General features: G+C 42.4%; 3 protein-coding genes across 3 annotated transcripts; 1 reads left to right on the forward strand and 2 right to left on the reverse strand.

Moving 5' to 3' along the window:
• Nucleotides 1-1,279: 1,279 nt before the first annotated feature.
• On the reverse strand, nt 1,280-41,428 carry LOC132826147 (L-seryl-tRNA(Sec) kinase-like). Its single transcript, XM_060841793.1, has 7 exons — nt 41,276-41,428; nt 27,641-27,889; nt 23,392-23,680; nt 20,212-20,413; nt 14,006-14,081; nt 11,997-12,090; nt 1,280-2,738 (listed from the first exon to the last, which is right to left on the reverse strand). The coding sequence occupies exons 1-7, from the start codon at nt 41,426-41,428 to the stop codon at nt 2,533-2,535; spliced, it is 1,269 nt and encodes a 422-aa protein (XP_060697776.1). The 3' UTR covers nt 1,280-2,532.
• A 376-nt stretch (nt 41,429-41,804) lies between these two features.
• On the reverse strand, nt 41,805-101,261 carry zgc:174164 (uncharacterized protein LOC570656 homolog). The gene is made up of 22 exons (XM_060842036.1): nt 101,071-101,261; nt 96,724-96,815; nt 94,691-94,767; nt 91,324-91,402; nt 88,326-88,402; nt 79,114-79,303; nt 76,471-76,536; nt 76,303-76,374; nt 75,132-75,301; nt 62,941-63,025; nt 59,988-60,121; nt 58,139-58,310; nt 56,622-56,711; nt 53,997-54,192; nt 53,528-53,633; nt 53,262-53,436; nt 51,272-51,352; nt 49,745-49,850; nt 48,498-48,633; nt 47,779-47,842; nt 46,745-46,794; nt 41,805-44,895 (listed from the first exon to the last, which is right to left on the reverse strand). The coding sequence occupies exons 1-22, from the start codon at nt 101,129-101,131 to the stop codon at nt 44,721-44,723; spliced, it is 2,454 nt and encodes an 817-aa protein (XP_060698019.1). The 5' UTR covers nt 101,132-101,261; the 3' UTR covers nt 41,805-44,720.
• Nucleotides 101,262-120,330: 19,069 nt separating this feature from the next.
• On the forward strand, nt 120,331-135,996 carry c22h10orf88 (chromosome 22 C10orf88 homolog). The gene is made up of 6 exons (XM_060842433.1): nt 120,331-120,476; nt 129,992-130,192; nt 131,548-131,620; nt 131,700-131,906; nt 132,830-133,338; nt 133,979-135,996. The coding sequence occupies exons 1-6, from the start codon at nt 120,376-120,378 to the stop codon at nt 134,205-134,207; spliced, it is 1,320 nt and encodes a 439-aa protein (XP_060698416.1). The 5' UTR covers nt 120,331-120,375; the 3' UTR covers nt 134,208-135,996.
• Nucleotides 135,997-144,179: the final 8,183 nt, after the last annotated feature.

Genomic DNA, 144,179 nt, shown 5'->3' on the forward strand with positions numbered 1-144,179 from the left:
CACTGACCTCCCATGTTGCCTCCAAATTCCCTCAACTGTATACTCAGTCTTTTTATTTCAAAAATATAATTGATTCATTAAAAAACTTTATTTATGTGCATAGTTACAAATGCAATTTGGTTCTGTACAGTAGCAGATCAAGGAAACAAGCAATCATTGGAGTTTGACTCTATTAAAACGTGATCTCTTCTTCCTAACCATGCAAAATTTACTGATCGTGCACTTTCAACAAGCCCTTTCTTAAAAAGAGCTAAGGTGAGCTGAGATCATTCACACTAGTTAAGCTTCAATAGTAACTAACACCTTTCAGGCCCTTTTCATAACTTCAGAATGATTGATAACTGTTCCTCAGTCAACTGAGTCAGTTATCTTTTCACTTGACTACTGAATTTTAAACTTTTAAAATGAAGAAAAGAAAGATTAACCAGTTATATTCCCATGTTGGACCCCAATTCCACAAACTATTTACTCACTCAGGCTGTGTCTCGCTCTGGATGTGATCTCTCCTTCCTGACTGGGCGAAGGTTACTAGAATAAATGGATCCTCCTCCATTTGAATCTAAGTTCCTCCCTAGCCCTAAGCCACATCCTGGCACTAGGCAGAAAACAGAGCCTCCAGACTCACTCCCTCTGCCATAAAGAATGGTGTTAACCCTGCCTCACAATGCTGTCCCATACTATCATTACAGTCTGTCTCACTCCCTGTGACACCTGTACCATGGTGTCACAGTCAACTTATCCCCCTGCAACCTACACTCTCATCTAAAGAAGCTGAAAGAACCTTAACTTGTTGAACAATTGAGGCTGAGGCTCCCATCTTCTGGATCCCCTTACTTGCCTCACTCACAGTCACAGGTTCTTGTCCCTGGACATTGACCAAATTCAATGATCCAACCCTAAGGGGTGTGAAAGCCTTCTGGTAGAAAGAACTCAAGTACCCTCTAATGTGTCGCACTGTTTGTAAGTCAGCTTCCAAATTCAAGTCTGAGCCAAAATTCCTCAAATTTTAAACACTTGTCACAGATATGTTTGCTTTGGACCAAACTGATACTCAGGAACTCTCATATGCTGCAACTGTGACACATCACCTGTCTTGCCATCATAATGAGTTTTAAAGAACTAATTAATTATTGCATTCAACTTTATATCTAGTTATGCTCTTATACATTTTACTGATCTTGCATAAGCCGCTATATTACTTTGAACCTTAGGAATAGAACAAACCTTAATCATTTACCAGATATTCACCAATTAACAGTAGTAAGTGATTAATGGGAGAATTATCAAATAATCCTCATTCTGCCCTGTACTTATCATGCCAACTGTAAGTGGCATAAAATATAGAACAATTCAGCACAAGGAACAGGTCCCTCAGCCCACCATGTCTGCATTTCCCATGATGCTATTCTAAACTTATCTCAACTGCAAAGTTCAAAGTGCAGGAATCTCTTTCAAGTACTGACACACACTGGGTCCCTCAATTCAGTCTTTGAAAGACAGCATAAACTATCCAAATAGTGAATTTTTAATGCAAAAATATGTTTTATTACTCTGAACAGAAAAATACCATGAACAGAAAGAAATATGCTCGACAGCAAAGATAAAAATTCATGACTCTTCTCACGCAATCATCTTAAAGTAATATCTTTATCTAAGTTCTCTAAATAAATGTTATTACAACTTTTCAATCTCGGAACAGAGTAATAGTTAGAGTGGCAGTAAGAAACCACCTGCAAAACAAAAGACACTGATTTCTTCAAAAGGGTATATGGAGATGAACTACCAAGGTTCCTAAAAATGACAAGATTATCAAGATAATAAATTTGATCCTCCACATTTACTAATTTTTTTTCCATACAAGGCCTTCTTATGTGGTAACAGTTCGGTTGATACAACTAGCTTCAACATTATTAGCTGGGGTGGGGCAAATCAAAATTTATAAAGACACCTACAACTGACTGCTACTTAGTACCCCAATGAACTGTGTTTGAAAATTAGATAAGGGACAATTCAAACTCAGCAGGAATGCCTCACATTTGAAAAGAGAGAGCTGATACTTCACTGTCTAAGCTGAGATTAAATTGCCACGTTATGAAGAAGCCAAGTAAATAATAGTACGTGCAGAAAAGGAAAAAGGAAATTGGTGCGTGGAAAGGAATTTAAAATATTTTATTTAATGTAAAGTATAATATATATATATTTTATGGACTATAACGTGACAAAATCCTCAAGTTCCCAAAAAGTAAAAAGCAGCAATCTTTGAATATCTGAGCTATATTTGTGTATTTATATGTATGGCAGCAGATTTACGGCTGTTACATATTACACAACTGTTGTGCCACGTTTGTTCCTCAGTGTACCTTAACAACAGAAAGGTCATACTAGTTTTGCAAGTCTCATGCATAAGATCCCATAATTTCCCAGTAGAATAATTTGAATTGTAAACTTCAAGATCTCATAAATAAACTTAAGCACTGAGGCATAAAATATCATGCATTAGCCACAGGTCTTTTGTATTAAGAACTATCAAGTCTAGAATTTTAGAAAATTCATTAGAATTTCTTCCTTTTTCTGATCAAACTTGAATGCAACTTCTTCCGCAACTGCATTAACATCAGCACACAGCTTTTTAGAATTATCCTGGAAAGTAACATGTCGAAGATCCTCCAAAAGCACAGTCTTAAGCTTATTAAGTTCTTCTGATAGCAATTTCATATTGCATGTAGACAGTTTCTTATCTAGACAAATATAATTTAATGTGAGATGTTTTGTGAAAATAAAAAATACCAACACACCATTCCAACATTCAAAAAAATGCTACATGCTTAAAACATATCTCAAATTCCTGGCATAATTTATTACTAATAAAAGTGAATAAGAATTCTGATAATAGCTAGCAAACGCATTTTCTTTTTGTTCTTCATCTGCCATTAAGTGCTTTAAACAACCAAATGTATTGCTATTCCTAATTGCCCTTGAAAAGGTAATGGTGAGCCACCTTCTTAAAAGCTGCAATCCATGAGATTAGTTACATCCGCAGTCCTGTTAGAGAGATTGTTTCTGGATTTATATCTATCCGTAAAAATATTATCTAAAGCAAGGGATACTGGAGGCAGCAAGAAAAACTTTTCTTATGCAGCAAGTAAAAATAAGCTGGAATATGTTCCTACTAGGATGGTGGAAGTGGGATTATCAATAATTTCAAAAGAAAACTGGATAAATACTGGAGAGAAAACAAAACTTGCAGGAGTGCAGTGATAGAGCTGAGTTTGACTGGATTTCTCCACAGAGAACCATTCATGCACTTGAATGGTTCAAAGTTTGTGAGAAGATTTGTAGCTCGGGTGCTCGTTGTTGTGGTTCTGTTCGCCGAGCTGGGAATTTGTGTTGCAGACATTTCGTCCCCTGTCTAGGTGACATCCTCAGTGCTTGGGAGCCTCCTGTGAAGCGCTTCTGTGATCTTTCCTCCAGCATTTGTAGTGGTTTGAATTGGACGCTTCCGGTTGTCAGTTCCAGCTGTCCGTTGCAGTGGCCGGTATAGTGGGTCCAGATCAATGTGCTTATTGATTGAATCTGTGGATGAGTGCCATGCCTCTAGGAATTCCCTGGCTGTTCTCGGTTTGGCTTGTCCTATAATAGTAGTGTTGAGCCAGTCGAATTCATGTTGCTTGTCATCTGCATGTGTGGCTACTAAGGATAGCTGGTTGTGTCGTTTCGTGGCTAGTTGGTGTTCGTGGATTGCACAAAACACTACATAGGACAAACAGGAAGACGGCTAACGATCCACATCCATGAACACCAACTAGCCACAAAACGACACGACCAGCTATCCTTAGTAGCCACACATGCAGATGACAAGCAACATGAATTCGACTGGGACAACAATACTATTATTGGACGAGCCAAACAGAGAACAGCCAGGGAATTCCTAGAGACATGGGACTCAGCCACAGATTCAATCAATAAGCACATTGATCTGGACCCAATATACCGCCCATTGCAACGGACAGCTGGAACTGACAACCGGAAGCGTCAGATTCAAACCACTACAAATGCCGGAGGAAAGATCACAGAAGCGCTTCACAGGAGGCTCCCAAGCACTGAGGATGTCACCTAGACAGGGGACGAAACGTCTGCAACACAAATTCCCAGCTCGGCGAACAGAACCACAACAACTTGAATGGTTTTCTTCTGTGCCACAATGAATATTCCACAAGTGCTTTTCTTTTTATTCTGCCCATTCACATTATAAAGCATTACATCAGAATCTAAGTGTGGTACACAAAAATTTCTCTTTAAAAAAAAAGCTAGTTACTTGGAACAGGAATATCTCCAGGGTCTCCATATAGTTCAAAAAATAAATGTACAGTATGGGCAGTGCAGACCAGAAATATGGCAACTTAATCCCTAATCTTTTTATTAAAAAAAGAGACTTGGGTTGTAAGTACTTATTTCCCAACTTTGTTTGCCTTTGACAAAGTAGTGGTGGATGACCTTCTTAAAATCCATGTTGTGAAGGCACTCCCACGGCACTTTAATTAGGGACTAAAATGACAATGAACGAATGGCAATGTGTGTTGAAAAAAATTCCTGTTTTAATTTAAGAGACGGTATGCACCTGAATAGGTTAGAGACCAGCATTCTGGCAGGCAGGTTTGCTACTGCAACACAGCTACATTTAAACTAAGTAGTGGGGGGGAGGAGACAAACTGGATGTTTAAGAAGGAAATTGGAGGGAAAGTTAGAACAAGGGAAGTCAAGAAAGACAACTGTATCAATGAGGCAGAAAACTCAAAGGGATCATGCTGTAAGGTTGAGTGAAATAGGAGTTGATGGGAAGGGTGAGGGCAGTAACAAATTAAAAATACTATACATGAATGCACGAAGCATTAGAAATAAAATGGATGAGCTTGAGGCTCTTTTGGAAATTGGCAGATACGATATTGTGGGGATAACTGAGATGTGGCTTCATGTGGACAGGGCCTGGGAAATGAATATTCAAGGCTACATGTGCTATCGTAAGGACAGACTGACAGGGAGAGGAGGTGAGGTGGCCATGTTGGTAAGGGATGATATTCAGTCCCTTGCGCGGGGACCTAGAATCAGGGGATGTGGAGTCAGTATGGATAGAGCTGAGAAATACTAAGGGTAAAAAGATCCTCTTGGGAGTTGTCTACAGGCCCCCAAACAGTAGTCTGGTTATCGGATGTAAATTAAATCAGGAGCTGAAACTGGCCTATTGCAAAGATGTTACTACAGTTGTTATGGGGGATTTCAAAATGCAGGTAGACTGGGAGAATCAGGATGGTATTGGACCTCAAGAAAGAGACTTTGTGGAGTGCCTCAGAGATGGATTCCTAGAACAGCTGGTGCTGGAACCAACCAGGGAGAAGGCAATTCTGGATCTAGTATTGTGCAACAAACCAGAATTGGTCAGGGACCTCGAAGTAAAGGAGCCATTGGGAAGTAGTGACCATAATACAATAAGCTTCACTCTGCAATTTGAGAGGGAGAGGGTACAGTCGGAAGTGACAATATTTTTGTTGAATAAAGGGAACTATGGCGCTATGAGGGAGGAGCTGACCAAAGTTCAATGGTGCAATACCTTAGCAGGGATGACAGTGGAGGAACAATGGCAGATATTTCTGTGTATAGTGCAGAAGTTGCAGGATCAGTTCATACCAAAAAGGAAGAAAGATCCTAGGAGGAGGCATGGGTGGCCGTGGCTGACAGGGGAAGTTAAGAAACATATAAAGTTAAAAGAGAAAAAGTATAACATAGCAAAGATAAGTGGGAAAACGGAGGACTGGGAAGCTTTAAAAGTACAACAGAGGATTACTAAGAAGGAAATAGTAAGAAGAGAAAAAATGAGGTACGAAGCTAAACTGGCCAATAATATAAAGGAGGATAGTAAAAGTTTTTTTAGGTATGTGAAAGGCAAAAAAATGGTTAAGACTAAAATTGGGCCCTTGAAGACAGAAACAGGGGGATATATTATGGGGAACAAAGAAATGGCAGAAGAATTGAATTTGTACTTCAGATCTGTGTTCACTGGGGAAGACATAAGCAATCTCCCTGAGGTAAAGTGGCTGAAGGACCTGAACTTAAGGGAATTCATATTTGCCAGGAATTGGTGTTGGAGAGACTGTTAGGTCTGAAGGTTGATAAGTCCCCAGGGCCTGATGGTCTACATCCCAGGGTACTGAAGAAGGTGGCTCGAGAAATCGTGGATGTGTTGGTGATTATTTTCCAGAGTTCGATAGATTCGGGATCAGTTCCTGCGGATTGGAGGGTGGCTAATGTTGTGCCACTTTTTAAGAAAGGTGGGAGAGAGAAAACAGGAAATTATAGACCAGTTAGTCTGGCCTCAGTGGTGGGAAAAATGCTGGAGTTTATCATAAAGGATGAAATTACGACAGATCTGGATAGTAATAACAGGATAGGTCAGAGTCAGCATGGATTTATGAAGGGGAAATCATGCTCGACTAATCTTCTGGAATTTTTTGAGGATGTAACTCTGAAGATGGACGAGGGAGATCTAGTAGATGTAGTGTACCTGGACTTTCAGAAAGCTTTTGATAAAGTCCCACATAGGATGTTAGTGAGCAAAATTAGGGCACATGGTTTTGGGGGCAAAGTACTAACTTGGATTGAAAGTTGGTTGGCTGACAGGAAACAAAGATTAGTGATAAACGGCTCCATTTCGGAATGGCAGGCAGTGACCAGTGGGGTACCGCTGGGATCAGTACTGGGACCGCAGCTTTTTACAATATATGTTAATGATATAGAAGATGGCATTAGCAATAGCATTAGCAAATTTGCTGATGATACTAAGCTGGGTGGCAGGGTGAAATGTGATGAGGATGTTAGGAGATTACAGAGTGACCTGGACAAGTTAGGTGAGTGGTCAGATGCATGGCAGATACAGTTTAATGTGGATAAATGTATGGTTATCCACTTTGGTGGCAAGAACAGGAAGGCAGATCACTACCTGGAATCAATTTAGGTAAAGGGGCAGTACAGAGAGATCCGGGTGTTCTTGCACATCAGTCAATGAAGGTAAGCATGCAGGTACAGCAGGTAGTGAAGAAGGCTAATAGCATGCTGGCCTTCATAACGAGGGATTGAGTATAGAAGCAAAGAGGTTCTTCTGCAGCTGTACAGGGCCCTGGTGAGACCACACCTGGAGTACTTTGTGCAGTTCTGGTCTCCAAATTTGAGGAAAGACATTCTGGCTATTGAGGGAGTGCAGTGTTGGTTCACGAGGTCAATTCCTGGAATGGCGGGATTACCTTTCATTGAAAGACTGGAGCGACTGGGCTTGTATACCCTTGAGTTTAGAAGACTGAGAGGGGATCTGATTGAGATATATAAGATTATTAAAGGATTGGACACTCTGGAGGCAGGACACATGTTTCCGCTGCTGGGTGAGTCTGAACCAGAGGGCACAGCTAAAAATACGGGGTAGACCATTTAGGATAGAGATGAGGAGAAACTTCTTCATCCAGAGAGTGGTGGCTGTGTGGAATGCTCTGCCCCAGAGGGCAGTGGAGGCCCAGTCTCTGGATTCATTGAAGAAAGAGTTGGATAGAACTCTCAAGGATTGTGGAATCAAAGGTTATGGAGATAAGGCAGGAACAAGATACTGATTAAGGATGATCAGCCATGATCATATTGAATGGTGGTGCAGGCTCGAAGGGCAGAATGGCCTATTCCTGCACCTATTGTCTATAGTTTCACATGCCTGTTTCTGGAGTTTATTTCTTTCTCAAGCCTCCCCTATTACACTTCTTTTGTGAATGACTCCCATGAATTTTCACTATTTTGGCCATTTTTGTTGTTTTCCTTATCTGAAACGACATTTTATATCGAGAATATTTTTGATAGGCACATTAATTATTCAATATTTCAACCTGTAAATTCCTCCCTGTGATTGCCAATCTGTTGCTTCTCTTCTTCTGTGCTCTAATTTCTCCAGTTCTTTTTTCAATTCACTCATGGGACGTTTAGTGTTGCTGCCTGGCCAACATTTATTGCCCATGCCTAGCTGTCCTTGAGAAGGTGGTGGTGAACTGCCTTCTTGAACCACTCTAGTCCATGTGCTATACATAGATCTTTAGAGAGAGAAATCCAAGATTTTCAACAGTGAAGGAACGATAATATATTTTGAAGTCAGATGGTAAATGGCTTGGAGGGGAATTTGCAGACGGTGGTGTTCCCTTATATCTTCAGCCCTTGTCCTTCTAAATGGAAGTGGTTGTGGGTTTGGAAGGTGACTGCCTAAGAATCTTTTGTGAATTTTTGCAGTGCATCTTATAGGTAGTATACATCGTTACTACTAAGCAGGAGGAAGAGGGAATGGATACTTGTGGATGTGATGCCAATTGATTGGGCTGCTTTGTTCTGGATGGATCAAGTATATTGAGTGTTATTGGCATGGCACCCATCCAGGCGAGTGGAGAGTACACCATCACACTCCTGACTTATGCCTTGCAGATTGTTGGACAGATTCTGGTGAGTTACTCACAATATTCCCAGCCTTTGACTTGCCCTTAGAGCTACTGTGTTTATGTGGTGAGTCTAGTTCAGTTTCTGGTTAATGGTATTCCCCAGGATGTTGATAAACAGGGGATTTAGTGATGATAACAGCATTGAATGTCAAGGTGTGGTAATTAGATCAGCTCTTATTGGAAATGGTCATTGCCTGGCACTTGCATGACATGAATGCTACTTGCCACTTGTCAGCCCAAGCCTGGATATTCTTCAGATATTATTGCATATGAACATGAACTGCTTCAGTAGTTGATGATCATAAACGGTGCTGAACATTGGTGAACATCCCCACTTCCAATTTTATGATGAAAGGAAGGACATTAGTGATGATCAAGAGTAGAGTGATATTATCATGCCTGCTTATCTTTTAATTTTTAATTCTGACAAGGTGTTACTCTTTCCCAGTACAGATTGAATGACTTGTCATGGAGTTCCAGTAAATTCTATTTGGCTGGTGTTTACTGGGTCATGGTTATGTAGAAGAGAAGATCCCTAATGAGATTGAAATTGCACTGCTTAGCTTAAAAATATGTCCAGAGAAGCAAATCCTCTGTAATTCCTATTTGATTAAAATAAAGGCATTTCACAAAAAAAGTGTTTCAGTCTCTAAAGTGTGCAGTCTAACATTTGCAAAAGCACTTTGTTAGAATGCAATATAATTATTTTTGAAGTTTAGTTACACAAGCATCTACAGCAGAAAAAAAAAGTCTATTGGGATCACATGAGGCTCCTTGCCATGTCTCTTCATCTACCCCTACCAAGGTATCCTTCTGCTGCAATCTCCTTCACGCTTATCTAACTTCTTCTTAAATACATCAATGTCATTTACCTCAGCGACCACATTTCACATTGCTGATACTTTTTGGATACTGAAGGTTCTCCCAAATTTTATTTTATTCTCTGGCTAATTTATTTGTTAAAAGTTTCTTCTATTTACAATGATTAGTTTTAACTCTCCCAACAAGTGGAGATGTTTCATCTGTTGGGAAAATGCAAAGCTAATGGTCATAAGTGTAAGAGAGTTTTAACAAATCAAATATTCTGGTCACCCTTCTTTATTAAGGATGTTGTTAAACTTGAGAGAGTGCAGAAAAGATTTACAAGGACATTGCCAGGACTGAAGGACTTGAGTTATATGGAGAAGCTGAATAGAATGGGGCTTTTTACCCTTCAGCATCAGAGGCTGAGGGGTACCTTATAGAGATTTACAAAATCACGAGGGGCATGGATAGGGCAAATAGCCAGGTCTTTTTCCTTAGGCGGCGAGTCCAAATCTAGAGGGCATAGGCTTAAGATGAGAGTGGAAAGATTTAAAAAGGACCTGATGGGGAATGTTTTCACGCAGAGGGCAGTGTGTGTATTTTTGAGCTGCCAGAAGTAGTGTGGAGGCTGGTAAAATTACAACACTTAAAAGGTATCTGGATGGGTATATTAATAGGAAGGCTTAGAGGGATAGGGCCAAATGCTAGCAAATGGGACCTGGTCAGATAGGGATGTCTGGTCAGCACATCCAAGTTGGAACGAAGGGTCTGTTTCTGTGCTTTATAACTCTAGCTTATCAAACCATTTTGTTATCATAAGGATTTGTATCAGGTCACTACCAGCATTATCACCATTCACAATCATCACCATGCTCAAGACTTTTATAAAGAAAAGTCCAAGCATCTTTCCTCATAAGTGCATCCTTTCAGTCCTGATATCTTGTGAATCATTTTAGAATCTTCCACAGTATCACTGTGCCCTTTTTTCAAATATAATCACTGTGCATAGTACTTCAGATGTGGTTTAACCAATGTTCTAAACAAGTGTAACTTCCTAGCTCATCAATCTATCCCTCGACAAAAGAAAAGGTGCCTGCTTTGCTTTTTTTCTCTTTATTAATCAATGTTGCTACTTTCAATGAATTGTGCACCTTTGTTTCACCCCCTTTAGACTTATGATCCAGTTGTTTGTGGTGTTATGAAGATGTGGATGTACTTTAAGAGAGTTTAAAACAGCAGAACTACAGGACAAAGCACCAAGTGTTCTCATCACGGCAACAATGCATGTAACACTTGATTAGCTCGCTGCCTAAAGACAAAAACAAATTCAAATTCGGCCAATCAGTTTAAATTATACCCCGAAAAAATACCAATTTCCAATCAAGTTTGAATCGAGCATATTGATAATCTTAAGAGCCATTGACACAATCTGATGCTCTGGAGTCTAAGACCGGGGGAAAATTGAACAGTTGAGAGTAGAACTGCCAAGCCCTAGAATGTAACAGACTACTTGAAAAAAATCTCTTAAAAGTCCCTTTTTGATCAGTAACCTGTAATGCAGAGATTTCTAACAAGGAGAAAAGAAGACACAGGAAAACGGCACGGTGGCACAGTGGTTAGCACTGCTGCCTCACAGTGCTAAAGACCCGGGTTCAATTCCCACCTCAGGCGACTCTCTTTGTAGAGTTTTCACATTCTCCCCGTGTCTGCGTGGGTTTCCTCCGGGTGCTCCGATTTCTTCCCACAATCCAACAATGTGCAGGTTAGGTGAACTGGCCATGCTAAATTGCCCATAGTGTTAGGTGAAGGGGTCATGTAGGGAAATGGGTCTGGGTGGGTTGCGCTTCGGTGGGTCGGTGTGGATTTGTTGGGCCAAAGGTCCTGTTTCCACACTGTAAGTAATCTAATCTAATCTAAAAACCCAAAGACAAGAGCCTTATTTTGAGATAAGAAGTGTTGTTTTGTAAATCTTAATTGGGAGTTTTATTGGACTAGAATTATGGAAGGGAAGGTTAGAGAAAGAAATTGTAAATAGTGATTAGTTAATTATTCTCCGTTATACTTTAAGAAATAAACTTGTTAATTTTTAATTTACATAGTTCTTGGCCACTCGAACTTTTACAATTAGTGCACGGCATAAATCTTCTGTGTTGCTGGTTTTAAATTAAGCAGGAGAGTTTAACCCATGTTGTAAGAGTTGTCTCCTTAATATTTGCACAAAATGCACCACTATGCAATGCACTGAAATTAATTCTTAAAGGTTGTTAACATATCTTGTATTATGTCACATTCCTGATCAGTATTAAGTGTCCTTCAATTTAGCATCATTTGTTAGTTTTTAAATTGTACTTTATTTCCTGAATCCAAATTGTAAATTGTGATAACTGTGATCGGAGCATGTCTACTTCACAACAGTCTTCAGAGGTCACCGAAACATTTTCTTTCAGTTTTCTGTATCTTGTTATTCATTCTACTACTTGTCCCCCAACACCACATGCTCTGACCTCATTATGCATTAATTTTAAAGGTCTTCTGGAAATCCAAATGTATGACATTTACTTTTGGGATATCTATATAATAACCATGATTTTAATTTTGCTTTTAAAATTATATCAGAAGAAGTCATGATAAACCAAAAGTACATAAATTACAGGTCATGTACATGAATTGTATTAGTTATACCTTTTGCAGTTTTCATAGATTGGGATACCAAACGACGGATGGTTTGATCAGCCTGATGAAGAACACTAGCTGCGCAAATGGCACGATCTATTGCCTGCGTGACAGTCAAAAGTAGACATTTTAAACATTTTGTGATGAAACTGTGAAAGTTATATGTATACACTTAAATATTGTCAATTGTAAGTTTGGATTCTTAGAATTCGAGAGAAGTGTCTATCAAACTCCTAAGTGCTAAGAAGTCTTCAATGCACTAAGCAGCATTCCTATGAAAAGGAGTTTAAAAGTAATGAAATTACCTCCGAATAGTAAGTTATTGTTAATCTCAGACTGGAGTGTTGGGATACAGACAGTGGAAAAGAAGAAAAGTTATGCTTTTGAAGTTTAAAAAAAGGAACTGAAGTTGCGTAAAGGAAGTACAGCACTGGAAAATAAGTCACGAGCATAATAATAATTTTGGAACAGCTATCTCTAGGAACAGATGAGTTGAAATTTTAATTATTTTGATCCCATAAAAGTAGTTTAGAAATAGTCTATCTTCCTTGGAAACTGGACTGGGTCTTGTTCATGCTGAGTTAGAGGGACAGCACGAGATATTCTTAGAATTGCAACAATATTTGTAAGCTGTACTAGCATGTACTGATGAAATATAAAATAGTTCTTTCTGCTCTATAAAGAGTGCTTAAGTTATGTCTACTGTTTGACTTGGTGTTATAAGGGAATAATGATTTATTCCTAGTTTATATTCGTTTGTGTTGTTAATGAATATTTGTTTTGCTTTATTGTTAAACAAAGATCACAACATTGTGTGCTTATGTTTATTAAAAGATCTCTTTGGTAGCAAAGATTTAAAAAATGATCTACCCACAATGTTCCTGCTGAAGATCGGAGTTGTTTTATACTAACATCATATGGCATTACCTATAACAATTGGGGCCACTAAATCATAACAGTTTGCAGAAATCTATGCAAATAGTAATTACTGGACTAGTTGTATGCTTGACATTTAAATTAAACCAAAATTGTCGGTGGGCCCTAAAATGTTAGTGCACTCCTTTTATTTGTATATTCATCTTTCAGACATTTATTGATTTGAGTTGTAATGAAGACCAGCATTGAAGACAAGTAATACATTCAATTTGAGTTTTGATAAAATGAAAAGATATCCTGTTGAAGCTTTTATTTTCGACTTATCAGGATAGAATTACAAGAAATGTGCTAGAAGAAACACATATTCATAAGCACTGCACCTATCCAATAGACAATAGGTGCAGAAGTAGGCCAGTCAGCCCTTCGAGCCTGCACCGCCATTCAATATGATCATGGCTGATCATTCCTAATTGGTATCCTCTTCCTGCCTTATCTCCATAACCCTTGATTCCACTACCTTTGAGAGCTCTATCCAACTCTTTCTTAAATGAATCCAGAGACTGGGCCTCCACTGCCCTCTGGGGCAGAGCATTCCACACAGCCACCACTCAAACAGAAAGAATGCATCCTTTGCAAACAGAAAGAATGCATCCAGACATTATGTTTTTTTTAACTGAAGAAAATCTTAGAAGATAAACCTGGCACATTCTCCTTGGCAATGCCTTGATCAATCAGAATCAATTTGCATGACTTGGATTTCAACAAAAGCTAGTCTAATGGCAATAGTCAACTGTCATAAAGCCTAACTGGTTCACAAATGGCTTTTAGGGAAGAAAATCTGTTGTGTTTAACATGTTCCGATCTATATATAACTCCAGAGCCACAATAATGACTCTTAAATGCCCTCTGGGCAAATATGAACGTGCATTAAATGCTGGCCTAACCAGCAATGCCCACATCCCATGAACAAATTTAGAAAAAAACCGAATCCCGAGTGAAGCCCTTCAAAAGGTTACTGCTGAAAGCAATAACATAAGAAACATTCTTTAATTCTATCTACATTCTCATTTGTGTACCAGATCAACATTTAAAAATAGCTTTATTTAGAAAACGCATTTAATTATATAATCCACTGCATTTACCTTTTGTTCAATGTTTTCTTCAAACGGTTTTTCTGGATTTTCTAAAGAAACATCAAGTAATTGAAACACCTTCTGGCTGTAAAACATGAATGGATATGGAATTCACTAGTGAATGCAATGGTGTATCTAACACTACTTTTAATTTTAGCTTGGCACAAAAGAAATTGGCTATATTTTGGTATCTTACTAGAATTGTTATTCCTTGGCCAATATTTACTCTCAAAAATGGCAGAGAAGGAACTAGCTTTGTAAAGAAAAATAGAAACATTGCAAATACTCAGCAAGTCTAAAGCATCTATAGAAATCTCTAAAATTTTCCAATAGTTTCAGTTTTCTTTTTTATAAATATGACAATTTTATCTTGATTTCACAAAAGTACAGAATCCTTGCTTATTTCTGATTGCACTACACTTGCTGCCCTTCTGTACCACACCCAAATGCCTAGATATTAAGCATCACTGCAGTAAGGCCTCATTATGCTGACTTTTAGTCTGTTTCCATGCTGTGCAACTCTATGACTGTGATGTTGGAAATTCTGGATCAGCAGTGAAAACCTCAGCCAGCTCTTCAATCCTTAACCCAGAATGACCTGACATAAATTACAGTGCCAATGACAGTGAGATGAAACATTTCAGTGTGAAGAAGGAATGGAACATTCCTGCTCTATAATTTCATAAGTTCACTAAATAATTGAAGATCTACCCTACACTCTTCTCAATAACTATGAATCTATTAGAGGTAGCACCAAAAAAAAAGCTGAAGAAGCCATCTTCAGGATCAACTGGATAAATGATCTCAGTTTCCTGCTGAGATTCCCAGAATCGCAAGTCAAGTCAATTCAATTCATTCGATGTGATATCATGAAATGTCTGAAAACACTGGACATAACAAAGGCTATAGGTCATGACAACATCCAGTAATACTTCTGAAGATTCGTACTTCAGAACTAGCCACGCCTCCAGCCAACCTGGATTAGTAAAGCTGCAATACTGACATCAACCTGACAATGTGGACAATTATTCAAGTACTGAAAATGTGTTGCTGGAAAAGCGCAGCAGGTCAGGTCAGGCAGCATCCAAGGAACAGGAAATTCGACGTTTCAGGCATAAGCCCTTCATCTTCCTACTGTCCCCTTGACCATGACCCCACCTCCCACCACCAAACCATCATCTCCCAGACCATCCATAACCTCATCACCTCAGGGGATCTCCCATCCACCGCCTCCAACCTCATAGTCCCACAACCCCGCACCGCCCGTTTCTACCTCCTGCCCAAAATCCACAAACCTGACTGCCCCGGCCGACCCATTGTCTCAGCCTGCTCCTGCCCCACCGAACTCATCTCCGCATACCTCGACACGGTCCTGTCCCCCTTAGTCCAAGAACTCCCCACCTACGTTCGGGACACCACCCACGCCCTCCACCTCCTCCCGGATTTTCGCTTCCCCGGTCCCCAGCGCCTTATCTTCACGATGGACATCCAGTCCCTGTACACCTCCATCCCCCATCACGAAGGACTCAAAGCCCTCCGCTTCTTCCTTTTAAAAAAAAATTCCTGATGAAGGGCTTATGCCTGAAACTTCGAATTTCCTGTTCCTTGGATGCATCCTGACCTGCTGCGCTTTTCCAGCAACACATTTTCAGCTCTGATTTCCAGCATCTGCAGACCTCACTTTCTCCTCAATTATTCAAGTACTGCCATGACGACAAAAAGCAGGACAAATCTAATCCAGCTAATTACCACCCCAACAGTCTACGCTTGATCATCAGAACAGTGACACTACGTGACGTCAACAGTGCTAGCAATAAACACTTAAATAACAATGGACTATTTACAAATGCTCAGTTTGGACTCTACCATGGCCTCTTAGCTTCTAAATTCAGTACATCCTTGGATTAAACAAAGACAAAGGAGTTGAATTCAAGAGATGAAGTGAGAGTAAATGCACTGAACATGACACAGCATTTGACCTACAATGGCTTCAAGGTAAACTACCTAAATTCAGTTAATGGGAATTAGATTCATACATAATGGAAACAGACCCTATGGTCCAACTTGTCCATGACGTCCAGATATCCTAAATGAATCTAGTCCTACGTGTCAGCATTTGGCCCATACCCCTCTAAACCTTCCCTACTTATATATCCATCCAATGCTTTTTAAATGTTATACCAGCCTCCACCACTTCCTCTGGCAGCTCATTCCATACATGGACTACACTCTGCATGAAAACCTTGCTCCTTGAGTCCCTTTTAAATCTTTCCCCTCTCACCTTAAACCTGCAGTACAATTCCAATAAGGTGATCATTTCTTAGTTTCCCAAATAACTTCACTGGACGCACTCCCAGGATTATCCTCCCTTAGTACAGCTGTAATGTTCTCCCTAACCAAAAATCCCATTCCCCCTCTTCTCTTGCCCACCTTTCTGTCCTTCCTTTGCATCCTGGAACATTAAGCTGCCAGACCTGCCCTTCCCTGAGCCACATTTCTATAACAGGAATGATATTCCAGTCCCATATTCCCAACCATGCCCTGAGTTCGTCTGCCATACCTGTCATGCCTCTTGCATTGAAATAAATGCAGTTTAATTTATCAGTCTTACCTTGTACTCTGCCTGGACTATTTGATTTGCTCCTCTTCTCAACTGTACCACCCTCAGACTTATCTCTTTTCTCTGTCATTTTTCTCTAATCTCTCCCACAAAACGGAAACATCCCTTCATCCTGTCAAGTCCTCTCAGGATCTGTGCAACCTTTGCTCATAAGATGATCACCTGTCCCAAATATGTTAACCAACTTTCTCTGAACTGTCTCTAATGCTGGGTCAAAAATCTGGAACTCCCTTCCTAACACAGATGTACCCACATGACATGAACTGCATGGTATAAGAAAGCAACTCACCATCACTTTCTCAAAGGCATTTAAACAAGGTCAACAAATAGTGCAATTTTGAGCAATACACATCACAACCACAAATCTCCATTAACAGAATTAACATCGAGTCAATTTCTGAGGACAAAACTCAAAACAGAATTACTTCAATTCTGCAATACAGACTTTTTAAGATTACAAAGTTATGATTCTCTCCAGGTTGCTGTTAAAGCTGGAGCTCTCCAGCACACTTCAATAAGACACCGTAAGTCCCATTAGATGTAACAAAGTGCCAGTGGCAAGATGGACAGGATTGCTAATAAAAATGAAGTTTAAAGTAGGTCACTACGCATCAGGTGGGGGGAGAACCTTCATAGTAACAGCTACTTGTGCAGGAATTGAATCTATGCTGTTGACATTCACTCTGCACTTAGCTAACTGAGCTAACAAACTCCACTTGACAACTGAATCAATATAGATCTAATCTCAACACCCCACAAGTCAGAAGAACAGCAGAACAGAACAATCACAGGATTGTACGAGAAATGATAAATGAAGCCACAACCAATATGAACAGAGAATTTTCACGCCAATAAACTCCGTACACTAACACGACTGACCATGAATGGACAAGTATGCTAAAATGAGCCATCAACATTAAACAACAGTGGACCAAGACAAAAAAAAGACTAGCCCCATAAGAAAAACTGGCTAAGCTCATGCACAGCAATAACACGGTCAATTCAGAGACTTGGATAAAGACCGACCACTCAGACACAGAAAAAGCCATCCAAGTACGAGGGATGAACTTCAATCACAGGAATGCAGACAAAAACGACTTTCTAGCAGCACTGAAATCCTCCCTGAAAGACTACGGACTTGCGGAAGAAATCCAGCAGGCCATCAGACAGACATTAACACCAACACTAAGAAGAAAGAAAGAAAGGAACACCCTCGACACACTGGAAAGGAAAGCCCTGGAAGGACTCAGAAAAGCCAGAAAAATCGTAATTCTATCGGCAGACAAAGGGCACATGATCGTCAACCTAAACAGAATACCATACATTGAAAAAAGCCAACAACACTTGGCTTGGCAATCAATTGCACTTGCCTTCGCTGGCGAGAGCATGCCTGTGGTGTCACAGAAGACCTGTCCTCTTTGTCCCCCTAAGTTCAGATTCTGAAGTCTTCCGGCATGGGAGCACTTGACCTTCCCTGCACCCTGCACATTCTGCTTAACAGGCTCAACGCCCCCCACTGGGGAGCGGCGTGGTGTCTGTGTGTCGCGGCAGTGGGGCCAGCACAGCTGTCAATGTGAAAATAAACCTTCCAGCTCAGCGAGCAAACCTACATCCAGCAAACACTATTCGCAGATATGGACACCTACCAACAGGTGGCGATGGACCTGACTCCACAGCTAGAAAACTGAATTACAGCATCTCTGAGGAAACTTCACATGATAGATGAAATTAACAAAACAGACCTCCAAAAGAATGAAACCCAAAGGATCCAACACAACCCGTTTCTACAGATTACCAAAGGTACGTAAACAAGGGCCCTCTCCCGACCCATAGTCTCACGTCCAGGCATTCTGACATGCAGACTAGCAAAGGACTTCAATGCAAACTGAAATACCTAGTAGAAGATTCAAGCCACTCCATCCAGGGATTCCTTAACATCATCAAAGACACTAAGGTAGAGAACAACGAGGTCATGGTTTGCTTCAACGTGACAGCCCTATTCACATCAATAAACATTACCCTAGCCAAAGAAACACTGACCTCACTACTAAACGAACCAAGGACACAAACACCTGACAACACCAACTCAACCAGCAAGGACAGAATCCTCAAATTAATAAACTTGTGTCTCACAACCCACTTCACCTTCAATGTCAAGATCCACAAACAAATTAATGGGAAGCCTACGGGATCACCAATATCAGGACTTTTAGCAAAAGCAGTTGGGCAGAGGTTAGAATGTTCAGCCCTTCCGACGATCCACACCATGTTTTGGGTCCATCATGAAACACCTTTGTCATCACGAAACGCAACTAATTAGAAGTAACCCACAAACACATAAACAACATCTTTACTGGTATAAAGTTCACCAAAAAGGAAGAGACCAGCAACAGCCTTCCTTCCTAGACATCACACAAGAACGAAATGCAAATGGAGAGCTGCTGAATAATGTCAACATAAAAGCCACATGCACTGACCAGATACTCAACTACAGGAACAAACATCCCAACATCCACAAACGGAGCTGCATCAGGACATTACTTAAACGAGCCACAAAACATTGCAGCATCCAGGAATTAGGAGAAGCCGAGGAAATATACCTATATAATGTATTCAGAAACAACAGGTACCCGCTAAGCGCACTCCGCTGATGCCTACACAATAGACCTAAACATGAAGAGACAACATGCCTAGAGACCCTAGCCACCCTGCCATACATCAAAGACATCTCAGAGTTGACGACCAGACTACTCCAGCTCCTAGGCATCATGATAGCTCACAAACTTACCATCACACTGAAACAGCTCCTGATGAATTTAAAGGATCCCGTGCCAACAACTGGTAGAACAAACATCATATATATAAAATACCCTGCAAGGACTGCAATAAACATTATATTGGACAGATGAGCCAGAAACTAGCCACCAGGATACATGAGTACCAACTAATCACCAAAAGACATGACCAACTATCACTAGCATCCATACACACAGACGAAGAGGGATACCAGTTCGACTGGGACAACACATCCATCCTAGGACAGGCTAAACAAAGACACGCACAGGAATTCCTAGACACGTGGCATTCAAACCAGAACTCCATTAACAAACATATCAATTTGGACCCCATTTACCAACCTCTCAGAAAAAGTCTCAAAAGTGATAACACCCATCACAACAGACCAAGACACATAAACAGCAAGCAGAACAGAATACCAGCACTACATCAGAGGCTCACTGATGATGTTACCTAGCATGGTGATGAAACGCCTGAGAACAAATCTACCAGTTCAGCGAACCAACTTACAAACTGATAATTCTAATATCATGAAACATGCAAATAGACATTTATGAATTATTATGGCGTTTTGGTTAAACTATGACAATAGTACACTGATATTTGTTTTATTATATTATGGCTTGTGAATGTCACTGGCAAGCATCCTGCATTCTGAAATATCAGAAAGTAATCAAACTGCAATAATTTATTGAGAAAAAAAGCTTTAAAAAGAACTGGTACATCAACTGTCTTCTTCTTAATTAAAAAATAAGTATTAAAAGTAAGTTCATGGTAATTGTTTATTTAAAATACTTACCTATCTATTTCCAACACATTTTCTGTGCTTTTCAGTATCAGACTGCTCTTTTCCCATATATTTCTCACAGGATCAGGCAGCTGTATTTTTGTTGACATCAGTACTATTGTTTCATCATTTACCGGACAGCTTCTCTCATGATTTCTCTGTAAACATAGTTCAAGGGGGCACTCCAGAAACAGCTGAAGGAAACCTAGGGAATCTTTTTAAAGAGATAAGTTGTTGGTGAACAACTTTTCTGAAAAATAATTTCTAAAATTATAATAAAACATTTTTTTAAAGGAGACAATTAGTCAGAAATTCCACTCTTACCAGCTTGGAACTTTGGTTCCACAAAAACGAATGAGTTGAACATGCCTAAGTGGCAATTGTATAAGCAGAATTTCTACCCCAATACATCTTAATTTTGAGTTTCTCATAAAGAACAATTTAAATTATTGGTAGTGATAGTAGTAGCATCAAGACAGACAGTAGCACCAACACTAAGCAGGCACAGCACCCATTAAACATCAAATTTACCCTATCCAACCAATAAATGTGAATTACTGCACTGTATTGTTATGAATTCTGAATTTCTCACAAAGCTTTTCATTTCAGTGAATCAGATGTTCAGTTTAGAACTGTTAACTAACTCCCAAACGTTTCAGCCATAATTTTGAAGCAATCTTGAAATAAGAGTAAGCACAAACTAAACTATAGCTAGCAACTTGACCAGGAAGGATTCAGAATTCCTGTATTCCTAATCATTTCAATAGAACAGTAAATCTTACTGGAACTTTCTCCAACCTATCAATTACTGATAAGGACAAACAAGCAAAGGTTATACACAAGAAATTTCAGAATAATAACAAGTGTGTAGGATCCCTGGAGAGTATGAACACAGATCCCTGAAGGCTGAAGGATAAGAACATCAACTGATTAAGAATGCATGCAAATTATACTTTTACTAACTGAAGCATAGTACATAAGAGCAAGACATTATGCTGGAACTGTATAAAACACTGGTAAAATTAAAAGTGAAGCATCACATGCAGTCTGGTCACCAAATGACAAGAAAGATGTAACTGCATTTGTCAGGAAGCAAAGAATGTAACCAAGACTGGTGAATATTAGTTATGAGGCAAGGTTAGATAGAGTGGATTTATTTCCTTTGTAACAGAGGAAGTAAAAAGAAATTTAGTGTATAAAATTATTAGCAGATTAGATAGAGTGGATAGGAAAGTCCTATTTCCCTTAGCAGAGAAGTCAATAACCAGGAGACATCAGCACATAGTTTATCAGTAATTTGAGGATTCTTTTTTAAACCCAAAGAGTAGTGGAGATCTAAAATTTTGACTGAAAAGATGGCAGAAGCAAAAACTCTCATCATATTTAAAAATTACTTAAATATGCACTCCTACAAAAGTGCCATGACCTAAAACTATTGACTGAATAGTTGAAAAATAGGATTAGCTCTATTGCTCTCTCTCCACGAATAAAGTCATGAGGCAAATGATCCCTTTATGTACTGTAAATGATTCTATACAGTCTACAATGTCTCTGACCATAAAGAATCCAAGTTATTACTCATGACAAAACACAGGTCTGAATGCGATTTTGGAGAAGATTTATCTGAATTTCCACAACAAAGGAGCAGGTCTCCAACTTAGCCAGAATGGCGTCAGAGCCCCAAATCCAGAAGTTCCACCCCTGAACCTAGTACCCAACATTTTCAACAAAAGAGAAATTTTTGTTACTGCCATTTTTGTTAACTGTCCAAAACTCAATTTGTGGACTTTATGTTTTGAGAAAAAAATTGTACTTTATCAAACTTCTTTGGAGAGGTAGGAAATCCTTTTGGATAGGTTCAGGGACTCTTTTGGAAGGAGTCAAATGCCTTTTGGGGTTGTTATATGTAGATATAAAAATATATGAAAAGTGGATAAACTCATTGTAATTTTCAAGCTCATTGGAACTGTGAAGCTTGCCATTTCACTGTCCTTTGATATAACCCTGAAAGTTATTATCGGATTACAACTGCATGATTGACAAACTATCAAATTAATCCTGTCACTTTACAGTTTGATTGACAGCTCCATACAATTAAGTTTTTGATGTGGACAATGAATATAATTGTATGTTTTGCAAGATTGTTATTGAAAGAATTTAGATTTGTTGAATGGGTTTTTACTGTACAAGAGGATTTTATTTTAAATAGTGAAGACATCAAGATATCCTTACAGCTTTATTTTATTTCATCTCAAAATGGCTCTTCTGCCCCTTGTGGATACTGATTGAACTGGCATAGAGTTATGACAAAGGTTGATGGTTGAGCAGCATAGCTTAGTGTAAGTTGGCAAAAAGCTATAAAGGGCTATATGGGGTTGGATAAAGAAGAATAGGTTGGTATGGAGGCTATGAGGGACTATGGGAGAGGAGACACAGGGTTAAAATGGATCAGGGATGAGTAGGGAGACATAGGTTGGCACAGAAAGCAATGTTAGGCCATGGGTATATGGGTAAGGGGCATGATTTGGCATGGGGAGAGCTAAAAAAAATTTTTACAGCTGGGACAAAGAACAGAAGCACAAAGGCCAGCCTTTCAGACAGCCTGTCTCACTCAGCTTCCAGAATTGGTAAGCCCAACACCTAACAAACCTGCCATCCCCATTCAAAGCCCAGAGTGAAAACTTTATTGTTAGGACCACTTTCCCAAGTATTGTGCTTACAAACCTGGAGGTATTTTCACTCTGCACTTCCAATTCTAAAGTGAAAATTTAGATGATAGCCTTACTTTGGCATACTTTATTCTCTAGTATGTAGATAAGTTAGTAATGACAATATTGCATTCTTTGAAAACTAGCTACTACTTTGCAATTTATTGTTTTTGTATCTTTGTTGTCATCTTTGAGGCACTAATGTTAATACCAAAAGAAACTATTTCAAAACAAGTTTAGGCTATGCTTCTTGACACTGAAAATGCAAATGCTCTCAATTTACAATAAGATGATCCACAAGAAAGCTGAAAAACAAGAATACGGACTCTGGATACTCGTATCATTTCAGTGAAGCAGAAATAAAAAGGACAGGTTATTCTTGTTATGAAGAAAATAGGCCAATATTTGTGTAGTTATTTACACACAATGGTAGACTGCTTATTCTAGATATATTACTATATACTGTTTGTTACAGGAGACTTACTTCGCCTTGCTATCTGGAAAACTTCATATCTCATGCTTTGATAGTAGAAGTTGTCATCTAAAATTATAACCAAGGGTCTCAAATGCATGTTGAAAACTGTGTACTGCTGCACTTCAAGCTGAGTTTCTCCAGAGATAATATGCTGCTGTTTCAGTGACTGAATGAAACATTCCCATGTTGAATCATTTTCGATGCCAGAAACAGAAAGGCAGCCATTCCCATGAATAGCCTGTATTAAGTGTTCAATGTAAACCAGCAGCTTATGCCTGTACAACTTCCAGAGGGAACCCTGTGGATTTAAAAATATAAAAGTTTTTTAAAAATTAAAACTTAAAAATTGTGCCATTCATCGCAACCTGAATATAAATGTAATGCACTGAATTGATGAAAATAAATAAATACATTAAACAAAAGATATATTTAGACTATAATTTTGATGTCCTCACTTAATAATACTTACCATAAAGGGAGTGTAACAAAGATTTACTAGACTTATTTTTGGAATGGAGGATTGTCCCATGAGAGTCATCAAGTAGACGAGACTTAAATATATCAAATTTTATTGTTTTGTCAGTGTAGATGTTGGGAGGAGTTTCCCCTGGCTATGGAGTCTAAAACTAGAAGATAAAAGTCTCATAACTAAGTGTTAGCCATTTAGAACTAAGCTGTGGAGAAATTATTTCATTCAGCATTTGGAACTCTCGACCTTTCAGAGCTTGAACGCTGTCATTGAGTATATTCTAGACAAAGATTAATAGATTTTCGGTCACAAAGGGCATCAAAGGTCACGTTGAGAGGGTGCATGTCAAGTAGATGATTAGCCATCATTTTATAGAATGGAAGGGCAAACTCAAAAGGGCTGGCTGGACAACTCCTGCTCCTATTTATTTTATTTTTATTAATACAAATTCACATTTGACTCAGTTTGACCCATTTATAGAGTAAATTGATAATAAACAAACATTATCTCCAATTAAATAACGTACTACCCAGGAAATTTTAAGAAACTATTCTTTGATAGATTCCTGCTTTACTCTACATGATACCTGCATGAAAGATATTCCACTCAAATAAATGCAGATAAATATAGATTGACATTTATTGTCAAATTGATACACTCAAGTATCTGAACTGAGACTTGAATCCATAATCTGATAATTTAGACATAATTTATGTTTGTTGACTTTAAGGTGTGCACAGACTAACATGATTTCCATGAACTTGCTTCATTACTTTAGGAAGTTAAAAAGGAATTTCTAAAAGCTTCCCTCAATGTTCTTTCTTTCTCGCAGTAGGTAGCAGGATTAGGGTCTGGATCACCAGTGAGTGAATGGACCTGAGCTTCTCAAATTGAATACTGTACTGTGCATTTCATTTAATGTTATGGTATTTGCAAAACTACTACATCATCTGCATATCCTCTGTATATTTCATTGTTATTGCTATTAACAGCAAGAGCATTATTAGCATCTATCTGCAAAAAGAGTATGATGTTTGTGATATTTTTACTTTCATGTGAATGAAGCAACTGGGTTGACTTTTAATTTTTAGGTCTCAATCCCCCTGGTCTCAGGACCTAGAGAGTGCTAGACGAAATATCAAATTCCAGCAAGCAGATGGACTCCAATGTCTGAAAGGCCAATAATAGGAGGCCTTCCACCAGTGAAAAATTAACAAGAGGGAGGAGCTGCTGAAGGAAATCAGGGCATCTCTAATCCCAGTGACTGACAATAAGTCTGGTGAGACTGTTGAATGAAAGATTGATACACTGTTTTGGAAACAAATTATCTTTATTATTCAAGGATTAAGACAGAGCTTCCCACAGTCGGCTTTGCAACTCAAGTAGGGTCAAAATTTTGGAGTTATGAAGTCAAAGACAATAATGGCTGCCATGAAGCTCCAACAAGTGAACAACTGTGAGACAGCTTCATATCCTTGCAATTTTTCAAAGTTAACCTTAAATCATGATTTCTCGAGAAGTAGAAATGCAGACTTTATATACCTCTATAAAACAACAAAACCTGCTCACAACCATCTGTACTACACCACCATCCTCCCACTTAAAGTCTCACTGCTGCATCCCCACTTTTAAAGGTTTCCCTATCCACTGCCTTGCAGGTCAAAACAACTTTCTGGCATTAAATTAGATCTCAATGGGAAATGTTCAGGAACCCCCGATGTTGGGTCTTTATAGATAAAGTGAATAGCCACCCTTCCCCAAACCACAACACAGAAAATAGTGACCTGCAGTACCATAGTGGTGGCTCATTCTCAAGAGAAGAAACATCCGAATATATTGGAGCTTTTTGCTCCAATGTCTGCTAGCAATCATGACCCAGTTTCATGACCATCCCCTGACATGACAGCATCAAAAATAATCTATTCAGCACTGCAAGACTATCCCTTTTATTTTGTTCATGGGATGAGGGCATCACTGGCTAGACCAACATTTATTACCCATCCCAGAGGGCAGTTAAGACTCAACCAAATTGTTGTAGGTCTGGCATCACATGAAGTCCAAACAAGGGTAAGCAGTTTCCTTCCCTAAAGGACATTAGTTAACCAGATGGGTTTTCCCTGGCAATCAACATGATCATAATTAGACTCTTCATTCAAGATTTTCTTTTAATTGAATTGAAATTCCACCATCTGCCACAGTGGAATTCAAACCCAGTTCCCCAGAAGATTACCTACATCTCTGGATAGAGTCTAGCAACAATACCACGAGGCCATCACCTTCCTCTCATTAAAGCATTTACTGTGGCCAGGATAATTGAAATTCCAAGGATCATTCTCCTGCTCTCTCAGGGGAGTTTGCATTAGCTCAGTCAGCCAGAGTATGATGCAGAATAGCACCAATATTGCTGATTCAATCCTCACACTGGCTTTGGCAGTTCATAGAGGCTTGTCTCCTTGTCCTGTCTGCATCCTTGATGTGAAAATGACTCTAAACAACCAACTGCCCCTCAGGAGAGAGATATTGGATAGTCTAACTCCAGCAAAATCAAGAAAGAGGGAAAAAAAAAGTTTTTCCATCAAATGCACAACTGTAAAGTGGGAGATATCCTTGCAGACAATCATGGTTAAAAGCCACAGAAATAATTAGACGCAAGAGAATGATTAGGGATAGTCAGTATGGTTTTGTGAGGGGGAAATTGTGTCTCACACACTTGATGAGTTTTTTGAGGAAGTAATTAAGAAGATTGATACCACAGAGTGGTAGACATTGTTTACTTGGACTTAAGTAAAGCATTTGACAAGGTTCCACATGGTAGACTAATTAATAAAGATAAATCACATAGAATTCAAGAGGAGTTTGTCAATTGGATACAAAAGTGGCTAAATGGCAGGAGACTGAGTGATGGTGGTGGGTTGTTTTCTGGCAAGAGGCCTGTGACCCGCAGTGTTTCACAGGGATTTGTGTGAGGTCTACTTTTGTATGTCATTTATATAAAATAATGTAAATGAAAATATGGAAAGCATGATTAGTAAGTTTGCAGATGGTACCAAAATTGTTGATATAATGGACAGTGAAGAAGGTTATCTAAAATTACAAAAGGATCTTGATCAATTGGGTCAAAAGGCTGAGGACTGGCAGATGAAGTTTACATTAGATTACTTAGTGTGGAAACAGGTCCTTCGGCCCAACAAGTCCACACTGACCCACCGAAGCACAACCCACCCAGACCCATTCCCCTACATTTACCCCTTCACCTAACACTAGGGGCAATTTAGCATAGCCAATTCACCTCACCTGCACATTTTTGGACTGTGGGAAGAAACCAGAGCACCTGGAGGAAACCCACGCAGACACAGGGAGAATGCACAAACTCCACACAGTCACCTGAGGCAGGAATTGAACCCAGGTCTCTGGCGCTGTGAGGCAGGAGTACTAACCACTGTGCTGCCCAATTTTTAAGGTGAGGAGAAAGATTTAAAAACAGCAGGGTCAAATGATTTTTTTTACACAGTGGTTAGTGTGTGAAATGAACTTCCACTGGAAGTGGTGGATGCAGGTACAGTTACAAAGTTTAAGAGACATTTGGATCAGTACATGAATAATAAATATTGGGAAGCAGATGGGCCATGGTCAGGCAGGTGGCACTAGCTTAGTTTGGGATTATGGTTAGCATAGCCTGGTTAGACTAAAAGGTCTGTTTCCACGCTGTATGACTCTAATACACCATTGATCTGTGATTCGAAGGGAGGTTACAAGTGTTATTTCAGATGCTGCTGGTAGAAGCCTGACCGTCGCTGCAGGATTATCCGTTAACCGATTCCCATCAGTTTGTCCCAAAAGCGAAAAAGCTTCTCCCGGGATGAGTTCATCGTAACAGAGCAGCAACGATTGCCTCTTCGGCTGCAAGGCCTTCAGCAGGCGTCGTGCGAACGTGGACTTCCCAGCTCCCGGTAGGCCGGCAACCAGACATAAAGACACAGACCGACGGGTCTCCCGGGGACCCTGTAGCCCCCCTCGCTGCTCCAGCGCTGCCGATCGGCGTTAAGAGCCCGCGGCTCCAACTTCCGGAACGTTTCAACCTCCGCTGTTCGAACACGCCATAACCGTCAGCGCTCCACGCGCAGCCGCCGGAAGTCGGAGCCTCCTGATCGACACTAGAGGGTGACCAGTCAGGGATCGGCTGCGGTCTGGAGCCCACCAATTCAGCGGCGCGTGGGCGGGACTAATCGTTGAGCCTCCAGGTGAGGAGGGGGCTCTCTGAAGCCCCGAGGGAAGGTTGTTATGGCCAAGTCCGCCGTCACTTTGAGTATGAGGTTCTTGGGTTCAAGTGTGACATTGCCCAAGAGGTGTGCCTGAACAGGTTTTCAAAAATATTTAAATACGCTAAATTGTGGGGGGAAATCACCTCAGGAGCCATCTCCTCTTCAAGTTTGCACCCCAATATGCCAACATTTTTATGCACAGGTTCCAACAAGATTTCTTTTCTGTGCAGAATCTCCAACCAACATTGTACACCAGGTACATTGATGACATTTTCTTCCTCTGGACCATGGCGAGGAGTCACTGATAAAACTACACAGTGACATCAACAAGTTTCATCCCACCATCAAACTCACCATGGTCTACTCTTGACTGCCCCTCTCATTCTTGACACGTACGTCTCCATCAAGGATGGACACCTCAGCACCACGCTTTACTGCAAACCCACAGACAACCTCACAATGCTGTACTTCTCCAGCTTCCACCCAAAACATATTAAAACAGCCATTCCCTATGGACAAGCATACACCGGATCTGCTCAGATGAGGAGAAACGTGACGGATACCTGGAAGTACTCAAGGATGCCCTCACAAGAGCGGGGTACGATGCTCAACTCATCGACCGCCAGTTCCGACGTGCCACAGCAAGGAACCGTAATGACCTCCTCAGGAGACAGACACATGCTGCAACTGACAGGGTACTCTTAGTTGTTCAGTACTTCCCAGGGGCTGAAAAATTACGCCATGTTCTTTGTGACCTGCAACACATTATCAATGAGGATGAGCACCTCACCAAGACCTTCCCCACACCTCCACTACTTGCCTTTAAACAACCGCCAAACCTCAAACAGATCATTGTTCGTAGCAAACTGCCCGGCTCTCAGGACAACTTCATACAACCCTGTCACGGTGGATGCTGCAAGACGTGTCAGATTGTGGACATAGATACCACTATTATGCGTGGGAACACCTCCCACCTTGTACATGGCAGTAACTCAGGTGACTGAGTCAACGTTGTCTATCTTATACATTGCAGGCAAGGATGCCCGGAGGCATGGTACATTGGGGAAACCGAGCAAAGGCCACGACAACGGATGAATGGGCACCGCGCAACAATCAACAGACAGCAGGGTTCCCTCCCAGTTGGGGAACTTCAGTGGTCCAGGACATTCAGCCTTGGACCTTCGGGTGACCATCCTCCAAAGTGGACTTCGGGACAGGCAGCAGAGGAAAGTGGCCGAGCAGAGGCTGATAGCTAAGTTCGGTACCCATAGGGAGGTCCTCAACCGGGACCTTGGATTCATATCACTTTACAAGTGATCACCATTGCACGACACACACACACAGAGATATTCCTACACATACACACTCTCACATACACATGGACACAGGTACACACAGATGCGCACACAGACACCCACACACCCTTATAGACACACATTCCCACACTCACACATGCACCCCCTTGCAGACTTAAGACACTCTGCACCCACTACACACACACACACTTTCTCACGCTCACAACCCCCACCCCAGACAGACACAGACTGACAAAGACCCACATGCACACATATACTTTGTGTGGTGAATTTGTATTGCAGAGTTACATTGCACTTTGCTCAAAAACTGCATACATTCATGTAGAACTCTGAGCTCAAAAACTGCAGGAATTTATGTAAAACACTGTTATCTCACTTATTAGATTAGAATCAATCTAAACATCAGGTCATAGACAGAGAACACAGGGGGCTAACACCTTCAACATATTGTCTAGCTATCACCATTGTTAGCAGCTAACCCAAGAATGCAACTTTAAAAAGAAGGGTTTTATGATTTACACATGAAAGAAGTGAAACTATCACTGTATTCTAACAGATGAAAGGCTCAACAGACAATCAATTTTTCAATGTATAATTTCAATTACATCACACTGCAAATTTTTGCTATAGATTCTGTGTTACGATCGAGCCCTCCACAATCACCTGATGAAGGAACGCCACTCCGATAGCTAGTGTGCTTCCAATTCAACCTGTTGGACTATAACCTGGTGTTGTGTAATTTTTAACTTTGTACCCCCTTCATATAATCAGCGACGGCATTGAGACGACCTGAAGAAAATACTTACAAGCAAGAATTATATATTGAGAAGATGAAAATTCATATAAGATCGATCACTAACGAAATCCATTGATGCAAGGAATCAAATGTAATTTAAACCGCACAAAAACATTAACTTCAACTGTCATGTTCAATGAGGAAGGAGACAAAAAAGTTGTAGATGCTGTAACCCTAAGTAGACAGGCAGGAGGTTGGAAGAACACAGCAAACAGGCAGCATCAATAAGTGTAGAAGTTGACATTTCGCCTGTTGCCCTTCTTCAGGACCCTGAAGAATAATAAATGCTTGGAGGCATATGAGCCATGAACAGGCAGGTGGCACTAGTTTAGATTAGTTTCCCCACAGTGTGGAAACAGGCCCTTTGGCCCAACCAGTCCACACTGACCCTCTGAAGAGTAACCCACCCAGACCCATTTCCGTCTGACTAATACCCATAACACTATGGGCAATTTAGCATGGCCAATTCACCTAACTTGCACATCTTGGACTGTGGGAGGAAACCAGATCAGCCAGAGGAAATCCACGCAGACACAAGGAGAATGTGCAAACTCCACACAGACTCCACCCAAGGCTGGAATCAAGCCTGGGATCCTGGTGCTGTTAGGCAGCAATGCTAACCATGAGCAACCGTGCTGCCAGTTTGGGATTATATTCCTGAAGAGTCCTGAAGAAGGGTTACACCCAAAATGGCAACTTCTACAGCTCCTGATGCTACCTAGTTTGCTGTGTTCTTTCAGCCTCCTGTATGTTCACTGAGGAAGCCAGTCCCAAAATTCCACATACACTCATTTAATTTGTGTGAGATGTCTGATTTGGGGAGATCTTCACCTAAATTTACAATGTCCAACATGGGACCTTATTTTGATATTTTTATGCATTTCATAATTCCAGACGTCCACCATTTAAAAATGGAATGGGATTCTTGAGTACTTTCATGTGGCACTGTCAAATGCAGTAATTTCCAAGAAATAAATAGGTTATGAATTAGATCTTCTTACTAAAATACTACAGTTCACCAAAGCATTAGCCCCTGATGAAGGGCTTTTGCCTGAAACATCGATTTTTCTGCTCCTTGGATGCTGCCTGGCCTGCTGTGCTTTTCCAGCACCATTCAAATCCTGACTCTAATCTCCAGCATCTACATTACTCACTTCTGCCTAGATAGCAATTCTTTGTCAAGTTGGCATGAAACTGACAAGTTTCTTGCTGTTAAACAGAAAATGGATATTCTTACATAGCTGAGTAGCTGTGGCTGATCTACTGCAGATGGAGGCACCTATTTTTCTTGCCACCCTGTGTGGAGTATCCAGTTCCTGACAATAGAGAACATCCATGGAGAACTATGAAAATAAATTTAATTTTGTTCAGGCTATGGAAGGAAACCAATTCAGTATGTTGCTACCACAGCCTGTTCAATCAAAATCTTTTCTAATTTCCTTCCTCATCATGTAGTATGAGGAAACACTAATGTCATAATTTTACTTATTGTTCTTCTCTTTACCCCATTCAGCTCCTGAATCTTGTACTACATTTCATTAGGTTAATAATAGCTCTTCTTCTATAAGCAATGATTGATTTCTGTCTTCAAAACTACTGCAATTAGACCTAACTTTGAAAACCTTTCTTTGCTCAAGCTATCATTTTTCACTAAAACCGACTTTATCTCAAAATTCTCAGAATTCTCTACTCCAATTTTCCACTGCAGTAACCTGGTCAATTGCTTTCAATCTGATTTCAATTCTGCTCACAACAATGGGAATGCCTGCCATGACTAAGTGACATTAATATTATTTACTTTTTAATGCTTTACGATGTGACTTCCTATGCTATCAACCTTCACTGCTTCTCCTTAATGGTTTGCATCCTTGGCATTACCTCTAGTGATTACTCCTTTAATTTGTCTATCAACACTGCCAGTTAATTCAGTCCCAAGCTGTGACATTTTCCAATTTTTTTTCATATTCATTTTGTGGGCTGTGGACATCACTGTCTGTCCAGCAAAGGTGGTGTTGAGCTGCCTTCTTGAACCGCTGCAGTCCACCTGCTGAGTTGACCCACAATGCATTGGGGAGGGAAATCCAGGATTTTGACCTAGCAACAATGAAGGAAATTCTACCCACATATTTACATGTTATGTCTTTGAAACTTGGGTTTAGTTGCTATTTGCCGATTCGTCTGTCTCATGAAATGTCACAATGGCTATGCTATGGGGAAAATCACCAGTCTTGGAGTCAGAATCGGGGTTCAATGACAGAGTTAATTAAACAAGGAAATACCAGAGCTCCAGGGAGAGAAAGACACCAACAGCACAATGGTCAGCTGTGATTCTTCTCTCAACCCGGAACACATGTCAAGATACTTCTTTACATCTTTTGACACCATAGGTCAGTGATGAGATTATTCTCTTTGTAACATGATTTGTTTATGGCAATCATTGCAAAATTATTGATAGTTTCGATACAGTCTTTGTCAGTTCCAACGCAGCCTTTGTTAATTTCAGCACGATTGTTGTTAGTTTCAATGCAGACATTGTCAGTTTTAATGTGTGTGGAAGTCCGTTGCTGTAGTAATGGACTCTAATTGCTCTTTCTGAAAAGGACGATTACTGCAGCCCTAGCTATTAGCACTTTGTATTGAGTCCATATCAAGCTATTAGCATTTGTATCAAAAGTGTTGACTGGACTCAGACACTTCAGCGGGCAGTGTATGTTACTCATGTGTATTCTCTCCCTCAACAGCCTTAAAGTAATCAACTAGGTTGTGAGTGCATTGCGCTGGCATTCTGGTGGCTGCAGGCAGTGCCTGTATTTGCTCTACTGTCTCCCCCATTTTTTGGTCCGGTGGCCATCTTATATTTCAAGTGGCCAACTCATGGCTCCGTGGCCATCTTGTGTATCTGTGTGCCTAGTGTCACCCTGCCCCGTGCCATCTACCACTTCACTCACCCCTTTGTGGTCAAGGAGGCAACATCAGAGATCTCCAGCAGACCACCCAATTTACATGTAGAAGTAGGTCATCTCTAGGAGCTCCTCTTCCCAAGGGGTATCATGGAGTACCAATTTATTTGGGGGCTCTGCTGTGGTGACACTTGCTGCTGGTACAGTTCTCATAGGTAGCATCTTACAGCAGAGCTTTAAACACCCATGGCCCACACAGCATGCCAGCATGAGTGCAATGAGGAGAACCATTCTGTGTGCCAAATAGGGTCCCCAAGATTTACCAGCTGAGTGTAATTGTGGCTCCTTGTCAAAAGTGATCTAGCTGGTCTCGGATATTGTTGATTGCTTCTGTAATGTTATAAGAGGCATCAATAACATGGGTGATACAATTGTCACCTGTAATGGTACAAACTCCCCCTTGCTGTGCTAATTGATAATCCACCATGTAACATGTCTGCTGTGTATCGAGTCTGACTTTAGCCAGCTCTATTATTTGCTTCCAGAGCTTTTGAGGTACTATTGCCAAAGATAGTCAGGCCACAATCATTAAAACTGAAAAGTGTTGCTGGTTAAAGCGCAGCAGGTTAGGCAGCATCCAAGGAATAGGAAATTCGACGTTTCGGGCATAAGCCCTTCATCAGGAATGAGGAGAGTGTGCCAAACAGGCTAAGATAAAAGGTAGGGAGGAGGGACTTGGGGGAGGGGTGATGGAGATGTGATAGGTAACGTGGCTGAAGAGTTTCTGTGCAGAGGAGATGACCTGGGGGGGTGCAGTGAGAGAGAGACTCACTGAAATCCTTGTAGAGGGAGGAAGAGAGCTTCTTCAAGGAAGGCATCCTTACAAGAGGATTCGCAGTAGGTTAAAATCTTCGGGTAAAAAATGAGGTCTGCAGATGCTGGAGATCACAGCTGAAAATGTGTTGCTGGTTAAAGCACAGCAGGTTAGGCAGCATCCAAGGAATAGGAAATTCGACGTTTCGGGCATCTGCAGACCTCATTTTTTACCCGAAGATTTTAACCTACTGCGAATCCTCTTGCAAGGATGCCTTCCTTGAAGAAGCTCTCTTCCTCCCTCTACAAGGATTTCAGTGAGTCTCTCTCTCACTGCACCCCCCAGGTCATCTCCTCTGCACAGAAACTCTTCAGCCATGTTACCTATCACATCTCCATCGCCCCTCCCCCAAGTCCCTCCTCCCTACCTTTTATCTTAGCCTGCTTGGCACACTCTCCTCATTCCTGATGAAGGGCTTATGCCCGAAACGTCGAATTTCCTATTCCTTGGATGCTGCCTAACCTGCTGTGCTTTAACCAGCAACACATTTTCAGCTGTGATCTCCAGTATCTGCAGACCTCATTTTTTACCCCACAATCATTAAAAACACAGAAATAGAGAACACACACCGGATCATCAACGCCACACTCACAGGAATCCGATTCACTAGAGAGGAAGAAAAGGACAACCAACTCCCAAACCTAGACGTGATGGTACAGAGAACACCGAACGGAAAATTCACCACAAAGGTATACAGGAAAGCCACACACACAGACCAAGTCCTGAACTACAAAAGCAACCACCCCAACACACACAAAAGAAGTTGCATCAAGGCACTGTTCAAAAGGGCCACAACACACTGCAGCACACCAGAACTGCAAAAAGAGGAAGAAGAACATCTATACAATGTATTCGCCAAAAACGGATACCCTTGCAATTTCATCAACAGATGCTTAAGGGAAAGACAACACAACGAGGACATGCCGCATACCAAAGGACTAGCCACACTACCATACGTCAAGAGCATTTCCCAACTGACAGCCACTCTACTGCGACCACTAGGGCTCATAACAGCACACAAATCAACAGCCACTCCCAGATAACAACTCACCAGAACGAAGGACCCGATACCCAGCATGAGCAAAACCAATGTAGTGTACAAAATCCCATGCAAGGACTGCACAAAATACTACATAGGACAAACAGGAAGACAGCTAACGATCCGCATCCATGAACACCAACTAGCCATGAAATGACACGACCAGCTATCCTTAGTCGCCACACACGCAGCTGACAAGCAACATGAGTTCGACTAGGACAACACTGCTATTATAGGACAAGCCAAACAGAGAACAGCCAGGGAATTCCTAGAGGCATGGCACTCATCCACAGATTCGATCAATAAGCACACCGATCTGGACCCAATATACCGACCACTGCAGCGGACAGCTGGAACTGACAACTGGAAGCATCAGATTCAAACCACTACAAATGCTGGAGGAAAGATCACAAAAGCACTTCACAGGAGGCTCCCAAGCACTGAGGATGTCACCTAGACAGGGGACGAAACGTCTGCAACACCAAATTCCAGCTTGGCGAACAGAACCACAACAACGAGCACCTGAGCTACAAATCTTCTCACAAACTTTGAATTTTCATGGATTTTCCTTTTGCTAGTTCCAGTGCTTTAGTGAGTGCTACCAGTTCTGCTACCTGTGTGGACTGACTCCCATCAATCGTTCCGGACATAACTGTTTCTAACTTATAATTTATCACACTCCATCCTGTTTGGGGCCACCCTGCTACGTATTTTAGTGACTTGTACATGAAGAGGATCTCCTCGGCTTTGACGAGGAGGGTATCTTTTACTTACTTCCTATCCTTATCCCCATTTATATCCCTACAGTTGCGCAGTTCCCCTGCGTCCAGAATTGCCTCAGCTGGGATTTCTCCTGTATCCCTAAATATTATCATGGGCCAACTTGGTGGTAAAAGAACTGCCTCCCACTTTGCCCTTCTCATACTGGAGATGACCCTCAGTTTCCCTGTGTTAGCATCTCTACTAGGGTGTGTTTAGTGTGGAGGATGACATTCCCTGTCATTACTATGGACTCGCTAACCCCAACGGCCCAAGCAGTGCAGTCTAAGGCTGCTATGCACCTGGGCAACGCGGTGACTCCTGGCCCTTCTGTAGTTAACTAGTACCCTATGGGCCTTATCCTGCTATCATGGTCTTGGGTGACCACTGCAGAGTAAAACACTCCCTCATTATTACAGCGGATGTGAAAATCCTTACTGAGATCTGGCAGCCCTAGCCCGGGAGCCAATGTGAGCTGAGTTTTAAGCTGACTGTATGCCTTTTCCTGTTCTGTCCCCCAGGTACAGGTTCCAAGGCGGGCTTGCTTCCTTTAGTTAATCTCTGGATCGGTTCAGCCAATTTTGCGAACTCTGGTATAAAGCTCCGACTATAGTTGAATAGCCCCAAGACTTTTCAGAATCCCTTGAGGGGGCAGGTCGTGGTTTTTGTTGGATTGCCTTCTTGCGGTCGTTGGGCATTTCTTTGAGTCCCTGGGATATAAGGTGTCCCAGGTATAAGACTTGTAATTTCTATGCCTTTGTGGGGCTGATTTTTAACCTGCGGGTGCCAATTCATGTAATACGAGACACAAAGCTTCTTGGTGTCCTGGCCCGGACTCTGAGTCAATTAGGATATCACCTACATATTGGAGGGCAGTGCAACCCTCTGATAAATTTACTCTCTTCAGAATGTCGCTCATCACTCTGTGAAAAATAGTGGGGCTGTTATGGAACCCTTGTGGCAGACGAGTCCACTTGTACTGCCTGTTCCTCACTGTAAAAGCGAATTTGTTGGGCCTCAGAGTGTAACAGGATAGACCAAAACCTGTTGGCTATGTCGAAAACAGTAAAACTCTTTTGCTCAGGGGCCAAGCTGTTTAAGATGGTGGAGGGGTCTGCTACAATGGGTGCAATTTGGGGGTGACCTTATTTAGTCCTGTATCATCAATGGTGAGCCTGTCGCTCCCATCAGACTTTAGTACTGGCCACTTTGGAGAATTAGTTGTACTTGTGGTTTCTTTCAGGATTCCCTGCTTCACTAGTCCTTGCATTATCTCTACAACTGCCTTTTCTGCTTCAGGTTTTATTGGATATTGCCGGTGGGGCTTATGCTTCAGCCCGGAAACCCTTATCACACCTATGTTAACTAGACCTGTATCTAACTTTGTTTCTGCCCATGTTCTGGGGATGGAGGCGTAGATGGCTCCGAATCCCCCCCTTTTAGAGGTTCCAGTCCATACTGGTGCCTGTAGCCACTTTAATAGTTTCAAGGTGACTTGTAAGTTTCCCAGTCTCAGTCTTCCGATTGTCCTGTCTGGGCCAAATCAATTTCCGTTTTGCACAATTATTAGAACATCATATTCTTTCACGAGATCGTTGCCCATTATGGTGCCCCTGTTATTTTGGTATGCGTAGAATTTCATGGGGTTATATACAATGTTTATTTATACGAGGGTAGTTTCGCTTAGGTAAGATGGTGTTTCATCCCCTCCTACCTTAGTTAAGTGAATTTTTTATTTGCATGGGGTAAGGGTAAGTTTGTGGTAGATACAGCTGCTCCTGTGTCTACTAGCATTTCATGTCTCCTCCTTCCTATTACTGCGGGTACATAAATTCTCCCCTCTCCCTTGCCCTCACAAATAGGGGCAGCTTGGTTGTCAGCTCTGCTGACCTCGGGACTCCCGCGGTGTTCCTGGTGGTGTTTGGAGGCACCCCAAGCTTTTCCCAGCATCCTGCTTCTGTGTGTCCTGTTCTTTTGCAGTGGCCACAGTATTTTACATTGTTCTCTGGTCTATTCCCTGCTCGTGGGACCCTACACTCTCTAGCATAGTGACCATGCCAGTCACAATTGTGGCAGGATTGTTATTCTCGCCTCCATTCCAGTAGGCTGCTTTGTCAGGTCTTGCCTTTATTGCAGGAGCTTCTGCCTCCTGCAACCCGCTAGCCCACTTGACTAGGTTATCATAATCCTGAGATGCTGCCTAACCTGCTGTGCTTTGACCAGCAACACATTTGCAGCTGTGATTTCCAGCATCTGCAGACCTCATTTTTTACTCGAAGATAATCCTGGGACGACAATATTAGTCTCATTTTCAGGATGGTTTGGTGTGTGCTAGAGAGACCATCTTTAAAAGCTTGGATAAATGCCTGGTTCCCCCCGATCTGGGTTTGCTTGCCCTGAGCATTCCCGATAGAGCCTAAATAATTGTTCCCTGTATTCAGAGGCTCCTTCCCCTTTAAATTGTTTAGTGGTTGTGATCTTGTTCCAGTGCGTGGGGGAATTTCCTAGCATCCTCTGGATTTCTTCTTTAAAGTCAGTGAAGGGTGCCTGCTGGGCATCTATCTCAGCTGTGAAGGTGCCGGCATGTGTCCATCATCCTCCCCTATAATCTCGGGCTGCTGTGGCATCGGGTCCACCAGCTACCTGCCTCCACTTGTCTGCTGGGCAAGCTGACCGGACCAGCTTGTCTATGTCCCTCAGGTGTAGTTGGTGCCCTACCCATACACTATCCAGATTAGAATTCCTAATAAAGGGCTTTTGCCTGAATCGTCAATTTCCCTGCTCCTCTGATGCTGCCTGACCTGCTGTGCTTTTCCAGCACCGCTCTAATGTCGACTCTGATCTCCAGCATCTGCAGTCCTCACTTTTGCCTTTTGCTATATACTGTCCAGCTCTTTCCAGAACCGGGTGTTTGCACTCCAGGGCTGTAATTTGCCCAGGGAGGCCATAATCTGCTGCCTCTCCCCTGGGGGAATGGCTTCTAATTTGATTTAGTTAAAAATCACACAACACCATGTTATAGTCCAACAGGTTTAATTGGAAGCACACTAGCTTTCGGAGCGACGCTCCTTCAGCAGGTGATAGTGGAGGGCTTGATCGTAACACAGAATTTATAGCAAAAATTTGCAGTGTGATGTAACTGAAATTATACATTGAAAAATTGGTTGTCTGTTAAGCCTTTCATCTGTTAGAATACAGTGATAATTTCACTTCTTTCATGTGTAAATCACAAAACCTTTTTTTAAAAAGTTGCATTCTCGGGTTAGCTGCTAACAATGGTGATAGCTAGACAATATGTTGAAGGTGTTGGCCCCCTGTGTTCTCTGTCTATGACCTGATCTAAACATCAGATCATAGACAGAGAACACAGGGGGCTAACACCTTCAACATATTGTCTAGCTAACACCATTGTTAACAGCTAACCCGAGAATGCAACTTTAAGAAAAGGTTTTGTGATTTACACATGAAAGAAGTGAAACTATCACTGTATTCTAATAGAAGAAAGGCTTAACAGACAATCAATTTTTCAATGTATAGTTTCAGTTACATCACATGCAAATTTTTGCTATAAATTCTGTTACGATCAAGCTCCTCCACCTTCACCTGATGAAGGAGCGTCGCTCCGAAAGCTAGTGTGCTTCCAATTAAACCTGTTGGTCTATAACCTGGTGTTATGTGATTTTTAACTTTGTGCACCCCAGTCCAACACCGGCATCTCCAAATCATAATTTGATTTAGGTTGTGATTCTGTCCCTTCTCTGGTAACAGGTGCTGAATTGAACTCTTGCACGGTTCGTCCAACAGAGGGAGCAGTTGGTCCCTGCTGGACCGTTTCGCAGGAGGGGAGAATGTCAATTTCTCTTTCCTCTTGTATTCTTTCTAATGTGAATTCTAGATCCTTTATCCTGCTCTCCAGCTCTTTGACTTGTTCTTGGTCCTTTCTCCACTTACTCGTGGAGGCACTCACTTGCTCAATTAGGCTGGCTAATTGGTATACCAACATTACCCATATCTTTAGTTTTATTCCATTTCTGCTTATGTATCCACACTCTCTGTTGTGCTAATGTCTGGGATGGATCCCAACCACTTTTCTTCATTTGCTCTGTCAACCCTGTCTGTCAGCCTTGTATTTCTCAATAAGGGAACCTGCAGGTCCCCTTTAAAACTTTGATCTGCCATTTAACAGATTGTTACCCCTAGATACCACCAACAGAAACGTGTTCCTAAATGGGGACTTCTCTACCCCTGGCAAATAATATTGTCCTAGCACCCTCGTATGGCCATAGCCGTCTCCTAGCAAGGTGTGCTGTCCACCAGTGGGACTTCTCTACCCTCCTGGCCACCTCTACTGACCCAAAGCCTCCAGATAGACCCAGTGTGCTCTTGACCGGTGGGGATTCTTTACCCTCACGGCCACCTCCACTATTCGACCTCTGTCATTCTACAAAGGACTGACAGGGTATCACAGTTACTCAGCTTTCCACGTTGATCAGAGTGACAACTCCTCTTCCTCACCACATTGGAAATTACAAGTACAAACAGCACCCAACTTTTAATTTAAACTCTAACTGAACTCTGTGTTGTTTGCCCCTACAGAGTCCAATGTTACCTGACTTGGCCACTTGTGCTTCATAACTCCTAGTGCCCTCGGTGCCTCAAATTCCCACTTCAAATCCCAACCTTTGCTTGTGGGGTGGGGGGGGCTACCCTCTTAATGACTGGTTTAGGGATGGGCTTTTGAGACATGCACAACCTTGTCCTCTGGCTGTTTCAGCACAAGCAGTAGGTTCTTACTACTGTTAGTACAGTTAACACTTATTCTCCACAGACATACACAAACATTTTTAACTCAGTGCTGTAGCAAATCAGACAAAACATTCGGTATACCTTTTAAACGGTGTCCTTGGCCCAGTCTGACTCAGGTACAAATTGGTTCTTACCCCAGCCACCCAATCATGACCTTCCAACAGGGGACCAGTAATATGAACCCTGCTCGCTATGCCACTTGTTATGGGGAAAATCACCAGTCTTGGAGTCAGAGTTGGGGTTCAATAACAGAGTGTATTGTACAAGGAAATACCGTACCCCCGGGGGAGAGAAAGACACCAACAGCACAGTGGTCAGCTGAGATTCTTCTCTTGACCCAGAGCACATGTCAAGATACTTTTATACACCTTGTGATACAATAGGTCAGTGATGAGATTATTGTTTTGCTAACATGATTTGTTTATGGCGATCATTGCAGAATTGTTGATAGTCTCGATACAGTCATTGTCAGTTCAATGTCTGCGCGGAGGTCTGTTGCTGTAGTAATGGGTGCTAATCGCTCTTCCTGAGAAAGATGATTACTGCAGCCCTAGTTATTAGCACTTTGTATTGAGTCCATATCAAGCTGTTAGCATTTCTGTCAAAGGTGTTGGCTGGACCCAGAGACTTTGGCGAACAGTGCAGGTTACTCATGTGTATTCTCTCCCTCACCTGCATTAAACTAATCAACTGGGTTGTGAGCGCATTGTGCTGGCATTCTGGTGGCCTCAGGCAGTGTCTGTATTTGCTCTGCTGTTTCTTTCCATATTCTGGTCCGGCAGCTCCCTTAGGTGTCAAGTGACCAACTGATAGCTCAGCAACCATCTTGTGTGCCTTGTGTCACCCTGCCCCGTGCCATCTCCCACTTTAACTACTACATCTCATTAAGTGAATGCAAGTACATAAATCTGAAAATTGTTTAATATGATCACAAAGGCTTTGCACAAAGTGCATTGCTGAAGACAGAATAGAAGAAATGTCATGCTGATGGGTGTAATTTTTTTTGGCTCAAGATCAATTAATATTAGTTTCCCAGTGTATTTAATTCTCATTGTTAACACCTTCACTTTGTGAAGCCAAAAAACACATCTAAAATATTTTAAAATGTTTGTTTCTTTAGGTTGTAGAAACAGAGTGACACATAACTAAAACAGTTAAAATCAGTCGGAATAAATGTTGCAAAAACAATCACCAGTCCAGATCCAACGTAAATTGTTAATGTTTAATAAATCAGGGATTCCTTCGATGGTACATTTATAAATCCTTCTTAGGTGTTTTTTCATTTCCTTCATTTAACAATCATCATTCACAGGTAATTCAATACATAAAACAATTTTTTATCTATATTTTAAAAATTATTCAGATTTCTAAACAATATTTTCTCAAAAAAATCAGCATTATACATAAAATTCTGACAGTGTATTCAGGGCAAAGTAGTGATTTGATAATCTGGAATAACATGGAAACATTCTCTTGCACCCTTGATGTTGGTTAGATTAGGTACAGAATTTAAAGAATCCTGAATGTATAATTACTAATCAAAACTAAACACATGTAGAAAAATTTGCAATTCATACCAAACTGGTAAAGCCTAGCTAATTTTATTTTAACATAGTTCTCTACATTTTTTCCAATATTTGATTCAGCTGACTCACCTCTCTTAACTGGTTCAAGAGCAAAAGCTGTTGTGATTGACTGGAGCTTAAAATCACAGTCAAAATCAATTCAATCAAGTCAAACCTACTTAAGATGGAAAATGTGAAAGTCTGGAGTACAATGTAATTTAAGTTCAGTCCATTTTGTTCATTTTCTCATAGCTTGTCAATTGAATCACTGGGAATATGATCACTAGCAATCAATTCCATAGTAATCACAGACAATTACAGATAAAGTAATACTTGGTCTAGGTACTAAGGACATTCCTTTCAATGTGTCTCAAGTATTTTTTTTCAACGCTCAAAATATTGAAGAAAAACCTCTGAACACCCGGAATGGATGGAAAGGTCCCCCCCATAGAGGTGGTCAATGATCATTGAAGGAACTAAATTCGTTGTTACCCCATTAATATGCCTTTTTGGCAGACGAGAAAAATCTTTGGCAGCAAGCCAAGACAACCTGCCTACTGGACTTAGGAGGAGTGGGAGGGGGGTTCTATTTGCTCCCAATTTGGTGGCAGAAACACAGATGGGAGGCAAGAGTGTAGGCTCTGAAACTACCATGGCTGGTGCCTCCAATCCTACACATCCATACTTTGCATGGGATCCTCAAAAGTGGACTCAGCAACTCAGAATTGTGGTTGCTGGTCTCAGATTGATTACTAGTTTTTGTCATGGTGTGTCCAGGTACAGTATACCAAGAAACTCACACTTAAGTACCTAACTGCTAACTGCTAACCAGCAAACATTATCAATGATGGGGACAGTGAATCAGTTGCGCATAACATGCCCAGCCCACTCTCAGAGTACAAAATTTATAATCACAGCCTATTGTTTAGGCTACTGATTTATTACTGATGTAATAGATTAAAGTGCAATTTAACTTCTCAATTAATTATAGCAGTAATCTTTACTCAGGTAGTTCAAATAAATTGGAAAGTGATGATGTGAGCACTAATTAATTTAAAATTAAATAGTTTAGAAAAATTTACATTTTCTTATGTTTGGACAGCAAGATTTCATAGAACTGTTAGTTTTTTTTTGCGTTGTGCGTCCACTGTAGTGCAAAATGTTAACAATTTAGCTGGTGAATAGTGAAACTTAATCTAGTAATCAGTTTCCTTTCTAAAATATTCAAACACATAATCAACATTACATTGCTATTTTCTGTTTTTAGATCATGTCATCATGTAAGATGCAAACCAATTTAATCTTATTCTTTCACGATCCTACCCAAAACAACTTCCCACTAAAGTTTTCTGTTGTTGATTATTCCCTCAGTGTCTGCAATTATGTCAAAGTATTAACAACATTTTTGAGTTGGTGATTTGAAATTACTCTGAATTGATGCATCTCAAACATATACTGTTCATAGTTAAGCTGAAAACAGATTAACACCCCATAGGTCCATGTAACTAGAACAGTCAAATCTATGTACATCAAGAAGAGACATGCAAATTTATACTGTGCAAAAAAGAAATAAACATAAAACAATTTATTATAGTATTAACTTAAACAGAAACAAATATTAGTTATGTAAATGAGGAAATTCAGATGTACCCAAAGTAGTATCAATAGAACAATAGATTTGTGCATCAGTCCACAGATGCCTGAGTATTGAGTCAAATTTGGTTTTGGGATGCAGTGGGCACACATTTGCAGAGGCCAGGCTTTTATTCTGGTCCAGTTGAAAGTGAATGTCTTGGGGATATCTTGAACATGTCATCAACGGCCTTGAGTTCTTTCAAGGACTGTGATTTTTACGCTTGTTTTTCCTATCCTTTCAAAAACTAAAACTTAACTTCCCTTGATCTTTCCCAAGTGGCCTCCAATGATTTACTTTTAAAGGTCACTGGTTAAGGCACTCAACACCTGATATTATCAAGCAGAGAAAGTGTCTGTAAACTATACTTATTTATTTTTCAGTTTTGCAGATCAGTGTCCTAAATCTGATGTCTTCCTAATTTGCTTTCTGAAACACCTATTTTTATTTTCAGGGTGATTAAAAGTTACCCAGACAATATGGTGCACTTCTGGCACACCTTGGGCATAGCAACTTGCAATCCAAATTTGGGAAGTCACATGCATATTTTGTGTGTGAAAATCAAGCAACCATGAACTGAATTTATCCTCTGTAAAGATCTTCTTTGAATAATTGCACTTTCCTCTGCCAAGTCCAATTTTTAAAAAAACCCTGAGAATTTACATTTGTGAAGCATTCAGAGCCTGGTATAAAAGCAGCTGTGGTATTAAGGTGCTGCAATACCATTAAAACTTCATTGATATTGAGCAAGGCTTCGAAAAATGTGTGGTGAATCTAATTGTTGCAAGAATAATTAAAGATAATGATAAAAGAGAAATAATATACTGTACTTCTTAATACTTTCCTGAGGTATCCTTGTGATCACTAATATTACTGAACATAAGACACAATTTATGATCATTTAGTGCTGAGGTCAAACTTAAGACTGGTGGGATGCAGTAGGTCTAGGAGGCACAGCTGGTCTAGGAGGCACAGCTTGTCTAGGAGGCTCATTTGGTTGAGGAGTTACAGTAGGTTTAGGAGGTGGAACAGGATTTTGATAGTTTGGTGCATAGGCTATGTAAGGTACTGGATTTTCATTTGAAGCATATTGCCTAAAAACAAAGAAAAAATATGACTTTTGATAATAATAACATAAAAATGCAATTTTCACTGTTTTATTAAAATTATCATGGTAATGATATGCTTGCAAGCATTTATTCTTAGTGACCAAGCTGAATGGTGTGATGCATGTAAAAATGAAGCCAATTCTTTTATACACCAATAAGAAATATGGGGTCTCATGGAACTCAACAAGTTGGACAATTTCAATGTGTTGTTAAATAACAAGACAAAACTACCGGTCAGGAAGTCTTGTTAAGCAATTAATAATAAAGTAACATTTAACAAAGCATAGCTTTGACAACCAGCAGTATTCCTGTGGCAGATACATTTGTTGTAAAGACATCTTTAAAACCATTGAAATGTAACAATAGAGTTTGACTAATAACTCAAAAGGAATGGCAAAAGACAGATTCTGATGTTAATTTAAACAACATAATAAAATCATTCTTAAATTATCTACTGAAAGAAAAATAAGTAAAGTTTATACTACTGTCCTTATAGTTCCCATTCCCGACATATCTAATGAACATGTACTGCAGTCAATACAAGGTCAATATGTCCTCCGAGAAGTGCAGTGCTCAGAACTGAATGCAGTATTCTTGATGCAGTCTGACCAAGACTCTATAATGTTATAGCATAACTTCAACCCAATTATATTCCAGTCACCTTGAGATAAAGAAATATTAGGCTTTTGATTGTTTTATGTGTCCACTCAATTTTAATGATTTATGCACATAAATACCCAAATGTCCAGATCTTCCTCAGTTTAGTTTCTCATAATTTGTAAAATAACCCAAGTTGTCTCTCTAGAATCCAAATTGGATGATCTCAACCCATAATGCACTCTTATAAATCTTTATATCCTTTATAAATTCCTGCTGCTGTCTGTTTGATTTACTATGCCTCCTAAATAGTGTCAGATTTAAAATCTGCTGAGGGAAATTTCCTGTAACACTAGCATCAAGATCAAAGGGAAACCTTCTGAACAGGATGGGATGAATGGAAACATAACCCTGGAGAAGAATTCTCTACTGCACATTGTTTATTTCATCTTGATTTGACACTTTCTACTCAGCTAAATAACGTTTGCTGTCCCAAACCCCTCCAAAACATTTTGTGTTTACAATTTTTCTTTGAGAAGGTTATGCAATATCATGGAGCCTTTTAAATGACCCATTGCTAGTTTCTTTGTTTTCCTTCTATCTGCAGATATACCTCCCACTTTAGCCCATATTCCACTAAATGTTGGATAGCCTTAAGGGTTGGATAGAAGGCCTCCCAAATCCTCATGCAGGATTCACTGATTCTACCCAAAGTCTCATTTCTTAGATAGAAAAACACAGCAGAGAAATCTCATAAAAAATGAGATGCTTGACCAGTTAATTTGTTTTTTTTTTGGTGTCATTGGTTGAAAAGACTCATCCGAAGTCCCTGCTCCACTTTGGAAAAAATGCTATGTTGTCTTTTGCATCCAACTGAATAAGCTGACAGGAGCTTGGTTTAAAGTTTCAGCAGAAAGACTGACTGCCTGTTTGCACTGTATAGAAGGATCAGTCCAGATTATGTTCTCCAGTCCTGTAGCAGACTTGAACCCATGACCCTTTGATTCATAGCTGAGAAGACAATCACACAGCTGAAATAATCCTACTCTCCTGCTCATTCTATGATTGTACAATTGAAAAAGCATAAATCTTGGAAATATTATACAATTATCAATTCCATCATGGGGGCTGCATGGCCTGTATTTTAATGTATTGAATATTATTTCCATTTCAGTGAGATTCATCTAAGCACAGTGAAAAAAATGACTACAGTGAGTTTTACATTAAATGAACATACCTGTGTGAAGTAATGTCTGCATAGATATTTGAATTTGCAGTAGAAATAACCTTAAATACAAAAAAAAATCCAATGTATTAATATTTCATCCCTTACCCTTGTAATGTTAAAAACATACTACACCATGAGACTTCTGATTAATGTAATCGGAGAAATAAACATGTTAATGTGTTTGCATGAAATTTTTGTGTTTTAATGGATATATTAACCTATTTCTTTGAATAGAAAAGACTGAAGCTATGGGGAATACTGAGACCACAGACAATTTCACCTTGAGTGGATGTCAGGACAGTTGCTACTGAAGAAAATTGTTTCTTGTGAAAGCCATTGCCAATAATTTTATCTGTAATGAAATGTACTTACCAAAGCCTTTTACCTTTCTGAGTGAAACAGAAATGGAATGGAGTACAGGGAAGGCAAAAATCATCTATGTAATAACAAATGCAGTTTGAGAAGATATAATTTTGTTCAAATTGGAATCAACCTTCATTAATATCTAAGTTGTAACTTTGCAAAATATTTGGGGCAGCACAGTGGCTCAGTGGTTAACACTGCTGCCTCACAGTGCTAGGGACCTGGGGTCGATTCCAGCCTTGAGCAACTGTCTGTATGGAGTTTGCACATTCTCCTTGTGTCTGCATGGGTGTCTTCTGGGTGCGCCAGTTTCCTCCCACAGTCCAAAGATATGCAAGTCAGGTGAACTGGCTATTCTAAATTGCCCATAGTGTTCAGGGATGTGTCGGTTAGATGCATTAGTCAGGGCAAAATGTAGGATAATGGGTGGAGTACTTATCAGAGGGTTGGTGTGGACTTGTTGGGTCGAAGGGCTGTTTCCACACTGTGGGGATTCTAATTCTAAAATCCAAAAGAATGTCAGCTCCATTATCACTTGATTCGATTGATAGTTTAGCAGCATTAATAGGAAAGTACTCGCACATGTATGATAATATGGTTAAGAACATACTGTTAACCTGGAATATTATGATTTTAACTTTATGGTATAGAAGAGATATTGAAATCATAGTGATTCTTACTTGATTATTCCTCTGATTACCATGGTTTGACAAATTGTTCTCTGATTGTGTTCTGGTCTGTGTCCTGTAAGATAAAACAGTTATGTGCATAAGAAACCCAAAGCTAGTAATGAATAGCCTCAGATTTTCCAATGTTAACAAGGTTATATAGTTTTCCCAATTCAGATTTTAATCCTGAGCAAATAGTAGGTTTTGTAAATGTTTTATCTTTTGAACACCTCCCCAGCTAATGAACAGTGTATTCATTATTCTACATAACTGGTTGCAATAAACGTCATTCATGCAATCCTGTCACCTTCATCATGTACATGTTCAGCTTAGTTCGTATGCAGTTTACAGCTAAGGTAGAGAAACATCAGCCTGGGTTCCCATTCCTGACTGTTGTCCAATGAGTTCTAATCGCAAATGCAGAATTGGCCATCTAGTGAAATCAGGATCGAGCTTGGCTTTGGATGCCTCAAAGAAAAATTCCAATATTTGCCGTCTGACTTCACTCATGAATAGTAATTAGGCAGCACACTTGAGAGTGGCCAATGCCCATACAACCTGAACATCTTTAGGAGATACCGCCTTCAGGATAAATAGGGAGAAACCACACAGTAGAATGAAATCAAAATAAAATACCTGTGGACAGGAAATAAATCAAACTAATAGAGACACAATAAATAAGTAACCACATTTCTAATGAAAAGTTGGAGGTGAACTCCAATGTCACATACGTTGTGTGTGGAGTTTTCCTCTTTCTCCAGTGTTGTTTTATTGCATTACGGTTGAAAAAAATTATTAAACCAATGAAAATTAGTATTGGGACCACCAAAAGGAAAAATATTAGCAAGCCATCTCGAAGTGAAGTATCTAAAGGGAAAAAAACAGAAAAGACTCCTTAAATGGTTTTCCTACAATAAATCAATTTGCATACTATTAATGATCAATTCCATGGCATGCAAATAGAAGATTAAGATTCACTACTTATTATCTTATATTTATATTGTTGGTAATCTTGAAAATTTGAAAGAAGCTGTTTTAAAACTATCCAGGTTTTAGGAAGACTTTACATTAAATGAAATAAATTGGGAAGGTTGCATCTCTAATCAATTAAGTGTAGGCTGAGTTACTGTATTTGTGATCTGAACAATTGCCAGATGTGTGTTTCATGATATCTGCATTGAGAATTTCCTCAAGGCTACTCCCGTTCCTCCATCTTGACGTCAGCAGAAACTCTATTTCAACATGTAAAAGGAATTTCTGAAGAAGCTCTACCAAAATTACTTTTAGGGAGTAGGAGATGATCCAAGGAACTTGCTGGTAGAAAAGTCTGGTTTACTCAATAATATCTTTTAACTGTTATTGCTGAAAATATATTAATTTGTGTCTGTGAATGTGCCTTTAGGTAGTTTAGAGTGGGTTAGTTGGCTCGGTCCCTGTCCTCTTTGGAAACCTGGATTTATATAAGTTAAATGTTGGCTATTCTTTAGAAATTAGATTGTTATGTATATAGTTTTCTGGATAATAAATTAATTCCTCATGGACATTCAATTGTCAAACAAAAAAAGAGTGGGAGAGGTATTGGAAAATTTACCTTGGCAATGAATGATTAAATTGTTTTGAAACTCATGATTAAATACACCCAAAGTCCAATCTATGTTATATTCAAGGGCCTAGAAACTGATTCACATCGACCTATTGGGTTTTAAAGAATTAATGTGTTCTTTGTAAAAATCCCTAACAATGAAAGGGTATTTGGAAGTTCAATAAAGGGTTTTTGTTTCCTTTATGAAAAAAGCAAAATTTAATGGAGAACTATGCTCATAATCTAATTTAATACATTAATATAAATAATCAATTATTTGGATTATCTATTGACACATATCATCAGCAATCATAACAGTTGCATTTCAATTGCAGTTATTATGCAAAAATGTGAGAATACACCTCTTGTACAATAATGCATCTTTTTAAAAAATACCTATGCGAGTGGGTCCACTATCTATGCTTCCTCCAAAACCACCAGTGTCACAATTAGGTGGTGCCCATCCGTCTTCACAATGACAGTTCTTGTTACTGTTACAAATCTAATAAGATGCAAATAGTATTTCAATAAAAGATTGCAGCTACAAAAGTACTAAAGGTAATTTACCCTGATTGCAGTGTTATGAAGACGCGGTGTACTATACCTTTAAGAGAGTTAATAACTACCTGACACAGCACCAAATGTTCAGATATAATGTAACATTTGGTCAAACAATTTGATTAACTGGTTGACAAAACAGATTTGAATTAGGCCAATCAGTTTAAATTATACCCCGAAAAATACCAAACTCCAATCAAATCTGAATTTAGTGCATTGACAATCTTAAAACCCAATGACACAATCCAATGCTTTGGGGGGTATAAGACTGAGGAAAATTGAACAGTTGAGAGGAGAACTGCCAAGTCACCAGCATCTGCAGACTGCTCAGAGAATAGTTCTCTTAAAGGTACCTTTATCAATAAGTAATCTATGAAACAGAAATCCCTAAGAAGAAGAAGACAGAGGAAGATGTAACGAGAAGATTTGGCATTTGGCTGGTTATGAAAATTTGAATTTTTGATAAATCTTAATTGGGAGTTTTAGCAGAGTACTATTATAGAAGGGAAAGTAAATTAAAGGTTAGAAGAAGGAGTTGTAAATGGTTGTTAGTTAGTTATTCTCTGTTATACTTTAAGAAGTAAAGTTGTTAATTTTTACTTTAAATAGTTCTTGGCTTCTCAAAGTTTCACAGATTACTGCATGGGATATATCTTTCCTGTGTTGCTGGTTTAAATTAAGCTAGAGGGTTTAACATATGATGTAACAGTGGTCATTCTAATATTTTGGTCATGTCAGCCTATATTTCTACTGCAACTAATGACATTTATCCAAATTCTTCTGCTGAATTGACTTTAATAATTCACTACATCTTCTAAGATGATGTTACCATTCAGAACTGCATCCTCTACAAAGCACTATTAAGGACCACTGGAATAAACTAACAATATCTATCAAACAGTGGTACTACTATAATAAAACTGAGCCCATGAAAATGTCAAGGGCTAAATGCAGATAGATTTTTACTATTAATGATGGAGCTGTATAGTGGTAAATTTCAAATAACATGAATTCAAAATAGTTTCAAGCTAAATAAAAGACTGAAAACTGGGATGCTTAACTTTGACAAAAGGTAGTTTTTTTTAATGAAAATGATGCCAATATGTACTTTACTGCTTTAACAAAAATTGTTAATAATCCCACCATTGTTAAAGGAAAATAATTTGGATTGCAATATAGTCTCACTAAATAACAACTAAATAAAATAATTTTGGCTGTTTGAGAAAATAAATCCAATTCCAGCATCTGCTTGTTGTTAATTTTCAAAATAAAACAACATATTATATCTTCATAACAAACGTGAAGCATTAAGTAAACAACCATGATAATAGGAAAACCTGTGACGAGGAAGAGAATAATTCTTACACCATGGTTGTTGCATTTCCCTTTGATATCACAATCAAATCCTAGGTTGCTGGCGTTTACACATTCAAAATTTATGCAGGCCTGAAAGAGTATAGATAATTAATTAGACAAATTAATATATAACAAATTTACAGATACTTAAATTTTCATTTGTATACCACATTACCTGTACCACAATTGAGAATACCTTTTCTCATTTGGGCAGAAATAGAGTATTTAATATTGTACATCAGTGGGGTGGAGTTGGATCAAGAATGTAGATATTCAAAAGTGCCACATGGGCTCCTATCAACACTTTTGCTGAGGAAGCTGCCTCAGAAATAAAATATGTTGAAAAATGTTCAGTAGTTTGGTCGTGATCCTGGTCTGGAGCATTAGATGTTTCCAATGTGTTCTGTTGTTATGACCATGTTTGCCTTAACCTATAAGTTATGTACCATCAAGATGAGCACAGGAACCTTCAGTTAGGAGTTCCTACACGTTGAAATGAATTGCCACGTTTTAGCTTTGGGGAGCCTCTGCAACTCTTTTGTGCTATGCAAGGATTTGGTACATCTGGGTCCTGATTGAGTGTCCAGGCATTAGACTGTAGATTTTCAGGGGTCCTGTCACTAACAAATGAAACTTTGCGTTTTCACCTGAGCGAGAATTCAATTCATTTAAAAATTATCCACTTGCACAGATTTGTAGTCTCATATGTTTAAAATCCTCTAACAGTATTCCATTTGCACAAAAAAATCCACAACTTGATAGGCTTCAAATAAAATAGATTAAAAACGATTTCAATCAAAATTTCAAACAAAATAAAATGGTGAACAGTTGAAATTGGGAGGCTTGAGTTTTGAGGAGATTATTTTTTAATAACAATAATATAAAGTATTTAAATACTAAATACTGAAGCAATAAGAACTATATTTTATCGCATTTTAATGCTGACAAGCATTAGCTCCAAAATGGGTGCCTTGCTACAGCTCACTAGCTATGGGAAAGCAAAATACTGGCTGGCTATCACAGTAAGTTAGCCAGCAGATCAGATTTATGGGTTGTTAGGGGTGCAGAAAGGGCATAATCCTGCAGTCAGTGCATGGGCCTCAATGTGATGGCAGAGCGTTCAACTTGCTTTATGGGTCATTTTTTATGTGGCCACAAGCAGTTTGCTGAAAACTCATGGTTAGGCTCCACCACATACAAAGGAATAAAGCATATATGTTTTATCCCTTTATAGTTCAATAGTTGTAATCAAAACCCTACAACCTACCTTCGACCTCAACTGGCATATTTAGGCAGAAACCTGCAGGAAGCAGATGGATAGATTACCCTCCCATTTGTACATGACCTATCAATTACATTAGATTAGCTATTAGCAGCATTGTGTAGCCAAAATAGCCTTTAATCTTTGGTTATTGGCTGCCCATTGTTTAGGTGAGAAACAGTAGGCTGCCGTAGAACATTGGTCCTAGTATGTTTACTCTAGAATGAATTGTGGCTTTAAGAGCAGTATGATTGTGAACAGAAAGCTTGACTCAAAAAGGTAATGAAGGAATAATGGCAAACTAAATGGATACTGGTGTTGGAGGAGGACAAAGAACAAAGAGGCACCATGAGATCAAGGAGTTACTAAAGAAGGACACTAGGAAAACTGTACAAGATAAATGGAACTGGAGAACTATGCACCCATTGTCACTGCTTACAAACAATATAAAGTATGCAAAAATATTATGCTCAACTTATATTTAAGATTAATTGTTTGAAATGAATGGGCCTAGTAGTGACCCCAAAATAGGTCAAAACTTCTGAAAGCCATACAATCTCCATCGAAGTGAATAATAATAGAGAAATGTAAAAGTGAAAAATTGTGTAATTAGTTACATAACCAGCAGTCCCATCTGTAGCATATTGACTGTAAAACAATTCAGTTCATAACTTTAAATTTAAATAAATTCTCTGATCATTCCACTTTCATTCTATTCCTGTACATTGACTATATTACCTTGCCTTCGTTACAGCCAGTGCCTGTGTTTACATAAGAAGGATCAGTGACATCTGTACCCACGTGGAAGTCAGCATTCACACAATCAATGCCATTAACATTCGAAGTGCTCGTATCAACACCAAAAGGTCTCTCTGTCACTTTTATACATTGAATTTTGCCACATCCAGCATTACTGAAAGGAGGAAGAAAACATGGCAACTTTTCAAATTAAAAATAGAGTGATATCTTTTTTGTGTTTAATTATTTTACAAGCAATACCATACCTTAGCGTACATTTCTTAAATTGCTGGTTTTGGAATCCACAGTTCCCGAATCTGTCCCCTTGTAGATTTGCATGTTCAAAACACACATCTGGTGCACGCTCTGAAGCTGTTAACATATCACAGAAACAGTGTGACAAATTTGTTTGTGAAATAACATTTCTTGTAATCAAATAAATATGCGCAAATCCCAGTATTAAGCACTTTATTATCACCTAAATAATTGAAAATCTTATCCAACAGTTAGATGTTTCACACGAACAATGGCATGGAAATGCAGCATACTTGTTCTTGGGATTTAACTAAGGCAGGTATGGTCAAATTTACTGGACTCAGAAGGTTAGTACTGAGCCATATCTCCAGGGATACTTCAGCCCCATGACTTTAGGTTATAATGGCATTTTTTTCTGATATAAACTTAAAATAAATTTGAATAAAGATTTATATTTCCAATGATAACTGTCATACTTACTAGAGCCAAAGAGTACCTTGCATTGTGCATCATAGGTCTGACACAAACCATCAAAGCAGTATGTCATACCATTTGCACATGGATAACCATTTTGGATAAAGACATCAGGCTGGCAAAACTGTGAGGAGCCATTGCAGTACTCTGGAAGATCACAAACATTCACTGCTCCTCTGCACAAAGTCCCTGCAACACGGAACTATATAGAATAATAAATCTGAGAATTAAACAATGTTTATTAATATTGCTTTTTCAAAGTCTTACAAAAATAGATAATTCTATTTATAAGCTTTCAAAACTTTAATAGTGCTTAATAAAATGAAATGTAAAAGGCTTTATAAGACTATAGGAGAAAGTGAGGACTGCAGATGCTGGAGATCATTCCTCATTCCTGAAGAAGGGCTTATACCCGAAACGTCGATTCTCCTGCTCCTTGGATGCTGCCTGACCTGCTGCGCTTTTCCAGCAACACATTTTCAGTTTATAAGACAATAGAGTCATAATAAAGCAACAAATAACTAAAAAGCAAGTCTATTTACATTTGTTCCTATTTGATATGGCAAAGAAACAATTTATCATCACTTTATCATTTAGGTATGAATAGGAGTGAAAAGGATGTTAATGGGTAATATGAGCAGAATACTTTTCCAACCTATATTGCAACAACCTCACATATATTTCAAGGCTCCGTTATGTTTGTATACACGCATGGAACTCTAAAGCAGAAAATGCCTGCTATGGATGCTCTCCCAGTGATAAATTATCCTGTTATATAATTTAAAGGCCAGCTGCAGGTCACACAATGCCTCATTTCTTCAATGGTAATGGAGTAGAGCAGGACCCACAGACAAGCTGTCCAACAGGAATGTGAAAGAGAGACAGTCACATGAATATCAGGAATAATGTATTGTGTCCATGCAGAGAGTTCTAAGGGTTTGTACTGCCCTGTAATGTTCTATGTTCTAAGAGTCACTTAGGACTCAGAATGTTGGGTGGAATCTTCACAACCCCAGAACATTCTGGTCAATGGCAAGTCAGTTGTTAAAATGTAGCAAGAATGGAAAAATAAAATTCTTAACATTGAGGAAAAGAAATCGAATTCTCCACTCAAGGTTTTAACTTTGGACAAGAACCATGGTGGTATGCAGCAAGAAGCCTAACTTTATGCATTAACATCTCATGATTTTATACTGCAACCTAGTTATTTACAGTTTGCGATTTGATGAGTAGAGAGATTTGGAATCATATAGCAAGGAAAGACCCTTGAGGCCATTGAGTTTACACCAACAAAAATCTACTTTAAATCTACACTATTCCCACTTTCTAGTACCTGGCCCATAGCTTTGGAAATTATGACATTTCCAGTACTCATCCAAGTACTGTACAAAGGTTTCTTACTTCAACTTCAATCTCAGGTATTGAATTGCAGACACCGCCTTCAATGTGAAAAAAAATTCTCAAAACCTCTCTAAACCTTAAAATTATCCCCTCTTGTTATTGGCATTTCCTCTAAGAGGACAGCTGCTTTCTATCTAACCTTTCTGAAATAACTCTACAGAGGCTGGTATCCATCACCAAGTCACCCTTTATTTACACATAAATAGTCCTTAATTTAGTGCTGCCTCATTCAAAATCAGCTCTCAGAGTGTCAGTACTTCTGATACTCCCCTTTTTAATCTGTCAGCCAGTGCTCCCTTGTTGGATCAGATTAACAGCACCAATTAGGGAACTCATATTGTATGAAGTCCACCTGACTGACTTCATTACAATCATGACAATCCATGCCCCTTAAAATCTTACACACCTTAATCAAGTTCCCTCTCAACCTTTTCTGCTCTAAGGTAAACAACTCAACCTTATCTAGCCTCTCTTCATAGCTAAGTTGCTCCATCCCAGGCAACATCCTGGTGAATCGCCGTTGCAATCCCTTCTGGAGCAATCATATCTTTCCTATAGTGTGGCGACCAGAACTGCAAACAGTTCTCCAACTGTGGCCTAACCAAAGTTTTGTACAACTCCACCATAACATTCCTATTCTTATAATAAAGGCAGGAGTCCTGTCTGCCTTCTTAACAGCCCTATTAACTATCGATAAAAGTTTGAGTGGATAGCTGGCAGCTATGAGTTTCCACAAGTTCCTCTGGGTCTCCATCTTGACTAATGTTCCCCAACATCTTAATTTCTACCTACATCTATCACCCAAGGTGGTTGGCATTGAACACACACCAACCTTACCACATCATTGTGGCACATCTCTGACCTCATTTATACACAATTTACTATCTAAATACTGCAGTTTGGAGTGCACCAATACATTTCATTTCAATGCTGCTGCAAGAACATTTTGTGGACAGTGGCAGCCACATGTCTCAAGCATCAGAATAGGGTCTGCCATAGGTCTTAGCTTGCCCTCGTAGTGCCAATTCATTTGGTACCTACATTTTGCTAAAGGACATTAATGCGCTGTTGTGAACATTGTTGATAAATGTATTGTGATGAAAGACAGTTGAATCATGAGTGAAATTTGGTGAATGCCTTATTCTCTATTAAAATATGAAAAGTTATTTTTTACTAATAACTTGACAATTCCGATCCTGTTGACTTTAACAGAAGAGCTTGTTTACTTACTCTGCAGTTCTCACAACACTTCCCATGTGCACATTGTGACCCTGACGTTAGGGTACAAGTGGCTGCATTGCAACAAGGATTAGAGCATTTCTAGAAAAGCAGAAGTGAAAGATAACAACATAAAATGAACAAATTTACTTATAGAATTTCTAAAATTTGAACCAGTTGTTAATCCCATTTTTGTGTTTGATCTTAGCAGATTTTTTTCTGTAATTGTACAGTGTAGTCCACTACACCTACCATCATAACTGTCAAACTTAATAATGCACTAGGGGAGAAAAAGGCAACACGAATGGATTACACAATTAGAATTCCATTCATTGAAAGTATCAATTGTTAAATTATAAATGACATTTTAACTACATGACATGTTCTGTTTGATGATTCATTGAGTTATCAGTTTAATTTCTTTGAGACGATTTGTTGAGGTCCTATTGCTCTGTGTTTTTTTTTGATGATTGACCAAGCTGTCAATCATCATTAGGTTTTATCATTGTTACAATGACAATTAATGCCTATAATCAGAGAGTGAATTTGAAACAGAAAGTTGTCCCACGAAACTTAAAGATATAAGGAAGAGAGACATAGATCTTAAGGAGATTGGCCAAAACCTTGATAAAAGAAATCAGTTTGAAGATAGAATAAAAGGATGAGAGCAATGAGGGAGGCAGAAAAATTTAGAATAAGAATGATGTTGTCCTCCGTGGCTTAAGCTGTGGCTGATGAGAATGAGGCAAAGTGAGGAGGGAATTTCCAAGAAGTTGAGCATAGGACAGGGCTGCTGAAGGTTGCACAGTTGTGGGGGGTGGGTTGACAAGACCATGGAGAGGTTTACATGGATTGCTATCACTATGAACCCACCTAAGCACTGGTACAGCAAACCCTGCATGGGTGGTCATAGTGGCTGGCTGATTACGATGATAGACTCGAATTCCAGTGGGGTCTCCCAATACACATTCAAATTCTGATGATTACATTATTTAGCATTCATCATTTAGGGTCTTATGACCTGCAGTTAGTCCCAATCATTTTCTTTTGGCAACACAGGCCCCGGAACCAAAAGTCAATGGTATGCTGATAGCAATCATAGTGCATGGAATATTGGAGCAGTCCTGCACAAATGTGCAATTGAACAGCTCAGAAGGAACATTAGTGACAAGGTGATAGTATCCCTTAGCCTGGACCAGAGGGTCCAGATTCATTTCAGAGATGCCCCAAAGGTGTTCTTACAGGATTAGACAGGTTCATTAAGCTTTTTTAATAGACTGAAAAATTTTAAGTTTAGTGCACTAGTGTTTAGAATCCAATATTATTCATCAAGAAGATGAGTGAGGGGTGCAGAAGGAATTATGAGCAGCTGAGGTTTGGATGAATTTAAGTTTGTGAATGATCAAGAATGAGAGGTCAGACAGGTGAGTATTGGAAGAATCAAAATGATCAGAGCGTCTATCTTTATTTTAACTAAAATGAGAGATTTCTAAAAATTGGAAAAAATGTAATGAGGTTTGATGTTTAACCTGTGGTTTACCGCAATCACATTCTTCTCCCTCATCAACAATGTTATTGCCACAGGATGGTAAGGAATACTGATCTTCTAAGTTTGGTTCATTTTGAAGACATAGTCCACCTCCTCTCTTGATGAACCTTACAAAATCACTCTGACTGCAGTCACTGAAATTCCTTGAATTTCTATAATAAAGAGAAAATGTTTAATGGATATATGTAATTTATTCCAACTAATTGTTAGCCTGTTAGTTGCTAAACTAATGTTGGTCAAACAGTTATCTTGAACAATGATACTCAAGATATTGATCATCTTAGTTCTTTAAAGGAAAGCTGTAATTACGTTGCTATTTGGATTGTGTATTAAATTAATACGGTGGATTAGTTATAAGACCATTACAGGAATAAGTAGGCAGGTCAGACCCTCGAGCCTGCTCTAGCATTCAATAGGACCATTGCTGATCAAGTGCTCTTCACACCCACTTTCCTATCCCTTTCCTACAAAGCTTGATTCCCCTGCAGGTCAAGAGTCTGACTATCTCAACCATCAGTATACACAAGAACTCTGCCTCCACAGTTTTCTTTGGCAAGAAGTTGCAAAGACTTACAACACTGTGAGAGAATAAATTCTTCCTTGTATGTGCAGAGATTGATTATCATAAGAGTAGAAAATGTTCAGGGGATTTGTACAGATGCTCAAAAACATGAAGAATTTTGATAGTGTAGTTAAGGACCAGTGACAGAACTGGTCAGTTAACTTGTTTCCCTTTATTCTTGCAGGTGATGTGGTGTTGCTGGCAGGTCCAGCCTTTGTTGTTCATTCCTATTTACTTTGAACTGAATGGCAGTTAGGTGCTCTTAAAGGCCAGTTAAAAGCCAACCACCTTTCTGCAGGTCTGGTGTCACATGCAGGGCAGAGCAAGTAAGGATGGCAGATTTCTTTCCTTATAGAATAGCAATGAAACAGTTGTGTTTTCTTGACAATCAACAATAGTTTCTTGGTTGCCATTACTGAGATTAGCTTTTAATTCCAGATATACTAATTGAAGTTCAATTCTCTGGATCTGAACTCATGTTTCACAGCGTGAGCCTTGGCTTCTGGATTACTCACCCAGTGACATTTCCCATGAAATATGACCTACTCATCTTGTTATGCTCTGAAAAGCCTGAATTTAGGTGGCAGCAGATTTGGTAATAACTTTGGTAAGGTATTTAGAAAATATTTGAAGCAGAAACCTTGTGGTGAAAATTATTCATTTGATAGCTCTTTCTAAACATCAACACAATGGCCTCTTTCTATGGCAAAGCATTTCATCAATCTATGGTGAGATTTTACTAATCCGAAAGAATTCTATCATGTCTGTCCTTTATCATTTCTGACCCCTGTTAACATACCTGTTATCCCTTTTCTTTCCCAAGTCAATCAACTGTATATCAAACTTAATTGTGGTAATTGTTTCTATGGCTTTTTGACATTTTCCACGTTTCTCTCCTTGACTTTCTTATTTTGATGTGCCCTTGAAATTTAAATCCTTCAACCGACCAGATAATTTGTCTGGATAGCTTGCCAATTTCATCTGTAATCTTGAAAGCATCAATATTACTAAATCAGTTCCATCTTTTTCCCTGTAAGAGAACAATTCAACTTCTTTCTTGGGAAAGGTATTGAGGTGGAGAAAATAGTTTGCCTCTATGTCTGAGTGCACTGTAACATGTCACCATGGAATTTTCCTTATCCTTTTACTTTGTGCTATATTCCTGTAAGTTGTAATTGATATTTATTTGAAATTAAATCTTAAAATTATAGAAGAACAGTGGAAAATAATTTCCTTTTTTCACATAATAAACTGGTTTCCTACTTACGTAATTGAACTGAACATTATGCAGCGGCTAGTTGGGCAATCACATGTTCGTGGATCATCATGGTTGAGGCCCATGTTATGTCCTAATTCATGAGCAAGAATTGTTGCTGCTGTTGGCACATTACTGTTGGCAAACTAGTTGAAAAAGAAATAGATTTGGTTGATTAGAGGAAAAAACCCTTTAGAACAAGAACGACTTACACTGTTATAGCATTGTTAATGTAATAAAATGTATCAGGCATTTCACAGAAGTTTCTCAAACAAAATTTGACCTGTGAACAATGTCGGTAACTTTAGGACAAATGTTCGGTCAGACATAGATTTTAAGTTTGTAAGCGGGTAACTTTTCATGTGACCTGGTTTGGAAATAGGAACTCCAACCCAGATCTGAAATCATAATCAGTTAGGTCAGATAGCCAAAAGCTTGGTAAAAGAAGGGCAGCTTTTCAGAAGTCTCTTCAAAGGAAAAAAGTGAGGAAGAGAGTCTGATAGTTTTTGTGAGGTAATTCTATAACTTGAAGCACAAACAATTAAAGTATGACCACCAATAGTGAAATAATTAAAATTGGGAATATTCAAGGGGCCAGAATTAGAGGAGCATACATATTTCAAAGTAGGACCAAGTTATGAGGGGTTGGAAACAAGGAAGATAATGCTTAAATCAAGGTATTGCTTAATAAGGTAATGTGTAGTGATTGTAACAAGGTCAGCCAGATGGACCTCATAGAATATGAATTCCCTGTTTGGGAACGTTAAGCTGGTCCAATCATGGAGCTGTGACTGACAGATAATAACAGGAGTGTCAAGCATCCTGTTCACTCTGACAGACGGCTTTGAGGGAGCAGGGTCACTGCCAAGCACTCACCACATGTAAATAAATGGTAGCCTGGGGATGTGATACCAACTGCTGTGGAGCTATTTCATTGGCAACAAGAGAAAAGAATGCTCTTGAGGAAATGTGCTTACAACAATCGTCTTTGAGTTGGGGTAAGCATTTCTGGCATCTTGCTGTTATTTAGGGAGCTTGACTCATTCAATCCTGCTGTCAAAGATTGAGCCCAGTATGTAGAAAGAATGCATTACTTTTACCAGGCATTACTGCACTGGGGCAGATGAAAAGCAACTACTAATTCTCCTGACTGCTAGTGGACCCATAGCTTTTTTGGATATCCAGATCCCAAACTTCCCTGAGACCCCTAATACTAAACCCTTTCAAGAGTTGATAGAATTAGTTAAGGAATATTATGACCTCAAGCCTCCTGTAATTCTAAGATACTATTGGTTTCGCTTGGCAATTAGAGAACCAGGGGAATCCATATCAGGATTTTGGACAGGGTTAGGATGATTTGCAGAGGCATTTTACTTTAGTTGTACCCTAAATGAGAAGCTAAGGGATCATTTGCTATATGGGATTAATGATGCAACCGTGCAAAAGTGCCTACCAGCTGAAGCCCAACTGGACTTTAAACAAGCACAACTGGCTTTATCATTTGAAAATGAGGCAAGTGGAGTGTATAAGTTGCAGGGTAAACCATAGCTTTCAGGGAAGTGGAGAAACAGCTGTCATCCTCTAAGGTGTTGGCACACTATAATCCCAGGTGAGATCTGATATTGACATGCAATGCCTCCCCATATGGCAGTGTGCCATATTAGCACATAGTTGGCCCAGTTGTGAGTAACACCCAATAGCATATGCACGGCGAAAGTACGGCCAGATAGAGAAGGGAGGTTTGGCAGTCTTATGTGGAGTTAGGAAGTTCCACCAATATCTTTATGGATATAAATTTGTAATAATAATGACCACACACCCCTGCTAGATCCACTTAAAGAGGAAATGGCAGTGCCACCGCATTGCTCCAGGTCTAATTCAGCAGTGAGCTCTAATACTAAGTGCATATAATTACAAGTTGAAACACTGTCAGAAGGCCAAGAAACAAATCCGGATGCATTGAGCTGCCTCCCACAGATACTTCACTGGTGGTACCACTACTGGAAGAATGGCTTTATATTTTCTGGACACACATCCAGTCACAGCTGATAATGTCAGACTTTGGATGCAGAAAGACCTGGTCCTGGCAAACATGAAACAGCTGGTAGTGATGAAGAAAACCAAAGAATTGAAATTTTTTGGATGTGGAGAAGCCAGGGCACACAAGGGAGTAGTATATTATTATGTGGAGCAAAAGTGATTGTCCTAAGTGAAGGTCACCATCAGATACTGGTTGAACTCCATCAAGATCACTCAGGGTTTTGTTAACATAGTTGCAAGCCTTCCTTATTTGATCTATCTTGTCAACGGTTCAATTTTTTATTGAAGTTTTTATTGTACAGATTAGAGAGGTATCAGGAGCGTACAGTTTCCATTATTGGCATGATCTGCTTGATTGATGCTTTCTTAGGATTATAATAAAAGCAGTTTTTTTTTCCCACAAATGTTAGGAAGGGGTTGTTCCTTTTTAAGCAGTTCTGTCTATGCCATTGTTTCTGCAGGGTTTATTGGATCTGTGCTCAGTGCATACTGGTGAAAGATTCAGATCATGTCATGAGTTGGCAAGAGGGCTATAAGAGGCAACATAATGGGAGATATTGAGTGGCAATGGGAAGTGAGTGGAGGGGCTGAGGAATGAGGTTAAGAGGGCCCAATATTTCAGAAAATAATGGGGACTAAGTTCCAGAGAAGATCTTTTAAAGATGCTACCTTGCCACATGGCCATCCATGCAATCACATTAGATCTGTGCCTGAGGCTGATGATCTGATTGCATCACTTACTCAATTTCCCCCACCTTATCCCATTCAAATTAAGATCCTGCCTTTTGGGGTACTGTTTCCTGAGGTAGCTGTGCAGAGTCTGGTCATTTCCCCATTTCTGCTTCCCACCTTGAGCCTTTTGAACCAGCCCTCAAAGTCCAATTTAGTCAATGGCTGTTCTGAAGCAATAATGCAGATCACTTACAACATTAATTCCACCTCCAAGCCTGGTGGAGCAGACTGTGCTTACAAAGGCCAAGCCTAGAATTCCACTGAACTGAGCTTTACCTCTGAAACAGAGAGAAAACAATGAAACAAGGATGTCACTGTTAATATACCTGAACAAACTGGTTTAGCTCACAGGCTACCTGACTGTTCAAAGTTAAAAATACATTTCTGTTGACTCTCCAAGTGAATAATCTAAACGCCTGTTTGTAGTGAAAGATATTAGAAGATATTGATAATTAAGGTAGAGATCCAGGATGTAAGTTTTTGTGTTACGTCAATTGACTGTTACATGTTCTGTCTAACATTTAACTCTATTGTCTTCAATAGGTCTGAATAAAAGGTGTGTTGGTATAATTGGCAAATAAAACTGCATTTATTTTTCTTCTTTGGCCAGGTCAACTCATTCTATTATGTCAATACAAAATACGTCTTTGTTTCTTAAGGCTGACATATTTTAAAGTAAAGTAAACCTGACAAGAACACACTTGTTTTGTATTACAAATTGCTTAATTTTATATGTTCAGTCAAATGTGATAATGACCATGATCAATGTTTGTTTTATATTGAGTTGACTGATCTCAATCTAGGTGATGATGACAACACTGAAACTGTTCTTCTTTTTCAGGACCACATAGGTGGGTAAGGGATTGGAACCAGGACCAAAGTTTGAAATAACACATTGGATCAAGTACCTGGTGTGTGCCCACCTTGGAGCAATCTTGGGGTCAATGTAGTACAGGCCACCCACTTGGCAGAGACAAGGAAGGCCCTGTTGGTCCATTAATGGACTCATTGAAAGGATCTTACTGACAGCTGGATGACCCTTTTGCTGAGGTCGGAGCCCAACATTGAGCTGGAGATTGCCTCCAAGCAGCTAGTTGGGGAACTAACACTCACTGTTACTCAGCTGCAAATGTGTTGCTGGTCAAAGCACAGCAGGCCAGGCAGCATCTCAGGAACAGAGAATTCGACGTTTCGAGCATGAGCCCTTCATCAGGAATAAGAGAGAGAGAGAGCCAAGCAGGCTAAGATAAAGGGTAGGGAGGAGGGACCAGGGGGAGGGGCGATGGAGTTGGGATAGGTGGAAGGAGGTCAAGGTGAGGGTGATAGGCCGGAGGGGGGTGGGGGCGGAGAGGTCAGGAAGAGGATTGCAGGTTAGGAGGGCGGTGCTGAGTTGAGGGAACCGACTGAGACAAGGTGGGGGGAGGGGAAATGAGGAAACTGGAGAAATCTGAATTCATACCTTGTGGTTGGAGGGTTCCCAGGCGGAAGATGAGGCGCTCCTCCTCCAGCCGTCGTGTTGTTGTGTTCTGCCGGTGGAGGAGTCCAAGGACCTGCATGTCCTCGGTGGAGTGGGAGGGAGAGTTAAAGTGTTGAGCCACGGGGTGATTGGGTTGGTTGGTTCGGGCGGCCCGGAGGTGTTCTCTGAAGCGTTCCGCAAGTAAGCGGCCTGTTTCACCAATATAGAGGAGGCCACATCGGGTGCAGCGGATGCAATAGATGATGTGTGTGGAGGTACAGGTGAACTTGTGGCGGATATGGAAGGATCCCTTGGGGCCTTGGAGGGAAGTGAGTGTGGAGGTGTGGGCGCAAGTTTTACATTTCCTGCGGTTGCAGGGGAAGGTGCCAGGGGTGGAGGTTGGGTTGGTGGGGGGTGTGGATCTGACGAGGGAGTCACGAAGGGAGTGGTCCTTGCGGAACGCTGATAGGGGAGGGGAGGGAAATATATTCTTGGTGGTGGGGTCCGTTTGGAGGTGGCGGAAATGGCGGCGGATGATACGTTGTATGCGGAGGTTGGTGGGGTGGTAGGTGAGAACCAGTGGGGTTCTGTCTTGGTGGCGGTTGGAGGAGCGGGGCTCAAGGGCGGAGGAGCGGGAAGTGGAGGAGATGCGGTGGAGGGCATCGTCGATCACGTCTGGGGGGAATCTGCGGTCCTTGAAGAAGGAGGCCATCTGGGCTGTGCGGTGTTGGAATTGGTCCTCCTGGGAGCAGATGCGGCGGAGATGAAGGAATTGGGAATATGGGATGGCATTTTTACAGGGGGCAGGGTGGGAGGAGGTGTAGTCCAGGTAGCTGTGGGAGTCAGTCGGTTTATAATAGATGTCTGTGTTGAGTCGGTCGCCCGAGATAGAAATGGAGAGGTCTAGGAAGGGGAGGGAGGAGTCTGAGATGGTCCAGGTGAATTTCAGGTCGGGATGGAAGGTGTTAGTAAAGTTGATGAACTGTTCAACCTCCTCGTGGGAGCACGAGGCAGCGCCGATACAGTCATCGATGTAGCGGAGGAAAAGGTGGGGGGTGGTGCCAGTGTAGTTGCGGAAGATGGACTGTTCCACATATCCTACGAAGAGGCAGGCATAGCTGGGGCCCATGCGGGTGCCCATGGCAACTCCTTTAGTTTGGAGGAAGTGGGAGGATTGAAAAGAGAAGTTATTCAGGGTGAGGACCAGTTCAGTCAGTCGAAGGAGGGTGTCAGTGGAAGGGTACTGGTTGGTGCGGCGGGAAAGGAAGAAGCGGAGGGCTTTGAGTCCTTCGTGATGGGGGATGGAGGTGTACAGGGACTGGATGTCCATAGTGAAAATAAGGCGTTGGGGACCGGGGAAGCGAAAATCCTGGAGGAGGTGGAGGGCGTGGGTGGTGTCCCGAACGTAGGTGGGGAGTTCTTGGACTAAAGGGGACAGGACCGTGTTACGTTCGGGACACCACCCACGCCCTCCACCTCCTCCAGGATTTTCGCTTCCCCGGTCCCCAACGCCTTATTTTCACTATGGACATCCAGTCCCTGTACACCTCCATCCCCCATCACGAAGGACTCAAAGCCCTCCGCTTCTTCCTTTCCCGCCGCACCAACCAGTACCCTTCCACTGACACCCTCCTTCGACTGACTGAACTGGTCCTCACCCTGAATAACTTCTCTTTTCAATCCTCCCACTTCCTCCAAACTAAAGGAGTTGCCATGGGCACCCGCATGGGCCCCAGCTATGCCTGCCTCTTCGTAGGATATGTGGAACAGTCCATCTTCCGCAACTACACTGGCACCACCCCCCACCTTTTCCTCCGCTACATCGATGACTGTATCGGCGCTGCCTCGTGCTCCCACGAGGAGGTTGAACAGTTCATCAACTTTACTAACACCTTCCATCCCGACCTGAAATTCACCTGGACCATCTCAGACTCCTCCCTCCCCTTCCTAGACCTCTCCATTTCTATCTCGGGCGACCGACTCAACACAGACATCTATTATAAACCGACTGACTCCCACAGCTACCTGGACTACACCTCCTCCCACCCTGCCCCCTGTAAAAATGCCATCCCATATTCCCAATTCCTTCATCTCCGCCGCATCTGCTCCCAGGAGGACCAATTCCAACACCGCACAGCCCAGATGGCCTCCTTCTTCAAGGACCGCAGATTCCCCCCAGACGTGATCGACGATGCCCTCCACCGCATCTCCTCCACTTCCCGCTCCTCCGCCCTTGAGCCCCGCTCCTCCAACCGCCACCAAGACAGAACCCCACTGGTTCTCACCTACCACCCCACCAACCTCCGCATACAACGTATCATCCGCCGCCATTTCCGCCACCTCCAAACGGACCCCACCACCAAGAATATATTTCCCTCCCCTCCCCTATCAGCGTTCCGCAAGGACCACTCCCTTCGTGACTCCCTCGTCAGATCCACACCCCCCACCAACCCAACCTCCACCCCTGGCACCTTCCCCTGCAACCGCAGGAAATGTAAAACTTGCGCCCACACCTCCACACTCACTTCCCTCCAAGGCCCCAAGGGATCCTTCCATATCCGCCACAAGTTCACCTGTACCTCCACACACATCATCTATTGCATCCGCTGCACCCGATGTGGCCTCCTCTATATTGGTGAAACAGGCCGCTTACTTGCGGAACGCTTCAGAGAACACCTCCGGGCCGCCCGAACCAACCAACCCAATCACCCCGTGGCTCAACACTTTAACTCTCCCTCCCACTCCACCGAGGACATGCAGGTCCTTGGACTCCTCCACCGGCAGAACACAACAACACGACGGCTGGAGGAGGAGCGCCTCATCTTCCGCCTGGGAACCCTCCAACCACAAGGTATGAATTCAGATTTCTCCAGTTTCCTCATTTCCCCTCCCCCCACCTTGTCTCAGTCGGTTCCCTCAACTCAGCACCGCCCTCCTAACCTGCAATCCTCTTCCTGACCTCTCCGCCCCCACCCCCCTCCGGCCTATCACCCTCACCTTGACCTCCTTCCACCTATCCCAACTCCATCGCCCCTCCCCCTGGTCCCTCCTCCCTACCCTTTATCTTAGCCTGCTTGGCTCTCTCTCTCTCTTATTCCTGATGAAGGGCTCATGCTCGAAACGTCGAATTCTCTGTTCCTGAGATGCTGCCTGGCCTGCTGTGCTTTGACCAGCAACACATTTGCAGCTGTGATCTCCAGCATCTGCAGACCTCATTTTTTACTCACTGTTACTCACCCTACCATGGACTCACATGAATTCCTCTCCAAACCACGAGCATGACACCTGTGGACATGTGGAATTTAAAACTTTTCACAATACCACAAGGAGCAATGGTATTAATGAACACCCTGCCCTTCCCTGTCCGGCAGCTCACACTATTCCTGTTGGGATACTGTTTATAAATCTCTATGGACCCTCCAACTGGCCCTCCTTCTTTCCTGGTCCATCCACTGTCTTTAATTAGATGGCATTCTCAGGGCAGAATTGAGCTTAACATCAGGAACACAATATATCTGTGAAAATCTGGCCTCTTTTTTATTAAAACTTTGCCATCCAGTGACTCCTGCTGAAAATGCTGAAGACAGGATTACAAAATAATGAGGGGTATAGATAAGGTAAATGGCAAGTATTTTTTTTCCCTAGGGAGTGGGATTTCAAGACTAGAGAGCTCATTTTTAAGGTGAGAGGAGAAAAATGTAAAAGAGATATGAGGCACAATTCTTTTACACAAAGTGGTTCGTATGTGGAATGAACTTCCATGGGAAGTGATGAACGTGGGTACAGTTATAACATTTAAAAGACATTTAGATTAGTACCCAAATAGGAATGGCTTGGAGGGATTATGGACTAAATGCAGGCAGGTAGGACTGGTTTAGTTTGGGATTATGGTTTGGTTGGAACGAAGGTTCTCTTTCTGTGTTGTTTACTCAATAACTTTACGAATAGGTCACCATGCTGAATAAACAGGTAACATTAGTGTAGATTCACTTAAAAAGAATGATTATTCTTAGAGTGAAAGAGCTACCAAATCCCAAAAATGGGCACTTTAACATTATCCAGTACCACCAGGAGAGGAAGGTGATAATTTAAAACAAAATATCAGTATAAATTATTCAAAGTCCAGCAATATTTCTCTTAAAAAAAACTAAGATAAAAATTAAGTTTAGAAATAATTCAGTTTGAACTGTCTGTCTGAAGATCCCGAATGAAATAATAGTCACCATATCAAGATTGTTGCTGCATTCTTGTTGTGCTGAGGATGTGAAAATCAGAAATACTAAGGTTGCACCTACTCGCTATCAGTTGTAGCTCCTTGTTAATGCACAAAGGCTGTTTGCAAGATTTAAATCTATTATAACTTCCTTCAATACATATATTCGATTCACATTAAAGATAATCCATGGATGGTCTTATGGGCTACAATCTTAAACACTGACATTCTCTGCAGCATAAATATATTAATTAATATTAACATGATATTAAAGTAATACTAGAAAGATATCTGAACTAACTTCTGTTTATATTAGATATTGCACTGGTTGGATAACCATGTTTTAGATCAGGAACAAAAACAGCCAGCACTTCCAATATGTAATCCAATACATGAGGGTTCTCCAACACGATGTTATCAAGGTTGCCCATGACTGGGTGTGCTGTATTTCTCATGCTTTTGTTCTCAATCTATCACTCTCCTCCCAGGTTTCCCATGCATTCAGTGCATTCCATCAACCTCTGTATTCAACAAATTATTCTCTGATAAGGGAAGTGATTCCCTTTTGGTATTGTTGTTGGATTGTTAACCAGAGACCCAGGTAATGTTCTGGGGTTGCAGGTTTAAATCCCACCATGGCAGATGGTGAAAATTGAATGTAATAAGAGTCTATTAATGACCATGAATCCATTGTCGATTGTTGGGAAAAGCTCATCTGGTTCACAAATGTGCTTTAGGGAAGGAAGCTACCTCCATTACTTGGTGTGGCCTTCATGTGATGCCAGACCCACAGCAATGTGTTTGACTCTTAACTGCCCTCTGGGCAAATATGGATGGGTAATAAATGCTGACCGAGCTGGCGATGCCGAACTTCCATGAATGAATGATTTTTTAAAACCTGTTTCTTCCAACATGAAGCCATATCCAAACGCTGATTAAACATTACCAAACTCCCCCTTCGGCATTCTGAAAGGACAGTTCTCTCTGTGTCATCCTCATCCAAGCCTCAATTATTCCATTATCTTTTTAACTTTACAAGGCAAAAAAAAAGTTTGATACATTGTAAACAGTTTAGGTTCATTTCTATTCCACCAATTAGTATTAATTAGCACATTTGGTAAGTTACTTCTTACTGTGGTTTCATAATACAACCTTGAAGTTTTTGTAAACATGGGTTACAACCATAGTCATAGAGATGTACAGCACAGAAACAGACCCTTCAGTCCAACTCATCCATGCCGACCAGGTATCTCAATCCCAATCTAATCCCACCTACCAGCACCCGGCCCATATCCCTCCAAACCCTTCCTATTCATATACCCATCCAAATGCCTTTTAAATGTTGCCATTGTACCAGCCTCTACCACTTCCTCTGGCAGCTCATTCCATACACGTACCATCCTCTGTGTGAAAAAGTTGCCCCTCAGATCTCTTTTGTATCTTTCCCCTCTCATCCTAAACCTATGCCCTCTAGTTCTGGGCTCCCCCACCCCAGGGAAAAGACTTTGTCTATTTATCCTATCCATGCCCCTCATAATTTTGTAAACCTCTATAAGGTCACCCCTCAGCCTCCGACACTCCAGGGAAAACAGCCCCAGCCTGTACAGCCTCTCCCTATAACTCAAATCCTCCAACCCTGGCAACATCCTTGTAAATCTTTTCTGAACCCTTTCAAGTTTCACAATATCTTTCCAATACGAAGGAGACCAGAATTGTATGCAATTCCAACAGTGGCCTAATCTATGTCCTGTAAAGTCGCAACATGACTTCCCAACTCCTGTACTCAATACTCTGACCAATATAGGAAAGCATACCAAATGCCTTCTTCACTATCCTATCTATCTGTGATTCTACTTTCAAGGAGCTATAAACCTGCACACCAAGGTCTCTTTATTCAGCAACACTCCCTAGGACCTTACCATCAAGTGTATTAGTCCTGCTAAGATTTGCTTTCCCAAAATACAGCACCTCGCATTTATCTGAATTAAACTCCATCTGCCACTTCTCAGCCCATTGGTCCATCTGATCAACATCCTGTTGTAATCTGAGATAACTCTCTTCGCTGTCCACTACACCTCCAATTTTGGTGTTATCTGCAAACTTACTAACTATACCTCTTATGTTTACATCCAAATCATTTATATAAATGATGAAAAGTAGATGACCCTACACAGAACATTGTGGCACACCACTGGTCACAGGCCTCCAGTCTGAAAAACAACCCTCCACCACCACCCTCTGTCTTCTACCTTTGAGCCAGTTCTGTATCCAAATGGCTATTTCTCCTGGTATTCCATGGGATCTAACCTTGCTCACCAGTCTCCCACGGGGAACCTTGTTGAACATTTTACTGAAGTCCATATAGATCACATCTACCGCTCTTCCCTCATCAATCTTCTCTGTTATTTCTTCAAAAAACTCAATCAAGTTTGTGAGACATGATTTCCCACGCACAAAGCCATGTTGACTAACCCTAACCAGTCCTTGCCTTTCCAAATACATGTACATCCTATCCCTCAGGATTTCCTCCAGCAACTTGCCCACCACCGACGTCAGGCTCACCAGTCTGTAGTTCCCTGGCTTGTCCTTACCACCCTTCTTAAACAGTAGCACCACGTTAGCCATACTCCAGTCTTCTGGCACCTCACCTGTGACTATCAATGATACAAATATCTTAGCAAGAGGCCCAGCAATCACTTCTCTAGCCTCCCACAAAGTTCGAAGGTGCACTCGATCAAGTCCTGGGGATTTATCCATCTTTATGCATTTCAAGACATCCAGCACTTCCTCCTCTGTAATATGGATATTTTTCAAGACGTCACCATCTATTTCCCTACATTCTACATCTTCCATGTCCTTTTCCACAATAAATACTGATGCAAAATACTCATTTATTATCTCCCCCATTTTCTGTGGCTCCACAAAAAGGCCACATTGCTGATCTTTGAGGGGCCCTATTCTCTCCCCTGATTATCCTTTTGTCCTTAAGGTATAGTAAAAACCCTTTGGATTCTCCTTATCTCTATTTGCCAAAGCTATCTCATGTCCCCTTTTTGCCCTCCTGATTTCCCTCTTAAGTATACTCCCACTACCTTTACACTCTCAGGATTCACTTGAACTATCCTGTCTATACCTGACATATGCTTCCTTTTTTTTCTGAACCAAACCCTCAATTTCTTTAGTCATCCAGCATTCCCTACATCTACCAGCCTTTCATTTCACCCTAACAGGAATATGCTTTCTCTGGATTCTCGTTATCTCATTTCTAAAGGCTTCCCATTTTCCAGCCGTCCCTTACCTGTGAACATCTGCCCCCAATCAGCTTTGGAAAGTTCTTGCCTAATACTGTCAAAATTGGCCTTTCTCAAATTTAGAACTTCAACTTTTATATCTGGTCTATCCTTTTCCATCACTGTTTTAAATATAATAGAATTATGGTCACTGGCATCAAAGTGCTCCCCACTGACACCTCAGTCACCTGCCCTGCCTTATTTCCCAAGAGCAGATCAAGTTTTGCACCTTCTCTAGTAGGTACATCCACATACTGAAACAGAAAATTAGAGCTTAAAAATGTGTTGCTGGAAAAGCGCAACAGGTCAGGCAGCATCAAAGGAACAGGAAAATCGATGTTTTGGGCATAAACCCTTCTTCAGGAATGAGGACGGTGTTCCAAGCAGGCCTCCCATATGCCATCCCATATTCCCAATTCCTTCGGCATCGCCGCATCTGCTCCCAGTAGGACCAATTCCAATACCTAACAACCCAGATGGCCTCCTTCATCAAAGACCGCCATCCCACCAACCTCCAGATACATCGTATCATCCTTCGTCATTTCCGCCACCTCCAAACAGACCCCACCACCAAGGATATATTTCCCTCCCATCCCCATCAGCAATCTGGAAAGACCACTCCCTCCACAACTTCCTCGTCAGATCCACACCACCCACCAACCCAACCTCCACTTTCGGCACCTTCCCCTGTAACCGCAAGAAATGCAAAACTTGCGCCCACACCTCCCCCCTCACTTCCCTCCAAGGCCCCAAGGGATCCTCCATATCCATCAGAAATTCACCTGCACCTCCATGCACATCATTTACTGCATCTGCTGTACCTGATGTGGCCTCCTATACACTGGGGAGACAGGCCGCCTACTTGCGGAACGTTTCAGAGAACACTTAGACTTAGACTTACAGTGTGGAAACAGGCCCTTCGGCCCAACAAGTCCACACCGACCCGCCGAAGCGCAACCCACCCATGCCCCTACATTTACCCCTTACCTATCACTACGGGCAATTTAGCTTGGCCAATTCACCTGACCCGCACATCTTTGGACTGTGGGAGGAAACCGGAGCACCCGGAGGAAACCCACGCAGACACGGGGAGAACGTGCAAACTCCACACAGTCAGTCGCCTGAGTCGGGAATTGAACCCAGGTCTACAGGCGCTGTGAGGCAGCAGTGCTAACCACTGTGCCACCGTGCCGCCCTTGAACTCTGGGACACCCGCACCAACCAACCCAACCGCCCTGTGGCTGAATACTTTAACTCCCCCTTTCACTCCACCAAGGACGTGCAAGTCCTTGGCCTCCTCCATCGCCAGACCATGGCAACATGACGCCTGGAAAAAGAGCGCCTCATCTTCTGCCTAGGAACCCTCCAACCACAAGGGATGAGTGCAGATTTCTCCAGCTTTCTCATTTCCCCTCCCCCCACTTTTTCTCAGTCCCAACCCTCAGACTCAGCACCGCCTTCTTGACTGGCAATCTTCTTCCCGACCTCTCCGCCTCCACCCCCTCTCCGGCCTATCATCCTCACCTTAACCTCCTTCCACCTATCGTATTCCCAACGCCCCTCCCCCAAATCCCTCCTCCCTACCTTTTATCTTAGCCTGCTTGGAACACCCTCCTCATTCCTGAAGAAGGGCTTATGCCCGAAACGTCGATTCTCCTGTTCCTTTGATGCTGCCTGACCTGCTACGCTTTTCCAGCAATACATTTTTAAGCTCTGATCTCCAGCATCTGCAGTCCTCACTTTTTCCTGAAACAGACAATTATCTTGTACACATTTAACAAGTTCCTCTCCATCTAAACCCTTAACACAATGGCACTTCCAGATTATGTTTGGAAAGTTAAAATCACCTCCCATAACCACCCTATTATTCTTACAGATAGCTGAAATCTCCTCACAAATTTGTTTCTCAATTTCCCTCTGACTATTAGGGAGTTTGTAATACAATCCCAATACAATCACTTTCTTATCTTTCAGTTCCACCCAAATAACTTGCCTGGATGTATTTGTGGGAATATCCTCCCTCAGCACAGCTGTAATGCCATCCCTTATCAAAAACGCCACTCCCCCCTCCTCTCTTTCCTCCCTTTCTATCCTTCCTGTAGCATTTGTGACCTGGAACATTAAGCTGCCAGTCCTGCCCATCCTTGAGCCATGTATCTGTAATTGCTATGTTATCCCAGTCCCATGTTCCTAACCATGCTCTAAGTTCATCTGCCTTCTCTGTTAGGCCCCTTGCATTGAAATAAATACCTTGTCCCTGATTGTTTGATTCACTTTTGTTCTCAAATGTACCAGTCTCAGATTGATCTCTTTCCCCGCCCCCCCCCAACCTTACTAGTTTAGATCCTCCCGAGCAGCTCTAGCAAATCTCCCTGCCAGGATATTAATCCCCTTCCAATTTGGATGCAATCCGTCCTTCTTGTACAGGTCACTTCTACCCCAAGAGAGATTCCAATGATCCAAAAATGTGAATCCTTCTCCCATTCACCAGCTCCTCAGCCATGAATTCATCTGCTCCATTCTCCTATTCCTGACCCCACTAGCTCGTACACCAGGAGTAATCCAGATATTACTACTCTCGAGGTCCTCCTTTTTAAATTCCTGTCTAACTCTCTGTAATCTCCCTTCAGGATCTCAACCTTTTCCCTTCCTATGTCCTTGGTTCCAATGTGGACAATGACCTGTTGCTGCACCCCCCCCCCCCCCCGTGAGAACATTCTGCACCCTCTCTGAGACATCCTTGATCCTGGCATCAGGGAAGCAACACACCATTCTGATTTTTCGATGCTGGCCACAGAACCGACTGTCTGTACCTTAGACTGGAGAATCCCCTAACACAATTGATCTCTTGGAACCCGACGTACCCACTCATTGCATTAGAGCCAGTCTCAATACCAGAAACCTGGCTGTTCATGCTACGTTCACCTGAGAAACCATCACCCCCTACATTTTCCAAAACAGCATACTTATTTGAAATGGAGATAGCCACAGAAGACTCCTATAGTACCTATCTACCTCTCTTACCTTATCTGGAGTTAACCATCTATGTGACTCTATCAGTGACTTTTCCTCCTTCCCATAATTGCCATCCATCACATCCCCTTGCTGTTGCAAATTCCTCATTGCCTCTAACTGTATCTCCAACCGATCTATTCGATCTGATAGGTTTCGCAATCAATGGCATTTATTGCAGATATAATCTGCAGTAACCTGTAAATTCTCCTTAAACTCACACATCTGACAAGAAGAGCATATCACTTTACTAAAGGCCATTTATTCCTCTAAAGAACACTGTCCCAGGTTAAATTAATAGTTTTGACTTATTTTAAGTTTAAACACATGTTGATGTGCTTAAAGGGGTTTCCATCAATTTTATTAAAACGGAGTTGAAGAAGCCTGGATGAACTTCCCATTAAAAAACTTACAGAATAAGATGCCCACTGTCATGTTGCTTCTCAGGAATCAGGACGCGTTCTCGCCATCTTACAAACGCATCCAAAACCTGTCCAGCAGTTCCATTGATAACAATCTGATCTTTATCTTTCCAGAGCACGAGCCCAGTCAGTATGACACGGACATTCAGAGAGCTGTACATCTAACAGGTGATTTTAAAAAGTTAGTATTTTTGATTGATGACTATTTTTCTAAATAGCCATTCAATAGCACAGGTCTTGAGTATCATCAGAAAAAGAGACATTTTGTCAAAGATCGTCATCTTGCACTCAGTAGGACACCAATCTTAAAGGGGAAAAACGTTATATATTGTATAAGAAGAGTCCTGTTTGAGACAGCAGTTATATGGTTCATTCTTTAGGGCATTGCCTTGATTAATCACAATCAAGATTAGAATAGTGCTAGAAAAGCACAGCAGGTTAGGCAGCATCCGAGGACCAGGAAAATTGACGTTTCAGACAAAAGCCCTTCATCAGGAATGAGGCCAGGAACCTTGAGGAGAGATAAATGGGAGAGGGGCTTGAGGCTGGCATTGCTGAGAGTGCAATAGGTGTGTGGAGATGAGGGTGAAGGTGGTAGGTTGGAGAGGAGGGTGGAGCAAGTAGGTGGGAAGCAAGATTGACAGGTGGGACAGGCCATGAGGACAGTGCTGAGCTTGAAGGTTGGAACTGGAGTAAGGTGGGGGAAAGGGAAATGAGGAAAGTGGTGGAGTTCACAAATGACATTGTGATTAATCACAGTCAACCTGGCAGACATGTTTAAAGGACTTAATATCTAATGAGGTACAGAATGGATAAAGGGATATGATGCATATCACCATTAAAGTAGTATTTCCACAAGATCATTGATCCTCAAACCTAAATAACGTCCCACCTGGTTCCTCCAATCTATATGATACCAAGTCTATTCCTTTAAACCATACCATGCTTCCTTCCCATCTATAAACCTCATCCCACATAGTGTGATACCACACAAGGTCTGTAATCACTGGTTCATGCCTTTAACCATGCTTGCTACAATTCCACACCATATAGAACCTCGTGTCTCTCTGAGGTGATAAAAGCTATAAGAATGTTGAGAGTCAGGAGTGTTACATCTAGATTAGATAAATGAAAATTGACCCACAAAAAAACTCATACATACACCGTTTACAATATGAGCCAGTTCAACCATTTGCTCCTGAATCAGAGTTTCATTCCTGTTGTGCAAATTATACTGAAAAACACAAAACACGACCAAATGTCAATAGATTTAATGACAATGATATCCTTTTAATGTAATTTTGAATTATTTGAAGAAATTGTGACTTACTTTATCATTATCAACAACCAAAACCAACTCCACAAATCTGGTTCTTGGTAAAACTTCTCGCTTTTTCTAATGGTTAAACATAAAGATAGAATTAGATGAACTTGGTATTGTTAAATTCTGTATATACCTAATTCTGTGTAGCTTGCACATTAGATGCAATAACTTATAATGCAGCATTCTCTTTACAGAATAAATATTTTATTCTATGATTGCAATATCAGAGTACATACAAAATTATACATACATTTTGTCTATGTTTCTAGTTCTTGTTCTCTCAGTTATATAACAGAATACCCTTATTTTTGCATTATGGAAAATGGATTTGAACATACATTTTTATTATCCAATGCATTATTGACTAGAGCACACCCCAACAAATGTACTTCTCTGAAATTGCTAAAAGTGATTTTACAAAACAATCAGAAAAAAACTCAATGTATTTTTAAAACAGGTCTTTGTCTGTCCCACAATTGCTAAGAGGAGAACTGCATTGTAAAAGGATTGGTTTTGTTCAAGAATAGAAATGCAACACTAGCAAAACTAATTTAGGCTGTAAGGGTCATGCAATTATTGCTTGCACAATCATCCCTTTGCAGTCAGCTTGTGAGACTTTGGAATTTAAAACAAAGAGCTTTTATGGGATTGAAAATCAGTGCATTTCTTTACGTGGGTGGAATTTTTTTTGAGGGTGTGTGCAAACATCGTAAAAATGGAAGGGACTTGCACTCGGAGGTGAGTTGGGTTACGTGTGATTACTGATGAGAATGGTGATGACTGCAGCATCACTAAGTTTAAGACATGATTGGATCATATAATGTTGGACAAAATCTTTGCTGTGCATATATATATATATATATATATAAAATAATAAACCCAAATATACAAAACATGTATACTTCTGAATAGTATTCATTTGTTGACTTTGCTTAAATGGTAAGACTGTCAATAAAGGATTGTTAAGGACATGTTCACATGCAAAACCAATGAAGAAATACGTCCTGGCCTCATTTGGTGAAAATTGAAAAAGTCAACACCAAGTCGGGTAACTGAGAGCTTTTAAGATATTTTTGAATCAATCTGTTCAGGAATGTTATTATATTCCTCTGGAGCAGGAGGACTTGAACCCAGGGCTACTTGCTCAGAAGAGCTCCTGAGAGCATTTTTTTCTTCTTATTGTTTCTTTTATGTCCAGAAGTGCAACTGAATGATCTCTTTCCCCAAATCCAAATCATTTGTGATACATGTTCATCTGTTAACCACCACTAGTGTTTTGCAATTGATTAATTTACTTGCAAAGCCTGTTAAGGGCAATGTAGACCATCAAAGGTGAGGGAGAGGTAAGGAAAGAGGGAGGCAGCTAAATCCTGAGAGTATTTAACTGATTAATGGCTAAATTGCCACCAAGTGGGTAAGGTTAAAATCATTTAATGGTTTAGACAAGGATATTGACAATCAAACTGGCTGTACAATCATGGGAATATGAAGGGTCAAATGTTCCTGGACCAATATAATAGACTATGAATAAACATCAGTTTTGGAAAAGTGGCACATATTTCAAATGTTTTAGATGTATTGACTGAGAAAGTATTGTAGTGCACGATTTTAGAAATGTACCACAACAATTCTAATATGATGATCTGTATCTTTGAAGATTCTTGAGTTGGAACATATTTTAGATCAAAACGTTACCACAATAAAATGGCATCAATGTGAGAAAAATATATAATGGGCTATGAGATGTGATGGTTAGTAAAATGCAAGACATTAGGAGGGGAGCCCAATGTTTTCTACCAATATGATAAATTACCAGCAGTGGGAATATAATACAACTGTTGTCAGAAGGTTAATTGGGTAGCATGAATCACTAGTAAAGTGCTGCCTCCCAGTCCCAACAGTATTTTGCCCTGACAGTCTCCAAGGGGTGTATCTTCCTTATTGGCTGGTCTGTGGCCCAAGGTGGGGGACCTATAGCATCAATATCTGCTCCTTCACATAGGATATGGTCACTGTTACGAGACTCCTCTTCTCTGATTGCTGGGACCTGCCTTGTGTCTGCTATTTACACTTTCACAGGCAACTCAAGGGCATTGATCTCCTTCAACCTGCAGTCTCAACAGTGGCTTCACAGGAGGCTCCAAAGCACTGAGGATGTCACCCAGAAAGGGGACGAAACGTTTGCAACAAAAACTCCCAGCTCAGCGAACAGAACCACAACAATGGTTGCAAAGCTGTGAAACTATTGGTTCTGTGTTCTGGCCAGAAGCTTTGGGGTATGGGGTACATACCTCAATTGTACAGTGGTCCCAAGCTGTGGCTTTTTACTTGACGTTGCTGCTAAAGTGCCAGTCCTGGTTTTGGCTCCTACATTATGGTCCAGTTGCAGGTTATGATTGTCCCTGGGAAAATTCAGTTCTAATTTTATGCTTTTGTTAAAACAGGTTGTGTGCAGTATTCTGCTTAACTTGGATACACTGCATTCTTCAAAGATATATATCCAGTTTCTATCACTTGTGATTTTACCCAGTTAAACATGGATTAAAACTGCTTCTAAGCTGCTCAGGAACCTATGATTCATTTTGTAACATGAAGTTTCTAATTTTTTTGTTATTAGATAATGAAACAATTAAATAAAGCTGTAATTACTCTCAGGTGCTGCACCAAGCTCCCATAGCTCGAATGACCATCATGGTTTGTTGATTGTTTGTGGTGAGGTACTCCACATACAAAGGGTTCTGTTTGCATGTCCTCAAGTCGATAAATTAGGTGTTCAAAGGTAAGTGAGTTTTCCAATGGCTCAATTCCAAAACTTTGTTCACCAACCAAAATAATTCCTCTGTAATACATACACAAGGATAAAGAATACATATTGTTGAGTTACTGTGATTGAACCATTAAAAGATTATATCCATGATGCTTTGCTTCCAGAGACCATCTACTCTTTTCGCTACCTCGGAAAGGTAGCCAACATAATCAAAGACCCCTCCTACCCCATTATAATCTCTTCCAACCTCTTTGATCGAACAGAAAATACAAAAACCTAAACACATAGATCAACAGATTCAAGAATAGCTTCTTCCCTGCTGTTGTTAGAATTCAGAATGGACATCTCAAATTTCAAATATAATGTTGATCTTGCTTTTGTGCACCTCCTCTGCAGCCTTGCTCTGTTCTATTACTCTTATGTATACTTTGTATGGTATGATCTGCCTGCTACACAAAAATGAAACTTTTCACTGTACCTAGGTACATGTGACAATAATAAACCAAACCAAAATCAGCGGAGAGCCAGACTCACAGAACCAATTTTTGGATGCATAGCTGGTCATTTTGAAATGAGTTCATGCAAACACACAAACAGAAACAGGCATTCACACAAATATACCCTCACACACTCAACTGAGTTGAATAACAGGAGGAAACTACTTCTAAAATATAAAACTGCATTTTTTAAATTTCACAATGTATGTTCAAGGCAGATATTTCTGGAAGATATGAAGGTAACAGTTTTACGTAGGACCTAAAAATGCTTAATCACTGTCCCTGGATTCTCTCAAGTTGAGCAAACCTCACCTTTCTCATTGCTCAATCTAGGCCAGCTACATTCCATGTGAAACTTTCACAACCCAAAAGCATATAACAATTGACCATCAATTACTGCTTTGATATAGAAGAAGTCATTTTAGACTCGGAACATCAACTCTGTTTGTCTTTCCTCATATGCTACCAGACCTGCTAAGTTTCTCTCGCACCTTTGTTTTCATTTCAGATCTCTAGCTTTTGCAATATTTTGCTTTTATTTTATTTAGTACATTGTTCCCAACATTAAACTCTGATAATCTAGCTGACTTTCATGTTCACTCGCATTTGAAAAAGTCTGTTATTATCAGAAAGTAAAGGAAGTTCTACTGTCAGGCCTGCCTAGTGTGGAATGTGCTTTCCTCCAGTCATTGATGAGGACAAAAAGTATGTTATGTGTATTAATAGCCAGAAGCAGTATCACCAAAGCTTGTTTATGTTAAAGCATTTCAGATCACAATAAACTTTTTGTTTAAACTTTCTACGAAGGCCACTTAAATATTCATAATTAGTTCTGTGCCATTGTGAAAATAAACAAATTGGAATAAATCATTACAAGTCACAATTGTAATTAAATTATTTTTACAAAATATAGTTGCCACAAATATATTTTGTGTGAAAGTGTTGCTATTCATCACCAAGTAGCAGAATTTTCCACTAGATAGCATAAATTCAGTCACACTGCCAGGAGTAGCCATGGGCACCCGCATGGGCCCCAGCTATGCCTGCCTCTTCGTAGGATATGAGGAACAGTCCATCTTCTGCAGCTACACCGGCACCACCCCCCACCTTTTCCTCCGCTACATCGATGACTGGATCGGCGCTGCCTTGTGCTCCGATGAGGAAGTTGAACAGTTCATCCACTTCAACTACACCTTCCACCCTGACCTCAAATTTACCTGGACCGTCTCAGACTCCTCCCACCCCTTCCTAGACCTTTCCATTTCTATCTCGGGCGACTGAATCAACACGGACATTTACTATAAACTGACCGACTCCCACAGCTACCTGGACTACACCTCGTCCCATCCTACCCGTTGTAAAAACCCATCCCATATTCCCAATTCCTTTGTCTCCACCGCATCTGCTCCCAGGAGGACCAGTTCCAATACCGTACAACCCAGATAGCCTCCTTCTTCAAAGACTGCAATTTCCCCCCAGACGTGATCGACGATGCCCTCCACCGCATCTCCTCCACTTCCCGCTCCTCCGCGCTTGAGCCCTGCCCCTCCAATTGCAACCAGGACAGAACCTCACTGGTCCTCACCTACCATCCCACCAACCTCTAGATACATCGTATCATCCATCGTCATTTCCGCCACCTCCAAACGGACGCTACCACCAAGGATATATTTCCCTCCCCATCCCTATTAGCGTTCCGGAAAGACCACTCCCTCTGTGACTCCCTCGTCAGGTCCACACCCCCCACCAACCCAACCTCCACTCCAGGCACCTTCCCCTACAACCGCAAGAAATGCAAAACCTGCACCTACACCTCCCCCCTTACTTCCCTCCAAGGCCCCAAGGGATCCTTCCATATCCGCCACAAATTCACCTGCACCTCCACACTCATCATTTACTGCATCCACTGCACTCGATGTGGCCTCCTCTATATTGGGGAGACAGGCTGCCTACTTGTGGAACGTTTCAGAGAACACCTCTGGGACACCCAGACCAACCAACCCAACCACCCCGTGGCTCAACACTTCAACTCTCCTCCCACTCCACCAAGGACATGCAGGTCCTTGGCCTCCTCCATCGCCAGACCATAGCAACACGAAAGCTGGAGGAAGAGCGCCTCATCTTCCGCCTAGGAACCCTCCAACCACAATGGATGAACTCAGATTTCTCCAGTTTCCTCATTTCCCTCCCCCCACCTTGTCTCAGTCAAATCCATCAAACTCAGCACTGACTTCCTAACCTGCAATCTTCTTCCTGACCTCTCCGCCCCCACCCCCACTTCGGCTTATCACCCTCACCTTGACCTCCTTCCACCTATCGCATTTCCAACACCCCTCCCCCAAGTCCCTCCTCCCTACCTTTTATCTTAGCCTGCTGGACACACTTTCCTCATTCCTGAAGAAGGGCTCATGCCCGAGACGTCGATTCTCCTGCTCTTGGATGCTGTCTGACCTGCTGCACTTTTCCAGCAACACATTTCCACACTGAGCTTATGTTGTACCATTGTTTATTTCACACAAGTCAAATATCAGGGCAGTCAGTGAAAAGGTCTTCTTATCGAGGTGTTCTAATTTCCCTGAAGGAGTTGGAACACAAAGATTGGAGGGTTGGTACACTGAGTGGGGCAAAATCTTTTAGACTCTGCTTGAGCAGTCATGTGATAGAGCAGAAAGTGAGGACTGCAGATGCTGGAGATCAGAATTGAGAAAAGCCAGGCCAGGCAACATCCAAAGAGCAGGAGAGTCAACATTTCGGCAAAAGCTTTGCATCTGGAATGGCTCTTCCTGAAGAGCTTTTGCCTGAAACATCGACTTTCATGTTCCTTGGATGCTGCCTGACCTGCTGTGCTTTTCCAGCACCACACTCTAGATTTTATCAGCAGTATAAAGGCAACAAGGTGGTCTAGACCTTTGAGGGAATGCTTTCCCTTTCCAATCAAAAGTAGCCAGGGACTGTGCCACTATATTGTATCAAGTAGTTTACCCGCTTGCCCTAAAAACATCAGATTTGCCTCTGCCCCCACAATCTCCAACACTGGAATATAGAGGCAAGGATGATTTTATGGAATAACAACCAAAAGGTTTCTTGCCATTATTTCCTTAACTGAGTTCATCAGTTTATAACCTGCATTTATGTCATTACTACATTTGAAGATCTCTGTCTGCTACATATCTATAAGAAACTTTTTAAAAAACTGATCCTTGCAACTCAGTAATACCATTTTATGATTGTTTAACCTACCAGTATGGTGGACAAGATGTTTGTACTCAATGTTGCATTACTGCAGCTGGTATATTGTTATAGGTTGAAAGTAAAGACATCCATGGCCAAGGTCTGAGTCTGGAAGAGACATTAGATTCTTTGCATGCATTAGTAAGGATGTGTTTGAAGATTATTGTGCAAAATTGGATTTCACTGACTTAAATAGATCCACGCACAAATCAATCTCTAGGCCCATCAGGATCTCCAATCTCTTGGCTATTCCTATCCAGAAAAGTTTAATTTCTGTTGTCATGTTTTCATTGCACATGTTTGTTTTTATATTCTTCTCACATTCACACACCAGGTGGCACAGTGGCTCAGCGGTTGGCACTGTTGCCTCAGAGCAACAGGGTACCAGGTTTGTTCCAGCCTTAAGCAACTGTCTGTGGGGAGTTTGCACTTCCTGCTCTGGGTGCACTGGTTTCCTCCCTCGGTCCGAAGATGTCTTTTAAATGTGGTAATTATACCCACATCCACCACTTCCTTAGGAAGTTCATTCTGGAGGGATATGCACCAGGAGGAGGCAGGTGGGGCCAGTTTAGTTTGGGATTATGTTTGGCATGCTCTGGTTGGACCATAGGGTCTATTTCTGTGCAGTATGATTCCATGTGCAGGTTAGGTGGATTGGATATGCTAAATTGTCCATAATGTCAAGGGTTGTGCATGCTAGGTACATTAGCCATGTTAAATGAAGGTTACAAGATGTTCAAAGTTTGTGAGAAGACTTGTAGCTTGACTGCTCGTTGTTGTGGTTCTGTTCGCTGAGCTGGGAATTTGTGTTTCGTCCCCTGTCTAGGTGACATCCTCAGTGCTTGGGAGCCTCCTGTGAAGCGCTTCTGTGATGCTTCTTCCGGCATTTATAATGGTTTGTCTCAGCTGCTTCCGGTTGTCAGTTCTTGCTATCCGCTGCAGTGGCCGGTATATTGGGTCCAGGCCGATGTGTTTGTTGATAGAATCTGTGGATGAGTGCCATGCCTCTAAGAATTCCCTAGCTGTTCTCTGTTTGGCTTGTCCTATAATAGTAGTGTTACAGAAGGTTACAAGAATAGGGTAGGGGGATGGATCTGAGTGGGATGCTTCTCAGAATGTTGGTGCAGACACAATGGGCCTGTGAGATATTGTTATTGGTTATCTTTATCAACTCACTCACCAACACGCTACATTCATTAAAATTGGTTCCTGTTCGTTCTCTCATAATCCTGACCCATTATTTACATTAGCATGGTTTCATTCATTCATTCATAAAACCATGGCTTGGAAGTATACTTTACTATCACGGATAGATCAAATTAAAACAATCCTTTCTAATTTAAACAATCCTTTCAAACTCATTACTGCATTTTTGCACCTGCTCAGCCCTTGCTACCTCTGAGTAGATATCGATATCATAAACAATATCATCTCCATCAAGTCTCCACAAAACATTATAATATTAATCAGCCCTTGCAAATCGTCTCTCAGACCTGAATAAATTACAGATTACCAAATTGTTTTCACAATTAAGAGGTGTTAGTCCTTTTGTCTTTTAAGTTAGTAAATGTTAATAAAAAATATTAGGCCTATATGCTCTAAATAAGTTAGCAACCAGTTTCCCCAATTAGTACGTACTTGTTAAATATCTTTTAACTGGACTGTTATCCCTTTAAGAAACTAACTGACAAAACAACACTTTCATGAAATTGCATGAATGAATGAAACTCACACCAGCAAATAGTAAATAAAGTACAAAGTGGTGCAGGTTAGGCAAATTGGACATGCAAAATTCCCTACAGTCTTCAAGGATGTGTGAGTTAGGTACAATAGTTAGGGGTAAATATAGAGTAATAGGATAGGGGAATGGGTCTGGGTGGGTGGAGGGTCAGTGTGGACTTGTTGGGCCAAATGGCCTGTTTCCACACTGTAGGGATTGTCTGATTCTGTGAAAGCTCCCAGATGCAGTAATCAGTTTAATATCCTTAATTCTTTTATTAAATGCAGGTACAATTTCTAAATTACTTAGAGCATATAGGCCTAGTATTTTTTACTAAAATTTACTAAATGGGTGGCACGGTGGCTCAGTGGCTAGCACTGCTGCCTCACAGAGCCAGGAACCCAAGTTTAATTCTAGCCTCCGGCAACTGTCTGAGTGGAGTTTGCACATTCTCCCCATGACTGTGTGGTTGTCCTCCAGGTGCTCTGGTTTCCTCCCACTGTCCAAAGGTGTGCAGGTTAGATGAATTGGCTGTACTAAGTTGCCCATAGTATTCAGTCATGTGTAGATTAGGTGCATTAGTCATGGGTAAATATAGGGTAGTTCAAAGTTTGTGAGAAGATTTGGAGCTCGGGTGCTTGTTGTTGTGGTTCTGTTCGCTGAGCTGGGAATTTGTGCTGCAGACGTTTCGTCCCCTGTCTAGGTAACATCGTCAGTGCTTGGGAGCCTCCTGTGAAGCGCTTCTGTGATCTTTCCTCCGGCATCTGTAGTAGGTTGAATCTGCCGCTTCCGGTTGTCAGTTCCGCTGTCCGCTGCAGTGGTCGGTATATTGGGTCCAGGTCGATGTGCTTATTGATTGAATCTGTGGATGAGTGCCATGCCTCTAGGAATTCCCTGGCTGTTCTCTGTTTGGCTTGTCCTGTTGTCCCAGTCAAACTCATGTTGCTTTGTCATCTGCGTGTGGTAAGGATAGCTGATCATATCGTTTCGTGGCTAGTTGGTGTTCATGGATGTGGATCGTTAGCTGTCTTCCTGTTTGTCCTATGTAGTGTTTTGTGCAGTCTTTGCGTGGGATTTTGTACACTACATTGGTTTTGCTCATGCTGGGTAATGGTCCTTCATTCTGGTGAGTTGTTGTCTGAGAGTGGCTGTTGGTTTTGTGTGCTGTCCACGTTTGTGTGCAAACCACGCTTAGCTATCCTTAGCAGCTACACACGCAGATGACAAGCAACATGAGTTCGACTGGGACAACACTACTATTATAGGACAAGCCAAACAGAGAACAGCCAGGGAATTCCCAGCGGCATGGCACTCATTCACAGATTCAATCAATAAGCACATCGACCTGGACCCAATATACCGGCCACTGCAGCGGACAACTGGAACTGACAACCGGAAGCGGCAGATTCAAACAACTACAAATGCCGGAGGAAAGATCACAGAAGCGCTTCACAGGAGGCTCCCAAGCACTGAGGATGTCACCTAGACAGGGGATGAAACGTCTGCAGCACAAATTCCCAGCTCAGCGAACAGAACCATAACAAATATAGGGTAGGGCGAATGGGTCTATGTGAGTTACTCTTCAGAGGGTCAGTGTGCACTTGTTGGGCCAAAGGTCCTGTTTCCACATTGTAGGGATTGTATGAACTTAAAAGACCAAAGGTCTAACACCTCTTAATTATACAATCAGACCAGATAAATGCTCTTAATTCTATCAGGAGAAGAAGCCAGCATTTTGCACATGTTTTAACCCATCTCCTGTCTCCTCAAACTTTTGTATACTATAGATAAAACAATCTAACACCTAATGGCATATGAAACTGACAAAGCTTGGGCTTGCATTTGTTCTATAGATATATCATTCCTATAACAGTTCGTGAGCCCATTGCTAGAGGCTACAGTTTGAGCAGCACCATGCCACGTTAAGATACTCAGGAGACTTTCCTGCTTTTACCATCTGCTACAGGCATTTCAGAGGATTTTTAGGTTAATAATCAGCGTGTTTGACCCCATGCTAAGCACACTTCCATGGGTCATCCAGATTTGGAGTCGGACTTAAACCTGATCATTTAACTCAGAGGCAAGGATGCTACCCTCCATGAAATGAGATCTTCCAACAATAATGGATGAGGTAGCCAGGTGAGTGTTGGCAATATTTAACTACAAATGAACTATAAAAAAGACAGAATTCCTAACCCCCCACAAGTTCCTACAAAAATACTCGGTATTCACCAGAACAAAGGCAAAGGCAGTAAATACTAGCCAATTGAAGACCGATACCTGCACCATAACACATCCTGAACTCAGATGCTCTCAAAGTTAATCTCAGACTCTATAAATTGGCTGTACTACATATAAATCTCAACACTCTAAATAGATTCAAATGGACAGGTTTCTGTCATCAAGCATCTCAACATTTGAGGAGAACAGGGTTTAGTTTCCTAAAGGATTTATGTACCAGTGCCATTGCTCACATTCCCATTAGTGATTTCACATGTAGCATTTTGAATCAGATACAAAAATCAAGATTTGGTTTAACATCACATATGAGAAAATACCAATCTAGGAAATGAACATTTGGTCGCCTTGCTGACCATTGATCTGTCAAAGTGATGGAAGAATCCATCATCATCATAAGTAAGGAAATATAATCTTTTGTGCAGAACTGAGAACTCTGTATTGCTTCTTTTGACTACAAGGTTGAATGGAGGCTCCAACTACCTTCTCAGATGGACATAAAAGATTCCATGTGACTTCTTGAACAGAGCAAACGTGCCTTCGCTGGTGTCCTGGCTAATATAGATCCACCAATCACCATCACTAAAAAAATCCCTCCTGTCATGTACCTCATGACAGTTTGTAGGAACTCCTGGTATGTTTTATGCTGCTGATATGACCCAAGTGAAAACATTTTAAGGAACTAAATCGGCTGTAAAATGCTTTGAATCAAAAGCTGCTACAGAAACAATATATTGCATCAATGTAAGGAAAATATTAAAAATAAAGTACCAAATTAATTGTATCTGTTCACTATCTACCTCCACTGTCCTCTAACCATACATCAATTAAAGACTATATTTTTGTCTTAAATCCTTGCATATAGCACATGAGATTTGATAATAGAAGTAGTTTACTTAAAGATTTTCGATTTAAAATAGGGTTAATTTGTAATAGTCCCATCTTTGAATCAGAATGTTATGAATTTGAGTCTGACTTCAGGAATTGAGCATATAGCCTATGTTGATATTCCAGTGCTGCATTGAAAGCAGCACTGTAGTAAGTTACATTCCTTGAATTATACTTTAATCTGAGACACGGATGTAAAATTGGTGTTAAAGATAATGCAGCACATTTAAAAATGAATATGGTTTTTTCTTGATGTTTTTGACATGACAATGTTCCTTCTTTGCTGTGCACAAATATTTACCAACAAACTAAAATACTCTGTATCAAAAAGTAAGCACTTATCCTGGAATATGAAAATTTATGATATTTTTCATAAGGTGCCATATTTTTGCAAATTTATATTTCAAAATAACTTTGGAAGAAAGTATTATCCATAAGATTTCAGTAAGACATCGAACTCAAATTAGGGGTGTACAAAACTATTTTTAGCTGTAAAATGAAAACAGTTATAATACAATACCTGACACCCGAGCACGTGCTGAGCAGAACTTTGGAATCAATAATGCCCTCCACAACGCCATGGTAGTAACAGTGGGTCTGAAATGAATGATTCATTGTAGATATTAATTGCTGGCAGTTCTTCTATAACATGATGGTGGCGTTCTTGTGCGACCCCGCATTATAGAAAAATCACGCTTGAGAAATTGTGCTTAACGTGTTAGCAATATTACAGCCAACACACATTTTAAAATAGCATCCTCAATTCATCTATTGCATTACAGAGAATTTGTGTTGAGGAAATGCACATTAAAGCAGAGTGACCCATACTGGATTTACAACACAGTTAAGACTGCCATCATTGTTATGGTGACATCATTGAAGAAAATACAGTTTTGGATTTCACTGAAGAACTGAGGGCGATAGCGAAAACTGCAATGAACGTTTTTCCTCCTTCCTGCTCAAATGTATGTCTGTGGGCTCTAATCAGTATCCAGATCTCAGCTTAATTGGCAAATCTTCATATGTGAGCCAAGATGACTACTGTAAGCACATTACTGTGAGTTATCCTGTTCTCCTAATCCCTATCAGCAGTGGTTATTGGATGGTGATTAAATCACAGAAGCATAGAAATCCTACACTGTGGAATCAGATCTTTCAGGTCATTGAGTCCATCCTGCCCTTCTGAACAGCATCCCAACCAGACCCGTCCTCTTACACTATTTCTACAATTGTGCATTTCCCATATCTAATTTACCTAACTTACACATCCCTGGACATTCTGGGCAATTTAGCATGGCCAATCCACCTAACCTTTTGCTGATTTTCTCTATACTAATTTGTGGTCCCAACAGCCAAATTGAAGTCAACTGACTTCAGTAAGGTGTTCGACAAGGTTCCCCATGGGAGACTGATTAGCAAGGTTAGATATCATGGAATACAGGGAGAACTAGCCATTTGGATACAGAACTGGCTCAAAGGTAGAAGACAGAGGGTGGTGGTGGAGGGTTGTTTTTCAGACTAGAGGCCTGTGACCAGTGGCGTGCCACAAGGATCGGTGCTGGGCCCTCTACTTTTTGTCATTTACATAAATGGTTTGGATGCGAGCATAAGAGGTACAGTTAGTAAGTTTGCAGATGACACCAAAATTGCAGGTGTAGTGGACAGCGAAGAGGGCTACCTCAGATTACAACAGGATCTGGACCAGATGGGCCAATGGGCTGAGAAGTGGCTGATGGAGTTTAATTCAGATAAATGCGAGGTGCTGCATTTTGGGAAAGCAAATCTTAGCAGGACTTATACACTTAATAGTAAGGTCCTAGGGAGTGTTGCTGAACAAAGGGACCTTGGAATGCAGGTTCATAGCTCCTTGAAAGTGGAGTCGCAGGTAGATAGGATAGTGAAGAAGGCATTTGGTATGCTTTCCTTTATTGGTCAGAGTATTGAGTACAGGAGTTGGGAGGTCATGTTGTGGCTGTATAGGACATTGGTTAGGCCATTGTTGGAATATTGCGTGCAATTCTGGTCTCCTTCCTGTCGGAAAGATATTGTGAAACTTGAAAAGGTTCAGAAAAGATTTACAAGGATGTTGCCAGAGTTAGAGGATCTGAGCTACAGGGAGAGGCTGAACAGGCTGGGGCTGTTTTCCCTGGAGCATTGGAGGCTGAGAGGTGACCTTATAGAGGTTTACAAAATTATGAGGGGCATGGATAAATAGAACAAAGTCTTTTCCCTGGGGTTGGGGAGTCCAGAACTAGAGGGCATAGATTTAGGGTGAGAGGGGAAAGATATAAAAGAGACCAGAGGGGCAACTTTTTCACGCAGAGGGTGGTAAGTGTATGGAATGAGCTGCCAGAGGAAGTGGTGGAGGCTGGTACAATTGCAACATTTAAGAGGCATTTGGATGGGTATATGAATAGGAAGAGTTTGGAGGGATACAGGCTAAGTGCTGGCAGGTGGGACTAGATTGGGTTGGGATATGTGGTCGTCATGGCCGGGTTGGACTGAAGGGTCTGTTTCCATACTGTACATCTCTATGACTCTATGACTTCAAACATATGAATTCTTAAACCTGGTATCGTGCTTAAATGCTAATCTCTACTAAATTATGTATTCTGCATTGTCAGCTCATACTAAAAAGGTAGAAAAGGAGCAGCAAAATCAATGTTTCAGTCAAAAGCTGATTCCTCATGAAGGATTTTTGCTCGAAATGTCAATTTTCCTGTTTCTCAGATGCTGCCTGACCTGCTGTGCATTTCCAACACCACTCTAATCTTGACTCATACTAAACAAGGTTGATCAAATTCATTACTTTTACAACCTTTCAGCTAACGTGTACCGATGTTAGTTTCTCGCTGCAAATGCTGACTGGTGTGAGCAGAAACAGTATTTTCAGTTATTTTTTTAGATTAGATTACTACTTACAGTGTGGAAACAGGCCCTTCGGCCCAACAAGTCCACACCGACCCGCCAAAGCGCAACCCACCCATACCCCTTACCTAATACTACGGGCAATTTAGCATGGCCAATTCACCTGACTCGCACATCTTTGGACTGTGGGAGGAAACCGGAGCACCCGGAGGAAACCCACGCAGACACGGGGAGAACGTGCAAACTCCAGACAGTCAGTCGCCTGAGGCGGGAATCGAACCCAGGTCCCTGGTGCTGTGAGGCAGCAGTGCTAACCACTGTGCCACCGTGCCGCCCACGGATTTCAGATTTTCAACCTTTGAAATTTCTTGCCTTTTTTTAAAACAGGAATCTCACCTGCATTCACTTTTATTCTAAGCAGTCATCCCGGCTAAATAAATCAACAATGAAAAATGCCACACTTTGAATTTGATCTTTTTGAAAGACTGAACATTTTTAATGAAGACAACTAAATTACTATCTTACAATCATTCAGTCTGCCAGCAGATGTATGGGTAAATATATGTGAATGCCTCTTGGGACTTTAACAAACATCAGGGTGAGATGTGTTGACAAATAGGGATCTAACAGCCAAACCACTGTGCACTTACCCGAATCTTGGGCTGGGATGCCTGCATTTTACCTTCTTTGTCATAAACATATTGCACAAAATCTTTAGCAAGCAGGTTCCTGTAAAATAAAATAAAATGGACCTAGCATCTTAGGATTCCACTGATGATTTATTAGGTAACTGGTGTGATGAGAAGGAAATAACTTAAATTGCAAGAGAGAAAAACTGGTTAAAAAAACTTGCAATATTTGGAAAAGAATGTACTGGTAATCCTGTGGCTCCATTATCAAGTATACAAAACAAGGCAGACCAATACATGTCACTCACAAGGTTTACTAGGCTTGGGTGTGTAGTGAAAGAAAGTCAGGACTGTAGATGCTGGAGATCAGAGTCAAAAAGTGTGGTGTAGGAAAAGCACAGCTGGTCAGGCAGTATCCGAGGAGCAAGAGAGTCAATATTTCACGCATAAGCTCTTTATCAGGAATTCTTGATGAAGAGCTCTTATGCTCAAAACGTCTACTCTCCTGCTCCTCAGATGCTGCCTGGCCGGCTGTGCTTTTTCAGTAGCTCACGTTTTGAATTGGCTATGTTCCGCCACTTATGTTTTCAGGATGTTGTAAAACCAACAAACTACTTTTGAAGTATATTACTCTTGTTATGTTGCACGCAGAAAGGCTCAATAGAGATTATATAAGAAATCCATGAATAAAATGGAGAATGATGTAAATGCTTGAAAATCTGAAACAAAGAAGTATGTTCAAATTCTCAAATTCCCTACTGTGCAAAGTTCTGTACTGGGAGAATTCATCACTTTTTTGGGCTTGATTTTCCCAGTAGATAACTCATCCTAGCTCTGAAATGAAAGCAGGACCCCAGCCCACACAAGCAGACAGTATAATACTGGGGGCCAGTTAGCTACATTCCAATTCTTGTCTCAACGTCCACTCAAAGGCCCAAGTATATGTGGGATATTGATTATACTGAGATTTAATACAATTTTATTACTTCAAAAATATATTTATTCATAGAAAATAAATCTTTGGTACATGGACAGTTAATGAACCCGCTCAGATCCATACTCTTTTTGCTTATAGACCACAAATTAAGTCTTTGATGTCCACCATACTCTATATTTAGAGACAACCCCTTGGCCTATAGCTGAGGCAACACTGTAGCCCAATTACTGAATGGGCCCCCCTTATTCTTCAGCAGACGGACCTTACAAGGTGGTCTTTCCCCACTGCACTTTGACGTAGTTAATCCAAGCTTCAGCGCATCCCTCAGCAAGTAGTCCTGGACCTTGGAATGTGCCGGTCTGCAACATTCAGTCAGACTCAACTCCTTCAACTGGAAGACCAGCAAGTTTCAGGCAGACCAAAGAGTGTCTTTTACTGAGTTGATGATCCTCCAGGCACAGTTGATGTTCGTCTTGGTGTGTGTCCCAGGGAACAGACAGTAGACCACAGTGTCCCATGTCACGGAGCTCCTTGGGATGAACCTTGACAAACACCATTGCATTCCTCTCCAGACTTCCTTTGCCAGAAGACGGTGTTGACCATCTTGTCCCCTCCACAGCTGCTTTGAGGGCAGCGTGCAATGGTACAGAGAGTTTGGGCATGCATAAAGGGTCTCACAGGCAGAACCCTTCTCACCACCAGCCAAGCGATATCCTGGTGCTTATTTGAAAGTTCTGGTGATGAGGCATTCTGCCAAATGATTTTGACAGTCTCCACAAGGAACTGCTCAACAGGATCCTCCCTCTCCTTTTGTCGAAGGATCTCAAGGACACTAAGTACTGACCACTTCCTGATGGAATTGTGGTCAAAGGTGTTTTTCTTAGCAAATTTCTCCATGAAGGACAGGTGATACGGAATGGTCCAACTACTTGGAGCATTGTGAGTCAGAGGGGCTAGGCCCATCCTTCCCAACACCGGGGACAGGTAGAACCTCAGTACACAGTGACACTTGGTGTTTGCAGCCACACACAAAAGATGGCCATCAGGGTGAGGGTAGCAATGGGTGTGTTTTTTCCCCCTTTCTCTATGGTGTTTCGTTGGACATGGTCCATCTTTGCTTTCCACATGAAGTGACTGCAGTGGCGCAGGTTCAAGGAATGGGCTAGATCTGTCCCACATACAATAACACTGAGAGTAATCACACTGGATGACCAGGTTTTTACCCATGATGGAGAGTGACCATTGCTCCCATTTGCTCAGTTTCTGCCTTGCTTTGGTGACATACTCCTCCCAAGCTGATGATGAAGGGTGTAGAGGATTGGGTTGGCCCAGTTTCCGAAGAGCACGGGCTTGCTCTTGCCCTGATTTACTCTGGCTCACGAGGCTCATTCAAACTGATCACAGATGCACATGAGTCTGTGCACTGACAGCGGATCCAAGCAGAAAACAGCGACATCATCCATGTAGAGGGAGGTCTTATCTGTAGGCCCCCATTGCCTGAAATAGTCAACCTTTTCAAGTTTGCATCCTTCCTAATGGACACGGAAAATGGCTCTACGCAACACACAAACAAGGCAGAAGAGAGTGGGCAGCCCTGCTTGACTCCAGATTTGATCGGAAAGCTTTCTGATTCCCACCAGTTGATAGAGACTATGCTAAAGATGTTGGTATAGAGCAGTCGGATCCAATTGCAGATTCGCTCCCCAAAGCCCATTTTGGAGAGAACATCGCTCATGTATGTGTGCAATATCCTGTCAAAAGCCTTCTCCTGGTCCAGGCTGATGAAGCAAGTGTCCACCCCTCTGTCCTTCTCATAGGCGATTGTATCCCTGAGGAGTGCGAGACTCTCAGCGATCTTCCTGCCCAGTACAGAACAGGCTTGGTCAGGGTGAATCACCGAGCCCAGAGCTGACCTGACCCGGTTGGCAATGATATTTGACAAGATCTTGTAGTCCACAAACATCCCCCCCCCCATTCCAGAGATAGCGGTTGGTCCAGCCTCTCCCATGCACTGTCTTCTAAGACATCCATGATAGAGGACAGGGCATGACTGGGAGGCCATGTAGTCAGTTGGCTTTAAGTCATACCGACTGGAACAGAACAAGGACAGAGGATAGATTATGGATGCTATGAGTCATGGTGCATCACAGACCTAGAATTGTCACATGCCTCTTATACTTGTAGTTGCACTCGTTAATGTCACAGTTGGGTAGTGATTTCACATATATCCTTGGGATATAAACTAAGCTATTTTGTTGTAATTAGGAGGATGTTTGCTGAATACTCTATTCTGACCTACAATACTGATGTTTTAAAGTTATGCTGAGGTAATTTCAGTTTATCTGTCTGTGAAAATTAAATGGGCAGAAAGCACATCCTATCAGAGATGAACAAATATTGTCTCTGCTAGCAAGGCCCACATTCCATGAAAGTTTTTTTTTAAGAACTTACTTATTCCTTTCCAGTTTTAGTATGTAAACTTCGCCTTCCAAATAAACTGAATAAGTTATTTGATCTCTCCATTTTTCCTGCAGCAAAAACAATAAAAACAAATTTCAGTTTTAGAAGAGGTTACAAACGACACATTCAATGTTTAGATTAGACTTACAGTGTGGAAACAGGCCCTTCGGCCCAACAAGTCCACACCGACCCGCCGAAGCGAAACCCACCCATACCCCTACATTTACCCCTTACCTAACACTACGGGCAATTTAGCATGGCCAATTCACCTGACCCGCACATCTTTGGACTGTGGGAGGAAACCAGAGCACCCGGAGGAAACCCACGCAGACACGGGGAGAACGTGCAAACTCCACACAGTCAGTCACCTGAGTCGGGAATTGAACCTGGGTCTCAGGTGCTGTGAGGCAGTAGTGCTAACCACTGTGCCACCGTGCCGCCCACTAAATGTTGTTTATCATTTTAATAGAAAATCTTGGATTTCTTTTAATGAATCATTAATTTCATTAAAACTTTTAATGAAGACGTGAAATTTGCCAGCATAGGATAAATACTGATGTTGAGTTAAATGTAGTTTCTGAGTCTTTGCATGAATGTCCTCAGCACCTTCCTTGGTATGATTCTTTGGAATTTTAGTGCCACTCCATCCATGCCCATCTGCTTCTAAGCCTGCCACCTGAGGGCATTGCATGGAACACCAAACCTTTGTGGGAAGTTCAGAGAGGTAACCAAAAGCATGTTATAAACATGATTTTAAACTGACGGTTTAATAGCATGGAGAATAAGAGAGCTGGGGAAAGTGCTTCAGAAAAGTGCTCCAGAGAGGCAGATGGAGAGGACAACACACTGAATGAACGCTGGAGGAAGTGTGAGACAGAAGAAGATGCAGATATAAGGTGGCTGAAGGCTTGAAAGAGGTTAATAAATTAGAACAATGTTTTTCAATTAATCTTATTGAATATAGATTTCTTAATGGTCAATGATGACGGGTTAGTGCAGGAATATCATAGGAGAGAAATAACAGAGTTTAGCTGAGTTGATTTATGGAAGGTGGAAGACAGCTGTCAATACAAGCTCAAAAGGTGCCTTTGTGAAGAAATTTTCTCCCGTGGGGCAGACGAACCTTGTTGATTCCGTAGATTTAAATTTTAAATGACCCTATACCAACATGTGTAAAACAGAAATGCACAGATATTTCCAGAATCTAGGATTGTAATTTGTTATTATTGTAGGAGATCTGAAATGAAGGCACAACAGATGGTGCTGAATAAACTCAGCAAGATGGCAGTTCTAATGTAAGGTCACTGAACTTGAAGCATTAACTTGAAGCATTAACTCAGCTCTCCAGATGCTGCCAGTCCTGCTGAGTTTCTCCAGCATCTTCTGTTTTGTTTTTGGATCTCTGGCATCCACAGTTCTTTATTTTATTTTTGTTGTCGGGAATGTTCAATGAAATGAAGAATGTGACTTATAACGGACTTATTATGGGCTACCACTTGATTTTGTGCTACCAATAAACTTTCTTTCTTGAATTTCTTTTCCATTGTTTTTTTAACGAGTGACTAGAAACAGACCACATTTGGTTCATAAAGCAAATAATCAACAGCTTTCTAATTTAGAAAGATCTGCTTAGGAACATCTCATTCTTACTTTTCGTCCCAATTATATTCCTTTGCAGAATGCTGTTGGCTGTTGTAGCACGTCAGTCTACTGTTACAATGTTGAAGCTCTTATCGGGGTACAATGTTTCACTGTTTCATTCATTCAAGCTATCCTTGAAGTAACAGATCATTGTCACATACTACACATTATTATCACTCAACAGAATCAATATATTCTGCAATTGGGGAAAAAAGCTCCATCATGTAAATGTGAAATAAAACTGGTGATGGTATTCCTTGATACTACGATTTTTTTTCACATTTTGTTGTACCATGTATCAAGAGATACAGAATAACTGACATTGTGGGAAATTTATTTGAACTGCAAAGGTATTTAGCATTTCAAGGGAAGGCAGCACATACCTGGTCAATATCTCGTTTCTGTCGTTCATTTATAAGTTTAGGAATAATGATTTCATAGGCGGAAAACTTAGATGTCTGGTGGGAAGATGCATCTAATGAAACAAAACAAAAATAAATTAAGATTTCATTTATGCTTTCAGCTACTATCAAATTGTATTTACTGTCCTGTGCAAATGTCCTTAAGTCTAATACTGGCCAATAATTGAAGATCCATATATGTTATTGTACTTTGAAATGAAACCTTACAGTCAAGAAAAAAAAATTATAATTAAAGACTTCAGTGGACATACTACATTATTGCTAATGTGGCGTGTTAAAACACAGTAATGCACTGAGGGAATTAATATTTTACTAATTTGTCATTGCTTTTTGAAAATCAGTGTAAAACCCATATTCATGGAAATTATTCTGAAAAAGATAGCTTTATGATTGATTTGCATGTTCTAATTACAAATGATGGTAAAGAATTGAAAAAGGATTTGCAGGTATATGCAGTATCTTTCACAACCTCACTACATCTCTAACTCACTATATCTCAACGTGTTTCATTGACAATGAAGTACTCTTCATATGTTATCATTTTTGAAATATTGGGAAATGTGGCAGGCAATTTGCAAACACCAAGATTTCATAAACAGCAATTAGATTATGTCACAGTCACAAATTGCCAATGAAACTCAGCAGGGCTGGCAGCATCTGTGCAGAGAAAGCAGAGCTAATATTTCAAGTCCAGTAACTCTTCATCAGAACTGTATCTCCCTTTCTGCCTATGTAGTTGGTACCAATGTGGATCATAACTTTTGGCCGCTCTTCTTCCTCCTTCAGAATATCCAGTGCCCACTCAGGTATCCTTGACCATGACACCAAAGGGGCAACTTACAATCCTGGAATCCTTTATGTGGCCACAGAAATGTCTATCTGTACCCCTGATTATAGACTCCCTTATCATTATTGCTCACCTCCCTGCTGCACAACAGTGCCAGTCATGGTGCCACTGATTTGGCTGCTGCTGCTTTCCCCTGAGAGGCCATATTCCACACCCAAAAGTGCTATACTTATTTGAGAGGGAAAGAGACACCTACACTGCCTGCTCATGCTTGCTTAGCATCCTGATGGTCACCCAACTCTGCCTGTATAACCCTTACTGGTAGTGTGACCTGCTCACTACATATGTTATCTACAGTATAGTGAGTTCATAGTGAGTCAATAGTGAAAAGCACAGCAGGTCAGGCAGCATCTGAGGAGCAGTAAAATTGATGTTTCAGGCAAAAGCCCTTCATCAAGAATGATTTTGGGAGTCTCAGGAGTGGAGAGATAAATGGGAGGGGGGGGTGGGGCTGGGGAGAAGGTAGCTGAGAGTGCAACAGGTAGACGGAGGTGGAGGTAATGGTGATAGGTCGGAGGGGAGGATGGAGCGGATAGGTGGGAAGTAAGATGGACAGATGGGATGGGTCATGAGGACAGTGCTGAGCTGGAAAGTTGGAACTGGGGTAAGGTGGGAGGAGGGCAAATGTGGAAACTGGTGAAATTCACATTGATGGCATGTGGTTGGAGGGTTCTGAGGCACAAAATGAGGTGTTCTTCCTCCAGGCATTGGCTGGTAAGGGAGCCATGATGGAGGGGGCCCGAGACCTGCATGTCCTCAGCAGAATGGGTGGGTGAGTTGAAGTGTTCGGCCACAGGGCGGTGAGATTGGTTGGTGCAGGTGTCCTGGAGATGTTCTCTGAAGCACTCTGCAATTAGAACAGAACCCCCTGGTCCTCACCTTCCACCCCATCAACCTCCGTACACATTGTATCATCCTCCACCATTTCCACCACCTCCAAACGGACCCCACCACCAAGATATATTTCCCTCCCCATCCTTATCCACTTTCCATGAAAACAGTTCCCTCTGCGACCACCTATGCAGGTCCACGCCCCTAACAACCCACCCTCCCCTCCAGGCACCTTCCCCTGCCACTGCAAGAATTGCAAAACCTGCGCCCACACCTCCCCCCTCACCTCCATCCAAGGCCCCAAAGGAGCCTTCCACATCCATCAGAGTTTCACCTGCACTTCCACATACATTGGGGAGACAGGATACCTACTCGCAGAATGATTCAGAGAACATCTCCGGAATACCCGCACCAATCAACCCCACCAACCTGTGGCTGAACACTTCAATTCCCCCTCCTACTCTTAGATATCTTAGATTACTTACAATGTGGAAACAGGCCCTTCGACCCAACATGTCCACACCGACCCGCCGAAGCGCAACCCACCCAGACCCATTCCCCTACACCTAACACTAGGGGCAATTTAGCATGGCCAATTCACCTAACCTGCACATTTTTGGACTGTGGGAGGAAACCGGAGCGCCTGGAGGAAACCCACACAGACACGGGAGAATGTGCAAACTCCACACAGTCAGTCATCTGAGGCGGGAATTGAACCCGGGTCTCTGGCACTGTGAAGCAGCAGTGCTAACCACTGTGCCATCGTGCCACCCATACTCTGCTCAGGACATGCAGATCCTGGGCCTCCTCCATCGCCACTCCATTACCAGCCGACACCTGGAGGAAGAACGCTTCATTTTGTGCCTCTGGATCCCCCAATCCCATGCTATCAATGTGGATTTCACCAAGTTCCTCATTTCCCCTCCCTCCACCTTACCCCAACTCCAACCATCCAGCTCAGCACTATCCTCATGACCCATCCCATCTGTCCATCTTCCTTCCCACCTACCCGCTCCATCTCCCCTCTGACCTACCACCATTACCCCTGCCTCCATCCATCTGTTGCACTCTCAGCTACCTTTCCCCCAGCCTCACCCCCATCACATTTATCTCTCCATCTCCACAGCTCCCAGCCTCATTCCTGATGAAGAACCTTTTTCGAAATTTTGATTTTCCTGCTCCTCAGATGCTGCCTGACCTGCTGTGCTTTTCCAGCACCACACTTTTAACTCTAGAGTCAACATCTGCAATACTCACTTTCGCCGGTGTTCATAGTGAGTCTATCCATGTGACCAATCAGGAACTGCGGCTGATTACGTGGTCACCATGGACTCTGGAAGTGACCCTGATTTCCCACATATTGCAGGAGGAACATTCCATGGGACTGAGTTCTCCTGCTATTGTTTATGCAAGATTCAAAGAGTGCTTTGGAATAGTTGATATTAGAGGGAATAAAATTATGGAGGAGACTTTCAGCAATAGGTGAGTTGAGGGTAATATTACAGAGGTGGAAATAACTGGATTTGGAGTTGTGAAGGATTGGAGAGTGTTGGAGCTCAGTTAAGGATCAGGAATAGCTTCATTCTTCCCAAAACCTTTTTTTTTGAGAAAACCCTCTGCTTATGCAGTATTGAAAGTCGGAAATAGCATGATACATCAGAGGCAATGGTAGGACTGTCATAGATATCAATGAAGAAATACTGGATATTATTGAGGTACACATAGGATCTGAAATTAAAATAAAATTCAAGAAAACTGTTGACACATGGGAAGAAATATTATTTAGGATGTGGCAATGGGATCATCATTACTGGGATTATTAATATTTGATTTGGATGTGGAATGAAAACAATTTCAATATAAGGAACAGAGCTGAACTAAATGAACCTATAGAACTTTGGCTGATTAAACGTAATACTGATTTGGGAAATATTATCCTCAGAAGAACATGAACAACTTACATGAATACTGAAATACTCATGAATACTGCTGGGTAGTCACAGTGAAAAACATTCAGAAGTATTAACAGGCTTGGTGTTTTACTAAGTCTTAGATACAGAGAAGGAAACAATTAAAATATTGAAAAATATATCTTTAGCAAGCCCCAGAATATGGGGACGCAAACTGTGACTTGATTGCTGCAAGGTTTTTGGTTACTGAGAGAAAAAGATTGGTATTCAATCCTTGGATATTATGCTGAAAAGAATCACTTCCTCACCAGGTGCAGCATTTACACTGATTAGAGGAACGTTTACCTCTTTAATCAACTAATTTTGTTTTTTCTTTTTATCCTTCACATGAATATGATCAAATAAGAAATAAATGTAAGTTATTCTGTGATTTTCCAGTTCAACGCCCTGAACCGGTAACACTTTCTATGCGTCTTTAACTTAGAGGAGCAGCTCATGAGGAATGAATGTTAAAAAAAGGAAATCAATTAAACAAAACTACCATTTAGACTTGTCCTTGAATATTGTTAATAATTATACAAAGAATATAATCAACTTCCTTTCACCAACACAAGTTGGGGTAGTAAAGAAAAGGCTGTTGTAGTATTGACTTTGATTGGTTTCGCCTCTTAATGATGGACTCAACCAGGAAGAAACAAGTAGATTTAGAATGAGCATTACCTGTCCCATTGTGGATGCAGAAAATCAGGTAAATGAGGAACAGTTCCACAGACCGCAACATCAGGCTCTGAGTAACTCACTGTTCAATTTTGTTCACCATGGATTTGATACAGGAGCACTGTACCTTCACTTGCAGCGTGTGCACTTGGATTTCACTTCTGTTCAGTTTTACTTTACATTCCAGAAGGGAAAACTATGCAAACAGACCTGAAAGACTGGTTTGCTTAGGGAGGTTAATTATTGCACTAATGTCATGGCTGTACCAGATCAAGTTTGACAAGTGGAAGCTTCCTGTTTAAAAATAAGCTGCGTGTTTTGTTGTATTGTGATATGGGTGGAACCTGGCAAAAGTATTTTAATAAATAAGACCTATAGAGATATAGATTAATTTATCCAGCTAAAGTCAGTCTTCTCCAGAATGTCACTGTATTACATTTGTCTTGACTTTATTTTACATTTACAAATGAGTTGAGGTGTGGCAGATTGAGTTTAATTTAGAAAAATATGAGGTGTTGCATTATGAGAAGGCAAACCAGGGCAGGATTTACACAGTTAATCATAGAATCCCTACAATGTGGAAACAGGCTGTTCAGCCCAATACGTCCACACCAACCCCGCCAAAGAGTATCCCACCCAAACCTATTCCCCTACCCTATTACTCTACATTTACCCCTGACTAATGCCCCTAACCTACACATCCCAGAACACTATAGGCAATTTAGCATGGCCAATTCACCTAACCTGCACATCTTTGGAGTGTGGGAGGAAACGGGAGCACCCAGAGGAAATCCACACTGACAATGTGCAAACTCCACACAGTCACCCTAGTCACAACAAACCTGGGTCCTTGGCATTGTGAGGTAGCAATGTTAACCACTGAGCCATCATGCCACCCCAAATGCTAGGGCCCTCGCGAGTATTGCTAAACAAAGGGATTGAGGGCTGCAGGTATATAGTTCCTTGAAAGTAAACTCGCAGGTAGAGAGGCTGGTGAAGAAAGCACTTGGTCCACTTGCCTTATTAGTGCATTGAGTATAGGAGTTGGAATGTCATGTTGCAACTGTACAGGACATCGGTGAGGTCACTTTTAGAATACTGCACCCAATTTTGATCTCTCTCCTACAGGAAAGACGTCATTAAACTTGAGAGGGTGCAGAAAAGATTTACAAGGATGTTGCTGAGATTGGAGGGCTTGATTAAATGGAGAGGCTGGGGAGTTTTTCCCTGGAATGTTGGTGGCTGAGGGGTGACCTTACAGAGATTTATAAAATCATGAGGGGCATCAATAGGGCGAACAGCCGAGGTCTTTTTCCTCAGATGGGGGAGTTCAAAACTAGAGAGTACATGTGTAAGGTAAGAAGGGAAAGATTTAAAAAGGACCTGAACAATAATGTCTTCATGCTGACAGTTGCGTACATGGAATGAGCTGCCAGAGGAAGTGGTGAAGGCTGGTACAAGATTTACAAGGATGTTGCCAGGGTTGGAGGATTTCAGCTATAGGGAGAGGCTGAATAGGCTGGGGCTGTTTTCCCTGGAGCATCGATGTCCGAGGGGTGACCTCATAGAGGTTTATAAAATCATGAGGGGCCTGGATAGGATAAATAGACAGTCTTTTTCCTGGGTTGGGGGAGTCCAGAACTAGAGGGCATAGGTTTAGGGTGAGCGGGAAAAGATATAAAAGTACCTAGGGGCAACTTTTTCACGCAGACAGTGGTGTGTGTACGGAATGGGCTGCCAGAGGATATGGTGGAGGCTGATACAATTACAACATTTAAAAGCCATCTGGATGGGTATAGGAATAGGAATGGTTTGGAGAGATACAGGCTAAGTGCTGGCAAATAGGACTAGATTAAGTTGGGATATCTGGTCGGCATGGACAAGTTGGACCAAAGGGTCTGTTTCTCTGCTGTACATCTTTATGACTTTATGACTCGAATTACAATATTGAAAAGGCATCTGGATGGGCACATGAATCAAGGGGTTTAAAGGCACATGGGCCAAATGCTGACAAATGGGACTAGGTCAGGTTGGGATGTCTGGTCGGCATGGATGAATTGAACCAAAGGATCTGATTATATGCTGTATGACCCTATGATTCTATAAATCTCCCTAAAATGTTTGTACCTTGTGACCCCTTGTCAGATATGATCTCTTCAGGCGTACAAAACAGACTGAATATTTAATTCATTGCATCTGCCACAGTCTCATCTGAAGTGTCTGATAATTTGGAAATTTGGATAAGCAGTCAGTGACTCGGAGAAAATCATTGTCATATGTGATGGATCTGTTACAATTTTGAACCAAAAGAATGCTTTTTGAGACTGATAGCTGCGTATTTATTTCCAGTTAACCTGTTTCTCCTTTACTGGGTATGGCCTCACCTTTATTGGAACATTCTTGACAAGCAGAAGTTTTGAAATTCCTCTGCTGAAACTTGAGTAAATGGCCTAAGCAGCTCTCATCTACACTGTGCCAGAAATTGGTGCAGAAAAATGGTGATTAGCTGCTGTTATTAGTTATTAGCGAGAATAAGCCATGATTTCTGAATCATTACAGATTACTGGATGATTTTGCACCTCCCTGCCATTTGCCATGCAATAACAGGAGCTTACCTCTCCAGCCTTGGTTCAAATGTTGACAAACAAACTGAACTCAAGAGGGGAGGACAAGGCTGCATTTCAGCAAGTACAGTATCAGGACCTCAGCTCAACTCAAGTGAATGTAAATCTGGGGGAAAACTCTCCACTGATTGGAGTCATGTCAAGTCCAAAGAATATGGTCATGTTTACTGGAATCCAATTTTCTCAATATCAGAGGAGTGTCCAATGCCCAACCATCTTTATTATAAAAGTAAAGTATTACTGATGCTGGAAATTAAAAATAACAACAGAAAACTAGAACTGGGGGCATAGCCTCAAAATAAAGGCAAACAGATTTAGAACTGAGATGAGGAGCAATTTCTTCACCCAAAGGGTTGTGGTTCTATGGAATGCCCTGCCCAGTGAAGCAATTGAGGCTACCTCATTGAATGTTTTTAAGGCAAAGTTATGGAGAGCAGACAGGTAAATGGAGCAAAGTGCACGAAAAGGTCAGGCCATGATCTTATTGAATGACAGAGCATGCTCGATGGGCTAGATGCCTACTCCTGCTTCTCTTTCTTAGTTTCTTATGTTCTTAAGTAAATTATTGTAAAGACTCAGTTGGCCTGGCAACAGCTACAAAGAGAGAAACAGAATTAATATTTCTAGTTGAACATGACTTTCAAAAATCCGAATCAACTTCAGCTACTTCATCGATAACCATCCTTGCATCATAAAGCCAAAGGTGGAGATCTTCACTGACATTTGCACAGTGTTCACTGCTAATTGTGACTCCTCAGATACTTATATCTATTTTGGCCAGATTAATGCTGATAAAACATACTTATCCAAAGTACTCTTACTGTATGAGACAAACTAAGGACTGCTGTTCAAACATAGTTTTATTAAAGTGTTTGCAAGTTGAAGACTCAACTCTTACACAACAAATTAGGTTAACTTTTTCCCAAACTAGGCTGACTGCCTGAAACACATCTGTAATAGCCATGCTGGTGAACTTGATTGGGCTGCTGGATCCAAATCACTGAGCTCCGTCGATAATTGCATTCAGGGTCTTCTTGATCTGAAGGTGGGTCTGGCTTGGAGTCTTCACTGATTGGCTCTTCACTAAGAGAATGGTCACCAGGTGCCCTTTCTTAGGCTCCATTTCTGAGCCCTTCTGGAATGATCTCTGGTTTCAGCCAAAGGGGTCACAGGACAGAGGTCACAGCACCCAATGAGGTTATGCCAGGTCACACTGGATCTACCCATCCTATTTTCAAGATTACTCTATGGTGCCAAGGAGTCTGGCCAAAACTGGGGAATATTCAACATATTGTCCCTCCCTATAGTTCTGTCTGAGCACCTCTTAGTGGATTTCGGGTCATAACAACCCTCCCATTGTTAGACATTGCATTTAAGTACAATACCCCAAGTCTTGCATTGACTGGTGAGAAATAAAAATGGTATGTTGCCTCCCTGGTGCCAGGATCAAGGATATCTCAGAGAGAGTGCAGAATTTTCTTAAAGAGGAGTGGGACCATTAGGAGATGGTTGTGCACATTGGAAGTAATGACCTAGGAAAGGAAAAGAATGAGATTCTAAAGGGAGAATATAGAAAGTTAGGCAGGAATTTAAAAAGGAGGTCCAGGAGGGTAGTAATATCTGGATTACTCACGGTGCTACGAGCTAGTCAGGGTAGGAATAGAAGGATACAGCAGATGAATGTGTGGCTGAGGAGCTGGTGCAGGGGAGAAGGGTTCACAGTTTTGGATCATTGGAATGTTTTCTGTGGTAGAAGTGACCTGCAAAAGAAGAATGGATTGCACCTGAACTGGAAGGGACTAATATACTGACAGGGAGATTTGCTAGAGCCGCTTTGGAGGATTTAAACTGGTGGGGGGGGGGGGGGGGGTGTGTGTGTGTGTGTGTGTGTGACCAAGGGAGATAGTGAGGAAAGAGATCAATCTGAGACTGGTACAGTTGGGAAAAGGACTAATCCAAACAGTCAGGGCAGGCAGGAACAAAGCTGAGGACCAGGTACGACTGATATACTAAACTGCATTTATTTCAATGCAAGAGGCCTAACAGGGATGGCAGATGAACTCAGGCCCCTCAAAGATCAGTAAGGCAGCCTATGTCTGCAACCACAGGAGATGGGAGAGGTACTACTAAACAAGTATTTTGCATCAGTGTTTACTATGGAGAAAGATACAGAAGATATAGAATGTGGGGCAATAGATAGTGACATCTTGAAAAATGTCTTTGTAACAGAGGTGAAAGTGCTGGATCTTTTAAAATGCATAAAGATGGATAAATCTCCAGGACTTGATCAGGTGTACCATAGAACTCTGTGGGAAGCTAAGGAAGTGATTGCTGGGCCCCTTACTGAGATATTTGTATCATCAATAGTCACAGGTGAGGTGCTGGAAGACTGGAGGTTGGCTAACATGGCACCACCGATTAAGAAAGGTGGTAAGGAAAAGCCAGGGAACTATAGACCAGTGAGCCTGACTTCAGTGGTGGGCAAGTTGTTGGAGGGAATCCTGAGGGACAGAATTTACATGTATTTGGAAAGGCAAGGACTGATTATGGATGGTCAAAATGGCTTTGTGCATGGGAAATCATGTCTCACAGACTTGATTGAGTTTTTTGAAGAAGTACTGAAGAGGATTGATGTGGGCAGAGCTGTGGACATGATGTATATGGACTTCAGTAAGGCATTCAACGAGGTTCCCCATGGGAGATTGGTTAGCAAGGTTAAATCTCATGGAATACAGGGAGAACTAGCCATTTGGATACAGAACTGGCTCAAAGGTAGATGGTGGTGGAGGGTTGCCTTTCAGACTGGAGGCCTGTGACCAGTGGTGTACCACAAGTATCTGTGCTGGGTCCACTGCTTTTTGTCATTTATATAAATGATTCAGATGTGAACATAGGAAGTATCATCAGTAAGTTTGCAGATGACACTAAAATTGGAGGTGTAGTGGACAGTGAAGAAGGTTACCTCAGATTACAACAGGATCTTGATCAAATGAGTCATTGGGCCGAGGAGCGGCAGATTGAGTTTAATTTAGATAAATGTGAGGTGCTGCATTTTGGAAAGGCAAATCAGGATAGAACTTATGCACTTATGGTTCTGGGAAGGGTTGCTGAACAAAGAGACCTTGAAGTGCAGGTTCATATATCCATGAAAGTGGAGTCGCAGGTAGATAGGATAGTGAAGAAGGTATTTGGTATGCTTTCCTTTATTGGTCAGAGCATTGAGTATAGGTGTCGGAGGGTCATATTGCAGCTGTACAGGACATTGGTTAGACCACTTTTGGAATATTGTGTGCAATTCTTGTCTCCCTCCAAGTGGAAGGATGTTGTGAAATTTGAAAGTGTTGAGAAAAGATTTACAAGGATGTTGCAGGATTGGAGGATTTGAGTGATAGGGAGAGGCTGGGGTTGTTTTCCCTGGAGCGTCAGAGGCTGAAGGGTGACCTTATAGAGGTTTCTCAAATCATGAGGATCATGGATAGGGTAATTAGACAAGGTCTTTTCCTTGGGGTGGGGGACTCCAGAACTAGAGGCATAAGTTTAGAGTGAGAGGGGAAAGATATGAAAGGGACCTCAAGGGCAATGGCTTCACACAGAGGATGGTGCGTGTATTGAATGAGCTGCCAGAGGAAGTGGTGGAGGCTGGTACAATTGCAACATTTAACAGGCATCTGAATGGGTACATGGATAGGGAGGGTTTAGAGAGATACGGGTCAAGAGCTGGCAAATGGGACTAGATTATTTTAAGATATCTGGTTGGCATGAATGAGTTGGACTGAAGGGTATCTCTCCATGCTGAACATCTCGATGACTCTATGACAGCCCACTTCTCACAGTTGTCCCCTTATTTACTGTGCGTGAAGGTGGATTCCTGACCCTTGCCGTACTCTCTGTCCTATTACTTGTTCTGGAAACTTTAATAACATCTGCTGAGCCTTTGCCCCCAAAATGTTTTCCATAATTTTCCATGCAACTGAACCCACTCTCCCATTATTTAGTTTAAGGCCTTATTCAGAGCCCTATACAGTATACAAGAGTCTGTCCCATTGAAACAAATCTTTCCTTCCCCAGTACTGATGCCAATGTCTCATGAATTAAGACCATTTCGCCCACACCAATCTTTGAGTCACGTTTTTACTTCTTAAATCTTTTTTACCTTGTGCCAATTTGTTCATGGCCCCAATAGTAATCCAGACATTATTATCTCTTTGGTTCTTCTTTTTAATTTAGACTCTTGCTGTTCATATTCCCTCATCAGCACCTTTTTCGTTTTTCTACGTATATCATTGATACCTATGTGAACCGCAACATCTTTCCCTTCCCACTGCAGCCGAGATGAGATATCCTGAAGTCAGGCATCAGGCAGGCAACACAGCCGGCAGGATTCTCCCCCATTACCACTATATTTCTGCATTCTATTTGGCCTTGCTTGCAGAGACTGTTCAGCTCATTTTATGTTGGGCCTAGTTGTTTATGCTGTTGGTCACTTGACCATATACTGAAGGAGTCTGTGTCCATTTGTAGCATGACTCTATATCCAAAGGCTACCACAGGCTCTCTGTCACCCACAGACTCACATTCAGTTATTTACTAATTCACTGACTCAATTACTCACTCACTCAGATACTTACACTGACTCCCTCACGCAGACTCACTTACCTCATACCTAAACTCTCAATTAGACTCACTTAGATTCACTCCCTTACACAGACTCACGCATCACATGACACATGGATACAAGATACATTTAAGTTCCAGATGTGTCTGTTTGGGAAAAAAATTGTTGTGAAAACTGATCACAAACCATTGGAAATATTTCGGCACAAATCACTCAAAAATGCACTTCTTAGACTTCAATGACATTTAGTCAAATTGCAGGGCAGAGAAATAGCTTTGCAGAGGCCAGTATCCTGTCTCCAAATCACCTTTTATTTACATGTCCTTGACACAGATTCAGCTCCCTCAGAGTGAACAGGATGTCTGACATTCCTGTTCCTATCTGTCAGCCAGGGCTCTGTGATTGGACCAGATTAACTGCCCCAATCAGGGATCTCATAATATATGAGGTCCGTCTGGCTGACTTCATTACAGTCATGACATTCTTCCCACTCTGTGTTCAAAGGCATAGTTTTTTTTTTATTTTGTAGCTTCTCCCAGGTATGTTTTAGCAGTGGGTCAGGTTCCTCCGACTCTGCCTCTGATAAGAGGTGTGTGCAGCACACATTAACACGCCTCTTGTGCCTGGAGCATCTTAGAAGAAATGCATTCTCCTCTTCAAATGGCAAAGGCACAAGGTGATGAGATCTGCCGTGGCCATCTCATATTCTTCATTGCTTGATGAAGAGAGAGAACCCATGGGTCCGGAACAGAGGGAAGGGCTGAAAAGAAGCTGGGCCCATTTTGCGCCTGCACTGTTTGTGAGTTTGAAGCTTGTATATGGTCCACATGCTTGTTCAGGTCCATTGCATCTTCCCAAACTTTATACTTCACTGGACCTGACTTCATGTCAACCATGCCTCTTACTCATGCAGGGCCATTCTCATGGTTCCTACACCAAACTTTATCCCCTAAATAAACTCTCCCTTAGTGGAGTCTGGTGTCTGGCTTTGGCAGTTGTGATACAATTTCATCCTCCCCTCCAAGTCCAGGAAGGTCAGATTTAACCTGTTGCAGAGTCTTCTCCCCATTAGCAACTCTGCTGGAACTATCCCTGAAGTTGCATGAGGGGTGGTTCTATAATCAAATAGAAATCGGTACCATTTGGTATCTGGTGAAGTTGTAGACTGTTTCAAAGTTGGACTACTCTTTCTATCAAACCATTGGATGATGGATGATATGGAATTGTCCTTATATATTGAATACTGTTCAACTTTAGGAAATACTCCAGGAAATTCCCTGCTGGTAAATGATGACCCATTATCTAGGAACCTTTAACTTGCAAAAGATGCACACAATTTTTCTACTATTTTCCCTGTTTTTGATTAATTAATTCTATGCATGTCTAGTCACTTTGAGTAGGCAACAACAGGAACTAAGAACACTGAGTCCATTATAGAACCTGCATAGTCACTGTGTAATGAGGTCCAGGGTTTTACACAACAATTCCCATGAATGTAATTTCTGTCCTTGTTGGCACTCTGGGCACTGCCTCATCCAATCCTGGCCACCAGACATAACTTCTTACCAATACCTTCATTTTGGAAACCCCTTGTTGATCCGAGTGTGGTTCAGCCGGTATTTGGTGGTGACCTTTGCTCAGGACAATCACTCTTCCTTCCCATAATAATACATTGTTTTCTGCTGTGATCTGATCTCTCTGTGTCCAAAAAGGTTTCAATTCTGGTTCTGAAGCCCTTTTGGTTTGCCCCACTGCCACCAGCTGTTTCAGTTTGGCCACGAGCAAATCCTTCTGTCCAAAGTCTAATATTGTCAGCTGTGATGGTGTTTCAACTTAAACATTATATGCACTTAGTCCACTGCTGAATTTGCCCTGAAGCTATGGTTGGCACTGCCTTGTCCTCCTTGTAAAATGCTTTCCGTCGTCTGTTGAGAGATTTCACAGATTGATGATACCCCAGTAGCAGTTTCACATATTGATACAAACCCTTATGGGTATTAATTGTAGCATATTTCTGGGAATGTTCATCTAAGCACAATTGTAGGTACGCAAGGCTCATGTCCAGTTTTGTGAAAGACAGCCCCCCTGCCAGCTTTGTGTATAAATCCTCTATACAAGGGATTGGGTATTTATCCAGCTGTGAAAACAGTTTGCTGTTGGTTTAAAATCCTTACCTAGGCAAATCGACCTGTCAGACTTCAAAATCGGTACAGCTGTTGCTGCCCATTATGCAAACTGGACTGGTCTGATAATTCCTTCATTTTCCGGCCTCCTGATGTCTGCCTCTACTTTTGCCTGTGAGGCAAATGGCACTGTGCAGGCCTTGCAGAACTGTGGAATTGTTTCCAGTCAACATGCAAGGTGATCTTTGTTCCTTTGATAGCCCTAGACCTTCCTGAAAAGCATCCGAGTATTTAATTAGGACTTCGCTCAGGAAGCCATTTTCTAATTGAAAAATGTTGAGCCAATTTAGATGAATCTTTCCCAAGCAATTTCACCCCATCAAGCTTGGGGCAAAGCCTTTTACTAAAATCAGTGGTTACTGAACCAGTTGATTCTCATGAGACACTGGAACTGAAGTTGTACCCTTAATCTGTAAAGGTTCCCCATATAGATCCTCGGTCTAACCAAGGTCTTGTGCAAACTTAAGGGTTGGAGTTCAGAGTGAATTCTGTTAAAGACTGGATCTGTGATCACTGAAACAATGACTTGGTGACAGGGTACTGCCTTCTGTGGAGTTATTTCAGTAGTATTGCTTTAAGGGCTGACTGTGCGACGAATGAGCCGGAGATCAGGATTAACTCTGTGATGAGAAGCCATGAGCAGTCCAGGTTGCAGGGTATTAATATGAGGAAGTGGGAGACATTTTCTCTGTAACTACAAGCACTGTGCTTCTGTAATTGTTCTGTCTGACAAGCAATTCTATCTTAGATTTTCAAATGAACATTGTTTACCAGTCCTGAGTGCAAATGGGAGCATTATTATTGTCTTACAAATCCTTAACATATGATTGGAATGCTTACACAAGATGATCTACACTTGGGGAATAAAAACAAACTACTTTGACATTCAACATCTGGGCAGGGGAGGACACTGTTGGAGTAGTCAGAGTTAAGGGTCAGTTTGGTGGATTTAAGTCAGTTGTCATGGTGGGGTCTCAGGAAGAGTGCCGAATGCGCCAAAACACGATGTAAACATAAAATAAAGAGCAAACAGCATCCCAGTTGGAGCAATCCTGATATTGTCATTAGAAATGGAATCATGTTGGGAAACCTGGGATGGTCAGGTACTCTGTGTTCACGATGATTAGAAGAATGTAATACTCGCAATGCCCCACATCCTGTGAAAAAAAAGAATGAAAATTCCTCCATTTGTCAAGATTTACTCAATAAAAGTTAATGAATCATGTCATAGATATTTTGTTTCATGTGACAAGAACTTTTGTTAATGAATTGATTTCTGGTTCCACTTGAGTTCCACTCTATTACGTTATCAAAGGCTGAGAAAGCCTTCCTGAGAATTGCACATAGTTTCTTGCTGGATTCTTCTCACGTCTCAGTATACCTCTAAGATCGTACTGAAACAACTTACTGTGCCTTGGAACAGCGTGGGGTGGGGGGAATAGAGGCTGTCATTAATGTGAAGAGTTTGGTATTGTCTTCACTGACCATGATAAACATATAGTAGTTGAGAGTCAAAAGTGTGGCACTGGAAAAGCACACAGGTCAGGCAGCATCCAAGGAGCAGGAGAATCGATGTTTCTGGTGTAAGCTCTTCATCAAGAATGTGGGGGGTGAGGGGGGGTGTGGGGAGGTGGGATGAAGGATGAGAGAGAAATAGGAGAGTGGGGGTGCAGCTGGAGGGAATGTAAGTGGGAAGGTGAGAGGTAGATGCAGGTGGGGGTTAATGGTCATAGGTCGGAGGGAAGGGTGGAGCGGATAGGTGGCAAGGAAGACAGACAGGTAGGACAGTTCAAGAGGGCAGCGCCTAGTTGGAGGATTAGATCTGGCAAACAACCCCAATGCCCTGTGGCAGACCAGAGTCAGAGAGTCATAGAGATGTACAGCATGGAATCAGACCCTTCAGTCCAACTTGTCTGTGTTGACCAGATAGCCCACCCCAATCTAGGCCTACCTGCCAGCACCCGGCCCATATCCCTCCAAACCCTTCCTATTCAGATATCCATCCAGATGTCTTTTAAACGTTGCAATTGTACCAGCCTTCATCACTTCCTCTGGCAGCCCATTCCACACACACCACCCTCTGCATGAAAAGGTTGCCCCTTAGGTCTCTTTTATATCTTTCCCTTCTCACCCTAAACCTATGCCCTTTAGTTCTGGACTCTCCCACTCTAGTGAAAAGACCTTGTCTATTCAATCTATCTATTTCATAAACCTTGATTAACGTCACCCTTCAGCCTCTGTTGCTCCAGGGAAAACAGCCTCAGCTATTCAACCTCTCCCTATAGCTCAAACCCCCAACACAGGCACATCCTTGTAAATCTTTTCTGCACCCTTTCAACTTTCACAAACCATTCTTCTGATGGAAAGGAGACCAGAATTGCACGCAATATTCCAAACGTGGCCTAACCAATTTCCTGTACAGCCACAACACAACCTCTCAACTCCTGTACTCAATACTCTGACCAATAAAGGAAACATACCAAAAGCCTTCTTCACTGTCCTATCTACCTGTGACTCCACTTTCAAGGAGCTATGAACCTGCACTCCAAGGGCTCTTTGTTCAGCAACTCTCCCCAGGACCTTTCCTTTAAGTGTATAAATCCTGCTAAGATTTGCTTTCCCAAAATGCAGCACCTCACATTTATCTGAATTAAAGTCCATCTGCCAATCCTCAGCCCATTGGCCCATCTGATCAAGATCCCATTGTAATCCAAGGTAACCTTCTTCACTGTCCACTACACCTCCAATTTTGGTGTCATCTGCAAACTTACTAACTATACCTCTTATGCTCACATCCAAATCATTTATATAAATGACAAAAAGTAGTGGAACTAGCACCGATCCTTGTGGCACTCCACTGGTCATAGGCCTCCAATCTGAAAAACAACCCTCCACCACCACCCTCTGTCTTCTACCTTTGAGCCAGTTCTGTATCTAAATGGCTAGTTCTCCATGTATTTCATGAGATCTAACCTTACTCATCAATCTTCCATGGGGAACCTTGTCAAATGCCTTACTGAAATCCATATAGATCACATCTACTGCTCTGCCCTCATCAATCCTCTTTGTTACTTCTTCAAAAAACTCAATCAAGTTTGTGAGACATGATTTCCCACGCACAAAGCCATTTTGACTATCGCTAGTCCTTGCCTTTCCAAATACATGTACGTCCTGTCCCTCAGAATTCCCTCCAACACCTTGCTCTCCACCAATGTCAGGCTCACTGGTCTATAGTTCCCTGGCTTGTCCTTATCACCTTTCTTAAATAATTGGACCACATTAGCCAACCTCCAGTCTTCTGGCACCTCACCTGTGACTAGCGGTGATACAAATATCTCAGCAAGAGGCCCAGCAATCACTTCCCTAGCTTCCCAAAGAGTTTTCGGGTACACCTGATCAGGTCCTGGGATTTATCTGCTCTTATGTGTTTCAAGACTTCCAGCACTTCCTCTTCTGTAATATGGACATTTTTCAAGATGTCACCATCTATTTCCCCACATTCTATATATTCCATGTCCTTCTCCACAGTAAACACTGATGCAAAATACTCATTTAGTATCTCCCCTATCTCCTCGGCTCCACACAAAGCCGCCTTGCTGATCTTGAGGGGCCCTACTCTCTCTCTAGTTACCCTTTTGTCCTTAATGTATTTGTAAAAAACCCTTTAGATTCTTCTTAACTTTATTTGCCAAAGCTATCTCATGAACCCTTTTTACCCTCCTGATTTCCCTCTTAAGTATACTCCTACTGCCTTATACTCCTCTAAGAATTCACTCAATCTATCCTGTCTATACCTGACACATTATTCCTTTTTTTTCTTAACAAAACCCTCAATTTCTTCAGTCATTCAGCATTCCCTATACCTATCAGCCTTTCCTTTCACCCTAACAGGAATATGCTGTCTCTGGACTCTCATTATCTCGTTTCTGAAGGCTTCCCATTTTTCAGCCGTCCCTTTACCTGTGAACATCTGCCCTCAATCAGCTTTTGAAAGTTCTTGCCTAATGCTGTCAAAATTAGCCTTCCTCCAATTTAGAACTTTAACTTTTAGATCTGGTCTATCCTTTTCCATCACTATTTTAAAACTAATAGAATTATGGTCGCTGGCCCCAAAGTGCTCCCCCATTGACACCTCAGTCACCTGCCCCGCCTTACTTCCCAAAGATAGGTTAAGTTTTGCACCTTCTCTAGTAGGTACATCCACATACTGAATCAGAAAATTTTCTTTTCCATGCTTAACAAATTCCACTCCATCTAAACCCTTAACAATATGGCAGTCCCAGTCTATGTTTGGAAAGTTAAAATCCCTATTATAACCATCCTATTATTGTTACAGATAACTGAGATCTCCTTCCAAATTTGTTTCTCAATTTCCCACTGACTATTAGGGGGTCTATAATACAATCCCAATAAGGTGATCATCCTTTTCTTATTTCTCAGTTACACCCAAATAACTTCCCTGGATGTATTTCTGGGAATATCCTCCCTCAGCACAGCTGTAACGCTATCCCTTATCAAAAATGCCACTCCCCCTCCTCTCTTGCCTCCCTTTCTGACTTTTCTGTAGCATTTGTATCCTGGAACATTAAGTTGCCAGTCTTGTCCATCCCTGAACCATGTTTCTGTAATTGCTGTGATATCCCAGTTCCATGTTCCTAACCATATCCTGCGTTCATCTGCCTTCCCTGTTAGGCCTCTTGCATTGAAATGAATGCAGTTTAGTTTATCAGTCCTACCTTGTTCTCTGCTTTGTCCCTGCATGCCCTGACTGTTTGACTTGCTTTTTTTCTCAACTATGTGAGTCTCAGATTGATCTCTTTCCTCACTACCTCCCTTATTAATTTAAATCCTTCTAAGCCATTCTAACAAATCTCCCTGCCAATATATTAGTCCCCTTCCAATTCAGGTGCAATCTGTCTTTCTTGTACAGGTCACTGCTATCCCAGAAGAAATTCCAATGATCCAAAATCCAGTGACCACTTCAACTCCCCCTCCTACTCCACCAAGGACGTGCAAGTCCTGGGCCTCCCCTACCGCCAATTCCAAGCCACCTGACTCCTGGAGGAAGATTGCCTCTTCTTCCATCTTGGGACCCTCCAACCACATGACATCGATGTTGATTTCACCAGTTTCTTGTGCCCCCACCTCATCCCAGATCCAACCCTCCAAGTCAGCACTGCTCTCTTGACCTGTCCTATCTGTCCATCTTCCTTTCCACCTGTTCCCTCCACCCTCCCCTCTGACCTATCACCATTAGTCCCTCACCTGCGCCTACCCCTCACCTTCCCAGCTACCTTCCCCCCCCCCACCCTCCTATTTATCTCTCAACTCCCTTCCCCTCCCCCACATTCCTGATGAAGGGCTAATGCCCAAAACATCAATTCTACTGCTCTTTGGATGCTGCCTGACCTGCTATGGTTTTCCAGTGCCACACATTTTGACTCCGATCTCCAGCATCTGCAGTCTTCACTTTCTTAGTACTGGGAGTATTTCCATAAGGAGTGAGTCGAGTATTGCCTTACATCAATGTTTCTCAAATGTGTAGAGGTCTGCAAATTATTTGAACTGTTGACAAATGAATGTCAAATGGAAGCCTGGTGTGAGCTAGGGGACAGGAGTGAGCTAGGGGAGTGTGGTTGCCAGACAGATAGCACAGTGAGGGATCACTGTGCAGCCTTGGACTGAGCCGCATCAAGAATAGTTGAGAATGCCAGAAGAACTCTAGGGAAACCTTTAGTCTCCAAAGTTAGTAGTGGTTTTGATGTGAAGTGAGATTAAATGTCACTTACGCGGTTTATTTGAATTTAAAATTTATTTTGTTTGATTGAATTGTTAATTTATCAAATTGTCATGTTTGTGACCTCCTGTCAGAACTGAAAATTTAGAGATGTAACATATTTATGCAAGCCCAAACAAAAAATAAATTCTGGACACATCGGGGAGAAACACATACAGAATTCTTGAATGTTGATTTTACAGCAGATAATGATGGTTTCCAAATTGGATTTAAGCTTATTTAACATTGTTGTATGTGGATCCGAAATAGTTAAAACCTCACTGAGTCACTCAGTGTGATATGGGATCTGATTGAAAGTAAAGTAGGATTTTGTGCAAGACAGATGGAAAACTAATCATTCCAAAAGTTGGTTCAGTAATGTAGAACCTATTATCACGTGTATATAGTTGCAGAGACGTAATTAACTACATATTGTTTACTGTACACAATGCTTCTTTTAAGACCAGAAGTGTCAATTCTCACATCTAGTAAATTATGTCAGCCCAAAGAACCCACAGAAAATATGACTGCCAGAGAACACATTACACATCAGCAAGACAAGACCTGATTACAGTGTAGTGTTAATGCTAATGCTACTCCAGGCAATAACTAATTTCTGAGTTGTGAAATTACACCAGGCAATAATTGGCTACCAAGTTGTGTTAAGTGGACATTACATCAGGAAATAACTGGTCATTGAGTTATTTTAATAATAATGTCACAACAGGCAGTGCTGAGTTAATGCTGATATTGTACTAGGCAACGACTGGACATGAACCTGTATTAGAACTGATATTGTTCTAAGCAAAGCTGCTCACTGAGCTGCATTGTTTTGGTATTATACTACGTAATGCTGCACACTGAGCTGGTATTATGCCAGGTATTGCTGGTTTATGCTGCTCACTGAGCTGTGTTGTTGCCGGTACTATCAGAAGACCTCTGACAAGAAGCTGCACAGTAGGCTGTTAAATAAAATAGGTGTTAGGGACAAGGTACTAGCATAGATAGAGTATTGATTGACTGGCAGAAAGTAGAGGGTGGGATAAAGGGGTATTTTTCAGGGTGGCAACCAGTGACTAGTGGAATTCCACAAATGTCAGTGTTGGAACCACTCCAACAATCTGGTGGAAGGAACTCAGGGATTTGGTGCTAAACTTGCAGTTAACACAAAGATGGGTGAAGAGACAGGTAGTGTTGAGGAGGTGGGAAAGCTGCAGAATGGTTTGGACATGCTAGGCCAGTGGACAAAGAAGTGGCAGATGGAAAACAATATGGCAAAGTGTGAGGTTACATAGAGTCATTGTGATATACAACACGGAAACAGAACCTTTGGTCCAACTCGTCCATGCCAACTAGAGATCCGAACATAATCTAGTCCTATTTGCCAGCACTTGGCCCATATCCTTCTAATTCCTTCCTATTCATCTACCTATCCAGATGCTTTTTGAATTTTGTAATTGTACCAGCCTCCATCACTTCCTTTGGTAGCTCATTCCATACACACACCATCCTCTGCGTGAAAAAGTTGACCCTTAGGTCCCTTTTAAACTTTTTCCCTCTCACTCTAAACTTATGTCTTTTTGTTCTGGCTCCCCCACCTCAGGGAAAAGACGTTGTCTACCCTATCTATGCACCTATATTTTGATAGGAAGAATAGAGTCATACACTCGAAGTTTGGGAGAAGTGTTGTAGCTCGGGTGCTCGTTGTTGTGGTTCTGTTCGCCGAGCTGGGAATTTGTGTTGCAAACGTTTCGTCCCCTGTCTAGGTGACATCCTCAGCGCTTGGGAGCCTCCTGTGAAGCGCTTCTGTGATGTTTCCTCCGGCATTTATAGTGGTTTGTCTCTACTGGGACAACACTACTATTATAGGGCAAGCCAAACAGAGAACAGCCAGGGAATTCCTAGAGGCATGGCACTCATCCACAGATTCTATCAACAAACACATTGACCTGGACCCAATATACTGGCCAGTGCAGCGGATAGCTGGAACTGACAGCCAGAAGCGGCAGAGACAAACCACTATAAATGCCGGAGGAAACATCACAGAAGTGCTTCACAGGAGGCTCCCAAGCGCTGAGGATGTCACCTAGACAGGGGACAAAACGTTTGCAACACAAATTCCCAGCTCAGCGAACAGAACCACAACAGAGTCATACACTATTTTCTATATAGGGAAAGGTTTTGGAATTCTGAAGTAAGGGGAGTCCTAGATATAGTTCGCTTAAGGTTAACATGCAGGTTCAGCTGGATTAGGACAGCAAATGCAAATTTGGCACTGATTTCAAAAGTGCTAGAATAAGAGTAGAGATGTCCTGCTGATGTTGGTTAAGGATGTGGTCAGACTGCATGTGGAATATTGTGAGTAGTTTTTACGCCCTACATCTAAGGAAGGATGTGCTAGTGTTGGAGGAGGTCCAAAGGAGATTAACAAGAATGATTCTGAGGATGAAGAGCTTGTTAAATGAGGAGTTGTTGAGGTCTCTGGGTCTGTACTTGATAGAAGTTAGAAGGCTAAAGGGGAAATCTGATTGAAACTAACACGATACTGAGAGATTTGGATAGAGTGAAAGCAGAAAAGATGTTTTCATTGGTAGAACAGATTAGGACCCGAGGGTACAGCCTCAGAGTGAAGGGACAATCTTTTAAGACTAAGCCACCAGAGGGCTGTGGAAACCAAGTCATTGAATTTATTTAAGTCAGAAATTTATATGCTCTTGATTAGAAAGGGGATCGAGGGTTATGTGGAGAAGGTAGGATAATGAGATTGAGAACCATATCAACCATGATCAAATAATGGAGCAGAATTGATGGGCTGAATGGCAAGATCTTATGGCCTTTATTACACCAGATAATGCTGCTGAGCCTTGTGTTGATATTAAACCAGGTAATGTTAATTAACGCTGCTCCTTGAGCTGTGTTGGTGCTGGTTATACACCAGATAATCCTGGTAAATGCTATCACTGAGCTGTGTTGGTGCTGGTTAATGGTAGTTTGCGCTGCTCCCTGAGCTGTGTTGGTGCTGACTAATGCTGATTCCGGAGGTGTGTTGGTGCTGGTTAACGCTAGTTAACGCTGCTACCTGAGCATGTTGGTGCTGGTTAACGCTGCTCCCTGAGCTGTGCCAGTGCTGGTTAACGCTGCTCCCTGAGCGGTGTTGCTGCTGGTTAACGCTGTTCCCTGAGCTGTGTTGGTGTTGGTTAACCCTAGTTAACACTGCTCCCTGAGCTCTGTCTGTGCTGGATAACCCACGTTAATGCTGCTCCCTGAGCGGTGTTGGTGCTGGTTAACCCTAGTTAATGCTGCACCCTGAGCTGTGTCGGTGCTGGTTAACCCTAGTTAACATTGCTCCCTGAGCTGTGTTGGTGCTGGTTAACGCTGCTCCCTGAGCGGTGTTGGTGCTGGTTAACCCTAGTTAACGCTGCACCCTGAGCTGTGTTGGTGCTGGTTAACCCTAGTGAACGCTGCTCCCTGAACTGTGTCAGTGCTGGTTAACGCTGCTCCCTGAGCGGTGTTGGTGCTGGTTAACCCTAGTTAACGCTGCTCCCTGAGCTGTGTCGGTGCTGGTTAACCCTAGTGAACGCTGCTCCCTGAACTGTGTCAGTGCTGGTTAACGCTGCTCCCTGAGCGGCGTTGGTGCTGGTTAACCCTAGTTAACGCTGCTCCCTGAGCTGTGTCGGTGCTGGTTAACCCTAGTGAACGCTGCTCCCTGAACTGTGTCAGTGCTGGTTAACGCTGCTCCCTGAGCGGTGTTGGTGCTGGTTAACCCTAGTTAACGCTGCACCCTGAGCTGTGTCGGTGCTGGTTAACCCTAGTGAACGCTGCTCCCTGAACTGTGTCAGTGCTGGTTAACGCTGCTCCCTGAGCTGTGTTGGTGCTGGTTAACCCTAGTTAACGCTGCTCCCTGAGCTGTGTCGGTGCTGGTTAACCCTAGTGAACGCTGCTCCCTGAACTGTGTCAGTGCTGGTTAACGCTGCTCCCTGAGCGGTGTTGGTGCTGGTTAACCCTAGTGAACGCTGCTCCGTGTATTCCGTGCTGTCTGCCCGGGGTAGGGACCTTGTTCCCCGGGAGTGCGGCTGCGCGCTCTCAGTTTCCGGCCGCGGGGGGAGGGGGATGGAGGGGCTCTGGGTCCGAGCCGCTTGGCCGTGCGGCCTGGGCCAGCTGCGGGCCTCGGTCACCGACTGTGACTCGGACAGCGGAGAGGCCGGTGACTGGTAAGGGTTAGTTCCGGGGTCGGTTCCTGGTCTCTGCCGGTTCAGGCCCCGGGCTCTGCTCCCCGCTCGTTAGGGAGGCTCCGCCGCTGCCAGTGTCGGTGCTGGGGCCGCCCCGGGGGCAGAGCAGGGCCCGGGGGTATCGAGGGGGATGTGGGTGCAGTCCCGGGGGTAACCTGGGGGAGGGGGATGGGTATTGGGATGCAGTCCTGGGGATAACGATGGGGATGCAGGCCCGGGGGTAGCCTGGGGGAGGGGGATGGGGGTGCAGTCCCCGGGGTAACCTGGGGGAGGGGGATGGGGGTGCAGTCCCCGGGGTAACCTGGGGGAGGGGGATGGGGATGCAGACCTGGGGGTAACCTGGGGGAGGGGGATGGGGGTGCAGGCCCGGGGGTAACCTGGGGGAGGGGGATGGGGGTGCAGGCCCGGGGGTAACCTGGGGGAGGGGGATGGGGGTGCAGGCCCGGGGGTAGCCTGGGGGAGGAGATGGGGATGCAGACCCGGGAGTAACCTGAGGGAGGGGATGGGGATGCAGACCCCGGGGTAACCTGGGGGAGGGGGATGGGGGTGCAGTCCCCGGGGTAACCTGGGGGAGGGGGATGGGGGTGCAGTCCCCGGGGTAACCTGGGGGAGGGGGATGGGGGTGCAGTCCCGGGGGTAACCTGGGGATGGGGATGGGGATGGGTATTGGGATGCAGTCCTGGGGGTAACGATGGGGATGCAGGCCCGGGGGTAGCCTGGGGGAGGGGATGGGGATGCAGACCTGGGAGTAACCTGAGGGAGGGGATGGGGATGCAGACCCGGGGGTAACCTGGGGGAGGGGGATGGGGATGCAGACCTGGGGGAGGGGGATGGGGATGCAGTCCCCGGGGTAACCTGGGGGAGGGGGATGGGGGTGCAGTCCCCGGGGGTAACCTGGGGGAGGGGGATGGGGGTGCAGTCCCCGGGGGTAACCTGGGGGAGGGGGATGGGGATGGGGGTGCAGTCCCCGGGGGTAACCTGGGGGAGGGGGATGGGGATGGGGGTGCAGTCCCCGGGGGTAACCTGGGGGAGGGGGATGGGGATGGGGATGCAGTCCCCGGGGGTAACCTGGGGGAGCGGGATGGGGATGCAGTCCCCGGGGGTAACCTGGGGGAGCGGGATGGGGGTGCAGTCCCGGGGATATCCTGGGGGAGCGGGATGGGGGTGCAGTCTCGGGGATATCCTGGGGGAGGGGGGTGGGGATGGGGGTACAGTCCTGGGGGTAACCTGGGGGGGGGGGGGATGGGAATGCAGTCCCGGTGGTAATCTGGGGGGATGGGATTGCAGACCTGGGGGTAACCTTGGGGAGGGGATGGAGATGGGGATGGGGGTGCAGTCCCGGGGGTAACCTGAGGGAGGGGATGGGGATGCGATCCTGGGGGAGGGGATGGGGATGGAGATGCTGACCCGGGGGTAACCTGGGGGGATGGGAGTGCAGATTCAGGGGTAACCTTGGGGAGGGGATGAGGGTGGGGATGCAGCCCCGGGGGTAACCTGGGGGAGGGGATGGGGGTGGGGATGCAGCCCCGGGGGTAACCTGGGGGAGGGGATGCAGTCCTGGGAGTAACCTGAGGGAGGGGATGGGGATGCAGATGCAGATGCAGACCTGGGGGAGGGAATGGGGATGGAGATGCAGACCCGGGGGTAACCTGGGGGAGAGGATGGGGGTGCTGACCCGGTGGTAACCTGGGGGAGGGGGATGGGGATGGGGATACAGTCCCGGGGGTAACCGGGAGGAGGGGGATGGGGGTGCAGTCTCCGGGGTAACCTGGGGGAGGGGGATGGGGGTGCAGTCCCGGGGGTAACCTGGGGGAGGGGGATGGGGGTGCAGTCCCGGGGGTAACCTGGGGGAGGGGGATGGGGGTGCAGTCCCCGGGGTAACCTGGGGGAGGGGGATGGGGGTGCAGTCCCGGGGGTAACCTGGGGGAGGGGGATGGGGGTGCAGTCCCGGGGATATCCTGGGGGAGCGGGATGGGGGTGCAGTCCCGGGGATATCCTGCGGGAGGGGGGTGGGGATGGGGGTACAGTCCTGGGGGTAACCTGGGGGGGGGGGGGGATGGGAATGCAGTCCCGGTGGTAATCTGGGGGGATGGGATTGCAGACCTGGGGGTAACCTTGGGGAGGGGATGGAGATGGGGATGGGGGTACAGTCCCGGGGGTAACCTGGGGGAGGGGATGGGGGTGGGGTGCAGACCCGAGGGTAACCTGGGGGAGGGGATGGGGATGCAGCCCCGGGGGTAACCTGGGGGAGGGGATGGGGATGGGGATGCAGCCCTGGGGGTAACCTGGGGGAGGGGATGCAGTCCTGGGGGTAACCTGAGGGAGGGGATGGGGACGGGGACGGGGATGCTGACCCAGGGCTAACCTGGGGGAGGGGATGGGGATTGGGATGCAGGCCTGGGGGTAACCTGGGGGAGGGGATGCAGTCCTGGGAGTAACCTGAGGGAGGGTTGCAGATGCAGACCTGGGGGAGGGAATGGGGATGGGGATGCAGACCCGGGGGTAACCTGGGGGAGGGGATGGGGATGGGGATGCAGATGCAGTCCCGGGGGTAACCTGGGGGAGGGGATGGGGATGCAGACCCCGGGGGTAACCTGGGGGAGGGGGATGGGGGCGCAGTCCCGGGAGTAACCAGGGTAGGGGATGGAGGTGCAGTTCTGGCGGTAACCTGGGGGGGATGCAGTCCTGGGGGTAACCTAGGGGAGGGGATGGGGGTGCAGTCCCAGGGGTAACCGGAGGGGATGTGGGTGAAGACATGGTGGTAACCTGGGGAGGTGCAGTCCTGGGGGTAACCTGGGGGAAGGGATGGGTGTGCAGACCTGGGGGAGGGGATGGGGGTGCAGTCTCCGGGGTAACCTGGGGGAGGGGGATGGGGGTGCAGTCCCGGGGGTAACCTGGTGGAGGGGGATTGGGGTGCAGTCCCCGGGGGTAACCTGAGGGAGGGGGATGGGGGTGCAGTCCCCGGGGGTAACCTGGGGGAGGGGGATGGGGGTGCAGTCCCCAGGGGTAACCTGGGGGAGCGGGATGGGGGTGCAGTCCCGGGGATATCCTGGGGGAGCGGGATGGGGGTGCAGTCCCGGGGATATCCTGGGGGAGGGGGGTGGGGATGGGGGTACAGCCCCGGGGGTAACCTGAGGGAGGGGATGGGGATGCGGTCCTGGGGGAGGGGATGGGGATGGAGATGCTGACCCGGGGGTAACCTGGGGGGATGGGAGTGCAGATTCAGGGGTAACCTTAGGGAGGGGATGGGGGTGGGGATGCAGTCCTGGCGGTAACCTGGGGGAGGGGATGGAGGTTGGGTGCAGACCCGAAGGTAACCTGGGGGAGGGGATGGGGATGCAGCCCCGGAGGTAACCTGGGGGAGGGGATGGGGATGGGGATGCAGCCCTGGGGGAGGGGATGGGGTTTGGGATGCAGTCCCGGGGGTAACCTGGGGGAGGGGATGGGAGTGGGGTGCAGACCTGCGCGTAACCTGGGGGAGGGGATGCAGTCCTGGGGGTAACCTGAGGGAGGGGATGGGGATGGGGACAGGGACGGGGATGCTGACCCAGGGCTAACCTGGGGAGGGGATGGGGATGGGGATTGGGATGCAGGCCTGGGGGTAACCTGGGGGAGGGGATGGGGATGGGGATGCAGGCCCGGGGGTAGCCTGGGGGAGGGGATGCAGTCCTGGGAGTAACCTGAGGGAGGGGATGCAGATGCAGACCTGGGGGAGGGGATGGGGATGCAGACCCGGGGGTAACCTGGGGGCGGGGATGGGGATGCAGACATGGGGGAGGGAATGGGGATGGGGATGCAGACCTGGGGGTAACCTGGGGGAGGGGATGGGGATGGGGATGCAGATGCAGTCCCGGGGGTAACCTGGGGGAGGGGATGGGGATGCAGACCCGGGGGTAACCTGGGGGAGGGGGATGGGGGCGCAGTCCCGGGAGTAACCAGGGTAGGGGATGGAGGTGCAGTTCTGGCGGTAACCTGGGGAGGTGCAGTCCTGGGGGTAACCTGGGGGAAGGGATGGGTGTGCAGACCTGGGGGAGGGGATGGGGGTGCAGTCTCCGGGGTAACCTGGGGGAGGGGGATGGGGGTGCAGTCCCGGGGGTAACCTGGGGGAGGGGGATGGGGGTGCAGTCCCCGGGGGTAACCTGAGGGAGGGGGATGGGGGTGCAGTCCCCGGGGGTAACCTGGGGGAGGGGGATGGGGGTGCAGTCCCCAGGGGTAACCTGGGGGAGCGGGATGGGGGTGCAGTCCCGGGGATATCCTGGGGGAGCGGGATGGGGGTGCAGTCCCGGGGATATCCTGGGGGAGGGGGGTGGGGATGGGGGTACAGCCCCGGGGGTAACCTGAGGGAGGGGATGGGGATGCGGTCCTGGGGGAGGGGATGGGGATGGAGATGCTGACCTGGGGGTAACCTGGGGGGATGGGAGTGCAGATTCAGGGGTAACCTTAGGGAGGGGATGGGGGTGGGGATGCAGTCCTGGCGGTAACCTGGGGGAGGGGATGGAGGTTGGGTGCAGACCCGAAGGTAACCTGGGGGAGGGGATGGGGATGCAGCCCCGGGGGTAACCTGGGGGAGGGGATGGGGATGGGGATGCAGCCCTGGGGGAGGGGATGGGGTTTGGGATGCAGTCCCGGGGGTAACCTGGGGGAGGGGATGGGAGTGGGGTGCAGACCCGCGCGTAACCTGGGGGAGGGGATGCAGTCCTGGGGGTAACCTGAGGGAGGGGATGGGGATGGGGACAGGGACGGGGATGCTGACCCAGGGCTAACCTGGGGAGGGGATGGGGATGGGGATGGGGATGCAGGCCTGGGGGTAGCCTGGGGGAGGGGATGCAGTCCTGGGAGTAACCTGAGGGAGGGGATGCAGATGCAGACCTGGGGGAGGGAATGGGGATGGGGATGCAGACCCGGGGGTAACCTGGGGGAGGGGATGGGGATGGGGATGCAGATGCAGTCCCGGGGGTAACCTGGGGGAGGGGATGGGGATGCAGACCTGGGGGAGGGAATGGGGATGGGGATGCAGACCCGGGGGTAACCTGGGGGCGGGGATGGGGATGCAGACCTGGGGGTAACCTGGGGGAGGGGATGGGGATGGGGATGCAGATGCAGTCCCGGGGGTAACCTGGGGGAGGGGATGGGGATGCAGACCCGGGGGTAACCTGGGTAGGGGATGGAGGTGCAGTTCTGGCGGTAACCTGGGGGGGATGCAGTCCTGGGGGTAACCGGAGGGGATGTGGGTGAAGACATGGTGGTAACCTGGGGAGGTGCAGTCCTGGGGGTAACCTGGGGGAAGGGATGGGTGTGCAGACCTGGGGGAGGGGATGGGGGTGCAGACCTGGGGGAGGGGATGGGGGTGCAGTCCTGGGGGTAACTTGTGGGAGGGGATGGGGGTGCAGTCCCGGCGGTAACCTGGGGGGGAGGTGGGGATGCAGACCCGGGGGTAACCTGGTGGAGGGGATGGGGGTGTTGACAGGGGGTAACTTGGGGGAGGGTGCAGACCCAGGGATAAGCTGGAGTAGGGGATGGGGGTGCAGACCCGGGAGTAACCTGGGGGAGGGGGTGTGGGTGCAGACCTGGGAGTAACCTGGGGGAGGGGGTGTGGGTGCAGACCTGGGAGTAACCTGGGGAGGAGGGTGTGCAGTTCTGGGGTAACCGGGGCGGGGTGGAATGGGGTTGCAGATCGGGGGTAACCTGGTGAGGGGATGGGGGTGCAGTCCCGGCGGTTACCTGAGGGGCGGGAGCAGTCCTGTGGGTAACCCGAGTGGGGGATGCTGACCCAGGGGTAACGTGGGGGGGAAGGGGGGTGGATGCAGCCCTGGGGGTAACCTGTGGGAGGGGATGGGGGTGCAGACCCGGGGGTAAGGGGGGGTGGCGGGGAGGAGGGATGGGGGTGCAGGCCCGGGGGTAACCTGGGGGAGGGGTGTGCGGTCCCGAGGGTAACCTGGGGTGGGGCTTGCAGACCCAGGGGTAACCGGGGGAGGGGATGGGGGTGCAGTCCCGGGGGTAACCTGCAGAAGGGGGTGCAGTCCCGTGGGTAAACTTGGGTGGGGGTGCAGTCCAGGGGGTAACCTGGGGAGGGGGTGGGAGCAGTGCAGTCCCGGGGATAACCTGGGAGAGGGGATGGGCAGTGGGGTGCAGTCTCTGACGTAACCTTGGGGAGGGAATGGGGAGTGGGGGTGCAGTCTCGGGCGTAACCTTGGGGAGGGCATGGGGGGATGGGGGTATAGTCCTGGGGGTTACCTGGGGGGAGGGGGGGTGCAGTCCCTGGGGGGGGGGATGAACTCCCGGGGGTAACCGGGGAGGGGAGGGGATGTGGGTGTTGGGAGTGCAGTCCCGAAGGTAACCCAGGTGAAGGGGTAGGGGTGTGTTGGCCCGGTGCTGTTATGGTGTTTCTGTAATAACTATACGATCAAGTCCATCCACCCTGTCACTGTCTCACTGTGTAGTTCATACCTGGGCAATAGAGGAAATGTAGAGAGCTGTGGAGGTCAGGTCATTGAGTTCAAGTCAGAAATATGTATGTTCTTTATTAGTAAAATGATAAAGGGTTTTGTGGGGAAGGCAGGAGAATAGGGTTGAGAAACATATCAACCATGATCAAATATTAATCAAATTAATATTAATCTTTTTCAAAATACTGATCCATCATGCCTGCTCATTCTGGATGTAATTTTTTACAGACTCTTGCTATTGTGTATGTTTGGCGATTGCTGATTGTGCAAATACCATCAAGTGTCTGTAGCATGTGTTAGAACTATTGGGCAATTCCATTTCTGAAGTGAAGTGTAAATGGGAGTTTCAGATGGAGAGTCTGTGGAATACTCACCACTGTAGATTCTGAAGGCATTGCCTGGGAAAATTAAATTTTTCAGTCTTCATCGAAACCACAGACTTTAGAGGGTTATGGTGCAATTACATAAACGTTACTCAGGAACAGTTGTGACCATTAAATTCATAGTCTAACTCCTTTTAAATTTACAAATCACACAACACCAGGTTATATTTCAACCTGAAGGAGGAGCGGCACTCCGAAAGCTAGTGATTCCAAATAAACCTGTCAGAATGTAACCTGGTGCTGTGTGATTTGTAACTTTGTCCACCCCAGTCCAGCACCTCCACATCCTTTTAAACTGACCTATCACACTGCACTTAGCCCAGTCCATTCTGCTGAGTACATTGGCAGCTTGTCATCCACAACTGACTGGAAATCCAGATGTCATTAAACAACATTCCTCATTAATAGCACAATAAAATTGGATAATAGACATAAGTATTGGGGCTTATTACCTTGATGTTTATTCAATAGCAGTTACAAGTGCATTTTAATCTTGTGTCTTTTTGGTAACATGGTAATCAGTGTGATTTTGATGATTGGTCAGGTCTTTGTGATAAGAGATGATGCTAAATGTAGTTTGTTTTTGCTTCTATCAAACCTTGTCTGCTATTCAATTAAATTATTACTGATCTGCCTCAATGCCACTTTGCTGAGCTAATCACCTATCACATTGTTTCTAGTATCAAGAAATCTACCACGTTCTGTTTTGAACATATTCAGCCCTCTGGAATACAGAATTCTAAACGTCCAACACCCTCTGAGTGCAGAAATTCTTTCTCATCTAAATCTGAAGTGGTCCACTCCTTATCCTGAAACTGTCTTTGGGTCCTAGACTCACCAGCTTGGAGAAACTTCCCATTGACAGTTACCCCCATTTCAGATAAATCCCTGGACAAGGCTTGATAGGAGTAACTTTTGCTTTCTCTCTAGCAGTCTTATAAATCAACTCCTTTGACCTAATGCAGACTTTAACTTTTGTTAGACATGTTTGACTCACCTTTTTGTTGGTTTTGATGTCTTAGGGGATAGTGTATTTGTAGTAAACATGTAATATTTACTTAAATGTTAGCCAACACCTGTTTACCATAAATATTTTCATATTCCACAATCGTCAACTTCTTCTCCATAAGAACTAGGAGGAGGAACAGGCAATTCAACTTCTTGAATCTACTGTGCCATTTAACACAACCATAGCTGATCTCATCTCAGCTTCAACTCTACTGTTCTCCACAGCTCTTCAACCCTCTATTAATTAAACATCTGTCTATCTCCTCCTTAAGTTTACTCTATGTCCCAGCATTCACTGCACTCTAGGATTGTGAATTCCATAGATTCATGACACTTAGAGAGAAGTAATTTCTCTTCATCTCTGTTTTAAACCTGCTACCCCTTATCATAAAGCAATGACCTCATGCTCTAGGTTGTCCCATATGAGGAAGCATCCTCTCTGTCTACTTTGTCTATCCCCATTAGCATCAATGGGGATATTGATTCCCCAAATAGATCTCCTCTGATTCTTCTAAACTCCAGAGAAAAATGGTCTAATCTGCTCTATCTCTCTATAAGACAAGCCCCTAATCTCTAGAATAAAACTCTGAGCAGGTGTTGCAATGCAACTTCAACCCTCTTTAATTAAGAGGACCAAAATGGTAGGTGATTTCCAAAATAAAGCTGTTCAGTGAGTGAGATCAACTCAGGTACTACCTTACTAATTCTCTTCTTCCTTTGCAGTCGCCCATTCACATGTTGCCTGCATTCTCCTAATCTGAAGTGTGACAACCTACTTATGATATTCAGATAGTTCAGCGCAACTCCACAGTGACTCCTGTTCCTGCTTGAGTTTGGAAATTCAGAGCCCAAGCTTCTGCAGCTGGTGACACTCCATGGCTTCCCAAATACCACAACATGCACATTCTGTTCAACCCAACTACCCTGTCTTGTCTTAACTTTGAGCTATTATAAGTTGAATTATTTACCAATTACTTTTTTCAATCTGCTACCCTTAAACAAAAATAAGAAAAAATGTACTGGACAGTGAAAAAGGCAGAAAAAGAAATGAGCCCCTGCTTCCCATTCAGTCCAAGTGGCATCCCATGCAAAGGACACCCGAACCCCTATATTTACACTATTTGAGATCATAAAAGAATCTGCTTTGGTACAGCTACATAAAGAAGATTAAACTAGCTAATTAATTACCACTGCTCTCCAGTAGATAATTTATTCCTGTTTAAGGTTGGAAAAAAAAGCTTCACTTAAATAGTAACTTATAGTTAACGCAACCAAAACAAGAAAGGAATTAACCTTAAGAGTCTCTCACTCGCTATTCTCAGCTTCTCGCTCTGTATAAGCTGCAGTTATGTGTATGCTTAAATGTGGTTTTACTGAAACTCTTGAAGGCCTCAATTTTTTTCCCCCTGAAATCCTGAGCTACATTGGCTCAAGAATTATCAAGTGTTTTATCGAATTGCAAAGGGTATATTGTACTTGTGAAGTGTTTGATTTAAGCAGGAAGCAAATCTCACTTCATCGAAAATACTGTGGTATACCAGAGATGTACCAATGTTTGAGATGGAAAGAAGAAAAGAAAATTGCAAAAGGCTATAATTTTGAAATAAAATATCTTGCTTTAAGTTAGAGATGACTTATTGTTCCCTTTATTATGTTTCAGTGTAGAACTTGTTACTTTGGAACGGCCTCAAACCAATTCTGCGGAAACTCCATGTATACTCTATCTACGGTTCTCTCCTCAACAACCTGCTGACATAATCTTTGTGGAGATATGGAGCGAAGCAAGAATCATGGAGGTTTACACAGGAGAGTACTGCGGAACATGCCATGGCCAAAAAGTCGACAACCTACAGTTAAATGGGTAAAATTATTTTAGTTCACAATATTAACCTTGAATCGGCAGTCAGCAGACTAATAGAGTTTGTAAAATGTCAGCTTAGGAGTGTAAATAATTAATATAAATTTTGCCATTAGTAATTTGTTAGTTTCTTCTGATAATTCTCAAAAGAACCAATTTACTGCCTTTTTAAATTTTCTGTATGGTGGCTGTGAAGTAATCAGAATATCATTAAAAGAAGACTATCTGGGCCAACTCATTCTCTTGTTGGAAAGAAGATCTGTCATCTTTAACTGGTCTGGCTTATGTGACTCCAGATCCATTGCAATATGATTGACTTTTTATGGACTCTGAAATAATTGGCAGATCACTCAGTTCCAGGCAGATTCTCTCAAATTCCGTGAGGACAATTACGGCTGAGCAAGAAATGCTGGGTTTACCAGGGATGCCAAAAGCAGGTTTGGTAAAATAGCTCCACTTGCAGCTATGTGTCGGAGGAGGCAGTGGTTTATAAAAAAACGCCATTTACAGCGTACAATTCCATTAGCAGATTGTTTACATTTAAAGGTGCAGTTGTTACTGTTTGGTTTAGTTTAAGGGGTGATGCAGTGTGTTTGTGTTTAAGGATCGAGACTATTGCTGGATAGTTTTGTTGTGCCTCCAAACAGGTGATCGCAGTACTTTCAAATGTAGGCCTGTTTAATATTGCCAGTGCCCCATATACACACAATCCCGAATTCCTTTGCTGTTTTTATGGCTTTAACAACAAAATTTGATGTAGTAAAGCAGCCTACAATGCTTCATTGTTCACACAGATTGGCAGACCAGGTTAAAAAAATTATCAAAGGTGGGGCAATTTAACGAGTCGTGAACCATCTGCTGCACATTTTGGATGGGGTCCCTTTCCTGCAATTACTAATTTAGTTTCTAACAGCAGCTACTGTAATAGAATTGGGTCTCCAGGTGGAACCAATACCAACTCATGGGAACATTATCAAACATTAGGCAAAAGACTAAAAGCTTGATCAAATACTTGGGTTTTAAAGGATGTCTTAAAGGAGGAAAGAGAGTTAAAGAAGCAAGTTTAAGGAGGAAATTCCTGAATTCAGCTCTGGAGTGGCTGAAGGTACAGCCATCAGTGATGGCACAATTAAGCTTAAGGCTCTCAAGACTAGAATTATAGAAGTGGAGGTACTCAAAGTATTTTGGGACTAGAGGAAAATATGGAGAGTGGTAGGGGCAAGACCTTAGCAGGATTTGAAAACAAGGATGAGAATCTGCTTCAGAAAGACTTCTAATCGCATTTGCTGTCCTGGAATTATTGATGTTGATGATGCTTTTGTCACTAAAAATGAATCTGTTTTTAAATTGTCTTTCAGTGACCATGAACAAATCCTCTTATTTAAGAAGTATTTTAAATTGGATATTCCTAGTTCATACTGCGAACTAAAGGTATTTTGTTGAGTTAATTCTTTTTTTTACTCATCATGTTTTACTCTTATAAACCTTCTGACTGAGCTGCTGTTTTTAGTTGCTGTCTTTAGGTGGAAAAGAGAAAGTACGAATTGGTAAAATATTGCTGGGAGTAAAAGATGCTTCAGTTGGGATCTCAAGAGGCTTTTCTCCTTTTGGAAAAAGCATCGACATGGAACGAGTACAAACGATGATGGATTCAATGGGAGCAAAGTTGTCACCTGGAGCTCAGCAACTCTTTAACATGGTCCAATTCCAGCAGAAGGTGAGTAATGTGTTGATCAGCATAAAGACTTGAAAAAGCCATATTGACTGCATAGAGTTTCTATAATATGCACTTGGCCCATAGTTTCAGAATTATAGGCCCTGGAATTTCATCCTTACACCTCTTTGACTCTATATCCCTTGAAATGCTGTCTAAAAGTTGCTGCTTTGCTACTAACAGTGTGACATCAATTATTAAGTCCTGAATTATGTTGAGGTAATGAAGACATGTCTTCATTTGTTTTCTGGTATCAGCACATGTACAGTTAAATGCAGAGATCCTGAGGTTGCTGTCAGTAATCAGGAAATGCATGAAATTGTTCCTTGCACTAATGTTGCCTTCTGTGGTCAAGTGTCTACTTTCGTTTTATAACCGTACTGAGAAACACTTTAATATGCCTTATTATTTTACAGACACTAGTTTTTCTAAACATCTAGTAAAAATTATGGCAGGATGAGCACAAAATAAGTATCAAGATATGATTAAGAGAAATGAATGTTGAACTTTTCATGACAGGTTTACACTTTATTCTTCACAACATGAATTTGTCAAAACAACTACATTGCAAGCTTGGTAGCTGTATTTTTATAGAAGACTAGTTCAATGATCAATAACATGGATGGTACTGTGTGCTACTCATGACTGAAACCTAATGAATTCAGTATTTTGAATATGATGGATTAAATTAGAGGGGCATGAGAATCCTTGTCCTTTAATAGCTCGATTAGAAAATGCTGCATCTAACTGATGCCTGCAGCCTTATGGTTCTTGGTGGGATTTCTGATCTATATAGAGGTATCTGGTCTCAACTTTGCTGACTACAATTGGTCTTGGTGCATTAGCACCTTGACTTATGATGGATTTTGCAAGTTAGCACATACAATAATTCTAATTGTTTTATTTATTGATATTTCTCCATGTAGAATCAAGCAGCAATAGGTGGACTATTTCAGGGTATGCTTAAAAAAAGTGATGTAACAGAAGTTGGAAAAATTGTGAATTCACCGCAAATGCTTATCCCACAATCTGAAGGTGATGTGATCTCTTCCCATGTATTCAGCAACACTAATCCAATTCCTACATCAAAACTGGAAGGAACAAAGGATCCTGAAGGAGTAACTGTATTTAATGTTGAATCCATACCAACAACAGATGGCTCAGTCTTGTCCATTGGAGCAAATGATAAAAAGAAAACTTCTAATTCTGGAGATAGCACAAAAGAAGTAGATCAACAAAAATTTGCGAGAGGAGATTTGAAAGAGCTTGTGTCAACATTTCTGTGCAAACAAAGTAATGGAGAGCCAAATGCCTTTAGTTCTGAAATGCTGCCTTTCCTTCGGGACCTTTGTGGTCAGGTGAATGAACTTCGTTTGGAAGAAGAGGCTAAAGTTACGAAAAATACCACAGCAGCTGAGGACAGAACCAGTGACAGGTATGAATTTATGCAATTCATTGTTCTTTTGTGTAGTTTGTATCATAGATTCTGTTGAAAATTGAGTTCAATCGAGCTCTTAATTTTCTTTTCTCGTTGTTAGGAACTAAGAAATATATGGCAGTCTTGACCTTGCCATTGCATGATTACTGTCACGTGTGGGATGTGATGATTCATGGTGGTTTCTGATTCAATGATCCTGGAATGTGATAATGAAACTAATATTATACACCATTTAAATGGATTAAAATAACAGCAGGACATCAATTAATTATGTGGCTGTAATGAAGACAGTCATCCTTTGTTTTCTGGTGTCAGCACATGTACAATTAATGCAGAGATCCTGAAGTTGCTGTCAATAATCAGGAAATGCATGAAATGTGCAGCACTCTGGCAGCATCTACAGAGGGAGAAACACTTGCACTTCAGTTCATGAGCTGTTATTAATGCCTTAACAACAGGGCAAGGCCATTCATGAGAGATTTAGAAAACATTCATTGAAACAAACCTTGTTAGAAATACGTGCGATTTGATGTTTTAGGAACTGTGGATGTTCTGGAAGGAAATTTTGTAGATAGTTTGTTTTAAAGGTATGTTTTGAAAACATTGTTTGTTTTCATGTTGCTCTGTTTCTTCACAGGCATTACCAAGAGGCATTATGTTTAAAATTAGAAAAACATATTGCTGAACACATGGAATCAGTAGAAAAGAGACTGAAGGATTATATTGATTGCCGAATAACCATGCTGCAAGCTGACCTTGATGAAAAATTTATTTCGCTCACCAAACTGCTTGAAAACATTGCTCTGAACAGAACTGTAACGAAAAACTATGAATGTGATGCATTTTTAACGAATGGGGAGCTTTGACTGATTTTTCTTCGCATCTTTTGAACGATTACTGTGAAACTGGTTTAGTTTCAAGAAACCCTGAATGTTACACTTAGTGCAAGGGTGTCCAAACTATGACCCTGGTCATATAGGTCGAAAGTTTGAGCCCATTAAGTTTGTTAGTGATATGATTCCTGGAGTAATGCTCATATACAGCCAGTGTGCATGGCCAAGTAACTCAGGCAGCTCTGCTGCATTTGTTTGTTATAACGTTTTATTTCTAAGTTTTATGGGTCAGTAGGTTTGGGGATGGTCGCTTCTGATTCTATGGCCACAGTAATGGATGAGTGATTTGTGATGCTGGAATGTGTCAGAAGTTTTACTGGCAAGAAAACCATATATCTGGCTCTTGAACATGTGGGGAATGCACTGGAATGGCCCATACAAAAACTTGGACTTTTCCAATATAATGAATATATCACCAGAAAATTGAAACGGAAACTAGAACATATAATTTATTTCCATTCTAATTTTTTTGAAATTTGTGGCATTTTTTTGGGCTTAATGTGTTCTCTGTTTAAAAAGAACAATTATTTGGAGCAAAGAAAATTTGCTAAAATTAGAAATTCTATTGTGATAATGTATTACTGACATTAAATATTTTTGATATCCTATCAATTCTTGTTGCTAGATCCTGGAAAGGTTAATATTAAGAATATAAAGGGTCCTGAAATTTATTTTTTTTTTCACAAGCTAACCTTGACCTTCAGAATTCCAATGTGTATCCTGTTGGCATTCATACTAAGGTAGTAGTGATGTAAAATTACAGTTGCACATTAAGTTCAGATTTTTGCAGAAACCTGAAACTCCAAGACAAGTATAATTTAGTGTATCTCCTCAAAATGATAAATCGTTAAGCATTATTTGCTGTTTCACTACTCAAGTATTCATTTCGACTTAAGGAAGATTTGTAAATCACTGCCGTTGATCACCAATCTAATATTATTCATTCACTGACTGGAGGTGGGTGTTGCTGGCTAGGCCAACGTTTATTTTGCAGCCCTAGTTGCTCAGAGGACATTTTGTGATTTAATGCATATTGAACTTCAAAGACTAATTTGCATCTTGTTGGTATTCATACTAAAGTATGAAATTACCGTTGCACACTAGGTTGATGATTGTTACCTTCAGTGGACCTGCCACAAAGTGGTGCTGCAATGTATTACGAGCAAGAAAGGTATCTGGGTTTCTTTTGAACATGCTGCTTAAAACAGAAAACTTGCTTTCAACCTTTTCCCAATAACTTATCCAGCTGGCTTGCCCTTGAATTGAACTTAGTTGAGTGCATGAATGGAAAATTATAAAGGATACATAGCAAGTAATATATGAATTATACTATCAACTGAGCAATTACAATTTAATGGGAAATTTATCCAGATAAAATGTAAAGTGGGCAACTGAAAAGGTAGGTATATATTACTGTAAATTATTAAAAGATTTTCCAAATATTAAAATGCTTTCTTCAAAGTTTGTTCAATGTATTGACTGTCCAATTTCAGATGGGATTCCTTTCTTGTAAACTTTTTTGTGGTAAACTGTATTTAGAAGAGTTTTTGCAACTGTATTAAAAACATTTCTTGCAGGTATTGTAGACATTTCGAAGTCTTAAAAACCATGATATACTTATGCGGGGTTCTGTCTGAATTTAAGATATGTAATTAAGTTTTTTGTGAAACTTAAATTTTTGCAGTGTTCAGACAAACCGTTATGAGTAATTTCTGCATTATTTTGACTGCTTGCAGGCTGGAATTAGCACAAAAAAATAAACAAGTACCTCATTAGATTATTTCTGTTTTAACTGTGAACTTCTACTCAATGAATACAGAATTTTGAAGAAACAAAGTTGTAAACTTGACTGTTCTTCTGGCAGAAATGCTCATTAAGCTTAAGTTTATGATTACAGAACAGGATTTTAACATCTTCCTCCTTTCTCCCTTATAATTTGTAGAAATGTTTTATCAATACAGAAAATGCAAGCAGGCTAACCTTATTCTCAATGTTGGTCCCTAGATCAAGTCTAATCTTTATTTCTGAAGAGAAGTCATACCAGGCACAACATTAACTCTGTTTTTCTCTTCACAATTGTTGTCAGACCTTCAGAGTTTCCCTAGCACTCAGTTATTGAGACTGATAATTGATCATGACTACTGTCGGGTTTTTGCTTGTATATGGGATTTTGAAATTGCAGTCAATTTCAAATGTAATGGACAGCGAAGAAGGTTACCTCGGTAAAGCAGGATCTTGATCAGATGGGCCAATGGGCTGGGGAGTGGCAGTTGGAGTTTAATTTAGATAAATATGAGGTGCTGCATTTTGGGAAAGCAAATCAGAGCAGGACTTATACACTTAATGGTAAGGTCCTAAGGAGTGTTGCTGAACAGAGAGACCTTGGAGTAAAGGTTCATTGCTCCTTGAATGTGGAGTCGCAGGTAGATAGGATAGTGAAGAAGGTGTTTGGTATGCTTTACTGATAAGAGTATTGAGTATAGGAGTTGGGACGTCATATTGTGGCTGTATAGGACATTGGTTAGGCCACTGTTGGAATATTGCATGCAATTCTGGTCTCCTTTCTATCGGAAGGATGTTGTGAAACTTGAAAAGGTTCAGAAAAGATTTACAAGGATGTTGCCAGGGTTGGAGGGTTTGAGCTATAGGGAGAAGCTGAATAAGCTGGGCTGTTTTCCCTGGAACGTCGGAGGCTGAGGGGTGACCTCATACAGGTTTGTAAAATCATGAGGGACATGGATAGGATAAATAGACATTCTTTTCCTTGGGGTGGAGGAATCCAGAACTCCAGAGGGCATAGTTTTAAGGTGAGAGGGGAAAGATATAAAAGGGACTTAAGGGGCAACTTATTCACACACAGTGGTGTGTGTATGGAATGAGCTGCTGGAGGAAGTGGAGGAGGCTGGTACAGTTGCAACATTTAAAAGGCATCTGGATGGGTATATGAATAGGAAGGGTTTAGAAGGATATGGGCCAAGTGCTGGCAAATGGGACTAGACTAGATTGGATTATCTAGTCTGTATGGATGAGTTGATCTCTGACTTGTATGATTTTTAACTTCATATAATTCAATGCCAGGTTATAGTTCAACAGGCTTATTTGGAAGAACCAGCATTCAGAAGGATGCTCCTTCAGGTAGCTGTGGAGCAGGATCATAATATACAATTTATAGCAAACGCGTATTGAAATGATATGTTGAACACATCTGGATTGCTGTTAAGGCTTAACATATATTGTTTCAGTTGCATGACTGTGATTTTTTTGCTATAAATACTGTCTTATGATCCTACTCCACAGCTACCTGATGAAGAAACAGTGCTCCGAAAGCTAGTGCTTCCATATAAACCTGTTGGACTATAACCTGGTGTTTGATTTTTAACTTTGTCCACCCCAGTCCAACACCTGCACCTCCACATCATGTTAATTATATAAAACGCTGCTAAAAATTCAGTGCTTAAAATTTTCAGTTGGTTGTTTGTTATAAACATACCTGTAAATAGCCAGTTAAATTCATAATAGATTTGCCAATAGACTTATTAATATGACAGAACATCACTCTTTATGATAGAAAATATTAATGTTCTCTGTAGTTGCAACAGACTTTAGTGTAATCTTTTTTTAAGACCATTAATTCTAATGTTTTTACATAGAGTCCTTAAAATATGCAAACATAAGCTTTGCTTTGGTAAATAGCATTTAAAAGGAGAGCAGCATTTTAGCAAAGTAAATATTGGATCAAGGACAGAATGCCCCTGGTGCTCACCTTCCACCCTACCAACCTTCACATTTCCGCCACCTCCAAAAAGACCCCACCACCTCCAAAAAGACCCCACCACCAGGGATGTATTTCCCTCCCCACCCTTTTCTGCCTTCCACAAAGACCGTTCCCTCTGTGACTACCTGGTCAGGTCCACGCTTCTTCTTCCCCCCCCCCCCCCCCCCCCCCCCCCCAACAACTCATCCTCTCATCCTGGCACCTTCCCTTGCCACCACAGGAACTGCAAAACCTGCGCCCACACCACCTCCCTCACCTTTATCCAAGGCCCTAAAGGAGCCTTTCACATCCATCAATATCATTTATTGTATCCGTTGCTCCCGATGCGGTCTCCTCTACAGTGGGGAGACTGGACGCCTCCTAGCAGAGCGCTTTAGAGAACATCTCTGGGACACCTGCACCAATCAACCAGACCACCCTCTGGCCCAACATTTCAACTCCCCCTCCCACTCTGCTGAGGACATGGAGGTCCTGGGCCTCCTTCACTGCCCCTCCCTCACCACCAGACGCCTGGAGGAAGAACGCCTCATCTTCTGCCTTGGAACACTTCAACAGTTTCCTCATTTCCCCTTCCCCCACCTCACCCTAGTTCCAAACTTCCAGCTCAGCACTGTCCCCATGACTTGTCCTACCTGCCTATCTTCTTTTCCACCTATTCACTCCACCCTCCTCCCTGACCTACCATCTTCATCCCCTCCCCCACTCACCTATTGTACTCTATGCTACTTTCTCCCCACCCCACCCTCCTCTAGCTTATCTCTCCACGCTGCAGGCTCATTGCCTTTATTCCTGATGAAGGGCTTTTGCCCAAAATGTCGATTGTACTGCTCGTTGGATGCTTCCTGAATTGCTGTGCGCTTCCAACATCTCTCTAATCCAGAAACTGGTTTCTAGCATCTGCAGTAATTGTTTTTAACCTAAATATTGGATCAGTCTATCCAGAAGAGAGCTATTAGGAACTCTGATAGAAACTCTTAAGTTTGGCATTGTAGCACTGGCACAGAAGTGATGAGTTAATCTTTCCAGGCATAGCAATTCATCAGAAATAAAAGATATAAAGAGGAATCTCAATTATCCGGCATTTGATCAACCGAATTTCGGATTATCGGAAGATCACAAGGTCCCGATGCATGGCTAACTGGTATCTGGCATTAATTATTCAGCATTTGATTAACTGAATGAAATACTCACCGCCTGTGTCCTTTGGATAATTGAGGTTCCTATAAAGATTTCTAACTTGAAAAGCAGACTGTGGCAAAGAGGAAAACAAATGATCTGTCAAGGGATCAGATGGAGACGAGAACCCATATAATTAACAAGATAATGTAAGACCGATGGAGGCTTGAAGAGAGAAATAAGATACACGAGAGCCAGCAAATGTGTGAACCATTAGTGGAATTGGAAGGTGAAGAATGAAAACCTTTTAGTGGCCTAGCTGGAACAGATATGAAGTCATTACTAGGGATGTAGAACCCCTTTCCCCCCCCCACCCCACCCACGAGTAGGGTATGAAGGAGGTAGCCTCATTGCAAGAAGGTTGAGACTTGGTTTTCCTTCTAGATTCCTGAAGAATTGCTCTATTCCAAACAGTTCCAGTATCTTCACAGTTCTGCTATATTTTCTATGCCGTGCTTTGTTTTGGCTAGGCTCTGTTTTCAATACTACTTTTGTTCATTATTTTTATTTGAAATGTGGCTACAGAATACTTAATTATTCTTTATTGGTTGGAGACAGTTAATTCAACAAATTGATAATAAATTTAAGAACTGGATGTATATTTCATCCAAATCATGTTTTGAGTGGAGAGTTGAGTTTAATAATGGAGAAGATGAGCAAATAGGACAGGAAGTGAAGATGTGGGAGAAGACCAATGACAATTGTTTTGAATAGTGGGGTGGACTTGAGAGGTCATATTGGCTTCCTCCTGTTCTTATTTTCTATGTTCTGATGCTCTTTATGTATTAGAATCTCAATGTGTTAGGGCAATTCTACCTTTTTGTAATCACTCAATTGAGTCAATATTGAATGAGGTTTCAGCACTGCACTCTTTCCACCCACCCCCATCCTGATACAGTTAGCTCACATTCAGAATATTGTAACAACTTAATCAAAGTTGTTTAATAGAAGTGAAAAAATTAACATGCAGTTTTAAAAAGCTTTTCAGTCATAATGTGCTACATAAGCTTCTTAGACAAAAATGTTTTAAGTTTGACAACACACCACTGTGCCTTAGGGGTTGGCTTAGATTGAACAGACATATGGGCAAGTGGCTATTGGAATTCTATCCTACAATGTAAAGACAAAGCATATATAACTTATTTGTTAAATCCTTCAATAAAATTACTTCATAGCTTATTGGTAAAATAGCAGAATTTGATTTAGCTTGACCATAGCAATGTAATTGGTAATTTCAGTACTATAAGTGCAATATTGTTTTTGTTTTAATTTGTAATTTCTATGCTTGAGCACAACTTTTTGGATGATGTACAAGGTTAATGCCTTATAGTTAGTGATATGGATATATTCTCTCTTTGGTTCCTGAACATTATTATCATACCAGGCACTATGGAAGAAGCAGAGCAACATTGCCATGATTTTTCTATGTTATTTCAACCATTTTCTTGTTACTTTAACCAACTTTACCCAAGATTTCTGAAATAATTTATTTTTAATAATAAACTTACTTTGTAGTTGTGATATAAAATAAAATGCTAATTATTGTCCTGCAACTTTGTTCTTCCAAACACGTATTTTCGACAGACGTGTACAAAAATAATGGAAAAATACAGAAAGATAGTAACTGTTTGCAGAGTACTTTGGACCTTTTTAGAGTTGAATATATCCAATTGCAATATCACTTCTTCCTGCTGGTGGATTTCAACCTGTCCGATGAGAGATGAAATTCCAGGATCACTTAAGGGGAATCATCAGGAGCCATATAGACCACAATTCTATAATGCAGGAAAACTGAATGAAAGGCTTGCACAAATTCAAACATTATGGATGGTGAGGAATATGTATATTGATTCTTTCACACACCTGCAAGTAAACATTTCAATAAAATGAGATGTTTTTAATATTTTAAAGCTTTAATATAATCTAGCAATTGTTGTGGTTCTGTTCGCCAAACTGGGAATTTGTGTTGCAGATGTTTCATCCCTGTCTAGGTGACATCCTCAGTGCTTGGGAGCCTCCTGTGAAGTGCTTCTGTGATCTTTCCTCTGGCATTTGTAGTGGTTTGAATCTGCCGTTTCCAGTTGTCAACGGAACGTGGACATGCTGCAACCCAAAGGACTAGCCACACTACCATACATCAAGAACATTTCCCAACTGACAGCCAGACTACTGCGGCCACTAGGACTCATAACAGCACACAAACCAACAGCCACTCTCAGACAACAACTCACCAGAACGAAGGACCCAATACCCAGCATGAGCAAAACCAATGTAGTGTACAAAATCCCATGCAAGGACTGCACAAAACGCTACATAGGACAAACAGGAAGACAGCTAATGATCCGCATCCATGAACACCAACTAGCCACAAAATGAAATGACCAGCTATCCTTAATAGCCACACATGCAGATGACAAGCAACATGAATTCGACTGGGACAACACTACTATTATAGGACAAGCCAAACAGAGAACAGCCAGGGAATTCCTAGAGGCATAGCACTCATCCACAGGTTCAATCAATAAGCACATCGACCTGGACCCAATATACCGACCACTGCAGCGGACAACTGGAACTGACAACGGAAGCGGCAGATTCAAACAACTACAAATGGCGGAGGAAAGATCACAGAAGCGCTTCACAGGAGGCTCCCAAGCACTGAGGATTCACCTAGACAGGGGACGAAACGTCTGCAACACCAATTCCCAGCTCGGCGAACAGAACCACAACAACGAGCACCCGAGCTACAAATCTTCTCACAAACTTTGAATCTAGCAATTGTTCAGAAATTTTTGATTTTCTAATTAAACTTTGTATTACTTTTAAAGTTCAATTTTACTATGTGTAGAAAATTCAGATAGTTTTAATATATTTTCGGAGTGCTGCTCCTTCAGGTGGTTGTGCTCCGAAAGCTAGTGTTTTCAAGTCAACCTGTTAGACTATAACCTGGTGTTGTGCGATTTTTAACTTTGTACACCCCAGTCTGATACCGGCATCTCCAAAGCATTAATATACTTGTGTGGGGTGTTCCTAGCAGTACAACCTGCATGTTTTCGTGGACTGATCTAGATTGATGGGTTGTATTTATTTTTTCACTCAACAGTATTTTTATTAATAACAAATATTAATGTGTTCCTTTAATACTTGAAATTATGTACTAAACAAAAACTGTAAATCTTTTCTCTGAAGTAGAAGTTTGTGAATTCTAATCTTGATTGCAGAATTATAGGGAAATGACCATAGGGAAATTTCATTTGGCTCAATTGATTAATTTTGATGTTTAGCTCCACAGGCAGTTTTAATTCTTTGTACCTGCCTTGTTTCTATAATCATTTTATTGTTGTTCCATTCAATCACCAATCTGATCTATTTTGAAATTTTTAATGTGGTCTTTACCCGAACTACTATTTCCAATTGTGTATTCCACAGCCTAACAATCCTGTGTATAACAACAGCAAAAGAAAAAAAATCATTGGTCTTCTAAATCACTTCAAATCTTGTTTAGATTTCCTTTTGTCTCAGACCAATCTTTTTTCTTTGCCACATTGAAGGCCAAGTGTAAAGGGAACTTGACTTTGTTATCCCACTCATGCTACAGTGTCCCTGAGAGATTTTGATGGCAAAGTAGAGAGAGTTACTCTGAGATCCCTAACCTTAACACCATTGCAAGTGAGACACAAGTATTCATTATCTCCCACTTCTGCTCTTGGTTTCATTCCTGTTAATGGATTTTGAATCCTATTTTCTAACTTTTGCCTAAAATTTCTAATAAATATTTGGGATGCAGGTTTTGGCAGGGCTAGCAATTGTTATCCATCCCTAGTCCTCAAGCAGCTGGTGGTGACCAGCCTTTACTTAGCCTTAACTGAGTAGTTTGATGTTTAGAAATTAATAAAGTAATACTCTTAATTTATATTATGTCCACGCAGCAGTTATACTTTTCACATCCATGCATATTAAAAAAGAAGGAAGTACTGCTAGACTTGGCTTTTGGGAATAGGTGAGCCAAGTAGATCGTGACAGTTGGAGAACGTTGAGGATTGTGGTAATCGTACCATTGCATTTAGGATGACTATGCTAAAGAATAATATTCGAGCAGGGGGTGATTTTCTCATCCACCCAAATTCACGTTCTTCGAAATGGTAGAGGTTGGGGTTCGAAAGGTGTTGGAAAATCGACATTTCGGACATCTGGAATCTGATTCCTGATGAAGGGCTCCTGCCCGAAACATCAATTTTCCTGCTCCTTGGATGCTGCCTGACCTGCTATGCTTTTCCAGCACCACTCTAATCTTGAGTCTAATCTCCAGCATCTGCAGTCCTCACTTTCGCCCGCTTGGAAGGTGTTGTCAAGGGAATCTTGGCAATTTGTGGCAGTGCAGCTTGTAGTTTCTAAATATTGCTTGTATTATGTGCTGGAAGTTGATGGGGTCTCAATCAGGATGACTACTTTGTCGTGGATGGCGTCAAGCTTTCTGAATATTGTTAGAACTGCAGTCATCCAGGCTGGAGGATTGGGAAATTTTTAAACACCAACCAGCTGAGATATATAAAATGCTAAGGAGGCTTGACAAAGTAGAGATTGGGCAGATGTTTCCCCTTGTGGGGCAATCTGGAATAAGAGGTCACAGTTTTAGGCTATAGGGTGACAGATTTAAAACAGATGAGGATAAATTATTTATCTAAATGTTGTGAATCTGTGGAATTCACTACCAATGAATGTATGGAATGCTGAATAAATTTGAGGAGGATATGAATTTTAGTTTGTACCTTAACACATTACTATGAGGAGTGGGTGGGCAGGAAAGTGGAGTTGAGGCCAAGATGAGCTTACCCACGATGGTACTCAAAGGTATAGCAGGCACGAGAGCCTTCTGGCTCTTACATTCTTGCATGGCGAATATTCCAATATACTCCTGAATTATTCCTAATTGATAATGGACAGTCCTTGAGGAAGCAGGTGAAGAGTGACTTGACACAGAATTGTCAGCCTTT

The sequence above is a fragment of the Hemiscyllium ocellatum genome, chromosome 22 (genome assembly GCF_020745735.1).
Source record: "Hemiscyllium ocellatum isolate sHemOce1 chromosome 22, sHemOce1.pat.X.cur, whole genome shotgun sequence".
NCBI lineage: Eukaryota > Metazoa > Chordata > Chondrichthyes > Orectolobiformes > Hemiscylliidae > Hemiscyllium > Hemiscyllium ocellatum.

What these genes read in the sequence shown, in the direction of transcription:
- LOC132826147 (XM_060841793.1), bottom strand. Translation starts at nt 41,428, where the DNA reads ATGGTTGCTGAGCTATCAGTTGGTCACTTGACACCTAAGGGAGCTGCC. An exon ending in TTTCCAGATAGCAAGGCGAA is followed by an intron (nt 20,414 to 23,391) that starts GTAAGTCTCCTG and finishes CTCTTTAAAAAG; the next exon opens with ATTCCCTAGGTTTCCTTCAG. An exon ending in ATCTATGAAAACTGCAAAAG is followed by an intron (nt 2,739 to 11,996) that starts GTATAACTAATA and finishes ATATTTGTCTAG; the next exon opens with ATAAGAAACTGTCTACATGC.
- zgc:174164 (XM_060842036.1), bottom strand. Translation starts at nt 101,131, where the DNA reads ATGTTGCGGTCTGTGGAACTGTTCCTCATTTACCTGATTTTCTGCATC. An exon ending in TTGGAGGTGGAATTAATGTT is followed by an intron (nt 60,122 to 62,940) that starts GTAAGTGATCTG and finishes TTTTTCAACTAG; the next exon opens with TTTGCCAACAGTAATGTGCC. An exon ending in GCAGACATTACTTCACACAG is followed by an intron (nt 44,896 to 46,744) that starts GTATGTTCATTT and finishes CTTTGTTTTTAG; the next exon opens with GCAATATGCTTCAAATGAAA.
- c22h10orf88 (XM_060842433.1), top strand. Translation starts at nt 120,376, where the DNA reads ATGGAGGGGCTCTGGGTCCGAGCCGCTTGGCCGTGCGGCCTGGGCCAG. An exon ending in AGCGGAGAGGCCGGTGACTG is followed by an intron (nt 120,477 to 129,991) that starts GTAAGGGTTAGT and finishes ATTATGTTTCAG; the next exon opens with TGTAGAACTTGTTACTTTGG. An exon ending in TGGTCCAATTCCAGCAGAAG is followed by an intron (nt 131,907 to 132,829) that starts GTGAGTAATGTG and finishes TTCTCCATGTAG; the next exon opens with AATCAAGCAGCAATAGGTGG.